Below are 140,494 nucleotides of genomic sequence, written 5' to 3'. Positions count from 1 at the left end.
ATCACAATATGAACGCATCTCATGGGGTTTGTGTGGCGTCAAAATAATGTGAATAAAATTGTGAGGTCAGACAGGGCAGAGTTCCACTCATAGCTCGTGCACCCGATAAGCTCATTAGTCACAGTGTGACATCAATAATTCATGGGACTGTAGATAAGCACTGCACCGCCTGAAAGCATTCCTGTTGGGTACAGTCGACTATAAATGCCACCATTATTAAACCGGACGAGTTCAGATTAGGCTGGCGATGATGAGAAGACACAACTTCAGCCTCCTGAACTCCTAGGCGTTCATGAAGAGAGTGAGCAAATAGGCAGGCGTGTACGAAGGACTTATTGTCACCTTTCCAAAAGCTTGTTTCGCTTGTCCAATTGTCATTGTAGGCTGTCAAAGTCAGAAAGTGTTCGCAAAGTCAAGATCTGACCGTCAGTGAAGCCCTCGTTCCTTTAAGCGCACGACCGAATTTCATCACAAATCACATCACTGCATTGCTTTAATTGTCATCGTCTCCGGCACATGAACGTTACAGAAACAAATGCAACTTACACGTGATCATTACATACGCAAATCCTCTGTGTATTGGGCTAAGTTGTATCTCATGAGTTACATGAGAATGCCACTGGTGCCATGGAGATCGGAATGATAAAAAATAAATTAAAAAAAAAACAAATCCTCAGGCATTTTTATTTATTTTCTCCTTTGCATAAAAAGCATGCAAAGGATCACTTTTTCCACCCTCTCTCTTCAGAATAAACATTTTCTCCAGTCATGCATGAAATCATGTGACCTCATGTCTCTGCATAAAGCGTTGCCTTGTCACCAAGTGAGTCGGACGCTGTGAGACTAATGTCTTGGATGTGTAAAAGACACCATGTGTGAATCGGGCAGAACCACCGTCTGGCTTCTTTTCTGAGCAGTGCGGGTCTAATCAGGTACAATTGCAGAACGATGCGTATGATATAAACAAATCTTTATATATTTTTTTTCTAATTAGCGTCAGCCACGATGGTGGGCAGAAATTGTATTCTGGGTAGGCCAGTACAAAGTTGGATTTTTTTTTTTTTTCCTCGAAAAAATGAGTGCAAAAACTAAAAGAGAATGAGCTTTTGCTTGTAAAACAATCAGGTAGACCTCAGCAAGAAATGTGTACATGTATGAAGCTAATGCTGTCTTCCTCCATCATTCCTCATTTATCGCTTTATGGAATTTTGTTTAGACATAGACATAGTGGTATCACTAGACCAGGTAAAAAGGCTACTAGCTGAGCTAAGTTATAGAACCAGCGCAAACTCTAGTGCACAGCTACAGTCGCTAATGTATTATTGGACAGTGACTGTTAAAGGGAGGGGCTTAGTGAATTGTCCATCATGTTCCGGAAGCTTTCTTCAACTTGTTTCAGCAGTTAAGTGTTAGTTCATCAGTTAGCTCATTACAAGCAAGTCAGTTGTATATACTTTCTTTTCATGAATTTTGATTTATTTATATATATAAAAAAAGTAATGTTCAAATGGTTGGGCCAGTGAGTAGAGTGGATGGGACAGCCACATCTAGGCCCATGACTTGTAACAGGTCTGGCATCAACTGGGTGGCACTGTAAGTAGAGTTTGTACTCTTGTATAAACCCAATGTTACACTCAAGGTTGTGCTGAACATCATCATCTCTTGCAATGATCTTCAGCCCTGGGACACATCACAGTACCAATTATATTCTGTAAGATGAAGTGTGAGTTTGCTTAAATGTAGCTCATGTTGACGACAATTATTGAATGTTCCCTTAGTACATTAAAAACTTCTACAATGAGACTCTGGAAGAAGACTACGACTTGACCGCAGACGAGGAGCTCCTCACCATCCTGTACTCCCTCACTGTGTCCATCTTTGCTATCGGTGGGATGATCGGAGCTCTGCTGGTGGGCAAACTGGTCACCAAGTATGGCAGGTTGGTCTGGTTGATTGTTTGGGTAGTTTAAGAATAGACTAGAGAGAAATTCTGTTTGCCCAGGTTTGTGTTTGACAATAAGGGATGTGTCTCCACACAGGAAAGGGACTCTGGTTAGAGCCACTGTGCTGGTTTTTATAGGGGGTGGTCTAATGGGCTTCAGCAGAGCCTGCAGGATGCCTGCGATGGTCATTATCGGGCGCTTCACGACAGGGGTTCACTCAGGTAAGCCCACTGTTTTTCTGAATTCATCCAAAAGCCACATAGGCTAAAAGTTGGTTAAAAGGCTTTGGTGGTCAAGAACAAAAAATATATATATATTGTTTGTACTGACTTTGAAATGCAAATGATCAAAACTGTACAGTGTTTCCAGTCCATATGTGTCATGCACAGTTTCAATTCAAATCTAATGCTAGTGGAATTTCACTTTAGTTCTCCAGCTATACACCCACTGAACATAAGGACTTGGAGAACAATGATCTACCATCCTTTCTTTTTGCCATGCAGGTATTTGCCTCAGTGTGGTGCCAATGTACCTGGGTGAAATCGCCCCCAAGAGTCTCAGAGGCTTCCTGGGCCTCGTTCCAAGCATTCATATTTGTCTGGGGGTGTTCATTGCGCAGGTGCTGGGTCTCTCAGAGCTGCTGGGAAAGGTACGGTCCTTTATGAAAGTAGTGAGGTGGGTAATCCTTTCACAGACTTGCAATGATCTGGCTCAGGTCCAGGACTAGGACCAGTACCAGAATTACAATAGGACTGAACAAGGGTGAGGGTTACTACTGCTTATGATGAGGGTGCTAGGTCCTGTACTACCTTATTTCTAAAATATTTTAATCTCCTAAAACAGCTGAGTCCTATCCTATTCTTTCTTTTTTTGAGATGTTGGTTTCATTGTTGTGTCTTTGTCGATTCTCATTGAGTATTGTTTTCTTCACAGGAAGAGCACTGGCCCTTACTCTTGTCCCTGGTGGTGTTTCCCACCATGATCCAGCTGGTATGCTTGCCTTGGTTTCCAGAGAGTCCACGCTATCTGTTGATAGAAAAGGAAAACACTCACGCCACCATTACAGGTTAGAAACACAGCCCCTGGAAACATTTACATTGATGTTTACCAGTCCAGCCGCTGTCAGTCTGTTTGGCAGCCATGACTACTTAAGAGCCCCTCCCTCTCTTTGCACCGCTCTTACAGCCTTGAAGTGGTACCGCAATAAGGGAGACATCCAGGCGGAGGTCGAGGAGATGCAGGAGGAGCTGCGGTCCCTGTCCTCTATCCAGACCGTTTCTGTTTGCAGCCTGCTCACGGACCGTAGCGTCCGCTGGCAGCTTATCACCATTGCGGTGGTCAACATCGGCATGCAGCTCTCCGGCATTGATGCAGTGAGTGTTAAAATGTGTTTTTTTCCCCCTTTCTCTGTGTATAAGCAAAAGGCTCTGCAGTCCTAATGAGAGCGAGAGACCATATTACTATATTCCATCAGTTGTTCTCCATTTCTCTGCACCCCCCTCCTCGTCTATACATCATTGTCCGTGGTGCAGCCCCTGAGTAGCTAAGCAGGGGAGCAGCAGGACCACGCTTCATTATCTCCTGGTCCTCTCCGTTAGTGTTACCCAACACAAGGCGGTCCACCTATCTGCACACAGAGTTGAACACATCTCCACTTGCTCCATGTGGATGGGAGCTCCATGCGTGCCGATTCACATGCTAATATCATTCCCCAGCAGGGGGCGGCCACCCCCTGCCGAGCTTGACTGTCCCAGCTGTTTCACTTGGAAACACTTTGGATTCTAAACTCCATTGTGTCTCCAAGATTAATGAAGAAGTGTTGTTGTTTTTGTCGGTCTTGTATTGCCTTTTATTTATACAACTGCAAATTCAGCTTTGCAACAGAAAGATGTTGCAACATGATGAAATGAGGAAGGTTTCTTTTCTTTTGTTTGGGATATCGGTTTGTTAGTAGTCATTCATTTTATTAATGTGCTTCAGTACACTTGTCTTAAGTTAATTTCTTTACTTGCCTTTTTTATTATACTTGTCTTGTGACATTTTCCTTTAACAAATTCAAATCATCAAAATTTCAACAGAAGACATTTACTGCAGAAACAAATGCAACAGCATGTTTCTGAATATTTTTGATTAAGATGTGTAGAGCTCCATAGGATCCATGCTGACTGGATGGCTGCCTCTCTGTCACTATTTTCATGAAACCATGAGAAATTGTATATATGTTGGATATGTATAACATCAAACCACATGTTCCACTGCATTTTTAAGAGCTATTGCGTTTGCTATGTTTGCTGTGATCAATGATATCAAGACTCGTTGGAGTGACATCAATTTTCTGGCTCATCACTTTTGCAGATGACGTTGTCCAATTTTTGGTGTTGTAGACTTCGATTGAAAACAACCAAATCTATCAAAGATGAATATTCCTGATGTACAGAACATCTGACTCAATGTAAGGGCGTGTTCTCATAGCCTCGCCTCGCCACGGTTCGATTGTGTTCTCATTGGTCCCTTGTCATGAGACCGTGGGCGGAGTCGACGCGGTAAAGCGGGACAATGTTTTCGACGGCATTATTTCTGTGCGATACACAACAGTGCAGTGATGGACAAAGTAGAAGTTGTTTCATACCTGCTGCTCGGTCTGTGGTTGCTTTTCTGTTAAAGTTTCCCTCACTGAAGTCACAGTTGATCATTTATGCAGGCAACATTTATAATTTCTTGTTTCGTTTTCTGGGAGAGTAAAGGTGTAGTTCAACCTTTATATTTTCACCAAAAGTAAACACGAGACAGATACAACGGGAAATAGCATTTATTTAAAAACAAACAAACAGAAAAACAGACAGTAAACACGCCGCCTTCTTTGAAATAGCTGCCCTAGCGAGCCAAGGACGACTTTGTTAAATGCCGCGGTGTTTGAGGCTTCCTCGCGGCGAAGAGCCATGTCCTCGCGACAAATCCGTATTTCCTCTCGTCTCAAGACTCCTCGGATTCCCTAACTTAACGCGTCTGACGCAGGAGCAACTCGATTTGTTCCTAGCGCTTCGCCATTTGCCGCTCGTCGTTTTCAGAAATATGGTTGAACACACTCGCGAACAAGGAGTTGGCGTCCATTGTCCGCTCCGAAAAATCCACGAGGACACTGAGCCAATCCAGTGCCCTGCTCGTCGCTACGTCACCACTAAACTCGCCTCGTCTCGCTTGGACCCTGAGCGCTTGAGGTACCAAAACGGCACCCCCTACAACCGTGTAGCGGCCAGTGCGAACGCCCTAAAACCGCACCGTGGTGAGGTGAGGCGAGGCTATGAGAACGTCCCCTTTGACATCTTCTGAGTAACTGAGCAGTCCAGGAAGAGCCACAAGAGTTTGAACGAGTCAGTTCAGAAAGGTGTAAAGAGTCCTTTTAAAGTGCTTGATTATCAGCTTCTCTTCTAAACACATGCTAACCCAACACGTGCAAAACTTCATAGAGTTGGTTTAGCAACACATTTCCTGGCCTTTTATTCCCCCAAGACATTCCGGGACAGAGGTCCCACCACATAATATGTCATCCCAAACCAATTACTCTCAAGTTGAAGCGTCGTAACTCAAAGCACAACCACTCTGACCACGTGCTGCACCACTTGTTTAACATGTGCTCATTTGTTTTTCTTTTTTTTTTTAAGGTCTGTCAGACCACCAATGTAAATACACTATTTTATTCTATTCTATTCTATTCTATTCTATTCTATTCTAACTTGAGCTTGGATGATGTACACGTGACATGCTTCACTCTCCACAATCACTGAACAAATTGCCCCTCTATTTGAACCGCCCAATCCCTCAACTCGGCCTCTACCTGTCTACCTCTGTGCACTGTTGCCCTGCATCAGTACTGCACTTGTCAATTCACCTCGATCCCAACCCCAGTATCCACCTGCAGGCTCCGGTGTTATTTCCTCATCACTCCTCATAATCTCTCAGCTAACCTGCTGCGGGGAGTGATGAGGTCGCGAAAACAAGGAACATGCATCTTGCCTCTGCAATAAACATTTCAAATGTGAGTTGTCTGTATGAACTGTATGCATTTGCTTCCTCCTCATGTGCCAACAGGTGTTAGGCTCAACTTTGCACACGTGAGCATTGGCAATGGTGATGAAATAGCTCTTGTACGGTTACTAAATCAGTGAGACAACGTTTAAGCGCTACCGATCGCTATCCCATCCACACCTCATCAGTGATGGATGTTGCATCAGCAAGTGTGATTAATGAGAGCACGCAAATTAGTTTCCAGGGGAGCACTTGACAGAAGTCCACGCTGATAAGGTGCTGCAATTCAAATGTGTGAGTGATGGTGACGATGTCTTCAGTGGGTCATGCCGGAAAAGCACCAGCACTCGACTTTGTGGCTGTTACTGATGCTTTGGAACATATCAATCCTGCCAGGAATTTCATGTCGTTACTCCTTTCAGATCTGGTTCTACACAAACGACATCTTTAAGAACGCTGGAATCCCAGAGCCTTACATCCAGTACACGACGGTGGGAACCGGTGCCATTGAGGTCATCTCAGGGATGCTGGGGGTGCGTTCCACTCCTTATCTAACACAGTCCCATGACATTATTCATCCCATTAACATGAGATGGTATTATTACACATGGCTGATGAGCATTTGTAACAGTTTAATACATTCTAATTGATTTTTTGTTGTTGTTTAAGTGCTCATAATCAGCCAATCAATGGGATTTGTTTCAGTTTACAACTCGGCCAAATTCCGATTGTTCCTGTTCCGCTCTCACGGAAACAGTCCAAATGTATTTGTTGATATCTGGTGTTTTAGCCCTGGATGTTAAGACCATCAGTTTATTTAGGTGGATTAGAATAAGAAGCACCAGGTGACTGTGATGGCTATAATATCAAATTTTTACCCCTTTGTCTTTTACAGTGTTTCACGATCGAGCGTCTGGGCAGGAGACCCCTGATGATTGGCGGCTTCCTCTTCATGGGACTGTGCTGTCTTGGGATCACTGTGTCAGTCCTCTTCCAGGTACTTAAGAAACTAAAAAACAGAGTATTGCAAAATTTTGGGTTAAATGTGATTCAGGTTTGTAAGCTTCTCTGGTTCAAATTGGAGAATAAGTTTTGTTAACGTCACCAAAAAATGTGTTTTTAATTTATGTCATCATTTCTGTGGCTCTCATCCTATTGCCCTTTTCAGACGATCTGCAATAGCAAGACTGTAACTAAAGAGTGGGCGGATAAGGGAATGCACTGAAAGTACACACTACTGTCGACGTGTAATAGAAAAACTGACTTTGAGTTTATCAAAAGTCATGGGCAAAGGAATAAGGACTTTTGTCTGTTTCTCTTTAGAATATTTCAAAATGAGCAGAATCAATTATCAGAATTTGGAAAAACATATAAGTGGTATTTGTTCAAAGACAAGTTTGGAAAAAGAAAACGTATAAAATGAATGCACTGTGAAGTCTCTTAAAAGTCTCAGTGATCAAATAAACTGCATCATGGTACTGTTTTAATAGTCAGAAACCCGTCACGTGATAAATGACGATGACGTTCTTTCTTCTTCTTTTTTTTCTTTTTTTGTTTCTTGTTACTACCCATGACTGGTGTCGTTTGACCAATCACAGACACACCTGCCCTTCATGCGCTACATCAGCGTCGGCTGCGTTGTGGGGATCATCGCTGGTTTCTGCATCGGTCCAGGTGAGCACGAAACCTCTCCGACCTGCATCACTTCGAACTTGGGGCTGGCAGGCTGCACACGCAGCGACGTGCACGTTCAGCTAGTACGTTGGATAACACTGCTCCCTGCTGGAGGCCTGCGCAACAGCAGGCAGGGTCATCGCTGTCAGAAAAAAGGGAAGGAGAAAAAAAAAAAACAACAACCCAGAAACCAAACAAACATAAACGCAAACTACACCACTCTCCCCCTTAATCCTCCCCTGACCGTGAAGTCGTATTGTATTTCATTAGTCTTGTAAATTAAGAAACGGCAGCCGGCGCGCTGCATCCATTCCCGCCGCCGTTTTCCTTACGCCCGGCGAGTTGAGGGAAGTAAATTAAGCGGCTATATTTACAACTTTACGGGGTGGTGCTGAGTTGAGTGGGCCTGCGAGAGTGATGAATTAGGACGAGTTTCGCTGCGGCGCAGCGTCATCCGTCAGTAACGGAAGGAATCCATACCCTCCGCTACTGTGGCCGCAATTAGACCTCTAATGGCCGCTTGTTTACAAGGCCGGGCCGTGATGAATACGGTTTCCGGCACCTGTGAAGCCTCGCGTGCGCGCTGACCTCGTCCCCCCCCCCCCCCTCCTCCAGACACACACACACCTCCTCCTCCTCCCCCGTCGAGCCACAGCCGTGCACCGTGCAGCCGCAGATGAGGACAAATTGTGCAGCGGTCGCCACTTATTGGCCTGACGGTATGAAAACCTTCCTCTCTGCAATTATCAAGGGCAGATAATGAGGACATCACTCGGAGAGCTCGTCATTAGGGCATATTAACGCATATTTCTCCGCGCGCAGCCCTCGCTCCTAGCAGTGAGGGATTACGGGGGTCGGGTGGGGGGGGGGGGAAGGCAATGTCTGCTTTTAAAATGTACGACTCGTCGGGGCCGGAGTTACCACCACCACCCCCACTCTCCCCCACAACCGCCCAAATTGGACTTTTCGGGCCCGCTTGACGAGCTCTCTCGGCCTCGTCGATCTATAATCAGCGAGCGGTAATGAACGCATAATGAAGTACAGGCGCCGCAAACGGGAGCGCGGTATTACAGCAGCGGGAGGCTCGAGATGCGTTTACGATCCGCTCTAGTCTCGATCCGCTTGCGTCGGCTGTGAGCGAGTGCCAGGGAAACGGAACGTCCCTAGTGGGAGTATCGATAATCCAATTGGTGAATAAGGAGCGCCAAGTTCATTTCACAACACCCAGCGGAACGCCCGCGCAGCTGTGCGGAGAGCTGACGTGTGACTTCTGCGGCAAGGAAAAAAGTTTCCTCGGTTGGCGCCAGGCAGAGACTTTCACGAAAGAGAATTAGGGCCAAAAGAAGAGAAAAAATATTACAGGAAAGAGATTTTTAAAGTCAAAATTTCGTGAATAAAGTCGATGTAAAAAAAGACGAAATTTCGTGAATAAAGTAGAAAATTCATGAATAAAGTGGAAATTTCGAGATTCATGATAAATCAATTTGTGGCATTCATTCTAATGTCTAATTAGACATTAGATCGAATGTGTGAATAGAACAATGTGGTTTTTGACTCCTTCCCATGTCTCTTGTGTCACAGCCGGCGTCCCCTTCCTGATCACCGCTGAGCTGTTCAAGCAGTCGCACCGACCAACGGCGTACACGGTGGCCGGCTGCCTCAACTGGCTGTCCAACTTCACCATCGGCTTCGTCTTCCCCTTCCTGGAGGTCAGAGGAAAACTGCCTCTTCCTTTTTCTTCACTTGTAGTGACTGGGATGCTAATGTTGCTGCTCGAGATTCAGGATCTGATATGAGCGGACAAGCAGCTTTTATTTTCAAAGTCAAAATGTGATAGGACCAATGAGTAGGGAGATATTGGCCAAGCTTTTAGTTGTGAGCAAATCAGGAAGCTACGTTGGCTAGTTTTAGCTAAACTGAACAGCATTCCCACCCTAGCAGAAGAGCAAAGACCTAAAGTGAAGGTTGCGCCGCCTTTCAAAGTGGTAGGCGAGAAACCCGATTGGCCGGATGTCTCCAAACTTTTTGTGCAACATCTTTCAGAATCAGAATCAGAATTACTTGATTTATCTCCAAGGGGCTTTTGTTGCAACTCCAACTCAATGCGTACAAGTAGAAATAGAGAGCAAAAGTATAGGCAATAAGAAATAGCAATATAGGGACATACATACATACACATATATACATACAGTATATATACATACATGTTCTCATATACACACACATGTAGTGAATTTGTGAATCTAATCTCACTGTTTTGCGAAACATATGAGAAGGCATTACGAGTTTACAAAATATCGTATTCATCGTCATATGGCCTTATTTTATTTGCAAAAAAAAAGAAAGAAAACTGAACTGAGTAGAGTGGTGTTTCTCACGTGGCACGGTGCTGCTCGTTGTGAGGTTTTTGCACCAGGTCAGACCCTGTATGTCCTCTCGCCACAGTTGACCATGGGCCCCTACTGCTACCTGATCTTCTGCACCATCTGCCTGACCGTGGCCCTCTACACCATCTTCGTCATCCCGGAGACCCGCAACAAAACCTTTATGGAGATCAGCCAGATGTTTGCCTCCATGAACAAGATCTCCAAGGAGGAGCTGAGCTCCAACGGCCAGCTGAAGCTGTCGGTGATGAACGGCTACGGGACCGTCAGCCACCGCGGCCAAAAACAAGGACACGTCCCGTAAAAAAATAACAGCTCCTGCGTCGGCTCCTGCTCTGCTCTTCTCGCTGCCTCGGATTTATTGACTGACGCGAAGAGTGACGTGAACCTGAAACGAGGCTGGTGCGAAAGCAGGAGCAGAAGAAATAACCAAGCACACGCAAAAACAGTTCCCACTCCACTTCCAACCGCGAAGGGCCGGTTCTCAGTGTGTGTGTGTGTTCAGCCTCGGTCACACTGTCATGCGTTTCGAATCTGGAACCAGAGACATTTTAATCCATTAGCCGCTGACTTCAAGCATGTTTATGGCAGCCGAGGCGCCTCAGCACCGTGTCAGCTGGTCACTTCACACACACACACACACACACACACACACACACACACACACACACACACACACACACAGAGGCAATAATGGGACTTTTTGTACAGGAAATGTGTAGGACACAGCGATAAGCGATGGTTTGGTCTGCAGCTCAAGGTCCATCCACAACTTGAACTCGGTGCTTGTTTTGTTTTTTTTCCTTTCTTTTATTTTATTTTTTTGCTTCTGTCTACCACCAGGTGTTGTGTCTCTTCAGGGAGCTGGTTATTGTGGCTACTGTCGTAGTCATTTTACCGCAGTTGTTTGTTTCAACTTTTCATAGGAAATATTTTAGCCTCATGCATCGCCATCAAGGAGTTGAGACTTCTCTCATTTCTTGTTGTTTTTGTTGTTGATGTTGTTTTAAAATCCATTTTTTTTGCTAAAAGTCCATTATGGACAACTCCTGACAAAAAGAGACGTTTTTAAAATAAATAGAACAATGTGCCTACCTTCATTTCCTCTCCAATAGATTTACTCGAATACAATACAATTTTCTTTTTCAATTGAATTTTTTTGCCTTCTTAGAACAAACTACGTCAACTACCGGAGCGATAAGCGCCAATGCAAACAGCTCAGAAGAGTGACAGGAGTAAATGACAGCGAGGGGAAGGTCAAACTGGAACTACAACTTTTTTTATCAAAGGTCAGGGGTCAATTTAGCTGCGTGTTTGCAGTTTGCAGTGCGAACTAAATCCTTGACGTCGATTCAGACGGCGACGATCCGCTACTTCCCCGGCGATGCTCCTCCGTCTCCCACCAGCGGTGCGGGTGAGGAAGGGCCCTTCTCCCGCTGCCAGCCCGGGAATTTGTCACGCCGTGTGACGCGATATGGCGAATGTGGGAGTCGTACGGCCGTCTGAAGGATGGGAAGTGGCTCTTCGCCGTCTCTCGTCTCCCCTCCGCTGCCTCCGGGCTGCCTGATCCATCAGTCGCGGGGCCCCTGCAAAGCCCCAGCTGAGGCGCGCAGGATGAATGTTCTGGCGCCGCCCCGCTTGTCCTGACAGAAGGAAGCGGAGGAACATCGGCCAGGATGCTGTATCCTCAACCTCAGGAAAGTCCGATGTTAGCGGCCTCCCAATATTATCTGCCGATAAAGGCATTAAAAATTGATATTGGAAAATATCGGGGGAAATTTTTTATAAAAATATGACTTCTCCCAAATTTAGTAGTCATGCAAAAAGATGAGATGAAATAGTAAATGACAATACTTTACTCGTCTCTACTACACTTGATGATGTCATCAAACTGCATCGAAGCATACCAGCAAGCGGCGCGCGTGTTTCAGCAGAGTGGTTTCAGTGGTGGCTGGCTGCGAACAAAATAGCTCGTTGGTAACTGACGACATCATGCAGGACGGGGAGGATCACAACACAAATTAGCCATAATTGTGTTAATTCCACGACTGCATATATTGGTATTTCTTGATATCGGTTGATATTGGTATCGGAAATTAGGAGTTGGACAATATCGGGATATCAGTAAAACAAAAGTCATTATCAGACATCCCCCCATGACCTCTGACCAGTATACTTCCAGACTGGGAGAGAGGAGGGAAGGGGCGGGGCGGGGCTACAGGAGTGATGGAGGGTCAACCTTTGGCGCTGTTGATTGTCGCCTGAATGACAAATGGACGGTCCCGGGAGGGGACGGGGCGTGCGGTCGACGACGGGCCCGTTCGCCCGAAACAGACAAACAAATAAACAAACAAACAAAAACAGGGCTCCTCCTTGTCAGTGGCACTACACTGTATTTCTGTGGATAATGCCACAGCATTGCGCAGATGTGGGGTGGGGATGTCGGGTTGGGGGGGGAGGAGGAGGAGGGGGAAAAGGCTGCTCACTCCGCCCCGGGCGGGCAGAGGCGATAAATCAAACAAATGGCATCACACAGACCGGCGAAGGAAGCGTTCCAACAGATAAAATGCTCTCCCATATACAACAAAGCCACACTCGCTGCGTAATTAATTGCAACAAATTACCTCCCTTCCCTCTCCCTGTCGGCCCTCACCCCTCCTCTCCAACCTCTCCTCCCCCCTCCCCTCGTTTTACTGCGCTGACAAGCGCGCCGCACGCTCCAAGCTCACGCGCGCGCGCCCGGCGCGCATTGCGCCACCCGTTCGCACGCACGCACACGCACGCGCTGACGCAAGCGCGCGCACGCCGCCCTGCCACCCTTCATAAGTGCTTTAATGTGGCTTATTGCAGCGCGCGGTCCCCTTAGCCGTGGAAATATTCGCTTGACGGATGTGCTTTGTCGCCGGCGCTCCCCGGCGGAGAGCGGCTGTCAGGGAGGAGATGATAACATTAACAGGGAGGCAAGGCGATGACAAATGCCTGTTATCAGCGAACGAGGCCGGTGACAAATCGAACGGCGGCGCCCAGGCAGCCCCGGCGCGGCGTAATAAAAAAGAAGATGGATGGCGCGCGCAGGCAGGGCCCCCGCGTTAATGCGATTTCCACCGCTCTCCCTGACTCCCAATTAAGGCTGGGGGAGGGAGGGGAGGCGGCGGGGGGGGGGGTGAGTAGGGGGGAGAGCTGGTAGGGGTGGTGGAGGAGGATGAGACGGAGAGGCTGCGTGTGTGCGGGTGAGTGTGGCGGTGAGAGGGAGGGAGGAGGGAGGCAAGGAAGGAAGGGAGCTCACTCCCTGTCTCCTCCTCTCCCTCACACAGAGACTCAACTTGTGCTTGCTTTAATTTGCCCCCTCGCCCCCCTTCCTCCACCCCCCTCCACACCCTCTAAAGCTTTCCAACGTCACCTTGAGGGTCAAACACCCCGTGACGCACGTTTTCAACTGCCATTAAAGGCTCCGTCCTCTTCCAGCTCTTCATCTGCCACCTCGGACTCTCGGCACTAGAGCAGAGTTGCATGGTAAATTATGCGCTACAGCTCATCTCTGTCTGACTCATCCCCAGCTCTATTCATCTCTTTTCAATGCACGGCGAGGCGCCCTTTGTGACCTCACAAACTCCCGGTTTCTCTGCACTTTTCAGCACGCTCATTCTGCAAAAGACATAAACGTTGTTTTGTCTTGATCTTTTTTTTTTTTTGAGCAGTCCAATGACTGGCTGGACACACAAAGTGAGCTTTGCACAATGCGGGACCTTTGGATTATGACATCCCTGCCGAATGTCTGACTCCTCCATCAGCAGCAGCAGCAGCAGGCGTGTCAGTGGGCCCTCGACGGGCTCCAGATCCAAGGGCCACTCACTAAATCTCTCCTATAAAAACAGCGCTGACAGACAGCCTATAGCTTTTAGGCAGACAGAGCCATAGAGATGAGCTACGACTCTGTCCGAGGCCCGACTGTTCCAGCTCATCCTGTCCAAGGACCCCAGATGTTATCTCTGTACTAAAAAGGATCAGCGCAAGGATATCGAGGGAGCGCCGCCGGAGGGTCTGGGGGGTCGAGGAGGGAGAATCCTGCTGCCCGAAACACCCCGAGAGCTGCTGGTTTGTCACTCTGACAGCGTTTTATATAAAAAAGGGGGGCCGAGGAAGATCAGAAAAGGGCTCGCAGAGGTGCGGGGGCCCCATATATCTTCCCGCTATTACATCCAGGCTAAAAGAAGAGAGCCGCTGAAATGACAATGAAATATGGCCGTGGCTCAGAGGCGGCGGGAGGGAACAGGCTCTAAAGAGGGATGTCTGAGTGTGCACGGGAGCCTGCAGGGGCTGTGCACCAAATCGGAGACAGATGCGCGGCCGGCCGAGCCGGACGCTAACCCCGGTGCCGCAACGCGAGCGCAGGTGGAGAGGAGCGGGGACGGAGGAGGAGGAGAGGAGAGCAGCTTCTGTGTGCCATGTGTGCCGAGGAACAAGGAGAAATTAGAGCCCTGCAGGAGGAGGGAGGCAGGGAGGGAGGGAGGGGGAGGTGAGGGGCTGGGGAGGAGGGCACGCTCAGCAAGGACCCCTTGCATCATTAAGTTGTCAAGTGGACGGGGAGGCGCCCCCCACTCCCCCCCGAAATATGACTTGGAGTTATTGCCGGTTGCCGGCGCTGATGATAGAAGAATTACAGTACATGGATCATGGGCGGATCGATAGGTAGACAAAGTCATTACGGAGGGGCTAGAGTTCAATGCCTCCCCAGAGCTACGAGGTGGGGGGGGAGGGGGCAACACCTAACACAGCACAGCACAGCACAGCAAACACACACACACACACACACACACACACACAGGTGGGCCGGCTGTGCGGTTATATTTCGCTTGTTGCTCTTATTTCCAAAGCGATCTGTTTCCGGCCCCCATCGATCGGCCACAAATGGACTTGTGAGTGTGTGTGTGTGTTCACGCGTGCGTGTGTACACACACATGCACACGCACGCACACGCACACGCAGACGCACACACACACGACTTTACAGGTAAGCCAAATGCCCTGGACAGATCGCTCAGCGCACAAAAGCGTTTTCTTTTTTGTCCTTTTTTCTTTTTTTTCCTTTGTCCTTGTGCGGAGGGGAGGCAGAGGGACGAGGGGGAGCAGCGGCAGAGCAGCGGCAGAGCAGCGGCAGAGCAGCGGTGAAGCAGCATCGATCCTCGCCGTTGCCGGGAGAAATTAGCCATGAAATTAAAGCTCCCATCAAAGGCTGGGTACCGACACTGTCACCTGATCCAGCACTATTTATAACTCCCGAGAGATGATGATGATGATGATGATGGCTGCAGTGGTGGTGATGGTGGTGATGATGATGATGATGATGATGATGATGATGATGATGATGATGATGATGGCTGCAATTGTGGTGACGATGACGATGATGGTGATGATGATGATGATGATGGTGGCTGCAATGGTGGTGACGATGACGATGACGATGGTGATGATGATGATGGTGATGATGATGATGATGATGATGATGATGATTATGGCTGCGATGGTGGTGACGACGACGACGACGTTGACAGCGTCTCAATCAGGTTGATGATAACAGGACAGACAGAGGGAGGGAGGGAGGGAGTGGCAGGCCTCTCCACCCACCCCCTCGTCACCTCCCCTCCTCCGTCCGCGGTGCCGCTGACCTGCCATCATTTATGCTGCCAGGGCCCAAGTGCAAGGTGAGCGCCGCAGCCCGGAGCCCCCATAAATCACGGCGGTGCTGGACGGAGGGAGGCCGGAGGTCGACGCCTCTCGGAGCCGAGTGGTGCTGATGAGAGAGTATTTATAGATCGGGAGGGGGAGGGGGTAGAGGGGTGAACAGAGTGGAGAGGGGGGAGGGGCTGGGGGGGAGTGGGGTTTGGAGCACTGCATCAAATACAGATACGGGCAGAAAAGGCATCAATCCCGGTGATGTAAAGCGCTTCAAAGAGTCGACTTTGGGCACGCCAAGCGAGGCCGAGCATCATTCCTCACTGTGGAATGTGGTTACAATTCTTAGTCCTAAAAATTAAAGGTAAAGGTCGTAAAGGTCGCCAGCTTGGTCGCCAGGAGTGTCGGACAAAGACAAGGAACTTCCTGCTCTGCATGAACAGGTAGTTTTCGGACACCCAGTTAAGCTCTGAAGGGCCTTTTGCAAATGTATCATCCAACTAAAGCCCACAATTTAGTGAATGTCAACATTTGCGTCTCAAAATATATTTTTTATTACAATTTGTCATCAATTTCATCCAGTATAATAATCTCTGGTCCAGTCCACAGACTAACTGGTTGATCAATGAAGTCATTTTTCAAGCTGGTCAACTCTAAGGTGACGTCATTCTGTTGTAGAGAGGAGATGGAACACTAGGGGGAGCCCAACGCTCATGTACGAAGACCTTAAAGTCGCCGGCTGACTGACTGCCTTTGAGCTGATGGAGGAGTTGATCTGATCGTCGCAGCGACAAGCAGCAGGGAGAAAGGGCAAAACTTGAACCGAGGAAGAACCAGGCTAAGCGCTGGTTAGAGGAGACCAGATGATGAGCGGCTGGTTGTGCCTCACTATCACATCTGTCCCTCTACGTTGCACGGCCTTCAGCAAAAACAACCAGATAAATGCTCTGCAGAAATGTTGTAAATAACACGTCAACGTTACACTCACTGCTAGAGAATATTTGCAGAGAAATCACAGGTAACATGTAGGTTAATGCACTGAATTAGTTGCCCATAAAAAAAACTAACTTGTTATTTTATTTTTATTTTATTCTATTTTATTTTATTGTACATGCAATAGCTTAGTTTAAAAAAAACATGCACAACAAAATGACAAACGTTGAAATTACAACGTCTGGGCTTCATTTGGTTTTCCTATTTCTCCTTTATGGAACTCTGAGTGTCTCCTTTGAAACTGCAGCCATGTGCAGTTATCTTGTCATCTGGAAATCTGTTGAGCTAATTAACTCTTTATCCTTGTCAGATGTTTTATGCCCCTCAGGTGCAATTTCATTGAGGCCATGCGATTAATTTAGTAATAAAAAATATGTACGAAAGTAACGTTGTTCTATTATACTACATAATGTCATACTATTATTTATGAGAAAGTTTAATATTAGTTGCTCATGTTGGAAACCTGCTCATGTTCCTATTAAACACGTCCATAATGCTCAGAACCATTATTTGGACTAATGATGGACTAATAAACAAAATATACTGGACGATCATTTGCTTGTTTTTCATAAACGTGTTTTACAGTAACTGGAAAAAAAAAGTAAACAATTTTTTGAGAGGTACATTTAGAAGAAAAATACCTTAACACAACAATCCTCATGTGCAAACAAGTCAAATAAATTGCGTTGATCTTGGGTCGAATTTGTTTTTTTTACTCTCGCCGACACTTAATTACTTCCCAGCACGGGCACACACACACACACACACACACACACACACACACACACACACACACACACACACGCAGACACCCTACTTTCCCAAACGGGCCTCCTCGGAGCGTGAAGGTCAGAGTGGCAGATAGCAGGAGTGTTTGATCGATAAGCTCCGCCCTCCTCTGGCCTCACTGACAGCTCCTGTCAAGTGTCCAGCAGGGTTCCTATCAAATGGATCAACCTCTCCGACACCAACAGCCCCCCCTGCGCCCTCCGTCCTCCCCACCTGCACCCACACACACACACACCACTGCCTGCCCCCCACTTTAAAGGAGAAGTGTCACTAACTGCCACTGCCACATACCAGTCAGCTGCTGTCAACGCTCTGATAACGTGCCAAAGAATCTCACCAGGTCCGTTACACAAAACTGCAAAGGGGTGGAGGGTGTGTATGTGTGTGTGTGTGTGTGTGTGTGTGTGTGTGTGTGTGTGTGTGTGTGTGTGTGTTTCAATCAGAGAGTAGAGGGCCCTGATTTTCTAGATATCTTTTCTGTTGGAGCTACAAAGATCTGGGATTTCGCCTACTGATGGTATTTGCAGCATTTCAGGTGTTTTGCCCAGAAAGTTAAAGAGTTTGCAGGGTGAAAAAAAAAATATAAACCCTGCAAGGAGGACTCTTCCAACATGGAAAAAAAACCCAACTAGTTGAGATGAGTTATGAGACTGGAAAACCTGTACTTTGAGGATTTTTTTCCTTCTCCTTCTTCCTTTCTTTCCCTTTTTTTTCTGGAGGGGCTCCCTGTTAAAAGAGAGCCATCGTCCTCTCTGCGCATTTCACCAGAGGAGAGGTGCTTCTCAGTGACCCGCATCGCAGATGTTGGAGGTGGAAGAGTCCTCTGAGTGAAGTCTGAGGAAACGCTGTTTGTGTGTCCTACACGGCCGCCACAAGGCCGACATTCTTGGCCGCTTAGCGCATCAACCAGTGTCCGCGGACTGGGGACACAGTGGCAAAAACGGCCTTGCACGCTCTCTGTGTACGTGTGTTTGTGTGTGTGTGTGTGTGTTTGTGTCTTGTGGGGGCGGTGAAGGTGTTTGAAGGAGATAGGGCCGCTGATTGACGCGTGAAGAGCGGCTAAAAAAAATGGCCATTCAGGAATGCAACAATCAGCGGCGTCCTGTGTTGCTCCGGCGTGCGACTGGGAACGGTTAAAAGCATTCCTGCCGAGGGTGAGACGAGGGTGAGATGAGGGTGAGAGGAGATGGTCCTGGCAAGCAGCTGGTTTTCCCGCCTAAAGTGGGACCTATGGCAGCCCATCCAGTCAAAAAAGGATAGAGGTGGATAAGTGGGAACACTGTCAGCCTTTGTTTCCCTTGTCTATGTAACTTGACTTGACTCGATTTAACTTAGCTTGACATAACGTAACATAACTAAAGCAAACCAACTTAACAGAACGTTACATAACGTGACAGAGCGTAAACAGATGTGACAAAACTTAACACAACCCAACTTAACTTCAATTAACCTAACATAATGTAACTTGACCCAACTCATTTTATCATAACTTGACTCACCTGGACATAACTCAATTTAACGCAACATGGCCTAACGTGACATGACGTAACTCAGACCAACATGACATAACTTCACACAACTCAACCTTACTCTATGTTGCTTTAACATGACTTTCATTAACTTAACTTAGATTTGTGTATCTTATTTATGTTACGTAACACAGCTTGGCATTACTTTATTAATTGTAGCTCTACTAACCGTAACTTAACTTAGCTTGACTTTACTTGACTTGACTTTCTCTGTCAGGGTTGCCAGTTGGGGTTTGCTGAGGGACAGGCAGGGGTTCAGAAGAAGGCTGTGGTGGTAGTGGTGGTCCCCCCCAAAAAAACACCTCTCCCCAAAACCCACCCACTGAGACCGCTGAGGTGGCGGTCACGCTGCGACTTGAGCTACTTTTTCAGGGGGCAGCAGCAGGTTAAAACTGCCACACGACAGCAAAACGACAGCAAAGAAATAAAGAATGAAAAAAAGACCCCCACCCTGGCCCGCTTAGAGAGGTCCTAATTGGTTCCGCAGGTTTGCAGACTGCGGGGGGGAGGCAGGAGGAGGTTGGGAGGAGAGGGAAGAAGAAGCGAAGGGGGACTGAGAGACAGATAAATGACGGGAGGAGAGGAAGGAGGATGATGACGGTATGAGGAAGGGATCAGTGGAATCAACTTCATTGGCAGAGTTCGTTAATGGGCAGTGTGACAGTATAAACAGCATTTTTTTAAATTTTGGTTTTTAGGTTTATTTAGGTTTGGTTCACAGACTTTTTTTCTGAGACTCTGCCACTATCTGAAGTGCAACCTGTTGAAAAACAGACCATAAAGAGGAGGACTTATTGCATGTTAGACCAAGTACCCAATGAAATGTGTCAGCAGCACTAGGAGTACATTAGCTAGCCAGTAAGATAGCTAGCTGGCACTTACGATAGATAGATGGATAGATAGATAGATAGATAGATAGATAGATAGATAGATAGATAGATAGATAGATAGATAGATGGAATCTTAAAACTTAAGTTAACATACATCTTGGATAGATAGGAGCCAGCAGGTTGGTATGCTGATGCCTGGACCTGAGCGGCACATGAAGGAGTGACTTTGCAAGTCCTCTGAGTATTTGTTTCTCTATGGGCGCCAGCGAGCGTTTGCCTGTATTACGGGTAGTTATGGAGCAGAAAATGGCATTTCCAGAAAAATCGCCCTGGGAGCTGTCACACTGCGGGAAATCTTACAAGTCACTTAATCCAGTTACGGCCCTGAAAATATTAGTTTTACGTTCTAAGGTAAAGGTTGCAAAAAAAAAAAAAAAAAAGAAATGTGGAGGTTCAAATGGACATTTTTCTCAAACAATTACAATTACATCAGAGAGAGTAAGAAGAGAAGAGTTTTACACCACATTACTACATCTGTACCTCAGACACAATACTACGAACCATTCATCTTAATATCTATATATGTTTTTTTAAACAGTTTTTTCTCTTTTGTTGCACAGACCCTCTTGATCTTTCGGCCTCTCGCAAAGTCCAAACTTACGTGACATCTGTCCTCGACTGTCTAGACCACTGTAATAACACGTATAAATTCTTGCAGTGACTGGCATTCCCATTTCATGTAAAGCGATCTTGTGAGTGCCTGCCAGCGGGAGCAAGTGAACAAGATCACTGTTTTACAGCCTTTACGTCAGACGTCGCCCAGTGATGCTGTTTAAAAACCCCGATACTGGGAAATAATGCAGTGTTGCGCATACAGAAAGCAAAAGTGTATTAGGTTTTATTTACATTTTTTTCCCACACATCCAGATGTGTTTTTGTTGTTTGTTTGTTTTTCCTTGTTGTACCAAAAGTTGCGCAGAAGGGCTTTCACGTTCCTCTCAGCCACGTCACGGCGCAGCTGCGGTCAGGTAACGATACACTAAACCATCCAGATGTATTGAAAAGTGCGTTTTTACAGATGTGAGGTGCTTTATTGTATTAGTGAGCCATCAATCTGTCAGGTATCTAGTAAAGGTGAGCCGTTACCGCGTCTTTCAAATTCAAAGGAACTTTGAGTGACGTGAAAATCTGGTTTTCCAACTAAGTGTAGCTGTAGTTTTAGTGGCGTCACGGCGGAGCGCCGCCTCACACGGCGGCGAAGAGGCAGCGTGCACATACGTGTGGGGAAAAATTGTTTAAACATCATCAGGAAGAATACAGAAAAAGGAACACTTTCACATTTCTGTGCTTCGTTTCTTCTAAGTTGAGCCGCACCAACAGGGGTTTTATGAATAGCACCTCGAATCGACCTTAAACACACAGTTCCTGTATAAATTCACACTGTGTTTGTGCCCCCGCTGGTCGAATAGGAAGCAGCTCTGCGGGCTGCAGTCCGGCTCTAGAGATGAATTAATCTTCTGCGGTAAAGCTGCTTTGCTCCTGCAAGCGGAAAAAAAATAAACAAAAAAAAAAAAAAAAAAAAACTCTACTTGTGCTCATCACCTGGCTCATTTTGAAGCTGCTTCGCTCACAACAAGCGTCTCTGGACCGACTAACTAACAAACACAAACAACCCAATTGAGATGTTCTCTGATTTCTGTGGAGTGACGCACTCTTTCGAGGAGCCCCTCCCTCCGAGCGGGGGTCCGCTGTTCTGTCAGAGACTGTGTGTGATTGTTTGAAGTGTTCTTCGGGGGTCAGATGGCGGAAGTGGAGCCGGACAACAGGCCGTGAATCCTGCCTCATGTCTCCGTGGGCTCGGCATGGTAAAACAGTTAGGCTTGTCTTTGAAGGGGGACCAAACAAACACAACAGCACTCACCACGGCCCTCTGCGCTCCTCCACCCCACCTCCCAACCCCCACCTCCTCCCCTTCCTAAAGTGGACCTCCCTCCTCTGCTTTCCCGATATACCCCCGTCCTCCTCCTCCCGTCTTCACCCTGCTGCCCATAATTCCATCCTCCTTTCTTTGCACTTTCTCTCTCCCTCTCTCTCTCTCTCTCTGTGAAGGGTTCTCCAGGGAGGAGAAGGTGCGTAGGCAGCAGAGATTGCGGCCAGGTGACTCTCCCGCTTAGTTTTTTCTTTTTCTTTTCACATCTTGCACGGCTGGCCTCGGTCTAAAGTGAGGGAAACTAAGCTGCTGGAGTACTTATCTGGTGGCTCCACAAGTGTCGTGATGCTATTAAAGTCTCCTTTGTAAAGGTGGGGCCTTTAAAACACTTTGGCGTCGCTCAAAGTGGAAAGCATTCGCTCGGGTTCCCCCAGTCTGAGTGAATCAGCATGTATGGGAACAATGTGCACAGAGCGGCGCAACTAAATAAAAGTATGGCTGTCAAACCATTTTTAAAAAAAATCAAGATTAATCTCTTACGTTCCATAGTTAACCACGATTAATCACATGTTGTTTTACAGGTTTAAGATTCTGCTATTGCTTTCATTTCAAGACAGTTATAATGCCCATATTAATGAAAAGCAATTCTTACTGGAGTGTCTTAGTTAGGAACCAAACAAACACACAGAAAGAATTTCTTTTTTTTGATCTGTTGTATTATTATTTCCTACAAAACATCTACACCCACTTATTCCACATGCATTTTACAGGAGTGGCAATTTGGGTGCTTTCTTGGTTTCACACAGCTCCTTTATGTGTAAACAATTGTTCCCTGCGACGGTAACGTGCAAGACGGGTCAGAGCATTCAGTTGGCACTCATTTAGCAATTTGCTTCTTTGTTGTACTTCCATCCAAAGGTCTGCGGTGACTTCCACTCTCTGAAATGGCAAAGTGTTGCTTCACCAGTCTGAGGAACGTTGGGATGAAGTGTCAAAACATAGTGCCGCGGCTTGAGCACCCGACTACAGGTGAGTGGAAGGAACAAAAGGCTTGCAATTAAAATACGATTAAAAAAAATGTATTCTTAATTAAGCCTTGTATTTAATCTCATCGCAATTAATGCTAAAAGTCATACATACAAGTGAATAAAAGCTGAATGTGATTTGTTTCTGTCATATGCTGCGCTACTCCCAGTATTTGGCTGAGTCAATAACTCATCAATTAAAAACATTGTACGTCACAATCTATTTCACTGCTTTTGCCGGTTAAGAGCTCTTAGAGTAGACAGTGGTTCCGTCAACTTGCTTTCACCTCCGCCAAGAAAGGCCGATGACGAAATACTAAGACTGATCGAGGCAGCTATGAACTGAAGCTCGACAAGACGCGATGACACTTGAGAGCTAAAGACTGCACCGCCAGGTCAAGGGATGTCTCCAGCTACAACACAAGTGCTTCCTTGCATGTCCACATCCGCCCAATCACTTGGCTCACGGACTGTTTGGGGGAAAAAATGTTTTGAAGTTTTGAACAGTTATTTTTTTCTCTTGCAGAGAATTGAAAAAAAAAAACGACATTTGTTGTTATTTAATTTCTTGTATTGGACAGTCGAGGATACATACATATATAAACGTATATATGACATATTTCCACACAGTCAATACATCACTGTGAACACATGAACGCACAGGGGATTTTGAGCTACATGCTCTTTTCCCCCGGCCTCATCTTTAACTGCTGGCTCCTTGCGTTGCTGCGTTGCGCGATGTTTGTGGAATAAATCATGTAAAACTCACTCAGACACATGGCACTTGTTATCTCAGTGGCCGGGGGAAGGCAATTACGACAGACCGAGCACCTGCACCGCTGACTGGCCGTTACTCATGAAGCCAAGGCCAAACTTACACATCTTTGAATTTCAGAATGCCGTCAAGTGCTGGAGCGACGGTGGAGCCAAGTCACAAACGAGTCAACACACTAAGACGGTGCTCAGGGTGGCGAAAAGGTTTTCGAAAGATCTAAGGTGAAGCCATTGTGAAACGGGGAGGCTGTTGGAGCAGCGTCCACAGGGACACCACGGATTGTCACCAATTGTTCCTTTTTTTTATGATGTCCCACCTCTTGGAGGAGTGTGAGGAATTTTAAGACCAGGACGGTGATCTCACCACGGAGTGAACCGATGCTGATGATGCATGAGGGACATTACGTCCACATCCAAACCTCCAGCTCTTCTTTCTTATTTTTCACAAGGTGGGGCTGAGCGACGCTACGCCAAAGACTGGATGGTGGTCCGTTAGCTCTTTGTTCTCATATAAAATAATGGCTTCTATGCCTATTGCAGAAACATCTAAATCTGAATTTTATGTTTTTTCTCATGTTTTTCTCATGTCATGCAATTTTTAGTACAAAGCTGAAAACAAGTTCTTAGCTTATACGGGCAAGTTTGGAGGATTGATTGTTGTGAGTCCAGGTAATTTCTTTATAGAAAAAAGAAAAAAAAACACTTGTTCATAGTAAAACCAACTAGTTGGCAGCATTTATTAAGGTGTATGTTACCTGAAGTACAGCTTCATAATCTATCTATCTCTCACAGGTAAGAAGTGAATTTGGAGTTAAGTGTAGTAACTGCAAATAAGCCAATTTAAAATCATCAATTTAGTGTTTGATCGTGTTTTACTCGTTCAACTACACATTTTTTAAACTAATGAAATGTCGTAATATTAATAATCATTAAGCCCCTGCGTCATATTATTGGCATTCATTATATATAGTAGTGCAGTATATTTTAAATGTCCCAAAAATTCAAAATATTCTATTTTGCTTTCAGTTTTTTCATAATTTATTTGTTGCTTTCAGTTGTTTTACGAAGTCACGTTGCACTTCCCAACTTGCGTATTGTGACAACTCCGATACGCCCCTCACTTCGCCATCGACATACAGTATCTGCCTCGTTAAAAATCTTTGACCTCTCCGTCGCACCTCCGCAACACTGACTCAGAGTCTCAGTGGCTCTCCGTCACGGAGAAGCTGCTTTCTCTCGTGTTTGTAACCCCGCACCTGCAGCTTTCCCAGCTTGTAGACCTTCAGTGCCGGTGTCACTCGAGGTCATTTATCTCACTTTGTGCGGCTCTCTGCGGAGCCACAAAAAAGGCCTTTCTGCAACTTTTTTTCCCTCTCGCATATGCAATTGTGCTTCGCAAGGCCTGTAAACAGCCGCTGAGGTGTCACACTGGTGGAACTCCTTTTCCTAGGATTGCTTGGCAGCGAAGAGCTTAAACAATTAACAGATGGCGCCTTCAGCCCCACAGAGCCACGAGTGCAGAATCACCACTCCAAAGAAGAAACTGTGTCAGGCTGCAAAAAAAAAACACTGTTTATGTGTTTAACTAGCGGCTGGTGTGAATAGCTAATATGTGTAGACACATGTGTACAGTTACTGTGGGTCTATTATGAGTCTCCCAAAACAATCATTGTAATTTTTGACGTGGTTATACTCTAAGTAGGGTATTAAAACAGCAACGGTGGAGGATTGGTTGTTTTGCATGTCTTTATTGATATTATTCAAGGTGAAAATGCACATTTTAATTAAAGTTTAATTAACTGCATTGTCACTGATCTCGTGTATGCACACACAAACACAGTCCTGTTTGGGAGGCTGTGGTGGTTGTTTTGGCGTGGAAACCCAACCCGAACAACTTTGTTTCGAGGTGAACTGGATTAGCGCGTCTTTTCGGACACGCAAGCAGAAAAAAAGCCAGTCTCCCTCCATGAAACTCTGGAACTGTTACTTGGATTTGAAAATGTCACCAGAGCCTTCCGCCGAGGGGGTCTGCATAGGGGTGAGTAGTAAACGGGTGAGATTACAAATTAACATTTCATTTCCCGGACGACATTTCTCGCAGATGGCTTGGCGTCGCTCCTGAGTTTGACGCCCAGGAACTCTGTTTGGACCTCATGCATTTTGATGTGGTGGAGTTAAAAGTGGAGCGTGTGAAAGACGCAGAAATAATCAAGCTTCTAGGGAGAGTCAACTCAAAAATGAAATGCCATCCATTTAAATCCACAAACATTTGTGTTTCATTTTCCAATCCACATAAACCAATCTGCAGTTTTCAGTGGGTTAAAATAAATACCCACTGAAGTCCAGCAGGGGCAAGGACTCAAGCAGGAGAAAGCAACAGACAAATCAGTGGTGTCATCAACGTATACCAAAATAATCTACTGTAGCCTTTCGGATTGGAGCCGCGTTCATATTAACGGGCTTAACTTTAGCAAGCTGGCTAACGCGCTGCTTACACTCCCATACTCCTGAGAGCGAGGACTCTTTGGATCGTTTAGCTACAAAACTTAATGGAACAGGTGCAATGTTGGGACAAATTTAATTCCTGGGCACTTGACGGTTAGTAAATGCGTAAAATCTCAGTTTGGAGCAGACAGCAGGAGAACGAAGACAAGGAGTTGAAAGACAGACTGGGACGGAGGATCTTGGGCCTCGTGCAGATCGTGGAGGAGCAATCTGGGGGAGATAAAGAAATGGAGAGAGCAAGAAGGCGAAGAGGAGGAGGCAAGGAGGAGAAGAAGAAGAAGGAAGGAAAAAAGCGGGAGAAGTTCGGCGAGGTACAATTCCCAGAGGGCCAGTGAATTTCCCTCCCTTTTCTTTCTGTGTGTTTTTCACGGCCCCTCTCACTCCCAGGTCTACACAGCTGTTTCAGGGCCGGGGAGGTGGGTGAGTGGGTGGGTGGGTGAGTGGTTGAGTGGCTGGGGGAGGTAGAGGAGGGGAGGGGGCTTCTTTCTCCAGAGCCCCAGATGAAAGAGCCGCCCGCAGCAGCCCCGCAGGTAGGTCTGGTAAAGCCATTGCTCCGGCTGTCCACTGCCCAGCCAATGATTCCTTTTTCTTTTTCTCTTTTCTTTTTTGTAAAGGGGGGGGTAAAGGCGGGGGAAAAAATGAGGTTTGGTGGAGGGGTGTCGGGGGGCACTGGAATACGGAGACGGGATCTTGAAGACGACGACAGGAGGACAGGATGTGGCAACAAACATGGAGATGACCACTGCCAACAGGAGGGAGAAGACATAGGGGTGAAGAGGAGGAGGAGGAAGAGGTGGAGGAGAACATCCCCCCCTCATCCTCACCCGCCTCAACCCCGGCCCCCACCCCTATCCTGGTACCAGGAATGATGTCTGCTTTTATTGACTTTGTTAAACCGTTTTCCAATGCTACTTCCTATGTGTTTACAAGACAGTAAATCACGCTCCATTCGGGGAGACGGCGGGGGGCTCGAAACAGTGCAGCGAGCGGACGGATGGACAGGCGGACAAATGGAAGTTGCCACCAAAGCCAAACACAACTTTGCAGCTTTTCAAACTCACTGCCACGCAATGCACCGTCCTGCATCTTCTTCTTCTTCTTCTTCTTCTTCTTCTTCTTCTTCTTCTTCTTCTTCTTCTTCTTCTTCGGCCCCCTCAAAGCCACGGAGTCTCTCCGCTGAGTGGCCGAGTCAATCGCAGCCGACACACGGGAGTGAAGCCGCTACCGTGTCAAAGCGCTTAAGGGCTTCAACAGAGGTGCTCATTTAGCGCCGCTGCCGCTGCCGCCACCACGGGCCACCTTTTTTTTCTTTTGCGAGCGCATTTGGGTCCCCTTAATCACTTCAGCACGCATGCAGGGTCGTTCCCAGACAGTCGTTTCATCCAGTTAAAAAGTCCTCGGAGCTCTCCGCGCCGCGCAAACATGAGTAAGTACCTTCAGAAACGTCATTTGGTGGCGAGAACTTTGACTCCTCTTTCCAAACTTTCCCACAGTAACCGTTTTCTCAGGCGCCTCCACGCACGCGCGCACACACACACACACACACACACACACACACACACCCACCCACACACACAGCACCAAAACATCGCCCCTGTGACCCAGCCGAACTGCACACACACTGCCTCGCTAATGGTTCCCTCATTTTAACCGCAGAGTCGCTGCGCAGTTAATAATAACACTCTGACGTGACGACTCTTAGAAATACACGGAGCCACACGGAGAGACGTCGGCCCGGAGGCGGCTCGACTCCCAGTGGTGGACGCAGGTGTCACCAGGAACCTCATCTGCACACAGAGAAACCAGGCACTGAGTTAGTCAGTGAGTCTGTCAGCCGGTTGCTCACCGTTCATCAGTGTTTTCTTCTGGTTTGTGTTGCTTCAGTCATTCAACCAATCATCTGCCTCCGTCTTACCCTCCAATCCACTGCATCCTTCTTCTCTCACACCAACTAAACTTAACGTCCTCTGTCACTTCATCCATAAATCGTCTTTCTTCCTCTTCCTCTTCCTCCTCCTTTTTATTGGTATCTGTCCCTATTTTTATAGGTTGGGTTATGTTTTGCTTTGTTCTGTAGTCACGCGGCTACTGTGGAGGTATTTGTGCTGATATTATATGACAAATGTATTGATCAATATCTAATAAGCCCATGATGGTTAGGCACCAATCATGGGGTTTGACACTGAAATAAAGAGATGAATCAATCAGCAAAACAAAAAAAAATCCTCCTCCAGGCCTCTGGCCTTCCAGTTCCAACCTCAGCCTCCTTCTACCCAGATATCTTCCCTCCAAACCATCTCAGTCTGGCCTCTCAGGCTTCGCCACCGAAACATCCAGCAAAGACTGTTCCTCCGATTGTTGAAGGCCAATTACTTATGGGCTGGAATGGCCAACGATGCTTCCAGACAAGATTTACATGCGACTCTCGGTCAGTTTAAAGAATCTTAAACTGGACGATTTGTTTAATTAGTGTGTCAGAGCACTTGTTGCATTGGACCTTTATGTTCCAAATGCAGATGTAGCGTTAATATCCTCGACATTTATTCTGATAAAAACAGGCCCCTCTGCAAACCCAGGGTTTTGGATGATAATTAACCATGGTCCATGAGGAGTTGTGAATTAAAGAAAAAGTGAACATTGATTCAACGTCAGATCTTTCAAGAAATATAACCACTCTAACGGCTTAACAAAGGTTCACTGAAGAGGTGCCAGAGGTCACACACCACTGGAGGAATGAAGGAGGATGGAGATAAAGCAAGTGGCAAAGTAGGAAAACAGCTCGTAATTTTCCAGCAGAGCTCATTTCAAAGTCTTTAATGTTAGCAGGTCGCCTGCGAGCGTGGAGTGGAGCAGACAATGGACAATGGACTATTTTAAACATTAGATTGAAGTTCCATGTCGAGTTTCTTTTTTTTTCTTTCTTCTCCTTTGGACAAAAAAGGACACGTATCCACTTTCATATCGTTGGCTTTTAAAACATTTTTGAGACCAATTCAAAATGCAGCTGTTTGTCACCGGCTTTAGGATTTGGCCATTTTCTACTGTCTTCAGTCGCACTTCTCTTCTCCAGCGCAGCACACACTCTCTTCTCCAGCGGGAAGGTGAGCGGCGCGCGGGCTGGCTGGCTGACTGGCTGGCTGACTGGCGTGCACTGCGGTCAGGCGCTTTGTGTGGTTGACCTTGTTGCAACAAAGAGGCGGTGCGTAATTACAACACAGGTCGACGACAGGAGGGTTTCTACCCCTGGAGAAGCTGCTGAGGTTTGAGGTTCAAGGCTGCTGACAGTAACAATCACAACATCTCATCGCACCGCTTTCCTTTTTAAAAAAAAATCCACTTTTTGTCCATGTGTAAAAGTATGTTTTCTTTTTTATATGTCTTTCACTAGCTTGACCTATCGCTGAGCGGCAGGCCGAGGCCTTTCTCAGGCCTTCGGTGCCGCCTCCCCCAAGGAACGGCCGAGGTGCATCACCGCCAGAAGATATCTCGTCTCTGATTCTCTCTTTCGCTCCGGCCGCTGATTGCTGCTTTTCTGGCCCTCATTTGCCGATATACCCAGGGCCCTTTGCTCCAGTTAGCCGACTCACGATCCTAATGAGAAAAGCAGCAACGGGGGGAGACGAGGAGAAGAGGCGAAAAAGAATCGGGATCTGGGGGCAAAAGTTGGCCCCGTTTCAAGCTCTCCTCAAACTCATTAAGAGGCAGGAGAAGCAGGTCGCTGGAGGATCTCGGGGAGTGAGGCAGCAGACAGACAGTTAGGTATGTAAAAAATTGGGAATAAAAATGACGGCTTTTGATCGCGGCCCGGTTCAGCACGGGGGGAGGAAGGCGAAGAAAAAGAAACCTTTCATGTGCAGCCTGGAGAATTTTATCCCAACCTGCCTGACAGGACACCTTAACCGGCTGTCACTCAATGTCTGAGAGACAGAGTTGCTCCTAAATTGGAAGTAGCTGTTGTGAAGTCGGACAGACGAGTAGGCTGCGTGCAGCGCTGGACGGGACTCAGTGTTCTCTGCATTTTGAGGGTTATGTAAAATGAAGTAGTCAAGAGTAAACTGACTGTAAAAAAAAACTGTAGACTGTAATAAAAAAAACAAAACAAAACATGAAATAGTGTCACTCACCTCCTAGTGGCTGCCTGTAGTATTGGATGCTAAGTCGGACACGAACCAAAAGAGAGACACTTTTTCTAACCAATGTTCTTCTTCTCTCTCTTTTTAAAAAGTATTTGTTTAATATTGTAGTAGCAGGGTACCAGCTCGACTCAAGAGTAAAATCGGCAAAGTGTGTAAACTCAGGCAGGTTTATAAAAGATGATTTGTGACTTCAGTTCCAAAGTTAAATGGCTGCGGAGCCTCTTGCACCGAAAAACAGAAGTAGGCGAAGATATTACGACATACTGGAAACATAAATGGGGAAAAAACCCATGTCATCGCCAGCACCATAGTTACTGATGTGGGAGAGACATCGGCTAGGTATCAGTGCACATTGTGACATCACAAAGGGCTGAGTTCCAAAACTGTGTTCAAGCAAAAGGAGTACAGGATGGGCTTTTCTCATTCCTGGGGAGTTTCACTGACAGGCTGGGAACTCGCACTGCTGTCCTAAAACACTGCGGAAATGAATTTTTACACAACGTGGGACCTTTCAGGGCAAGAGCCACATCGTATCTCGGAACACCGACGAGACCACTTGACATATTGGGAATACAACTTTATTGCTTCCTTGCCGAGAGCATCGTCTGGATGCCGCGTGCTGGTATCACACTCGCAAAGTTCACCTGATTGCCGTCGCCATCATTTACTTTTATGGTGTTTTCTTTTCTTTTTTCACCTGCGGCTGCAGGAGGGCAATGCTTCATCCTCTTATCAAGGTTGGAAATGCTCACATCCACGTCTTGCGGGGGATGAAGTCTTGACTGGTGGTGAGGGGGTGGGGCGCGTCTGCTTTTGTGAGCGCAGCGAGAGAGAGAGAGAGAGAGAGAGAGGGAGGGAGAGAAAGAGAGAGAGAGGGACAGAGGGAGGAAGAGAGAGAGAGAAAGAGAGAGAGAGAGAGAGAGAGAGGCCTGGCTCTGCTCCTCGTCAAGTGTCCGAGTCAAACGAGCAACATTTGTGGGTCAATTTGCAACGAGGCCTGACACAAATCACTCTGTCTTTCTACCGGATTGGCGGGTGTTAATTGCAAACCCATGGCCAGTGTGAAAAAGGCCCTCCAGCAAACCCTTTATGCTCACTAATCAACACCTTATAAGTCATTCCTCTAGCACATAAAAAACACCAAAGCTTATAACCACATTGCAGGGTGTTTTTTTTAAACTGAGTTTTATGTGCAAACTGTGACTTGGCCGAGTGCACCGCTGAGTCTCCTGGAAAAACTTTGAGGTTGCCAGGCAGAAAATGTCGATATGTGTCGATGATATTGATCTAAGAAAGGATTTATTCATTTCTTTATTGAGAATTGAAAATAAAGTATAAATGGGTTGAAACAGGGTTAGAAATACAGTTGTGCAATAGGGGTGATGATAGAATATATATTGATTGAAAGACACATTGAAGTAAAAAGTATTAACAACTCGACTTCTATGTGTAGGCAGCAAAACTGACAAACTGTTTAACACTGAGCAGTAATCGCAATTATATCCTCTTTTTTTGTAAATGTGCACAGAGTCTTCCCACTGGTTGTTTTGTGCTCCACTATCGCCAAAGAATGTGGGAAATCGTCAGCTCTGCTCGCAGGAGGAGACGCAGGACTTGTGTCATTGTCTGGTCTGGGCCGAGCCAAGGACGTGACAAGAGTAAACACGCGGAAGCAGGCTGGCAAGCAAGAATGGCGGAGGATAAAAGCCGTCCCCGCGCAGGAATAGAGAGTCAACGCTCTTCCAGGCGCTGGGACGTCTCGCCGAGGTGGGAATGTCAACAGCTCGGAGCATTTTCAGGGGGAGGGAGGGGGACCGGCTTGATTCATTGGCCCAGTTAGCGCCGAGCATTACTGACTTGTAATGAAGTTTGCAGGGAGCACATTTGACTTGATGATTTGAGCTTTGGCCTGCAGCAAAACTTATGTGTATATATATATATATATATATATATATATATATATATATATATATATATATATATATATACATATATATATATATGTATGTATTCATAGTAAGAAAGGTAGAAATGTCATGTGAAAAATGTGGGCTTTGACTTCTGTCCATGAGAAGGTGAGAATAAACAGGAATCCACCCCCCACCCCAGTACCAACCCCCAATTCGAGACACAACCTGTGCCGAGATCTCAGACGGTCAAACGTGCACGTCTGATGAGCTTGCATGTGTGGCCTCCGTAAATCTGGCTCCAAACGGTTCTGGATGTGTGCGAGTGTCGCCGCTGGACGGCCGACCGGCCGCCTCGTCGGCCTCAAAACAAGAAGGAACAAAGCTGAATTGTTCCATGTGGCAAGATCTCCTGTTGCAGGGCTCCCACCGGAGCTAATAAGGCAGGTCCATTTTCGCCCCCTCCCCACCTTTTAAAAATCCCCTGCATTGGCTGAAATGGCTGATTTATGGCTAAGACACGGACCAAACTCGCACGATTTTATATATATGATATAGTTTTTGTGCAGCTGTGGCGTGTGATGAGGGCAGAAGTTTCCCATGATTTTCTTCTTTTTTTTTTTTTTTGGTGCGGAGAGCACACACGGGCCGCGCGTTACAAAACACTCACAAGTGCATGTCCAAAAAAATTGGTTTTGCCTCATTAGAGCAATAATCCAATTACGGTCTTGCAGCCAGTAAACTTATACCTCGGCCTGTGTGTAGCCACTTTTGATTGAACGTGTGTGTGCGCCGGCATCGATGTAGCCCTAAATTTCCTTCACTCGTGGAGTCATGAGGATACATTCGTGATTTACGGCAAGAAGGTCCCTCCGTTTTCTACCAGAATGTGTTCAGCTTTAGTAACATTTTTTTTTTTAATCCTGTAAAGTATGCGAATAACATCCCTAATGTTTATTTCATCTGCACACACAGGGAGGGGGTTCTAGGTGGAGCTGAATTTAACATTTACTGCAGGGCTGCATCCATATCTCATTCTTTTTCTTTTTTTCAAGCCTGTGGACTTCAATCAACTGCAAACTTAATGCATTTGCCTGACAGCGCTAAAAACTGAAGGAGTTATTTTGTCTTTACGTCAGGGAAAAACACAGCGTAGCAGGTGGAGGGAAATGATCACTGGAATCCCTCAAAAAAAAAAGAAGAAGAAGAAAAGAAGGAAAAACAGCTGTTTCACCTCAATACACATGATCAGAAGATGTTCTAAAAGGTTCTTCAGTTTGGGAAACTTGAATTTGAAACCAATCAATCAAAGTTTAGGGGGTTGTTACCGACAGCCAGAGTTCAAAGTGTCCTGCCCCCCCTTTTTTACATCCTTTAAGGCAGGCCTGCAGCTTTGTTGTCACAGAGAATAACTGCGACATGACTGCATGATGTAGTGGATGAAGCCATGCTTCCAGAACACACGCACAAAAAAAAAAAGAAGTAGGGAGCCGGACACAAGAGAGGACGGTGAAGAGCTGTGGACGAATGATTGTGAGCAGGAGAGCGCTTGTAGCCACGGCAGAGGGCTTCAGATGTTCTGTGGAAACCATTCTGTGTCATGTGTTCACATGGAATACATATTACTTACATATGTATAGGATGAAAAAGAACATCGGGGTCCGTCCTGAGGGACCACCAAACAACCTCTAACCTGCAGTCGGGGAATAAGTTAATGTAACTGTAGATTTTCTTAAGTACATGCCAGGGATTTTTTTTATGCCCCCCCTCTACCCCCCAACTGGTTGTTTCTGCCTATAGAAAAGCCGAGAGAGAGCTCAGCGATTTTACAAGAACAAAAGACAGTTCCGTCGTGACATGTGCACAAGCAAGATTAATGTGTATGACTGTGAATAAAAATGCAGGCGTTGAATAAAACACGCTGCAATCGTGTTTGGAAGTCTTAAACTTGCGCTTTGATGTATTTGTACCCCACACACTCCCCCCAAAAAGGTTGCCCTATAAATAAATTCAACTTGTCCATGAAGATTGTGTTCATGGACCTGCGAGAGAGAAAAAAAAAGGGGGGGTGGAGGGGTTGAGGGGGTGGGAGGGAGAGAGAAGGGTTTTAATAAGTGTTCACTTTCAAATTGGCTCCTGCTAAAAAAGCCCCGCCTGCTCTCGTCGAGGATATTGACTTTCGTGCAAGTTAAAGTATTTAAATGTAGAGGGAGACAGATGCAGCTGGCTGTGCGGACCGGGGGCGACCGCAAGAAACACGCACACGTACGCACGTGCAGGAAGGGAGGTTGACGTTGGACTTTGACTGTATGGGACAGCTACAGCATCCTCGCCGCGACCACGCGTGAGAGACGGAGAGAGAAAACACACAAGTCAAGTCTTCCTGTGGGATCCTTTCAGAATGTTTTCTTTGAACGGATTCATCCATATGTTTTGTTTTTTCAAAAGGTGAAACTGTCAGCGCGCGACAGGCAGCCGATGCGTAAAAAGATCGCTGCGTAAAACTTGTTAAAAGACGCCACTGCTCGGGGAGCCGAGGCTTTTATTCACACTTGAAAGGTTAATCGCTGCTTTCCTCGCTAGGAGAGTGAGGGGCTGATGGGGGTCTCCGTGTGACACCGGCACCGCGTCACATCCACAACTTCTGGACTTTCCCCCCCCTCCCTCCTTGACTGGAAAGCCGCAGCACTGGACCCGGACTGGTTCAGGATTTTTGATTCCGTGACGAGCAGCGGCCGGTGGATGGATCTGAGGTGAAAATCAATCCCTCTACAAGCCCAACCAGGAGACACTTCATTTCAGAGAGCTTCCAGCGCCGACCCAGTGGAGTATTCATGAAGCAATATTTGAACTATTACAAGATGAGGCTGAGAACATCGAGGTTAGGCTATCTGTAAGTAGACAATAAATTAATAATTAAAAAAAAAAAAAAAAAAAAAAAGACTGTCAAGACGATCGCATGAGTGGAAGCCATGAGGCAACAGGTTGGATCCTCATAAATCTCCCCTTTTCTCCTCTTCCTCCAGGTTAATTCAGTTCACGGCGCTCTGCTTTTACGCACAGGTAACTCGTAACTTCCACTGTTTATGGGAGGGGGGGGGGGGCGAAAAACAAAATCACATGGCGATAAATCCCCATCATTAAGCATGTGAAAGTGAGCAGGTATGTCGCCGCTGCCGAGCTTCACTCGAACATCTGCGACAGGCTGCAATAACAATGAAAACATTTTATTACGAGCTCCGCGGCAATTGGCAACAATTCAAACATTTGGAAAAAGGCAGACGGCATTAAAAAAAAAAAGGGAGAAGTGATCGTTAAAACACATGTGGCTCGAGAAAAGCGGGAATAATCAAGGCCGGGGGTGAAAGATCAACAGGTATTTTTAAAGGGGGGGGACGAAAGAAGAAAAGGAGGAATATATTTTCCCGAGGGTCCGTGAAAGCATCTCCAACAAACAAATTGGACATAGGTCCATTGGACACGCAGCAAATGAGTGATGAATGACATGATGAACTGCGCGCTCCGGGCCTCGGCTGTGCGACTGGCGAGCCTTTCGCATATTTTCAGTCCTCTTTGATTTGAAAGGGTCTTTTTTTTTTTTTTTTTAAGGAAGAAAAAAGAAAACAAATCCTTCTTACATTAAAAAGCAATTCGCGTCCGGCAGTTGACATGTGTTTCCCATATCTCGCTCCCGCAGCACACGGTGCAGTCTCCTCCCAACTTCAGGCACCATGTCACCGAGCAGAGCCGCCTGTCGGACCGGATGAGCCGCCGCTTGACGCGCACCTACCAGCTGTACAGTCGCACCAGCGGGAAACACGTCCAGGTCCTGGCCAACAAGAGGGTGAACGCCAACGGGGACGACGGTGCGGTGCACGGTGAGCAGAGAGCTGCGCGCACAAAGGCTGCACGGTGCATGAAAAAAAAAACAGCAATTCCGCTGCCGGATTAAAGTAAAAAACGAAACAAAAAACACTTACATCCTAAATATCGCGAGACTAACTTACATAGAGCTTCCTATGCATTTCGCAGACCTGAGACATGATACTTGTAAGTGTGTGGTTAAATAAAATGTAATAACTTTTTTTTTTTGCAAAGGTCCAGCAACCCAATCGGTCCATGAAAAACGTTTTTTTTGTGCAGTGAAATAGTGTCTTTTATATTTCAGAGCGTGTAAATGACAAGGACAAAGTTCTTTTGAAGCTCTTAAGAAGATATCAGAGCTCCAAGAAGCAGTGGTGGTCATCATCATTTGTGATTTGAGATAATTTATGGCGTCATCTGCGACACCTGCTGCGATGCAGCTCAGTCGGGGCCTGCCTTGTGTTTCGCTTCCCTGGCAGCCGAGGAACCGTCTTTAACTTCCAGGGTGCGGTCGTTCCCGGCACTGAGGGATTCCTGTGGGTCCCTGCAGCCACCAGTGTCAGTTCACTGCTCAGCGCCTGGCCGGCTGCTCTCTTTTCTTTCTTTTTTTCTTTAACGAGGAATTTTCACTGCACCGTATGACTCAATTTATAAGGAGCAGCGAGAAGCCAGCCATCATCTTCACTTTATACCTTTTCCTGCCCTCGCCTCTCCTGTGAGCTCCTTTGTCTTTGTCTCACACTCACACACACACACACACACACACACACACACACACACACACACACACACACTTGTGCACAGAGAGGGACAGAAAGAGTTAGTCATGCACACTTTGGCCTCACATCCTAAGTGGGTGTCACTCTTGTGCCGCGGCCCAAATCTGACCACACGCTCTGTGCTCGGTGGCTGTGCCGCTGACCGCAGCAGTGTCCCTCTCCTTCATCCCCAGCAGTCCACAAGCGCCTGGAATCCTGATAATTACCACCACGCAGTGCAGGGTGATGAGGCCTGCGTGCGTTATTTGGAGGAGGGCGCTGGATAACGCAAGCAAACGAACACATGCCGTCACGCATTATTAGTGTTTGCGTGGATTTTTTCTTTTTTTTTTCTTCTTTTTTTTTAAATACAATTTTTGCAGGTGCAGTTCATTGAGTTGTTCAGTGCACATGATGGATCATTTCAAAGTTCTGGACAGTGTAGTGAGAGCATTTGTCTCGCACACATGTAATTGCTATGTAATCTGCAGCCGGGCAGAATGTCATCTCACTGTCAACGCTCTGTTTTTGTAGCTAAACTGGAGGTGGAGACGGACTCTTTCGGGAGCCGCATTCGCATCAAAGGGGTGAAAACGGGATATTACATCTGCATGAACAAGAGGGGGAAGCTGATCGGCAAGGTAACTTGCTCCAAATGACCGGCGTGACAGCTCAAAATCTAAATGTTGTGTAAAATCAGTGCGAAAAATGTTGAAATGCCAATAAAGCTAGAGGGAAAAAATATGCAAAAGACAAGGAAAGGTATTGAAAAAGAAAAGATGTTTCTATGATGTGATCTTCTCATTTTCAGATAGTTGCTCCCATAAATTTCTGTGTCTCTCTTTCCTCCCCCACCCAGCGGAAAGGACGAGGCAAAGACTGCATTTTCACCGAGATTGTCCTGGAGAACAACTACACGGCTCTCCAGAACGCCAAGTACGAGGGCTGGTACATGGCCTTCACGCGCAAGGGCCGCCCCAGGAAGGCCTCCAAGACCAAACAGCACCAGCGAGAGGCCCACTTCATGAAGCGCCTGCCCAGGGGCCACTTGCTGGGCGAGAAGAGGCCCTTTGACGCGCTCCCGCTCGCCGTTCCCGTTCACCCTCTGAGCAAGCGGACTAAATTTCCCCATCAGCTGCGCTCGGGCGGCCGCTGACGGCTGAACACAGCCACTGTGTTGGGGGGGGGGGGGGGGGGGGGGACCATGGACAAACCACTATACCAGAGAGAGAGGAAATAAAGAAACGGGGGGAGGGACTCCCCCGAGAGAAAGTAACTCTCGCAGCCAAGTGCCCCGGACACCTTCTGGCCTCTTTTTGTTGGGATCTTTTTCCACTTTAAAAAAAAAAAAAATTCTGTGTCCCGGATTGTATGTAAACACCTAATATGCTATAGTGACATCAAATTCAGGCAAACTTTAGCAGGAGTTTTGTACTCATTAAATCAGCGGAGGGCGTCGAGAGGAGGAGACCTTGGGGTTAGAAGTTAGCCAGCACAGCAAAACGAATGTTTAAAAAAAATAGAAGCAAGTACGAATAAAGCTCTAGATGCGGCAGCTATCTGTGGATTTTCCTTTTCTTTTTGGTTCGATGGCATCTGAGCCTCAATTGATTCCCACTAGGAGGAGGCAAATTTGGAGAGTTTTAACCATCTTTTTATTTTTTTTTACATTTATGAAAATATTTTTACTGTAAAAAATGTAAATGATGTCAAATGGTCAGAATATTTATTGTAGAGCGTATATTAAAACCACTAAATAATCACCGGCTGCTTGGCTCTTCTTACCGTGGTTGTTTTGGGATGGAAAGCGAGCATACGTCGTCACTGGAACCCCCCCCACCCCCCAAAAAAAAAAAAAAAAAACTGGTTGTTTTTCTTCCTCAAGCTGGAGACCCAGATAACTGAGGGGCAATATCTGTGACAGGCTACCGAATTCAATGTGCTCAGCAAGTGAGACTTGGGCCTGAATGGCCCAAGCTATGCATTAAAAGCGATGAGGTCAGCCCACCATTTTGGCCCAAACAAAGGTTACCACCATGTAGTTGCATTTCTCACGATCGCGCACCGTAACCCTCTGATCAAATGGGCCCTTTGTCGAACCTCATATAAAAGGGCATGTTATACAATAGTGGGTTCGAATAATAACACGAGGAGGGGTCAGTTATCAAAAAGAAGCCAGTCACACAGGGGAGGGGTAAAGGGCTGGGGGGCAGGGGGGTTTGAGAGGGGCTGCAGCAAAAAGCACCAGGGCCTGTGTGGCAAAATGTGGCATCGGCTGAAAGAGGGGGAATGGCTGGGAAGAGGCGTTCGCAATGAAAGGGGAGGCAGAAAAGAAACCCTCTTCCCAGAGGCAGTTGAGCATGACCGTCAGAGGCCAAACGACAGGGGAAGACCCTGAACACAGCCACTCGGCCGCTCTCACACTGCACGAGCTGCATGCTCGATTGTTCACTCTTTCTTTGTTTTTCATTTCATTTCAGCGGCAGCTCAAACTTTTGAAGAATCCAAATAAACTGATGGTGCATCAGCGTTATTCAGGCTTCAGGACAGAGGATTTGGCTCGGCCAAGTCAACTTAGTATGTACACGTCAACGCCGCAGCTCAGCCCTCTTATGAAGAAAACTGTGTTGGATCAATATTTTAGCGCATGAAAAGGAAAGTCCCTCGTGAAAAAAAGTAAGCAAAACCACTGGACACGCAGGGTTGCAAGTGTTTTTTTTTTTTTTTTCTTTGCACGCCCATTCTTTCCCCGAGTCGGAGCACAATAGCGAGAGGGATTTGTGGTTTTGTCTCGGCTTCTCACACTTGCTCTCTGGGTTTGGATGAGTTGGTAAAAAAAAATGCAAGGAATTGCAAGGTTTGAAAAAAATGTGTATTTAAATGTCATTGTCTCTGCTGAAGCTGCACAGAGTGGACTTGAATCCACTCTTCATGTATATCTGACAGGACGGCTTCATCACATAACACTTCTTGAATAAAATGAGCCAAGCATATGGTTGCATATTTCTTTTCTCCGACAACAATTTTTGCAAATAAACTTGGAAATCCAAAAAATAAAATTTAAGAAATGCATTAAACTTCTTTGTCACATGACAATGGGAAGAAAGAAAAAGAACAAATAATAAAAATTTAAAAAAAAAAAAAAAAACAGCAACAGTTGCAACTGCGTCTAACCTGTGTCGGTGAACTTTGAGCCGCAGGGTCTGTTGTAAAGGGACCTCCTGCTCCCGCACCAGACTTCAAGTAATGACTTTCAGGGTGGCCCGCTGCATACATACGAGGAACATGAGGGCATTCAGTTGACACAAATGGGATGTGTCCGTAACAGTAACCCCGGAACGAACAGGCATGAGCCATTGTGTGTTTTGAGTGTGTTACAAGGACATCAATACTAGGCGGGTGGCGGGTTAGGTGACCCCAATCAAAATCGCTCCCCCAGTCGGTTTACAAAATAGATGCTTTGGAGCAAAGCATTAAATTTATCCACCATGATTTTGAGCTGAACTGACAATATTGCTCTTTGAAAGAAAATCACCTGTTGCAACATATCACTTCTAGTTTAAAAGAAAATTCCTTTAAAAAAAAAACCAAAACAAAACATTTTATTTATCATGTTTGAATCAGACAAATAGTGCAAATATTATCACAACTATGTGAGATGAGCGCCGATTAGGAGCGTCTTGCCGTCGGGGAGGCGTCTCGCTAATGAAGGCATCGACCGGAGACTCGAGAGCGGTGACAGGAAAATGACGCGGCTCAGCTCTGTTTGAGATGCAACACAGACGGTTCCTCTGGCTCCCACAGTCAGAATTCACTGCGTTTTGCAGTCGGCGTCCCCCTCGCCAGTCCCCTTGAGTTTCTTCAGCTCCTTCAGTAGCTCCTGCTCAAGGGTTAAGATCTCCTTGGGCTTCTTGTACTGGAGGAGAGAAAGAAGACAAAGATTTACTTGCACATTCTCCTCGTCTCCCTCCCGCAAATCCCTCAATGTGCTTGCGTTGCTGAAAGGGCAAGACAAAGAAAACAGAGAGCAAAATGGATTTAATCTTGGAACGAGGCTGAGATAGTACATAATATTATATTGTTCTTCTTGGGTTTTCTTTTTTTTTTGTCAAAAACAAGAATATGGACTAAAACAATAGAAGATGATGTATATAAATATATATGGTGCATATCGTTTTTTCTTTGGTTTTTTTTTTTTTTTTTACATTTTTGCATAAATACTTTTTTTTAAAGAGTTTTAAGATCATATATTAGATAAGATTTGTGCCTACAATATTGTTTTTTTGATTTTGGTGATTTAAAGACAATGGGTGTTGTTTGGGTGGCTACATAAAACAATCAGCCTCTCAGCATGCCAGAAGACATCTCTTTTTTTAGCATTGTTAGCAGTGTAAATTCATGTTCATTTTTCCCTATTGAGCAAAACTTACGCTGACAATCAAAGTGTTGTTGGCGTGAGTGAAGCTGAGGGCAGTGCCGTCCAGGGGCAGCAGACAGCGATCCAAGTCAACAACACTGAACTTTTTATAATACCTGGAAGACATTGTATGGACAAATGTATTGTAAACAGTGCCCTCTATCGAGGAATATTGAGAATTGCATACATTGGAATATGGGGGAGTGCGTTATCGCAAAGCAAGTTTACTTCTTGTTCGACGTTCTAATTATGACGCATCGCTCAGATGGCTCTACAGATACGCTGAATACATCTCTGGGATACGGGAGGTTGCGGATTCTCCACTGGAAGCTGGTCTTTGTATCTTTACGTGTAAACACAGGCTATGGAGACAGAGAATCAGTCAATTTCTACAAGTATGGAACTCTGAGGTGAACCGACAAAAGCATCCAGTGGGATTGGTTCAATGATCAATCATTAAAACTCGAACCCCAGGAGGTCTTAGAAAACTCACATTGGAAAAGTTTTCTCTGATCACCTCAGGCTCAGGTGGAGCACCAGGTCCTGTCATAGGGTCACCGACCTCCAACTCCCACTGACCCTGAGCTCCAAATGAGTTTTTATTGCGCCACCTTCTGACTGAAAATATATATTTTTCAAGAAAAGAAAAAAGTCAGCCGGTTATATCCAAATATAAATGCATACATAGGCAAAGTATTACACCTGCAACTCACCAATGAGCTCGTCCGTTTTCATGTCATATTCTTCCGCCATTTCTTTTCCATCTGAGAAAAGGTAGTGGATCTTTCTTTTTCCTACCGACAGAATTGGTAAAATAAATAAATAAATAAATAAATGAATGAATACATGTTGAACTGTACTTTGCAGAATCCCGCATGGTGACACTAGCTTGTTGCCAACTTCTTTTAGCCCTAGCTCGAATGCTAACGTTGCTCGTTGTGTTAACGTAAAAACACAAGTCCAAATCGACTAGTTAAGAAAGTTAGCATAACACCAGGCTGATGTGTTTTCTCCACTTACCATCGTGTATCAAAGCTGTTTTCTTCGATGATTTTAAGACATCAATCCAGCTCTGCACAGACATCCTTGCGATATCCCTCTAGTCTGGGGGCACTTCCGGATACAAAGGGTTACCACAGCGACGACAATGGATAACTTGCACGAACAAAAAAATAAATAAAATAAAAATCACAGAATTAATAATGATAATTGCAACGATAATATTCAGTGTTTGCAGAAAAGATGTTTTAATATTTAAATTAAATATGAAATCAGTAGGGAAAAAATAGACAACAATCAACCCGGAAGTAAAACATATGACATCGGTGTTTATGAACGTTTCAGAAAAAGGCTTCGAATGAGCAGAGGTAATTGTCAAAATATTTCAGCATGATTAAAATCAAGGTTTACGTTGGAGCGCAATTTGATTGGTATGAGGTGTTTTTAAATACACGTATTGGAAAGTACCCTTCAAATACCCACTATACACTGTTTTGTTGTTAGCATTAGCAAGCTAAAAAGAAAACGCTGACCCAAGTATGTTTGTTTACAAGTTAATTGTAGCGTTTTCTCGCTAAACTTTTGTTCCAAATGTGAGTTGAATACAGCCCAATGTATTCAAGCCTCGCCGCATTGTTCTGACTTTCCCCAATAACTGGTAGATAAATAATTTATTGCTATTATAGCTGTAGTCAAGTCCCAGCAGTGCAGATAGTATAATTGTAGCGACCGCTCAGAGTGAATCACCTCCTTCCTCTAACCCCGTGGGGATGTGATTATTTTGTTCTGTTGGAGCGAGTGGATCGCAACCTGCCACTGGATTTGTGTGTATTTTTTTTTTTTTGACAGGTCTGCTCCACGTCACGGGCCAAGATGGAGCCCCGTCACGGGATCATGAAGGCCTTTCCCAAAGTAAAAAGAGCCAAAGTCCTAAACGGAAAGGATGCCCCGCCGGTCAAGAAAAAGTCGGATGAATGTGACATTACAGGTTGTTACATTACCTACCAGGGGTTGACTAAAAATTCTTAAGTGTTTCTTTTAAACCTTTTCAATCATGGCATTCACGGCAATCACCTGATATGTTGAACTAGAACTAGGTGGCAGGCCCTCAAAGCAATTGTATAGAATTTTGTTGGGGAAACTCTTTAATCTTTCTGAGAGAGTATTTAGTTTAATAAGAGAATCTTTCAGATTAATCTGTTTGAATTATATTATAGAAGACTGGCATCCAGTTCAGTTGGAAGACACACAATATTGTGATGCCAACCACTCATTTGCTCATTCTAACACTGCATCCCTTTTTGTCCCAGGAGACACTTTTAACAAGGTCACGGTTTGCATCCTGCCAGCTGGGATCGGAAACGCCAGGTACCAGATCTTCCAACAACAAATCCGGAAGAACGGGGGAGAGATGGAGAGTGTGCTGTCGCCCAGTGTCACTCATGTGGTTGTGGATGACAACATGGACTTGGACAGGGCTCTGCGTCTTCTAAAAGTGGATTGCATGCCCTCTGGAGTCCATCTGGTGAAATGCACGTGGCTGAGCCTGTGCATCAGTCAGAAGAGACTGTTGGATGTTGATGAGCACTCCCTTCTGCCACCCAGCAGGTGAAAGGATTAATAGCTTCAAGTGCTTTGCTGAGTGAGAATGATCAGCATTTCAACTCATCTCAAACCGTTCTTTCTTTTTAGGCAACCTGAAGCAGAACACAAAGATCTTCCAGAAGAGCTACCACACAGCAGGCCTTCAGAGCAGGCAGAAAGACCAGTACAGGTGGTTTCTGATCAGAGCACACAAGACAAGGCCGCAGAAGAGGTAAGTGTCCCAGAGCTGATGTTTGTCCTCGGTGAAATTGACATTCATGCTTTTTTCATTCCATTCTGCTGCCAGGTGCTACCGGAACACCAAGAGGAAGTTCACAGAGATGATGACAGGGTTTCTCAGGATGACCTGCAGGCGCTCATCAATGGCCAATCCCCCAAAGAGGAGACTGCTGGCCCCAGCCCTGCTCCTGCTGCTCAGAACGTGGTGCCGGGGAAGTGGGTGTGCGCCCAGTCCTCTCAGTCCAAAACCAGTAACTTCAACAAGCACATCACAGACAAACTGGAGGTGCTAGCCAAGGCCTACACTCACCAGGGGGACAGGTGGAGGGCTCTGAGTTATTCCAAGGCTGTAAATACGCTGAAGAGTTACCACAAGCCTGTAACATCCTACCAGGTAAAGTCATATTGATATACCAGTGCTAGACGAATAAGAGGGGTTGCTGGACAAATAGAAGTTATCATTCTTGGATGATAGATTCTTTTCATTCCACCGTGTGATGGGGATTGTTTTCTTCCTGAATTGCTTCAGGAAGCTTGTCAAATCCCCGGGATAGGAAAACGCATGGCGGACAAGATTGATGAGATCATGGAAAGCGGCCATCTGCGAAAGCTGGATCACATCGGCGAGGAAGTACCAGTGCTGGAGCTTTTTACCAACATCTGGGGCGCAGGAGCGAAAACGGCACATCTGTGGTACCAGCAGGTGAGGCATTAATCAAAAACCTGCATCAGTAAGCAGAAAGTCGTGCAACGTCATGTTGTTTTATTTTAAATTTTTGCACTTTCTATCATCTTCTCCTTCTTGCGCATTGGATATTAGGTAGATAGACTTTAAGATTGACACTCTCTTGTCTGTGACACGACTGTTTTCTTTGCCAATTTTCTTTTGTGTCCCTTCAGTGTTTTATTGAAGTTTCTCTTCCTGCAGGGATTTCGCACACTGGAGGACATCCGCACAAAGGCGCACCTCAACGCCACCCAGAAGATAGGACTCAAGCACTACGATGACTTTCTTGACCGAATGCCCCGAGACGAAGCGGCGGCAATCGAGGCGGTGGTAATGGATCTTTATTTTGACACATTTTCTTCTCTAAGTTTCAGCCATGGAACAACTAAATTGTTTGTACATATTCGTGATGAGTTGGGACAGTCAATGAGAAAAAAACTCACAGAAATATGCAAAAAGAAGGCTGCGAGTTTGCAAAAAGGTTTGTGTCAGCCTCCCCCCGCACTGCTTGTTGATGGGAAAAGCAGGGGTTCTCTAAAAAAAGACATACCTGAGGGGGGAAAACGACCTCCTAAAAGTTCCTGTATCGCACGCTAGCCAGATACCTGTTTACACCAGAGTGCTGGGCACAGGGCGAGCGAGGACTCTTCAGACTTTGTTACTTTGCTCTCCTCTGTCCTCCGCCGCTGCCAGATAGTGAGCACACATTAGACCAATGCGTAAAGCATCTGTTCTCCCTCGGGCTTGTCAAAATAAAGTGCTGTGCCTCGGCAAGCCAACCTCTCTGAATTTTGGAAGGAAACACATTAAAAGCTCACTTCCCAATCCACCGCCTTGTTGGGAAGCCAAAGTGAAAATCAGCCCCATCACTCTTGGGACTTCTGTGATGTGCAGGTGAAGGATGCCGTGCTGGCCATCGATCCTCGTCTGGTGGTGATGGCTTGCGGCTCCTACCGCCGGGGGAAGGCCACGTGCGGCGACGTGGACGTGCTCATCTCGCATCCCGACGGCAAGTCGCACAAGGGCGTCTTCGGCAAAGTGCTGCAGACTCTCCACGACAGCGGTGAGCTCCTGTCTTTTCTTTGATGCCTCCCCTCGCTGTCGCTCTCGGGTGGAGCTCGGCAACTCGTGCGCACTCTTTGGCAGACGCTGCGGGTCAATCAAAACCAGGGCCGAAAGATTCAGGAACAGCTTCTTCACTCAAGTAGTCGCCACACTGAACTCACGCAAACACTTCCACCCCTTTCTTCTATCACACACAGACATCAAGCACCTTTAACATCCACAGACAAAAGTGAATTGGAACATTCACACATATCTGTCATTCATGGTCGTACACTCATTACCATCAGGACAATTACGATAACTAAGGGCACTTTTTATTATTGCCATTTATTTTCTTGTTATATTTGCACTGTTGTTTTGTGAATGCATCTCTTCATACGTTTTATCTTATTTTTTGATATTTTATTTTATTTTATTTATGATAACAGCAGACCTTGCGGCCTGTGCAATTCCAATAAAAATCTATCTATCCATCTATCTATCTATCTATCTATCTATCTATCTATCTATCTATCTAGGTTTCCTGACCGACGACCTCGTCAGCCATGAGGAGAACGGCGAGCAGAAGAAGTACATGGGTGTGTGCCGGCTGCCGGGGTCCGGCCGGCGCCACCGCCGGCTAGACATCATCGTGGTGCCCTACGACGAGCTGGCCTGCGCGCTCACGTACTTCACCGGCTCGGCGCACTTCAACCGCTCCATGAGGGCCCTGGCCAAGACGAAAAACATGAGCCTGTCGGAGCACTCACTGAACCAGAACGTGGTGCGCCGGGGAAGCGTCAAGGTGCACGGCGGCACGGCGCTCACAACCCCCATGGAGAAGGACGTCTTCGATCTGTTAGGGATACCGTTCCGAGAGCCTCACGAGAGGGACTGGTGACTGTCCAGTCAGGACAACATGTCTGCTTTTAATGTTAAATGTTTATGGAAAATGAACAATGGCAACGGTGGGTATTTTAAATCTTTGGTTGCTTTTTTTTTTTTTTTTTTTTTTCAACTACAAATCATATCGGCAGCCTTTTTAACTTGAATGATTGTGTTATTGTATCGAGGAAAATGTTTGCTAATATTTTTATAAACACAAAACCTAATTTCTGGGTCTGCCGTCATCCTGCAAACCTTGCTGTCCAAGCTAAAACACACTAATGCAGTTATGAGAGGCGGACAAGCCACTTTGCTTTTAAGATGTCACAGCTTCCATGGTCCGGATCCTTGTACTCACTGGAATTTTTCTTTTATTTTTTTTTCAAATGAAATGAAAATGAAGAAAAGGTTTATTAAGAAATATGCTTTGCTAGCAATCAGAGTGATATTGTGAGGTGTGCTGGCAAAAATGAATGTATTGTGCATGTTCATCCACTATGGATAAATTATCACTACTGTTCATTGTCTTTTGACACTCATTTTAAAACAGAGACCAGATCTGACATTTTTTTTTTTTTTTAAATAAAAAATAACAAGAATTTTCTAATAAATGGGTTTTAATCGTAAGGGTTCAAACAACCATTTTCTGATGTCTGCGATGCACAGGAACAGGAAATGGTCCTTAAATTATATCTCCTCAACACTACGTGACCACTCATGTGTCTCCTTTTAAATAAAAGCGATAAAAGACCTCATCTCTGGACCTTTAAAAACAAGGACAAATGCAACCCCAACGCAAACAAGTGTTGATGCAACAGCACAACAATCCAACTCAATATTTTATTCAACCCGGTAAAAATACACACAACACAACAACTGCGCCTGTGCAGGTCCAATCACTCTTGACTCTACTTCAGCAGGTGAGATGACTAACATCTGATTTGCTTCACTTGTTCAGTCCTTCTTCTGTCCTCTTTAGTTTCTGTACTGTGGTCCACACTGACATTTGGAACAAAAATTCTCTGAGGTCCTATATTGTAGCGCACTGAAGAGAGTGAGGAGTGGAATGGCAGATTCCTGGTGTGTCTGGACTAGGTGGCAGCACCGTCAGAGAACGTCTGAGGAATGAAGAAATGTGCCGGTGCCCGTTTTTAAGAACAAGGGAGACGTGCGGCGATGTGGCAACCACAGAGGAATGAAGGTGGTAAGCCATTGAATGAAGTTATGGGAAAGAGACACTAGACAAAGTACAGGAGAGAGAGCCCTTGAGGGCAGCCAACCCAGTGCACGTTTAATTCTGCTGCAGGGATTTGTACATTTAAATGTATTTTTGTTAGTATTGTGTGTATTCGACATCTATCTTTCTGGGTTTTAAACAGTAAAAAGTGTCAGTTTGCAAACACACTGCAGAGTTGTACTGTAAAACGGAGTTTTCTTAGGAAAAAAAAGTCTTAGTGTTGCATTCTTGGTTAAAATGCACCAGTGGAGACAAATAGAGATTTTTTTTTTGTCCACATTGTAATTTTTGCATAGATAATCCCTTGATAACAAAACGTCCAAGAATACAGATGTATTTATTTTGGGTGGTCACTGCTCTGCTGTTATGACCTCACGCACGATCACTTTCTGTTTGTATGAGTTGATCCAAAAACAAACAGGAACGGGCTGCGCTCGGCCGGGTGCATGCGGAAAGGCGAATTTTGGACATGTGTGAAGTGGCGAAACCCTCGAAGAAAAACAAGGCCACGCCTGGAGACGCACCGACCGCTGATTGGCCGAGTCACCCCCCAGCTGGCCCTCGCTGGCCAATCGCGGCGCAGTCCGCGGGCCTCACTCGCGAGCCACTTAACTGAACACCCATCACGTTGCGCACATGTATCGGGTCGAGGTGACCACGCCACACCCAGACAGACGGACAGACAGCCGAGGCTGGGTGCCTGCGCCGGAGCAGCGGCTTGTGTAACAGCTGTACTGCGAGCCAAGTGGCACCGACGGCCACCAGTTGCGCCGCTGCTCTGCTCCTGTTGACATGTCCAGGACGCCGAGGAGGCGGCGCGTCCACCGGCCTTGCGGCGCCTGAGGAGCAGAGTTTTGTTTCCCTTTCCTTCTTCTTCCTTCACCACCACCTCCTCCGCTCTAATTTGCTCGCCGAACGTCGCTCGAACGCCTCTGCTTTCATGAGGAATGAGAGGCGTGTGTTGGGCTCTGAAAATGGGACTGTTTTTGCACGCTGTCGGCTCCGTCCCCCCCACCGAGTCCGCAGAAGAGAGGGTAAGGCTCAGTCACAAACACGACCACTGCCTCTGCCTCTGCCGGGGCTCGCAGCTAGTTAGCTAGCCAAGCCAGCGAGTTAGCAAGCGAACGACGAACGGCTGACGTGAAAACACGCCACATAATAGACGCAGCACGGTGTGTTTGGCGTTATTTGGCAGTGACAAGCTACAGCTGTGCTCGGAGCTCGTCAGGAAAACCTGTGCACGCTTGCTAATTGTTGCTAACGGCTAACTTGGCTAGCGTTAATGAAGTTTAAACAGGAGCAAAGGGACACCTGTGGGTCCCGGGCCTCTCTAGTTTGTGTTTATGGTTGACATTTTAACCTCGAGTGAGCTGAACAAAAAAAAAAAAATCGTCCCTTTTTAAAAGCCACATTCAACGCATGACACCTGGCTATGCTTTGGTGTTGTCTATGAAGTTAATCAGCGCAGCTAGTAGCGTTTGTGTATGAAATTGATATCAGAGGTCGCTGCTCGCGCGTTAACGTGATTACAGTCATCTGGACGTTCGAGCCCGTGAAATTAAAGTTTAACTGTTTGTACGAAGATTCTCTTTAAGCACTGCTCAAGTAAAAGTATAGTCTCCAGGCCTTCACTTTTTATTTTTAATGTGCGCCTTCCACCTTAATGGCAGGATGATGCAGTTGTGACAAAATATCAATAGAGTTGATATCTTGATTTCACTAATTGAGTGGTTTGTTTTGCTTTCGCTCCTAATAATTTAGTTTCATTCTGTCTTGGCTTTAAACCATACGATGTTTTGTTAAAAGCAAAAGTAAAAATATATGCCAAGGGAATGTTTTGACTTTCAGAATCAAGAATAGCCTTTATTGTCACTGTAGCAGTAAGATGCTTTACGAGTAGAGCGGTGCTGTGTGTGGGCTTTTGCTCCATTCATTGTCCTAAATAACTTGGCGTATACTCATATTTGTTTAATTTTAAGTGAGGGAAGTAAGAATATACAAAGACACAACACTGCAAATTAATTCAAAAGTCTTTCAAAGACACTATGTGGCTGAAACCATGCTCTGTTGCAGTACCATTTATTCTTTCTACAGATTCAGTCAGATTTTTAGGATGACTTTGAACCACGTAGGTGTCAGTTTAACTACAATTGATTTTAAATAGTGTGAAAATAGATGTTACAATCAAGCTTTATGCTGTTATAGGCAGTCTTCTAACTGCTGCCGACTGCTGTTTGGAATTCCATTGGTCTGAAGAAAGTAGTCATAGATTGCGCAGTAAATTCAAGTTATCACCTTTTCTTTCAGTGTGTGTAAACACATGCTATCAGCCGTGTGTCTGTACTACTGAAGTGTAGTGGGGAGACGTCCACGTGTTCAAGGTTTAAGATCCGGTTGTGGAGTGTTATGATACGAGGGCACAAAGGTTGAAAGTTCTTTGATAAAACGTTCTGTTAATTTGTTTGCAAAAAAAAAAGTCTTGCAGCTCCTGCGAGCATGTGAGGTAATGTGCTGACATTCACAGTCTGCTATCAGTGCAGCCACAGATGCACAAACAGCAGTAGTACAAGGCACTGGAATGCAGTTAGACTTTGCTGCTTTTGCTACACAGAATAGATTGCATGTAAATACGGTCGCCCGTGTGTGCAAAGACGCACAATCCAGCTTGACGTCGGGAAATATCAAGAATGTTTAGTATTGGCGCCTGCGAATCCTGTTTAGTGAGGTGAACAAAAGGCAAAGCTGAGCAAGCACTCTGGGCGCTCACACGTGGAACAGAGTGATAGCCTATCAGGCAGCGAGCTGAATGAAGAGGGAATTGCGAAGCATGGAGTGAGACGGGCGTCCGACCACTGACGTGAAGTTGTAACATGAACAGCCCACATTCTAGTGACTTCCCCCTGTGTTTCTTCACTTCTGCTTGAATATAATATCAAAATAGCTGCTTGCATTTGTCCACCCTGATTGCAGGGTTATGGGTAACCTACTTATTTATTTAGATTCGGAACTGAGTGTTGTTGGTTGACAGAATCTGTTGCCGTGTTCTGCTCCGTGAGTCATTTCTTTGTGCGCGTCGTACTGCAAGAGCAAGATTGTGAAAGTGCGTGTTGCCATGTCTGTGGTCCTTCAACTTTCCTTAATCAAGTAAGATTAAAAACTAAAAAGCTTTGACTGTGTGCCAGGCCTTAGACATGAAGCTGCAAAAACAATCCAGCTGAAAATGGACGTCATCAGTATTTCAGTTACTCAGTCTGCTGCTGCCAAAGAAAAATATTCCAAAGATCCATGGCGGCTCACCAAACACTGCAGTTATTTAACACACGTACAGGTACAGCAAAATAAAAAAAAATATATTTTTAACGGTTTAGTTTTCTAACCACAGTCCAGCGGTGCTGCGTCCACTGGTTACTGGTGTAACACCGTCCTCCCAAGAGGATCAGCGTCAAATTATGGACCAGCAGCACCAGCAGCGCTGGATTGTTGTCATTAAATAATTACTGTTTGTGCAAATCAGCGTGAAAAAGTCATGTGGTTGGATATAAAAGACGCCGACCCTCCAGGGGCCGCTGCCTTCGGCCCAAAGTTCCTTGGACTGTCGGAGATGTCGGTGGCGGCGCTTCGCTCACTTCAGTCCGCACGGCTTTGAACGAGCGTCTTTCTTTGGCAGAAGGTCACAATAATTAGTTCCAGGTCGTCGGGCCGCATCGCATGGGCTCACCGGATCAGTGTCCCAGGTCGGCGATGAGAGGATGGGCTGTGTCTGTAGCAGCGGCGGTGAGGAGCTGCCAGTCAGAACCTGGAGCCGTCTCCAGCGCCGGGGGAACTTTTCCTCTTTCAAGCGTGTCGCCGTGCGCTTCTTTCGGCAGCTCCTTATTATCGCGGGAGATTATTTTCCTAATGCCATCCAAAAATGCCTGGAGTCGTGCAACCAGATAGGCCTCTAATCTCTAATCTGGCGTCGGATAAGGGAGGGCCGTCGCATCGCCGCCTTGATCCCCGTCGGGATGCAGGACGGAGGAATCTCCACCGTCGACTCATCACTGAGGAGTTTGTCAACTGGCCTTTGTTTTTTCAGGGGTCTTGATGTCCCTTCATTGACTGATCTGACGCTTGTGTTGAGTTCTCACCTTCTTCCAACTACAGAAGTTGCTGACCCGTCCACAAGGCCGTTTCCACGTGCACATCAGTGGTTTCACCGTCAAGGACAACAGAAAAATCCTGCACTTTTTGTGTGTGTGTGTGTGTGTGTGTGTGTGTGTGTGTGTGTGTGTGTGTGTGTGTGTGTGTGTGTGTGTGTGTGTGTGTGTGTGTGTGTGTGTGTGTGTGTGTGTGTGTGTGTGTGTGTGTGTGTACTGAAACTAAAAGTTCAGTTTGTTTTTTTCTATAAGTGCAGATAAGAGCTGTGAAGGAATTCATGATATGATTCAGGTCAGCCACATGCGATAGCAGCACTTTGGTTGGTGCTGAGAGTTGTTTGCGTTGCGTTGCGTGTGTCAGTGCGACGTTGCTGCGTCTCACTTGCTTATTGTGTGTTATTGTAAACGCACAGAACCGTGGCGACACCTTGTGGCTCATTATCGCCCGGAGGCCCAGTGAGGAGCTTCCTTCATGCCTGGTCTTGGAAATTTCCATAGAGCAGTAGAGCATGACCACTGTTTGGTCTATATGTTTGTGTGTGAAGGGTGGACAGGGAGGGAGGGAGGGAGGGAGGGACAGAGAGGCGGAGAGAAAGTTTGAAAAGTATTTGTCTGCTTTCTGCGGCGGCGCTGACGACCCTCCACCTCCAGCCAGGCTGCTCGTGTGGGACCCGCCAGTGCTGAACCACCATGGCTCGCTATCTGGGAGCCAATCCGGTAATCTGCAAGGAGGGAATAAAGCATCCATCCGCTCGCTAATCATGAAACTGAATGCAGAGCAAAAACATCCGGAGGACGATTCTGGGAAAAAAACATTGAACTTTTTCTCACGACTGCATCGTGGCGGCGGCGCTGCTCTCGTGTCTCTTGGCAGCGTGTTGCTTGTGAGAGATTAATCAGGTTAACTTTTGATCTGGCAGTGCTGCTAGTTACTGACGGTGGAGCAGATTAGTGAGGTGGCAACTACTTGTTTTCTTTAGAAAGTGCTTTCAGCTCCTCTGAGGTGGAGGTGAAGATGGTGCTTTGACATTTTTAATTCAGATATTTTTACTTCCTCTGAGCCTCACAGAATCTCCTCAGTTCGCTGATGTGTTTGTTTGGAGAATCCGTATTCAGCAGATTCATCTCCAAGTGCCAACATTTTTTTTAAGATGCAAAAAACTCTAAGAATTTCTTTTTTTAAATCAACAATATTTTGTGTTTGACTTCTTCTTCTTCTTCTTCTTCTTCTTCAGGGTTTTTCTTCTACTTCAGGTTCAGGGAAATCTTTGAGATGATTCTTATTTTTTATTCTACAGTGGTTTCAAATACAGCAATATTGACTCTTAAGACTTCCACATAGACACTGCGCTCTCTACTGCAGTCCGGAGGGAACTCTTGTTTTCTACTGTTTCCTAGCCAGCAATGCTCTTGACTCATGGCCGTGCTGTCTTGAAGTGCGTCACGCCGCCGCGCTACCTGATAGTTTTTTTTGTTTTGGTTGGTGTAGCGTCTCGAGGTGTTTCACTGCTTTGAAAGTGGAGATGTTCAAAATACATTCCCCCCCCCCACTTGTCTCCCGCAGAGCCTCCTGCACTGTGACGGCGTGAACAACCAAAGCTACATCTGCGAGTCGGGACACTGCTGTGGCGAGTCTCAGTGCTGCAGCTACTACTACGAGCTCTGGTGTAAGTGTCCCTCTTTTCTCCTCGTGCTTTGTCTTTGTCTTCAGCCTTTTGTTTTTTGAGCAAAACACACACGATATTGTCTTCAAGCTCCTGCCGTTGGTACGTAAAATAAGTAATGGGAGGTCAAATATCAGGAATTAAATGATAAAAAGAAAACTATTTGAGTATAAAAAGAAAGTTGGATGCATTTTTTTTTTCAGTGATTCTGCTGCAGAATCCTCCTCAGCTGCAGACCCAGGGTGGAAAAATACATACAACAGCTGAGTGGTGTTAATGATAGGTTAGAAGTGTGGTTGTACTTGTCCACTATTGTGTACAAGCATGGAAAAAGTATAATTTGTTTGTATCTTAAATCTTCCTAAGTTCCTCAAATTATTTTTAGCCTGAATGAGTTCTTTGATCGTCATAATGCAGGACTGTTTCAGGACAGTCATTGTGTTTGTTGCCCCCCAACCCCCCCATTAATAGTTTTTGCAGTTTACATGACTGCTATTTGATCTTGGTGTCCACCTGGACATGTTCAGGTCCCAGTCAGGCACCTGTTGGTAGCAGAAGCCCAGAACAAGAGTCAGTCACATCAGCAAAGCAGAGATGAGCTGTGAGGCCTTTGCAGAGCTTTGGCAGATTTTTCATGCTTGCAACACTCACACTCACACTCACACTCACACACACACACACACACACACACACACACACACACACACACACACACACACACACACACACACACACACACACACACATGGCTCTGCTGCTCTTTCCACACATGCGTGTTCCTTACATATGCCACCGATGATAATGGAAAAGACCGGGTTTATACATACATTTTATTATTTTATTTAACTTTTTGTGCTAAATTTGTCTCTCATATTTCCATTTGAAGGTAACGAGTTACCCAGCATCTTCACTCTATATGATGCATGTCCAGTAGGGGCACCGCTTCAGCAGTTTACAGTCTAGTTGAGAACTCGTTGAATAGCCACATATTGTTCTCGGCCACTCACGTCTTGCCATGTACTTTTTGTTTTTTATGCAGCAATTGAGATTTTCTCACACATCCCCAAGTTGGCGTGAGGAGCATCGTCCAGCTGTCTTGTTGCAGATGCATTGTTGTGCCGTAAGATTAGAACGTCCTCACATCCTAACGAGCTGAGCTGCGGTGTCTCCCCCCCCCCCCCCCCCCTGCAGGGTTCTGGTTGGTCTGGGCCATCATCTTCATCCTGAGCTGCTGCTGTGTGTGTCACCACCGCCGCACAAAACACCGGCTGCAGCAGCAGCAGCGGCAACACGAGATCAACCTCATCGCCTACCGGGAAGCGCACAACTACCCCTCTGTGCCCTTCTACTTCAGTAAGAGCCCCCGACACAAACACAAACACAACGTGATGGAACCTGGCGAGAGCGGCGCAATTAGCGGCCACCCTAAAGCGTTATAAATACACGGGCCCCGCGTCGGGACAATGCTTCTGCGACTCGTCGTATTTACTGTTCTGCAGCCGTCTCAGCGCTCCCTCCTCGCCCTCTGTTTGTGGCCGGGACGAGCACAAAGTAAACCACCCTAAGGCCCCGAACACAGTGGCAGATTGTCTGGTAAACACGGCGTCCTGCTGTGATTCTGCAAATATAACTAACCATTGGGCTTAACATTCAACAGACACACATGAGGACATACAAGTTTGTGTGTTTGGCTTGGCAATGAAAGGACACTCGCTAGCAGGAATAATGCTCATGGTTCGTGCAGGCAGTTAGCAGTTAGCCAGTCTACTCCAACTATGTATCTGGTGATATCAGAGTCGCTTCTCTGGTCATATCGACTACATGGATGTATAAAGGAAAAGCTACACACACGCAAACCGTATCCTCCTGCAGAGCGGATATGCAAGCTACTGTTGATTAGCTTAGCGATCGCTCGCTAACAGGAAAACGCGTTAAAGTAAACACCGAGATATTGTTGTTTTTGTTAACATTTTATTATTCATTAGACTCTTATTTATTTACTCTATGCAACACACGCTTGAGGTTACACTGTTACCAACCTCTTTGAATTGTTTCTACAGGTCCTGGCGTCTCTCTTGGAGGTGCTTTGATAAATTTGTCGTGTTCGCTACTTTTGTCCACACAGTTCTGTGGCATCTCTCGCATGTTGGCTTGCGACTGTCCTTTGGCTTTCCTTGTTCATCCGCACCAATCCAAAGAACCGGCAGCTTACACATAAGCGCTGTTTGAGTGCGTGCGTGCGTGCGTGCGTGCGTGCGTGCGTGCGTGCGTGTGCATGCCAAGCAGGCAGATAGAGTGTCGATATATTGATACTTTTGAATTGCTTTTATTTTTCAGAATCGATATTTAATCGCTAAATCGATATTTTTGACATCACTAGTCAGACGAGATGAGCGGCTCCTTTTTGTACATCCCAATGCAGTGTTTTCAACCTTTTTTGAGTCACGGCAAATTTTTTTAATTGGAATAAATCCCATGGCACACCACCATGCAAATGACACCAATGACTCTTTTTAGCCAAATAGTAATGCATTTCTTCTCACTCAATGTGAAACCTGGGCCAGTTCAGATGCCCACAAAGCTGACATCCTGGGAGGAAAGTAGGCTCACATTCATTTTAAATCACACTGTGACTTTACCGTTCCACAATAGAATGTTCTTGTTTTAGACCATTTGAGTGAAATTGGGTCATGTTTCGCGGCACACCTGACGTCAGTGTACTGCAGCACAGCGGTTAAAAAAACACTGTCCTAAAGAAACAGTTGTGCTGTCAGCTGGCTGCTCTCACCCAAATAATAAAAACCAGCATCAGTAAAAAAAAAAAAACACCCCACTCCCTTCTCTCATGGTCCCATTCTCAAGTGTCAAACTCACCGCTGCAGCGCATCTAACGTCACCGTGGGCTGGAGCTGCACAGGAAGTGGAGCAGCAGCTGTAGCAGTGCAGACGGATGCGTCCTCGTCGCTCTGGCAGCTGCTTTCACTGCTGCGTCACCTGAACTCTGTGCCGGAGTCGTCCATACGTCGCCATTCTCTGCAGTCAGAAACCTTGACTGGCGAGGCAGTGGCACCCGCCTCAGGTGGTCAATGTTTGCTCTGAGAAGAACCCGCGGCTCCGTGCGGCGTCCCGGCCTGCTGCTGTTTGCGTGCCCCACTTTTAAATAAAAAAAAATAACAAAACGCGCAGCTTTGCTTTTCTGGCTCCGTGCCAGCGTTCCAACACCGTCCCAGTCCTGCAGCGACCGTTGGCGCACGTCTGACCCAGAAACCAGCGGGCTTGGTCACATTTCTGCCCCCATTGCTTTAGGAATGCCCTCAGGAGGTCTGGGTCACATTTAAATGGTCGGGAAGTCGGTGGGTTCTTTAGCTTTGCCCATTGTGTGCAGTGTTGTTGGGATTACTCCATAAAAGTAATCCAGCTACAGATTACTCCTTTTAAAGGTCATCTAATTACTTCTTCAACTACTTAGTTTCAGAAGTAATCAATTATTAATTACTTTATCTTTTTTAACTAAAGTAAGAGTTGCTCAGGACTTTGGAATGAACTTTATTAAAATGCAAAATTTGCAATTGCAAATATTGCCTCTGTCCTCTGAACGTGAATGAATGTGTCACAGAACAACCTCATGTACAGCACAGGTGCCTTTTGCACAGCCCATATTAACATAAATGGAAGCACAGTAGTTGGAAGATCTCTGCTGTGCAGAGCACTGCTGACTTACTTGTAAACATGGCTTTCAACAATTTATGTTTATTTATTATGAGGTTGGAAGTGGAGAACGTCTTGATTCCTGCACATAACGTACAACGAACCACAACATTCTTTGATTTAGACGAGATGAACTCAGGATAATGTTCGTATTTCAGCTATCGAAGGCAATCGCTGGTTTTTCTTTTGCCGGCGCCATGCTTGTTTTGGTGCGTCGTCGCACATCAATGACGTTGCCTGCACGGCTGCATCGTCAATCTGCGACATCGTTGTTTTTGGTTGTTTTTCTAAATTGCCGGCATTTTGTGGATAGTCAGACATTTTTAGCTTGTCAAAATATTTTTGGAAAAGTAATGGAATCGTTAGTTCATAAAGTAATTCTGATATAATTACCAGTTTTGCCACAGTAATCCCGTTGCATCACTCCGTTATTAAAAGAGTAGTTTAATTAAGCCCCAATTCCACTGGCCAAAGAACGTGGCGATGTTCCGCTACTAATCGGCATTTGGTGGCGGTGGAATCGGACCACCGAGCCGCGCTGTTCCGCGACAAAACGGGTCAAACAACCCGGCAAGCGACCCGGGTGACGATCGGCACCGATCGGCCTGCGATGGAATCGGGACACCCGGGACGTCACCACCCTTTTTACCTGCCGCACGGGGTGACGTTGAGCGTCACGTGCGCTAAATCATAAGATCGCGCCAGTCGCGGCGTAGACCAAGCACTGACGCGAAGGTTTTCCATCACGTTCCATCAGCGCTGGATAATTGTTGATTGTCGTCTGGCTGGGTTTGGTGCGTGGAGAAAGACCTCAATGCCGATCGATTCCTAATTATAGTAATTACTAATTACTAACTAATTATAGTAGAGAAGAGTCTTTACAGTAGTGGATTACTTGGTAATAGATTACTAGCCAACACGCATTGTATACGTTTTTGTCTTTTTTTTTTTCTTTTTTTTTTAAAAAAAAGCTGTTTTATTCTGTCATCCTTTTTCCCACCTCAGGGTTTCTTCCAAACTACCTCTTGCCTGATTATGAGGAGGTGGTCAACCGGCCCCCGACTCCTCCCCCTCCCTACAGTGCCTTAAACACGGACCCGAGCTCGGTGGCCTCCAGCCCGCTGGCCCCCGAGCAGCAGCAGCAGCAGCAGCAGCAGCAGCAGCCGCAGGAGGGACACTGTCCCACCTCGCCGCCCACCCAGGCCGGCCCGGCCTCCGACGGCCAGTGTTGCAGACCCGGTGGCGAGGAACCGCCCCCCACCACCATAGACATGGGCCCGGAGCCCGATGACAAGCCCGCGCAGGCGCCGCAAGACTTGGGCCTGATCCTGAGCCGTGGGGGCGGCGGGGGCCTGGAAAAGAGGAGCGAGGGCGGGGACGACTCCTGCAAGGACCCCCTGCTGAAGGAGCCGTCGGAGGTCGGCGCCGTCAACGACAAGGAGCGGCTCCCCAACGGCAGGAGGAGGCGCTTCACCGGAGACTCGGGCATCGAGATGTGCGTGTGCGGAGTACGGGTGGGCGGCGGCAGCAGCAGCGGTCACGGCACCAGCGGGAGCAGCGGCCAGGAGGACAAGGAGACCAGGGAGCTGGAGACGCTGCTGGGGGGCGAAGGTGATGAGGAGGAGGAGGAGGAAGAGGACGAGGACGAGGAGGAGGGCGACTTCTGCCACAGCTGCGGGCAGCGAGCCTCCTTCAGCCTGGAGGACGAGCAGGCTGTGGGTGCGGCGGAGCGGCGCTGGGCGCGAGGAGCCCTGCCGCCGCCACCGCCGCCGTCGGTGTGTCTCCTCCTCCACACCATCAGCGAGCAGGAGGGGCCGCACCACAGCACCGAGCCGCAGGGCTGACCGGCTGGCTGGTGGGCGGGCGGGCTCGGTCCGACCGCTCAGCCCTACTCTGGGTTTTGACTGTTTGTGATGTGAAAGCAGGTGCGGCAGCGAGAGGCGGAGTCTCTGGTGAAGAATAATACTTGGACTCCAGCGTTGGGAGACTCCTCCTGCTCCTCCCACACTGGAACAGTGGCCTTAACCTGTGTATTCCCCTGATGCAGTCAGACAGTCCCTTCACGGCAAGTGGCAGTCGACTCCATACACTACACACACACACGCGCACACATGCACATCCGTGCCAGACAGACCAGGTGACTCAACCATTTCCTGCTCTGCAGCGGCTCTGCAGCGGCTCTGCAACGCTGCCCCCTGCAGCCAGGAAACTGCTAACGAGAAATTCACCTGATATTTCGACATTTTTCTTTTTTTTTCTTTGCTGTATGGGTGCCGTGTGTTTGCACAAACGTGATACTGTACAGGGACTCCTGAACAAGACTGCGTGAGGCGTCGCCTTAGACTTTAGCTTCTGAAGTGCTTTCTCAGTGATGAAAGAGAAAAAAAAGCCGCTCTGCCTTCTTGTTTTTGTTGTTTCTCTGCAGCTGACATGCGAGTGGTAGAGAGACTAAAGTGCATTAATACTTTTTTTTTTTTTTTCCTGTAAGCAGTTTCACTTTGCACAAAATGCACATTTATCTACAAGTATAAGCTTAAACTAAATCCAAACAGAAAAAGTGCTTATTTTCATGAATCCGGTCCTTTATTGCAAACTCGATGTTTCCAGTCAGGGTCCTGTTGCAGCTCCGCAGAGACGGTGGACCTTTGAATCAATTGAAGGGAATGCAACACGTTCACTTTGTACACAATCGGCGAATCAGTGAATGTTTTTCTGTAGCACGCGACTGTCCAAAGCATTTGTCCGTTCTGAAGCTTCATTGAAGCCAAGAGACTATGAGAAAGCAGGTACCAAAACCAATTCAATAGATAGCAAAGCTTCTTTTTATTTTTTAGAGAGAGATTTTAGCTCATCAAACATCAGACCTCAGAACTAATGTGTTGTTACTTCAGTAGACTTCCACCAGCCACAGTGTATTCTGTCAAACCATGTTTTTGTAATACTAGATCATTCTTATGGCATGTTTTGTAATACTCAGTATAAATACATTTATAACATCTTCAGAAATAGTCCTTTAAGACAGGCTTAATCAAACTTTTAGATCTGTATTATTTCTATTAAAGCTCCCAATGTTTGCTCACAGTGTCTGTTGCCAGTCAGAAAATCCCCCAGAGATGAGAACAAGTCCATCCTTTGCTTCTTTGGCTTCTTCTGCCTTCAGAATGTGTGCGTGCGCTTGCACATGCACTTCTGACAAGGCTGAATGAAGCATCAGAGATGGCCGGAAGCAGGTCATTTCTGCAGGAGGCTCTTAACAGGGGGCTAAATACACAGTTTTCTAGTTTTCCATAGATTGACTTGGTTATTTAATTGTGTGAGACAGCTCAGCTGGAGTCTGGGACGTAAAACAATAGACCTTTTTTATAAGACACTAATTATAAACCACATAAATGTCCTTGTCCAGTTAATTGGAAGCAAAATGGTCCTATGGTCGAGAAAACACGTTGTCCAACTTGTGTTTAGGTAATAGATTAATAATTAACTTGATATCATTTGTTGTATTTCAAGAGCAGGATAAGAACAATCGGCAAAGACCATCCTATAAAGAAAACTTTAGCGGTTGTATTCATCCCTAATGTCTGCTTTTCTGTTGTAATAGTCAGTGAGATAAACTCAAAGTACCTGCAGACACAATCCAGTCACGCCTGGTTTCCAGGAGAAATGCACACATTGCTACTTTGGCAAAGCACAACTGTACAAACCTTTCTGGAAGATTCTAACCTGTGCCCTTTAACGTTCTAGCAAAGGATATCTGTAGCTCAAGTTTAATATTAGTGTGACATATCCGCATCAGCAGTATAATGACGACAATGCCTAAACATTTCAAAAGATTTTGTATGTATTAATTCTCTCTGTTTGATAAAATTCATTCTGATTTTTTTTCATTGTACTACCATGTTATTGAAACTTAATGAAAATTTAAAACCACTTCATATCTGCAGATTGTGCTTAGATGTCATGTGAACCAAATAGATGTTTCATTATCTTTATTGAATAAGCTTTTTATTTTATTTTTTCCACCATCCAATTGTCAAAATTGAGCTGTCGAGGAAATCTTGTCTAGGAAGGACACAGTTCAATAACTGTACAGTTATTAAATCAACAGCGAGATCAGGGGCCTTCTGCCAAAGATGCTTTTTTTTTCTTTTTTTTTGTCACCGGTGTGTGCCAAGTCCGTGTACACACAGAGTTTGAATGTTCCAATCATAAGCCATTTATTTTAACAACCAATGCAGATGTATCTTAAATAAAAATGTCTTTTAAATTCAAGATGGCTTTTCTCTTGTCCTTGATAAGTGATTTTTGTTGTTTTATTTTTCAAAGCGCAGCATTTTAGAGCGCACCTTGTGGACAGAAAGCCAAATGCAAACAAATGAATCTCAGTATTTTAATAAAAATAAAATCAGAGTCATCACCACGCTAGATATGAGAGATTTATGAGACAGTTCAATGACCTGCCCCCAGAAAGCTGTCCGCGTCATCATTACTCAGCAAAAATAATTTGATTTCAATTCAGTTCACATTAAGATTGAACAAACCTGTTTTGCTCAGATATGTACTGCAACTGAGAGGAAAAACTCAATGTTATCTTTCTAAATCATACATTTTAGTCATGGAAAAACTGACCCTCACAAGCATGTTGGAGCAGGGCGACAACAACAGGTAGCCATGATTCAATAAAGACTCCTATCTCGTTAGCAGTTTTATTTTAACCCTATTCACTTTTTTTTTTACATGTGGTAAACTTTGCCAAAACTAAAAGGAAAAAAAATAATACTGTTTAGATTCAAAGTATGATTTGCGTTTTATTGCGAAGACATATCTGCAGAAAGAGGACAGGGCAGAGGTCAGTAAGTCAGCTTCTTGATTGTTCTAGAAACAAAGAGCTTCGTCATGCTGACAACACTGTCCACCGAAAGAGGAAAGACAGTTTAGTGGATTAATATTGACATTTTGCACTACACGAGTAACCCCACACTTTTAATCATAACAAACACATTTCATTTCGTCACGTGTTTTGACGGTTATTTCGAGGTGAGGCGAGGACAGCGTTGGTGTTTGCTTTGAATTTCCAGGTAAAGGCCGGTGGAGGGCGCTGTTGAGCCGGAAGATGAACTTTCCAAGAGTATATATAGGTGCGTGACCGACAGGCTCCCTCACACACTGCTGACTGAGGACTGTAAACTCAACGATGGCTCAAGAAAAGACGTAAGAACAAGCTTTTGTCTCTTCCTGTTAGAATTTCCACTGTGCACGAGCGTTTTAAAGTCTTCCGTCGAGGCGCCATCGGCTTTGAAACTTGCTACCCGATGACGTTGACGTTAACGGTGTTGTGACGTTCGTGTGTGATTCAAGTCACCGTATGGAACATTAATATGCACAATCTGGCGCAAACTTGAATAAAATCGTCAAACTGTCGTCATAAACAGGTGGCGCACGACTCAGTTTTGTTGTCAGCAACGAGCTAAGTTAGCAATAGCTTGCTTTTTCATTTCGAACGCGTGCTTGCGACTGGATACCAATTGAAGTTCACCGATTAAAAAAAGAGAGAGACCCACTAACAAACTTGTCTTGCAGTGCGTGCTCCAAAGGCTTTGCGGACGGCAGCATCCACACAGACGTCAAGGTAATTAAACGTGTCCTGCTCTCAGCTTTATAAATAATGTGCTCTTCTTTGAAACCCGTCCCTAACACACTCCGCCGGTTTGTTTTACGCTGTTATGTAACGTTTTGTCAAGTCATTAATTTTCTGTTGACAAGCAACTTAGTCGAAGTTCAGTATCGTGTGTCCTTATCAGTAATGTCTCATGTTTTATGAGGTGTTTTTCTTTCTTTCTTTCTCTCTCTCTCTCTCTCTCTCTCTCTCTCCCTCAACAGGAGTATTATGGAGATGTGCTGAAAAGCTCATCTGACCTGAACACCAATGCGTGCATGACCCCGGCCAAGCCCCCTGCTGGCTTCATCCGCGAGGCCCTGAAGAAAGTGCACCATGAAGTCAGCGACAGGTCAGTGCTGCTGTTTTTAACGCTGCGGTTCTTCGGGTGGCCTCCCGCTGGCTGAACCCCAGGTGTCCTCCTCCACAGGTACTATGGCTGTGGCCTGGTGGTGCCCGAGTCCTTGGAGGGTTGCAGGGTCCTGGACCTGGGCAGTGGAAGCGGCAGAGACGTTTACATGCTCAGTCAGCTGGTGGGGGAGAAGGGTCATGTCACTGGCATTGACATGACAGAGGTCCAGGTACTGTGCGTTGCCGTGAAGAGCTGTCCGTGTGCTGTCAGTGGGTCACCTAGCTCCAAAGATAACATGCTTCATGTCGTCGTCTACAGCTGGAAGTCGCTAATAAACATGTGGACTATCACATGAGGGAGTTTGGCTTCAAGAAGCCCAATGTGAATTTTGTCCACGGCTACATTGAGGCCCTCACAGAAGCGGGTCTGGAGAAGAACTCCTATGATATTATCATGCAAGTATTTTTTCACTGTCCGTCTTTTTTTCTTTTACTTGTAAATGCTAAGTAGTATTGAAAGGTCCGATTATTCATTCTTTTGTTTCATAGTTCCAACTGTGTGGTGAATTTGTCTCCAGACAAGAAGCGAGTACTGGCAGAGGCTTACAATGTTCTGAAGGTATGAAGATGTTGTCAAGTTAATCGTCACTCGCAAGTGATTGCAGAAATAAAGATCAAAAATGTATTGACGAGCATTAAGAACGCATTCATTTCAATGTTGTCCCCTGCTATTTGTTTTGCCTGTAGGATGGTGGCGAGCTGTATTTCAGCGACGTCTACAGCAACGAACGGCTTCCGGAGGACATCCAAAAACACAAAGTTCTGTGGGGTGCGTTTCCATCGTTGTCCTGCTCCCTGTAAATCCAACATGCATTTGTCAGGATGAAAATTAAGCTTTTGCTTTATTGCGCCAGGTGAGTGTCTGGGTGGAGCTCTATGGTGGAAGGACCTGCTGCAGTTGTCTGAAGAGGTTGGCTTCAGCCCACCAAGGCTGGTCACTGCCAAGCTCATCACTGTTGGCAACAAGGAGCTGCAGGACGTTCTCGGTACATTTCCCCCCCATTTGTGTTTTACTATACATGTTTCAAAAACATAACTCAAATCTAATGTCAATCAGCATATTTGCTGAGATGTGCAGAACATTTTAGAAATCTGTTTGAAATTTTTACAAAAATCAGGGTGCATTTATTTTACCCATGCATCCATACTGATGTACGGTTGAGAGTTTGCATTTGATGCAATGCTGGTTCTCTCTTCCCCACTGTGGCGTCACAGGTGACTACAAGTTTGTCTCTGCCACATACCGCCTGTTCAAGGTACCGAAAGGCAACACCAAGCCTTGCCAGGTCATATACAACGGGACCATCACTGGATCAGAAGAAAGTTTGGAATTTGACTGCCACTACACCTTCAAGGTCCGTCGTCCTCTGAACCAGAGCAACTTGATATTATGCAACATGTGCAAAAACTGACTTTGTTTTGTCTTCAACAGAAAAATGAAGCGGTCATGGTCGATGGGGAGGTTGCCACTATTTTGTGCCAGACAAGGTTCAAAGATGACTTCACTTGCCAGCCACCAGGAGGCACCTGCGAGCCCTGCGGCGCCCCTAAGGTCAGTGGGTGCTTTTCATCACAATCACTGAGGCGTCCTTATGTAATCTCTCCTTAACAATCATGGAGGACCTAATCCCCTGTGAGCGTGTGTGTGTTTAAGGTGGACAAAAACATAGATTCTAGAAAAGAAAAAAAAGTTATTGCGTTTTGCTAATGAAGACGTTTTTACTCCAAGTGGCGTCACCGTAGCTAGCTTGCATAGACGGCGGACTCTCGCGCACCCATGACATCTATTGCATAGGGACTCCCATCACATATCGTCTCTCTGATTCACCATCGTCATTGAGGATATGAAGAGAAGAGGTGTGTGTGTGTGTGTGTGTGTGTGTGTGTGTGTGTGTGTGTGTGTGTGTGTGTGTGTGTGTGTGTGTGTGTGTGTGTGTGTGTGTGTGTGTGTGTGTGTGTGTGTGTGTCACGCCCAGAGAGCCCCGCTGTGAACAAAGTCTTTCTCACACACACATGCTGTGGGATGTATGCTGCAAGCTCTTACACACACGCACACATCCACTCACATACCCACTTAAACATACATACGAGAGCGCAGGCACAAGGTCAAGCAGCTGTCTCAGACTGTGGAGTCGTGCTGAGGAACCTTGAACAGGGAGGAATGTTCTCTTCTCAGTCAGAGGAATGCCATCTTATCGCCTCTCACGGTCATTCTCTGGAGCCGCACGTTTCTTAAAAACACCTCTGCGTGCTTGTCAATATTTGGGGGGTGGTTCCATTTTCGTCTGTGCGTAGAAAATAAATAAACTGTGTGTGAGTTGCTGCGATTCAGCTGGTGTCCCTGTCTTGTAGCCTTTGGACCGTCGCGTGGATAAGCGTTAAGTCAATGGTAGTTTTCTCCAATCACCAGCCGCGTGTCGATAATGGTGATAAAAACGCCTTTGGTCTTGTTCTTTCAAAGCGCGGCTACTGTGACAAAGTCATTTAATGAGCAACCAGCATTGGATATTGGAATCGCTGAGACAAATTCAAGAATGCATTTAAAGCCTGGTTTGTGCACAAGGTTTAATTTTGCTGTCAGTCAAACATAATTTGTTTTTTTTTTTTTCATCCGTGGAAAGTGGTGTAAGTCATAAGATAAGTGACAACGCAAACTATTCTACTTTTTTTTGCACGGTTTTCTTAGATGAAACAACTTATTATGTAATACTTTATTGAGCCCTGTAAGTTGCAGCCTCCTGATGATTTCTACCATGTTGACCTCTCCATACAGGAGGGCATTGTGGATCCCTTCGAGCTGGATATTCAGCTGAAGAAACAAGGTCCAGTCACAGGCACAGCCACAGGGGGATGCTGCAAGCCTGCCTCTACTGCCTGCTGCAAGTAACCGTGCAAATTGAGTCAACGGCCCCAGCATCAAGCTGTGTATTCAGAATACAGCCTTAATTATGCCTCGTGCAGCGTCATCACTTGTGTCCATGTGTTTCAAGTGTAATTACAGCCTCATAACGTGTCAGTCATGAATAAAAACACATGCCAATGATCGTCGCTCACGCTAATGCTAATCCTGGTTAACATCAGGAAGAAGAACAGGGACTGAAACAGGAGAAGACAGCGTCAAATTTACATGTGTAATCCAATTGAAAACAAAATACTGTGATTTGAAAAAAAAAAAAAAAAAAAAATGAATCAAGTTTTGAATATTGTAAAATTGTGCTTTGTAACTAAAAATGTTAAATAACATTTGCACTTTATTCTCTTGCTTTTAAGTCGTTTTTTTGGCAGCATATTGTCAAATGTTAAAGTTGCAAAGGCTTTGCATCAGTATCGATCATCGTTACCCGTCATGGTGTGTTGTTTCTGTCATGGAACAATAAATGTCAGCACTTAATCAAAACTCTGTTTCCATTCTTTGTCATTTGTGATTTCCATCATTTGTCGAAGACGCGATAAAACTGGTATTGTTTCTGCAGTAGCTTTGTGTTATTGTTGAGATATCTAAGAGCAACGCTAGTGTCTCAATGTGTGCCACACTATGTGAGGTTACAACAGAACCCCAGGAAATTGCAGCATTTGTTTGTTGTTGCTTTGTGTTAAGCGGGTGTTTTTGCTCCACCTCGTTGATATCTCTTTTATTTTTAACTCAGAAATTAAAATTAGCTCGTTCTGTGGCGGCATAAACGCTTAATAACAGCGACCAGGGGCGGTGAAGAATAAAGTCCCGGACCCAGTGCGCTCCGTCTCCAGACGTTGAAGCGCAGTTGTTTAGGACTTTGATTCGCCCAAGGAGGCTGCGCGCGCCCCGCCCTCCCCGCCGAGCGCCGCGCCGCCATTGGCCGCCGCCGTCGCCTGTCTCGGGGACATCAGAGGAGGCACGAGTTGGCCCATAAGCCCTGCGCTCGCGAGTCATCAGTGTCGGACACGTAGTGGGGGGAGCGAGCGAGCAGGTCCCGATGCACAAGTCACGGCTGCCCTCGGCGGAGATGACGGCGGAGCCCGGCTGCCTCTGATTTTTAAAAGCCCTTTTCATTCAGGAGGTGGGTTGCCAGTTAGGGGTAATCTTTTTTTTTTTTTTTTTTTTTTTTTTTTTTTTTTAAATCAGCATGGCAGAGCCGTTATACCAGAAAAAAATGGCGTCACTTAACCGGGTCCGAGCTTTGGCGTTGATTTTCTTAACTGTCACCGGCTGTTGTGTCGCCCCGACAAGTGGCAAGGAGGGCTCCGAGGAGACGGTGATCATAGGGCTCCGGCTGGAGGACACGGACGACATTTCCTACATGGATAGGGGCTTCCTGCGGGTGAGCGAGCGCTCGCGGGTGAAATTGCGGGTGTACGGGCAGAACATCAACAACGAGACGTGGTCCAAGATCGCCTTCACGGAACACGAGCGGAGTCGGACGGTGGGGAGCTTTGACAGCTCGTCGGGGGACAACCAGAGCCGGGAGGACTCGTCCGGCTCGCACCCCTGCGGCATCAGGACTTCGGATATAATCATATCGCCCAGCATCATCCTGAACCGAAAGACGTCCGGAATAGTCGAAATCGAGGTCAAGCCGCTGCGGAAGACGGAGAGGAGTAAAGCGTATTACCTCTGCATCGCCACCGCGACCCCGGCCGCGGGCGGCATGCACGACCCGTGGACGGAGAACACCTGGATCTACCACGACGGGGACGACACCAAAGTGATAGTGGTGGAGGAGAAAAAGTTTCTGCTGCCCTTCTGGCTCCAGGTCATCTTCATCTCCATGCTGCTGTGCCTGTCAGGTATGTTCAGCGGCCTCAACCTGGGGCTCATGGCCCTGGACCCCATGGAGCTGCAGATAGTTCAGAACTGCGGCACGGAGAAGGAGAAGAACTACGCCAAAAAAATCGAGCCGGTCCGCAGCCAAGGGAATTACTTGCTTTGCTCACTTCTGCTGGGGAACGTGCTGGTGAACACCACGCTCACCATCCTGCTGGATGATATCGCCGGGTCGGGCTTGATCGCCGTGGTCATGTCCACTATTGGAATTGTCATTTTTGGAGAGATCGTACCGCAGGCCATCTGCTCGCGCCACGGCCTGGCCGTGGGCGCCAACACCATTTTCCTCACCAAGTTCTTCATGCTGCTCACCTTCCCGGCGTCCTACCCGGTGAGCAAGCTGCTGGACTACCTCCTGGGCCAGGAGATCGGGACCGTGTACAACCGGGAGAAGCTCCTGGAGATGCTGCGCGTCACCGACCCCTACAACGACCTGGTGAAGGAGGAGCTGAACATCATCCAGGGTGCGTTGGAGCTCCGGACTAAGACGGTGGAGGATGTGATGACGCCTCTCCGGGATTGCTTCATGATCCCCGGGGACACCACCCTGGACTTCAACACCATGTCGGAGATCATGAAGAGCGGCTACACTCGCATCCCGGTGTACGAGGGCGAGAGGTCCAACATAGTGGATCTTCTGTTTGTCAAGGACCTGGCGTTCGTGGACCCGGACGACTGCACGCCACTCAAAACCATCACAAAGTTTTACAGCCACCCGTTGCATTTTGTGTTCAACGACACCAAGTTGGACGCAATGCTGGAGGAGTTTAAAAAAGGTGAGAAAGCTTCCGCTCTGCCACCATTTTTAAAAAAAAAAAAATCTTTTATCTGCGATGCAGGATTTCGTCGCGCTAATCGCAAGTTTCGCCACTCGAGTCACAAAGTTCCGTTACAGGGACAGGTTGACCTTTCACCTGTCATCCCTCAGCCCGCGCAGGGTGGACAGGTGAGTTACGTAAGAGTGTCATTTCAGGCAATGCGAGCGCTCGCTGGCCGACACCTTGCTTGCTCTGCTCGACGGAGGGTCAAGTGTGCGGAAAAGTTAGTGAAATTCGCTCGAAACAGGTTTTCAGAATGGCGTCACACTGACTATTCGAGTTGTGAGCGGATGGGAGGGGGGCAGATTTTGAAGAAGAGGCGTACCTTGGTTCGGGTTTGTTTTTGTTTCTAATCGCCAGTGAGTGTCTGATAAAACACTGAAGCAAAACTCCAACACTGAAGCAACAACATCAGTTGTGGCCTCACCGGCCACTTCCTGCGAAGGGGGGCCGAGGGAGGAGGAGGAGGAGGAGGAGGAGGTGTCTTATCATTCTCCATCGCTTCCATTCACTGTTAATGTTCACACCGCCTCTTTCTTTCTCTCCTCCTGCCTTTTCATTGAGCTTTTCCCTCCTCCGGCCTTGCAACTCTCATTTAAAGTGTTTTCTTCTTCTTCATTTAACCCTCTCCCCCATCTCTCGCTCTCTCTCTCTCTCGCTCTGTCTCTCTGATTTGTGAATGTTATTAGGACATGTGGGAATGGTGCAAGAGTTGGTGTTGGGGTTATCAGGTGGGGTCATCTTGTTGCAGGACCTGCTTAAATCCCCTCTCCACCTCGCCGCCGCTCGCCTCTGAATGATGGTGGTGATAACTCCTTTTGTCCGGCCCTGGAATGCAGTCGTGTGGATAATGAATAACAGCCTGTAACACCCTCAAGCCCCCATGTGTTGTGTGTCATTGAGAACGCGCGCGGGTTTTTGCGTGTGTGCGTTTGTGTATACGTGCGTGGCGTCCTGTGAAAGATTTGTTTACCTCGGCTCGCCCTGCGCGGTTCCCCAACCTGATGCCGCGCAGAGCCGCCGCCCCCGTACACCCAAAACCACCCCTCTCCACCCCGCCTCCTTCCACGCCGTTGTTCCCACTGTGTTTTTCCTGGCACGGCTCCTTCAACTCGGCGCTACGGCTCGTTCCGTCCGACTGCCATCGGGAGTAAACGCCGCATTGTGCAGGATCCACCTGTTCGGCGGCTGACAACGGTGATTCGTCACGACTTCGGGGGGGGAGGCGGGGTGAAATAAACATGTGATTGATGCATTCCATGCTAATTAGAGTATCCACTTACTTTAAGAGGATTAATTGGAAGGGGAAAAAACAGTGCAAATCATTGAGCTCCATTACCAGAACCTAGATGCAGCGCTCCATGCCAAATTACCATTACATAATGGACTAGTTTGGGAAGGGGGGCAGAGGGGCGGGGGTGTTGTTTGTTTTCATCCCAGTTGACTATTCGCAGACATGTGCTAGCAGCAGAAAACACAACATCCCTCCAGCTACATTTTTTCTTTTTTTCGCCTCCAACAAGTTTAACAAAATATGAAGTCAACGTCAAAACAAAACAAGGACGAGACTTTGTTTACAAGTTTACCCTGCGGTATCTCCAACTGCAAAATCAACCGCAGTGTGTAAAACATTGACTAAATAAATGAATTAAACAACATGTTGGACAGCTTGATGCATACGCCAGCCCTGCGGAGGACCCAGCAGCTGACAGAGGCCCATCTGCAATGATATGAGGTGTCATAGTGAACTAGAAGTTATGTAGTATGGAGCGTTTTTTTTTTTCAATGCACCTTTTAACTGTGTCACCGCCACAAACTGTATTTATGTCATTGAGGTTTTCAATCTGTCTGGTTTGCATGTGTGATGGCATTTGGTGCGTATGAACAGACTGCTCACTGTCTATCTACGTACCTGGCACTGGTGCTTCACCTTACAATAATGACGTCATTCTCTTCCGTGCCGCTTCAGTCGCAGCGTGTGTCGAATTCCAGTGGACGTGATTTACGCCGGGCTCAGATTTGCGGCGCTGCATTGTGAACTTTGCTGACCAAACGCGGCACGTTCACACCGTATTCCCAGCGTAATTTACCACACGGGTCCCTGTCCCGGAGCGTCACGGCTCGTAGTGTGTCTGCCGGCTGGCTCGGCGCCAGCGGGGCGTTTGGAGAGGACATGAGCAACCGTTGCACGGAGGAGCGCAGGGTCAAAGTTTCCTGTCACTAAGGCCGTGTTGGTGGCGCGCACGTTTAGTGAGTCTTACGTGAGTTCCCCCGTAAGTAAATCTCAATTAACGCGATGCTGCGGCCGCCTGGATTCTGTGAGTGTAACAGAAGGATTCCCATGACTCGCGCATGTTAAAGATGTCATTACTGCACTGGATTTTTTTTGGGCATTGTTCATTTTGTTTCCCGTGAAAAAAAAGCCTTGGTGTATTATTATTATTTTGTATATCTAAAACACACTAAATAATATAAATGTGAACTAATCCTTGACTTTTTAAAATGAAACTCTCTGCTCCCTGCTGTGTGTGTGACCCCGGCTCCCCAGGTTAGGGGTTACGGTCAGATTGATGCAAGAGCTTTTTAATCCAGACAGACACCCCACTGGAAACTCCTGACCTCCCTCCATTAATTGCTCTACATCTGTGATTGCAACAATTACTGTCATCAAGGGGGCTGCTTGTCAAGCTGCAGGTTTACCAGCTAATGAGTGGGTCACTGCGTGCTATTTGGGATCAAACCAAGGAGTTGAGTCACAAACAGGGATTTAGCTGCCGCTCTTACTTACAGTCGTGTGCGTGATATTCCTGAAAGTTACTCATTCGTTCCCGACGCTGCAGAGCCGGCGGCGTGCAGGGGGAGGAAGGGGATGCTGGGTAGTCCGGAAGTCTGTCTATTCAGGTTATGTATGCATAGGTATTTTCTGAAGCAGGAGGACTGAAAGACGCTGGACTAACTTGAATATTAGCGGACACAGTCAACCACAGTGCCTTGACCCAACAGAGGCAAATGTGTCTCTGTCTTGCTTTAAACGAAGACACTTCTTCACTTGTATTTATCTAACCTGTGACATGAGTTAGCACAGTGCTTAGCTTTAAACATCTTCAACTAGGTTTTTCCATTTCAGAATGACAATAACCAAGACAGGGTTGTTTGTTTTGCACTTTTATCCTTTTTTATTTGCAGTGATGCAGTGAACGTTCAACATTTGAGAGTACTTCCTACTGGATCAAACCATTATACCTGCAAGGTTATATTTGATACTTTTGAGAGTAAGTTGCGCTGTGAGACAGAGCCTACATGAATCCTGGCACGTCTTGAACTAGTTCCCCGATTGCTGCAATATAGGCCAATCTATGCTTAATTCTGATTCAGCAAGCCTTCCCGGCCCCTTTGCTTCACACGTTGTCTTAAAGTGAAACTCTCTCCCACTGCCGCTCGTTCCACGTGCTCATTCTATTCCTGTCGTGCCTTTGTGTGGAGCGTATCACAGCAAATGTCCCAATAAAGTGTGTGTGTGTTTGCCTGGTAACCCTTGGCGTTAATGCTGCAACAACTGTTGGGATTAAATGGCATCATGTTGGTAGGAACACTGAATGTTTCCTGATGAGGGACACCCCTTTGAACTCAGCAAGGGTTCTCCTGCCAGCCTCCCACTTTATCAGAACTAATTACCTCAAATCAAGGCTTCAACTGTGTTTCACACTACTTTCTGAGGACAGAGTTGCCCCCCTCCTTGGTTTTGTGTATTTCAACTCAAAGGTCCGTAAATGCTTTAAGAAGTTCATGTAAATTGTGGAAGCCTTTTAAATAAGTATCTCGGTTTTCGTATTCTTTTGTTGCAGTTAGGATGCAAGTCAATCACAAGTTCCATCGTAGGTCCAGAATCTGTCAAGTCTAATGGAAATAGTGGAAATAAATATTGGTAGAAACCTGTGTTAACCTAAAATTGGACACAACCTTCACATAGATGTCCAGACTGTGTGACAACGTTCTTTAAAAATGCATTTAACTGCTGATGAAGACTACGTATGGACTATGTTTTCCGCTTTGTTGTTGTTTGTTTATCTATAGAATGAACACTGTTGTTGAATCGTAAATGGTTAAATGTCCTTCTCACTCAATGCTAAATAAATAGCCAGAATATAGTTTCCATGCCAGGGTCGAAGGGTTAACGTAATGAAAAAGTCTCCAGATAAATTGGAGATGCACTGTATGTGGTTGACTTATTGGTTTGGTCTGGATTGAACTCTTGAGTTTGTTGTGTTAGAAGACTGGCTTTTGAATTGGCCTACATTCTTCAGATTCTGGTTCAACGTGGGGTGTAGGCTTTAAATACCCGATTAGTACAACAGTTGAGGAGTGTGAATCGAGGCGCAGTGCATTCCCAAAGCCCGTCTGATCTGGCATTATGACTTTTGCTTTACATCTGTTTTGCCCTGGGCGCTTCGGACTACTTATTTAACACAAAGGCAAAGTACAGTCCGTCTGCGGGAAGCGTGTGCTTTGCTGCCTTGAGACACGTATCTGATTGGAGAAATCCTCCAAGGTGAAAACATATTGCGTGTTGCTGAGTCTCTTAGGGTTTTATGTGCGACAAGCCTCCTGCTTTGGTTTTTGCTCCAAACCAACACCCGTTGCAGCGTCAGACTGCTGACGTAAATTTGGCATTACTTGAAAAATACTTCAGCCTACAAACTCACCCCACTTGGCAAACGAGAAGCTGAATTAGAAAACAGAATGTGCTACTTTTTCACCCAAACAAATCACCAGCTCCCTGTTGCAATGAATTTTGTGAAACCCCACCCCCTAAGTGCAAAATGGGTCTTTTTCATGAACGGACATCTTTTGATCAGTAACGTTGTATTAAGGAGTGTTGCCCTGGCGTAGATATGTCCTTGCTGATCAGCATGATTCTTTTTGGATCAAGATTTACTTTTTTTGCAGGGTTCACACTGCAAGCGTCAACCTGAAGTACTGACTGTCAGGATTGAGAATATACATAACATACATCCAGCCTATTCGACAGTTGCTGACAAGTTCATCATCAGCATGTCTCTGATTCACAGTTCAACTACTCTGATAGGCATCATGACGGGAAGAAATACACAGCTGTGTTTCGCTTAGATGGCTTCAGACCACTTTGTGCATGGAAACAGCAACAGACCCAAATGGGAATTATTCATAGCCTTGGCTGTGCCCAGCAATGTCACCAGGGATTGTTTGACAAATGAGACAGAACTTAGAATCAGAACAGTCTTAAAGGCAACATGTGGCAGAGTGTCACTAATGTTTGGCCTAGTTCTGTAGTGGCTGCTGTCTCCTGTCAGACGAGACATTGGCAGAGTCTCAGCTTGTAACACCTGCATCCTAAAATATGTCAGAAAATGTCCACGGTACATTTTAACTCTTCTGTGAAGAGGAGACACTTCCTCTTCGCTTCCCTACTTTGTAGGAGTGTGTCTTCCCACGGCCTTGGGCGCATCCTGTTAAAACTTTATCTCACATTCGTTTTCCAATGTATCTTTTTCAAATTTGAGTCCCGGCCAGTGTGAATTCTTTTGATCAGAACATTTTGCTTTTAAACATTTTTAAACATTTTTGTTTTGTGGACTTGCTTTTGTTAGTTTATGTTCCCCTTGGGGAAATAGTTTCTCTATATTTGACCCATTGTATTCATAGTTAACACTAACTATACCTGCTAGGTACAGTGGTTTGTGGAGTGCCCATAGGGCCAGTCAGGGCTTTAGGGGCCTTGCTCATAGGGTCCTTGCTCACAGGGCCCTCTATGGTGGTGATAAGGGTGGAGACAAGCAGTAGTCAGCCAAATCTCTTGTTGTCCAATCACAAGTTTTGCTTCTCCAACCTCTAGACCACCACTGACTCTTTGATGATCCAGCTTCATCCAAGGAAGTCATGTGAAACTGAGGTACTCATTTGGTACTGGTAGATGTCTGGTTAGTTACAAGGCCTACTGACCTTCTTCAAGTTCAAGGAGCAGAGTTGATTTTTGGACTGATGAATCTCCCACTCTACCATGATATTATCATGTACTGAGTTACTGGTGGTACATAGTCGTTTAGCATCTTCCAGTTCACCAATCATGTCACAGGCCTAGAGCTAATAAGTGGCAAACATCATGGTGTTACCCTGCTGCTGGTTTGAAAAATGTGGATCATCTCGGCGGTTGATCCTGGATTGTACAACCAAAAACTTAAATCATGGTATTGGCTTATCATGCCTTTTTATTGTATTGTGAGGATCAGTGTTGAGTAAAGACAAACTCTTTGTCTTCCTACATATCTGCCAGTGTTGGTACAAATGAAAAAAGAAGCCATGACAGCACAGTGTTGACACTTGTCTGCTCTTTCCATCTGCCATTTCTGCCAGTGTCTGGTTGTGGCTGTTCTCTGCAGAGAGGCTTTGGAGCTTGTGTTTGGGATGTAGTTAGGGAGCCGAGGCTGCCTCCCGCATGTTACCAGGGATCTGTAGCTATGCACTACTGGGGAGGAAAATTTGCGATTACACAATCCAGAATGCAAACGGCTCCGTCGCAGCCTTTAATAAGCTGTGTCCCAAAAAACTGAAACTAGTGCCACGTCTGTTTGTTTTTTATATGGGATGGCCAAGGTGTTGAGATAGTAGCTTGATCGTAACCGACGCTGTCGCTCAGTTACTAGACTTCCAACCTGACTTCCTGTTCGCAGGCGGTACTTCTTTCAGAATGACACACAGTGTTCCTGCTGTCCCACTGGTGTTTCATAAAACACATAATGGGTATTACATATTTATATCACACCTAATATTAAGCATTTTAACACTGTCGACTTCATTTAGAGTTATAATTGCTGTACTGCAGTACAGATGCTTGATATGAATCTTTCTTTAGCTATGTAATACTGAGAGTTACCTCCTTTTTAAATACAAGTAGTAATATGATAACATACACTGTGTGTAAAGTGTACTCTTTATGTTGAAAATTATTCAACTCACACTTTATTGACACCTGATGGTGAGAAAGGCTTAGGCTCAATGCTAGAACAAATAAAGTGTCCTATATAATGGAAACAAACTTCACTTCAGTTCATCCCCTGAAAAATGTTTGCCTTCTATTTGCATGTTGTTTCCTGTATAGTCTAAAACAGTGGACAAGTAAATAATAATAATAATAATAATAATAATAATAATAATAAATAATAATAAACTTTTATTTGTACAGCGCTAAATCACAACCAAAGGCGTCTCAAAGCGCTTTATACAATCAGAGAGAACCAACCGGGCCCCCGGAGCAAGCAAGATGCGACAGTGGCTGGGAAAAACTCCCCTGTGGGAAGAAACCTAGGGCAGAACCAGACTCCAGAGGGCCATCATCTGCCTATGAGTAGTTGGGGTGAAGTAGAAAGATAGAGGAGAGACAGAGAAAGAGAGAAAGGAGCAGAGTGAGCCAGGGTGGCAGACAGGACTGAGTGAAAAACAGATACACCAACTAGGCAAAACGGATATAAACACAAAGAATAGGAAATAATTCAAGGCTGCTGTCCATGTGGAGTGTAAGTGTCCATGCTTTGGAAGGCAAGAGCCTAGCTCGATGGACAATCTGCCGATAGGACAAGTCCAGGTCTTAAGCGTGGTGGTGGGATGAAGCGATGACAGCAAGACCCCCAGGACAGCACAATCCAGCTCCTGGCGCAGTGGTCATCACCTGCCGGGGACACAGAGACTGCGGCAGTATCATGCATATCGAGCATACTGTACAAAGCATAATGAGAGCTTGGACAGAGTGGATAGAGTAAAAGATTGATAAGTAAGAAAATTAAAGAGCCCAAAATAGATAGAGCGTCACCTTCTCACCTCAGCCCGCAGTAATAGAAAACAAAGTTGGATCCATATTTTCTCTGTATTTTAATATTGTGAGCCATTAAAAAAAAGAAGAAGCCACGTTCCCTTTTGAAGTTTGTTTGGACTGCAGTTATGTATTTAAGATACTATCACGGCGGTATAGCTGTTGGGTATGATGTCATCTCTTATGAAATGAAAGGAAATTGCTGCCATTAGTGTGTCTGTGCGATGGTCTGCAGGGGCGAAAGGTGACGCAATGCGCTGCCACCGCCTGGATCGCCGCGTCTTTGTCGACGGAAACCTTTTCACACGCTGAACTCCCGAACTCCTCATTCATCGTATGTGCGGGCACACCTGCAGACATCTTCTGTAACCTTGCAAGTTTTCAGGACGAAGGGGAGAAAAAAACCCAGAGAAAACCCAGGACCCATTTAGACCGAGCCTCATGGGAGGACGGAGGAGAAGCCAGCGGAGCTCCGAGACCAGAATCTGTGCAGAGCCACTTGCAGAAGCAGAGCCACTTGCTTGCAGCGAGTCCTGCCTTCCCTCCACCCCTTCCCCCCCTCCCCTCTCTCCCTCCCACATTCCCTCTCTCCCACTTCTCTCCATATTGTCCTCTTGCCCATTTCCCTCAGTGTTATAAATTACAAACGACACAAACCTCCAGGCCTAATGCCCCGCTGTGGATGCCTTCCAAGCTGCACTTTTCCGAGAGCCAAGAGGCCGGCTTCATTGATAACGCCGGGCACACTGTCCGGCTCCCCATTGGCTGGCAGGCAGAGGAGCCCCAACGGGCCCTTCACAGTCCCGAAAGACACCAGCGCTTTTTTCTTTTCCTTTTTTTGTTTTTTTTTCTTTCAGCAAATCAGCTGAGGTAGCCTGCTTTTCTTAGTCTTGAGCAGAGTGGAAGTGTTTCGTTTTTAGGTGGCCATGTGAGACACATTAATAATGAACGATAAACAAAAAGGAACGCGCACACTGACTGGAGGCCCTTTTTAATTATTCATGACAGTGTCGACTTTGGGTGGTCATGGAAAATGGAATCAATGCAATTTTGTAAAGTTTTTGGGGGAACAATTTAATAGAACGCTCCTGTAATGTTTGTTCCATTACACAGTTTTAGGGCTGCTCGATTCAGCTCAACTAGATTCCACTCGACTCTGCTCGACTTCAGTCATTTTCCCTAAGAATTGAGAACTGACTGAAGTCCAGCAGCATCTTTAAACCAACCTCAATGAGCAATTTGGAAAGTTCCTCATAATGGACTGGACCACAGCCTAATAAATGACATGTACTCAGTGCTCTTGTTATTGGTTGGTTAGTTGACAAATGTGGCAGCAGTCGTCTCGCTGCAAGATGATTGGCCCCAAATCTGAATTTTATTGAGGGATCACGAGAAGGTGTCACCAGTTATTACTGAACTGGCAACCGCGTTGCTCTTGTAATGGTTATTTTCTATCTGGGATGGTTTTGAAATAAAGTGTACATCTGGTCTGATACCAGGAACCAGGAATCAAGAGGGTTCATCCTCTTGGCTGGAGAACAACATGTTCTGCTGTTTAGACCAGCAGAATCTCAAATCTAGACGACTCACCAACTGGGTCTTCAATGCGACACCCTTTTTTTTTTTTCTGCAAATACATTTTAGATAGATAGATATATAGATACTTTATTTGTCCTGTAGGAAAATCTGTGGAAACCTTTCCATCTGCACTTTTCACTCAACCCTAGTAAAGACTTCCCACTGTAATACCAGTATAAATAGAAATATAGGGCGTTTAGACGTGCAGCAATTAGTTTCGCATCTTTCTGCTGAAACCTAGCAACAGGTCCATTTTTAGGTTGTGCAGTTCTAGCGTGCTCGCACTTTTTTCCGCTCTCACGGTGTCTCCCGACTAACAGCGTGAGGAGAAAGCTGCTAGTGGAGCCTCGCTACGGTCTGCACTCTGCAGGCCCCTGCCACTGCTCCGGCTGACTCCCCAGGTGACCCAGATCCAAGCTCCGAGCCTTAACCCTGTCCACAGCCAGCCGTCCAGCTGTGGGACGGCTTCATTTGTAACATCGTTCCCTCAAAAAAGTCCTCATCTTCCGGTGTCTTGTCGAAGGCGATGGTCACAGCCTTCGTAGATAATTAAGCTGCAGTTTGCAATTCTGTTCAAACTTCCTTTGGGGATCAAAGCAACGGAAGAAAGAGACATAGTTTGTTTTTTTTTCTATTTGCACCGACAAGCGAATGATAAGATCCCGGAAAAAAACTAAAGAGAGTTCTTTCAGTTTCTTCACAAACATCCTGGACTGAAGGAGAACCGACCACAATTATATGGACTGGGGTCATTGCGACCCTCGCTAGACATGTTTTCTCTTCCCACTGTACAAAAATTCAAATGGTCATAACAATTCAGACAAATAATCACATTTTGGAACATATTAAACATTTGGTTGCAAGAATGAATGAATTCAAAACATGAATTGGCAACACCGATCTGCAACGCTCGCCCTGCTGATTTTGTAGGTCTTTGGTGCTGAAGTTGCGACTCACACATGCTTCACACGGCAGCACATTCTGGGTTGCATCTTTTGTGGTCTATGCGTGATCAGTTTTCTAACAACAGTACAAAATGGTTAAAGATCCCCCTGAGTCACAGAGCAGAAGGTGGTTTATCAAAGCAGGGATCCAACACAAGGCGCCTCTTGCCAACACGTTGGATATTCCTTCCAAAGGGTTCAACGACAATCTGCTGAAGCCTCAAATTCCCTCGTTTGCTTTGGGGACTGAAAGCAAAAGTTTGATTTGCGGGAGGCAGAATAATCTGGTTTCCCGTGCAGCCAGAGCAGACAGTTGCTCACGCCTGCTGACGCGTGTGGTCAGGTTTCAATATCAGTTTGAAATATCCGTAATGGAGTGCATGCAGCATGCCGATGATTCCCTCTTTCCTCGTTTAGACCGACATAAAAAAGGAAAACATGGATGCAAAGTGCTCATGCCGGTTCTGTGCTCAACACCCCACATTCTCCAGGCTTATTGCACAAAGTGTGGGAGCTCTTTATTGAGTACTTAGCTCATTCTAGCTTTAAGGATTTCGCCCCCGGCTAATTGTTTTTATTGAGGTATTAATTATGAGTTTCACAGCTCTAAGTACTCTGTGTGTGCAAGATTTGCGTGAGTTCAGGTGTTTAACCAGCACTTAGTGTGTGACAAGTGAAGCGTTGGACCAGTGACTGGGGCCGGGATGGTGCCACCAGGTAGATCCACTTTGACGGCTCAATGTATTTTCTTATTTAGGTTCAATACATTTTGAATTTGTCAGTGATTTTTTTTTTCTTTCTTTTTTTGTTGCAGCATCACGTTTTACAGTATGGGCTTCAGATAAGGGATTTAACCGGATATTCAGTGAAAGGCTGTGTTAATACGGACTTTTATCCAAAGCTCTTTACACTTTGTTCTTTTATTCACTCATTTATACATTCACTCTCAACCCCGGGCCACTGACCCGGCACAGGCTGCCAGTTTTAACAGTATCCTAGTGCGCGTGTATGTACTTGAGTATACTTAGTGTTTTTTCATTTGCGATATATTGCATAAAGTATCTCCAGGTCTACACTGCAGTGGAGTCCCCCACAAGACACATGCAGCCCTCTTTCATAGTTTCATTCGGGTGAAAGCTGGAACGTTTAGCAAGATCATTTCCCCTGCGATACATCAAGGACGAGTGCTAGAATTTGGTTTTGTCATTTTTCCTTTTTAATGTTAACAGGAAATCAAAAAAATCACCAGCATTTTCTTTTGTGTCTGACTCATGAAACAACACTTTTTGAAACACAAATATTTTAAAATAGTGTTTGAAATTTTGTACGTTTTAAGGGTCGTTTTCTTCATTAGTGTATACTGACATTTCATATTGCCTATCGTACTCTTAGAAAACAATGAATTTAACGACAGATCACAGGATTAACACCTTTTGCTGCAGTGTCTTCGCACATTCTTTGTCATTACCTGAAAATGCCATATGTTTTTTTTTTTTCCCAACTCTCTGTGGCTTTGCAAACCTATTCATTAGGCTCAAGTTTAAAGAACTTCAGATGGTTAGTTACAGTGTTATGAATACACAGCATCAGTGGACTGGCTTAGTTTCACTTTCTCACTTGTTCTTACAATTTACCAGGTCTGAACCCCTGAACTGCTGCTCCGTGTTTGATGCCTCTGGTTGAATTTCACTTTAGATCCATATGGCAAAAGATGACGACAAAAACAAAAACAGCCCTGTTGTCTATTGTGCCAATCTGACAGCTCGTCCTCCGACTTCAGCCTCGCTGCTTGTTCTCACCTCACATCTGCAAATTCAGCCACTGGTCCTTTGGTCCCGTTGTCGCGTTTGGCCGTGAAGGCAAGCAACAACGCAGTCAACAACTTTGTGGAGGTAACTGGGGTAATGCATGGAGGTTAAGTCTGCTCTTAGCCTCTAACCTTCATTAAGGAGCCTTGGTCACAAGATCACTCTGCTGCTACTAGCCAGTGGTGTTTTACCGAACACACGCACACACACACACAGAGGAATACAGGACAGTCGCGCACAGACACACACGCACGCACGCACACTGCTGGAAGGACATTGTTATTCATTCAGAGAAGCAGCTTGCTGTCATAGCTGGCTACGTTTGTTGTTGGAAGGTCCCCTGGGAGGAGATTCCTTTGGGCCTCAGTCATAAGGAGAGGCTTCAATGGGAAACCAGTAGGGACGGATGAATGAGACCGTGGTCAGGTGCTGCTCTGCTATGCGAGTGTTGCAACTGCTGAATGGTGAGAACATGGCAGTCAACGCAAGCCGGGCGTGTTTCCGGTGCAGAAAGGGAAAGAAAACGGTGCCATCTGCGTTCTGATTCTCCTGTCTGTCCAAAAAACACCACTTACTGCTTTTAATGCGCACTGCGTTGCTGCACAGAAGCGTGAAAGTATTTATTTTAGTCTCTGAAAAAAGACATATAAACACCTCTTTTGTCACATCCAAGAAGCCGACTGATCGATTTTGGTTGATCAGAAAATGCCGACGACCCCTTTGTCATTTGGGGTGATCAACTGACTGGCATTGTGATGGACTGGCACGCCATCCAGAGCGGCTTCTACCTTTGTGCTGTCAAAGAGAACTGGGAAAATCCACCACTGAAGGAGAATCAACGGAGGAAGATGGTTGGATCTTCAGCTGCATGTGAAGACGTGATAAACAAAACACACCAGCCAGGTTGTGAGGACCTGCAACTTTAGACGTCTAATTTCCTCAAGTTGCACTTTCAACACAGCCCTCTCTCATATCTAAGACTCATTAATGAGTGATAAAAGATTTTAGGGGTCAGGGGGTGGTTGCAACTATAAGAGGTTTTATTCTTTTTTTTTCCCGAATCCCTCAAATCCCTGAAATTATCTGCGTGACGTCATTTGTAGGATTTTCCTCCGAACTTTACCAAACGGCTGCTGCGCTGCAGCTTTACTTCCTGCAGTTTGTCCCCTCATCCCCCTGTTTTTTTTTTTTGTTTTGTTTTTTAACAAGGATGCGGTTCAGAGCTTTTCACTGATGTTTCCTAAGAGTTGGAGAGGGAAAAAAAAAACATACTTGTACATATAAACCTACCGGCATTCCATGCATCTCCAGACAATCCGTGCTGCGCTGCTGCGTGGCATACGAGCGCAGGCAGACTCTCTGTTTATGTAAATGAGATTTCAAACAGCCAACATACCATTACTACCATGAGGGCAAAGTGTTTGCCCGTGTTAATGGAAAAATGGGTCAGAATGGCTGGAAACTTTCTCCGGAGATAGATCACTTTTTTTTTTTGGAGGGGTTCCCATCACTTGAACCTTGCACTATATTTGTCAGTGCCCAAATATTAGGAGAAAGCAGGAGGGGCCGGGGGCGGTGGTAAGACAAGGAGAAGGTCCACAACAGATACTGACCCTTCATACTCCCACCCCCAAACCCCCCAGCCTCACCAACTATTTATAGAGGGAAAAATTACGCTATGGAAAAATATGACAAAGCTACATTCCACAAATAAGCTGGGAATGGTGGAAAAGAGCGCACGGCGCGGTCTCTGAAGGCCTGAGTGAAGGTTCTCAGGCTGGGCCCGCTGGGTGGGTGGATGGATGGATTGGTGGATGGATATGTACTGGACTGAACTGAATGGACTGAACTCAATTAAAAAATTTAAATTTAAATTTGGGGATTATACTGCTTGAAATCCTACAAAAAATAAAGTGTTGGTGTTTGTGACCAGTCGTAGATGTTTCACTGAGGTGAGCAGTGGGTGGCGCACACATGTTTTATTATTTCACCATTCCGCTTGTGTAGCTTGTGATAGTAGTTGTTACTCTTTGTGGATGTTTCCGCTCCAACGTGGCATTTATGGCTGTTCCTTTATTGATTGACAGGAGGTCACTGCTCCACCTCGGTCCAGTCCGTCACCTCAGGCTGCTTTGGTCCAACGCTCTCTGTTGCCACATCCTTTATTTTCCCCCTGTTACATTAATTTAAAGTCACTTTTGCAAACTGACTTTCACTTCTCTTCATCAGATCCCGTTGTTGCCGCTCACTGTTCACCTTCAATTTTTCTTTTTTTTTTAATTTCCGGGAATTCCATCAAGTGTTTTTTTAAGGGTGTCTTTCTGTGTGAACTCAACTTGCCCTCAACCCTTTGGTGTTGGGTGGTGGTGGGTGCAGATCTGATCGGTTGATTAAATGTGGAAGTGCGTGTGTGCACAAGCGCGTGTGTGATTAATCCACTGCTTTAGTACAAATAAGAGAAGGTCTATTCCGTTCTTTCTATTTTGACATCAGATGTTTGCTGTTTTTCCTCTGGTGTCCTCTGGTCTTTCTGCCTAAACGCTCCACATGATACTTTCCATCTCACAGGGACTTTAAGCGCCGGCCTGCAGGACGGCTCACAAGTTTATATGTATCTTATTTGCCTTAGCTCATTTGGTGTCACTTGGCTTTATACAATCAGTAACATTCGCAGGTCTTTGGTGGTCAAGAGTGGATTTTTTTCACTTAACCTGAACCTCAACTGAAGGTTACGCTACAACGTGCTTGTTTTTAGTTGTTGTGCCAGTTCTGTGGTAGAAATCATCAATAGGTGTATGGTGTTAATATTTATTTGCCTTGCGATTTCTGATGGTATTTTGTGGTCCTGGATGGTGAATTGCCAGCTTCCTGTTTCCATGTTGATGAATTTGAAAGAAAACTGATTCTCTGAAAACTGAAAATCTTCTTTTTTCTTCCACGGCAAAGTGATTTCTTTTTCTGACTCAACATCAGTACAATTTGTGGTCAATAAACTACTTGACCAGCGATTTGTGTTTCAGAACTTAGTAAGTCTTTCAGTTGTTTTTTATTAAAATAAATAAATAAATGCTTGTTTTCATTAAACGTTTATTTAACTGGTGTTTGTTAATTCATGAAATTTGAAACAGCAACAGCACAGAATGTGTTTTGGTCCCCGACGCTCTTCGCAGTCAGATGAAGTAGTTCCTGGTACCTTAGTCATCTGCTGCTTTGTTGTTAAGGGAAACAAAATAATCCATGGGGCACGCGTGCGCGTGTGCGTGCGTGCGTGTGTGTGTGTGTGTTGACCTCTTACTGTAACAAATGTAAACAGAAAGTGTGGGGTTTGCAGGTCTAATGACTCACCACAAGTCTAATGACTCAAACATTCTCAGAAATGTTTCAAGAATCCAACATGAGAAGTTTTCCCGGAAAAAAAAAAAAGAAAACATTCCTGTGTTTGACCGAGACGAAATGCCAGATTAATTGAGAAAATTAAAAGTGAATTGACCCCCTCCCCCACCTCCAAGCCTGTGTGCTGCACTACCCAGCATGCATTCTGCCTGAGCCCAGTCAGAAAGCCCCAGATGTCAAGCACCACTGGTGGCTTACAGGACCCCAGACGCCTGGTCTTCAGTGGGACACGCTCTCCGCGTGGCCAGCTTCCAACTTTCAGGCTCCAGAGGGTCAGCAGCCTCCCCTCATTACCTCCATTCCCCTTTTAGAAATCCCAGTGCTTTAACAGAAGCTAAGAAGCCATGAATAAACAGCCCGTCATTGTCTAGTAATATATTTATGGAAGACAGAAGTTTGTCTTTTTTCCAGTCCCATGTGTGGTATTTTGTCTTTGTGGGAAACCAGAAAGAATGCACTAATCTTGAGAACACAACACACAGCCAATCTACTATATGACAGTGTGTGTGCGTGTGCATGTGTGTGTCTGTGTGTGTGTGTCAGTCAGACAGTCATTAAGAAAATCTGACCCAGAGCATCCAGAACATAGTGTCTTCTGTAATGGTTTTACGCTCACTGGCCACTTTGGTAGGTTCACTGTTCATTTTTTTTTTTTTTTTTTTTTTTTAACACAAACCGCTATTCAGCCAACATGTCTGGCCAACGCACAGTCTGCCTACTATCACTGCTAAAGTTATGTTAATTTGTCAAAGTTGATTAAAAAAAAGGGATTTGTGTATATGTGCTGTGTGCAATTTCAAAGAAAATACCTGAAGCATTTAACTCCATGAAAGGAAGAGACCAGAGTTTTGGTCTCTGTTTGCCACAATGTACCAGTGTCTTTCATTATTCGAACCCAGCAGAAGAACCCAGAATAACACCACTGGATGGTAAATGTTTTGCCACGTGTCAGTGAACAGTTTGATGTGTATCATGTCTGTCCTTTGATTCCCCCAGAAAGTCCATCCTCTGCTCCTTTTGATGGTCGCACCTACAGAAAGTTAGTCAAGTCCAGGAACCCACCCCTCTGTGATGTCACAAAGGGCTCTGATACCCCACTGACCTGGTCTTTCCTGGGTCAGTGTTAGCGGCTGGATTAGATGTCTATCCATTGAGAATTTTTGCTCGTTTTTTATCACCTTCAATCAATCAATCAATCAATCAATCAATCAATCGATCAAACTTTATTGAGTACAACAACACATACGTTTCAGCAAGAAGCCTCAGCTGATGACATTTTGTATGTGGCTACAAACAGAGGGCTAAATGTGCAGTTTTCCTTCACCTGTCCAGGTGACTGACATTCCCAATGTACTACAAATACTGATCACACTACCTGAATATCTACTGCGCATGTATCTGAACCATTTCTATAAAAAAATGTACCAAAATTCCAGACCAGTGAGCGCATGGTCGCTCTTGTCCTGTTTGTGGACTGGAACTCTTGGTCTTTTTCATTTCAGCCTGAGGCTACAGACTCGAAACCAAACACAGTTAAACTCAGTCAAACGGGCCTTTTTTCTCCCTCCGCCTCTATTTTTCTAACTCGTGACCCCTGCGGTCCCTGTCAAAAGCTTGTGCGACGGGTCAGCTCTAATGGTTAACCCCAAGTGCAGCGCGGGGCTGCGGAAAGTGTTACCGATGTGCGCAAACATCCCAGTGAGATTAGTTTTAACGGCAACTTAAACGAGCTGTGCCATCAAAGGCGTTTTGCCCCGTTTGTGTGTGTGTGTGTGTGCCTTAAGCCATGTCCTACACCTCTTATCAGCTGGCTTGCTCAGAGGTCAGAGGTCAGGGGGTATGTTGACACATTGGTTGTTCTTCTGACATTCACAGCAGTTCGTTATACCGAGTGAAGAGTCGAGGTTTTTGTGAGTCGTCCTTCCTGTGTTGGTCTTAGTCTCTGGTTGAGTTTTGACGAGACAATGAACTCACCTGGAAAAGATAAGGCACTACCAAGTTTTGCTGGCGGCTCTGACATAATAGCCGTCGTCTGATCTTTGTTTGTTAAGCAAGTTCGCAGGGTGCTAAAAGTGCAACTGCATCAAAGCAAGACCACTGGCCGCCACCCAAGAACCATTCACATCCTTGGAAAGTGTTTGGACAAACGAGTTTGTCACATTCAAATTGTACCAGTTGGATTCTCGTTAGATTCTATTCCTCCTGCGGTTCGATTCCTGCTTCCTTCGCCAGGTGATCCTGGTTCTTAGCTTTGGGCCAAGTGTAGAAGAATGGGATGGAAGGTTTTCAGGACGGAAATGTCAATCTGAGTTATCCATCTGCCTGTCAAGTTGGTTCTTCTCAGTCTCTGTTCCCGTCTGGTCCCCAAGAGCCAAGCAGCACCCAGTGCCTGCCCAGAAAAACCTCAAGGAGCAAAATCTTCTGCCAGCAACGTGAGAATTTAGCGTTAGCATTATTGTCCCAATGCATCCTCACCATGGTTCTTCTAAGCCAGCCTCGGTGTCCCATTGCCCGATGTGGAGACAGCTAGTCACCAGTGTGAGGCAGGAAACCTAAATGACAAAAATGTTAGCAAACTTTTACTTGCACGACTCCAAGTCAATCTTAACATGGACCTTTTAAGGCTTTGTTTTCTAAACTAACTCAAAGCAGAAGTTCAACTCTGCCGTTCATCAACACCGTCTTTTCACCAGTGATCTTTCACTCTGTGATCTGTGGTGCTAATGTTAGCGAGCTGCTGCTTCTTTCATCATGCCGCGCTTCAGGCGTTCTTCTTCTTCCGCCTTCAGGAAGCAAACTTGAGGCGCCACACCAGGCCTGGCATAGGAACTACATCGTCTTCAGTCGTTTGCAGCGTCTCCGTGTAAATGGGAATTTTTTTGAATACGGATTTGTGTAAATGCGTTCTTTTTTGGAGAGCGCTTTCGAAAATGTGCCATTTCAAAAAAATCTGTCTCCGTGTAAACGGCCCCTGAGTTTGCGCCGGTGTCGGTATCACACTCGGCCTCCGAGCAACCTGAGAGTGGAACCTTTGTTTGTACACCTGATGTGAGTGGAGTGGGTGCCATTAAAGAGGAGGAAATGAGCATTGATCCGGTTTGCTGCGCTGACCACTTCATTTCTCTCTCGCTCCCTCTCTATCTCTCTATCTCTCTGTCTCTCTATCTCCCAGGCCCTCCCTCTCTCTCTCTCTCTCTGGCAGTCCGAGGATAATTGCCTCCTCAAGGACGTCCCAAGTCCTGATCACTGTGTTTGTCCTCGTTAGACCTCCCACCCAGGCCCTCTTTGAAAGGGCTGTGCTCACCAACCAGTTCAAATTAGGACCATCGTGTTGTCTGGACTTTGTTGACTCACTTCCGCTTTTGCCTTTTTACATAATTAATAACCGCCGTCGGGATCGACCGTCTCAGTCAGGCAGCCGATCCGCAGGAGCCGCACCGTCGATCCTAACGGATTTTCTGGAAAAGCGTTACTGCTGCGTCGGAACTCTGTCAGGCTCTGGAGCTCTGCAACGTCGTTGAAGCCACTGTGAGCTGCAGAGCGATAAAACTCTGCCGGTGCTTTCTGGCCCGCACCACTGTACCCCAGGGTACAAAGCGCACGTGTGCAGGTGCGTGCACACCCCCCCCCCCCCTCCGCTAGTCGCACCCTGCGCGTCCATCTGCATGCAAACGGCCCGCTTCGAGACAATCTGATCACGCGGCCTCGCCCCGCTCCTCGCTCCTCGGCTCCGCTCAGCTCGGTGAGAATATCGCCGGGGCGGAATGGAAACTTCATTTTGCAGGGGGCTAATATTAGCCCGGGCCTCTGGAAAATTCCTTTTTAAATGATCACAAGCTGAGAAAAGGCAAAGAATTTGTTTAGCGTTTTGCTTGACAGTATTTTTTTCCCCCTTCTTCTTCTTCTTCTTCTTCTTCTTCTTCTTCTTCTTCTCTGCGTGCACGACGCAGTTTATTTCTCTTTATTCCACATGCGGCGGCTCACAGGAGGGTCCTGGGAACGTGAAGGCAGCAGCGGGGAGGTCGGCCGGGGGGCATAAAAAAAATGATGACGGAGCTTCCAGAGACTTTGTGTGTTTCTGTCTGTAACTTCTGACACTTCAATCACCAAGTTCTCCTCCGTTTCTTATTCTGTCTTGACTTTCTCACAGTGCAGGTGCTTTTTCCGACAATGCTCACCTGTGACGCGAACTGGCTAATGCTCAGAGGATGCTAGCTGCCCGTTTGCTCCCTTGACCCCCCACCCCCGCTCCCCATCCCCTGCCCTGACCCACTTTTGTTATCACAAAGACGACCCCTAACTTTTACAACCCGTGTTTGCTTTGTATGCTCGTAAAAGGAAAATCCCACCTGGCCATAGTTCAGAGGGTGAACAACGAGGGTGAGGGAGACCCTTTCTACGAGGTGCTGGGAATCGTCACCCTGGAGGACGTCATCGAGGAGATCATCAAGTCGGAGATCCTGGATGAGACCGACTTGTACAGTAGGTTCTAGTTCTAGTTCAGCTGTAGTTGGAGACACAAGAGGCACGAAAGAAAAATCCCAAAAATAATAATAAAAGTAAAGAATACTGAATTTATTCTTGCAGGTTAAATCTTCTTCTGCAGTCACTCATGCAGTTCACCCAGGTGCCATTGACTCTGGGAGCACCACCTCTAAAAGTGCTCGATAACTGTTTAAAATATATTTATAAACATGTAATAATACATTGAAATTACGACTTAAAGGAAGAGGAAAATATGAAAATGATATTGTGTGAAAACTCAAAGGTGTGACTTTTGGGTTCATGTAAAGTTGAACAGTTTGGACACTTTGTTTTTTTCAATGTTTCTGAGATATTTTCTGAAACTAATCTTTCCTATATTCAGCATGCTTGTTTGCTACTTTGCACCAAGTCACTGGACTTTTCTATTTTAGTGACCCAGAATGGTATTGAGTAAAGGCCTGCAGACATGGAATACCTACCTCTTTATTTGTTTTCCCTAATTCATTTGGCTTTAAACAATGCTAGGAATGTGCTAAGCTAACAATGAAGACCCCTATAGCGCTCTTTATTTCTAAGAAGAACGCCGTAGTATTTCCAGAAAGAGCAATAAACTTTGGGTACCTCAAGTTTAGCCAGCCGGACACTTCGCTAGATTCTTACGGGGCGACGTGGGGCATATTTTCACTGTGGTGAAAACAAACCAAAAAAACAAAGGTTTTGGTTCTGGTTTACAACTTTTTTTTCTATTTTTTTCTCCTCAGCTGACAACAAGACGAAGAAGAAAATCACCCATCGGGAGAGGAAGCAGGATTTCTCGGCCTTCAAGCCGGCCGACAATGAAATGAAGGTTAAAATATCACCTCAGCTTCTGCTGGCTACCCTGCGTTTCCTAGCAACAGGCAAGTGGGCTGCGTTGCTGCTTGACTTCCCCCAGTGTGCTCTCAAGCCCTCACTGTGGGGAAAGTGTGTGTGTGTGTGTGTGTGTGTGTGTGTGTGTGAGGGGGAGAGAGAGAGAGAGAGCTGTTTGTGTGTACATGTGCCCGTACGGGCTTTGAGTTTGGGCAAGTGGCTGCAGGGAGGAGTGAGTATGTGTGTAGAATGAGTATCTGCTGCTGTTTGTGTGTTTGTGTGTGTGTGTTTGTGTGTGTGTGTTTGTGTGTGTGTGAGAGAGAGAGAGAGAGAGAGAAACAGAGAGAGAGAGAGAGAGAAGGTGGCAGGGCTCTCGGGGAGCATGGCACGGGATGTCTGTGCAGACCACGGTGACGATGGGGAAGAGGAGGAGGAGGGGGAGGAAGAGGAGGAGGAGGGGGAGCCCAGTCGCGTCTATTTGCTTGCGTGTCATGCGCCGAAGGTTACATGTTGGGTCTCAGGCCTGCAGCTTTAAAAACACCACCCTGTTTGCTTACACTCGCTCCTCGGTGACATCACGTCCTGCATTTTTGGCCCATTACTGTCGTTCTCACACAAGTCGCCATACTTTGCCTAAAATGTGAAATATTTCGACCCCCCCACCACCACCACCCTCCTCCGCCTTCCGCCCCCCCCTTGGGACAAGGATTTCCGAGCGGGCGGTGCAAAACAGCCACGTCTCCAGGAGCGGAGCAGCAGCAGCAGCAGCAGCAGCAGCAGCAGCCGTGGTCTCGCTGCAGATGGATTTGCTCTGGAACTTTGACCTCGCAAGCTAAGCGTTGATTAAGTTCCTCCAAAGGCTATTAGGAACTCTTAGTTCCTGGTGGCGGAGCCAGCAGCCAGCTGATACATGTCACTATGGCCGAGTGGACGCGGCTGATTGGCCCGTCGGGTGACTGTGGCCGACCACTCACACTCTGGAGGCGGGGCTTGAAACTTTTTAAACACGCTTTTCCAGTGCAGCTCTGCTGGGTGTTTCATTTGGATCGATGCAGTAAATCACGAGGAAAACAGGCTGTGAAAGACTGGGAGAAAAAGTTCTTGTTTGAGGAGCGTATCTCCAGATGCCTCGTAGATGGTTGGTTTCACTGTTTGAATAGTGATGCAGACCCTTTAGAGATGCATTGAATAAAACAAATAAGAAGTTAATCAGTGAGAGAAAAAAACATGATCTTATTTTTTCTGCTTTAATTCGAATTGAATTACAAAGTCGGCCACCGATTTCACCTACTGAATACATCTCTCTCATCTTTCACGTTGTTTTAGAGGTGGAGCCGTTCGCCCCGGTCCAAATGTCAGAGAAGATTCTGCTGCGCTTGCTGAAGCACCCCAACGTCATCCAGGAGCTGAAGTACGACGAGAAGAACAAGCGGGCGATAGAACACTACCTCTTCCACAGGAACAAGCCGGTGGATTACTTCATCCTCGTGCTGCAGGTCAGTGAGCCACGCCGGAAACGCCACCGAGAGTTCGGCACTGTTTCACTGCTGCCGGGAGACATCCTTCATGCCGCCAATGCAAAGGACGACCGGTCGCTATTGCAACAGCTGCAGCAAGAATAAGACAAGACGCGCTTGGATACTTGTTGTTTGTCGTTGTTTTTGTTCACTCTATCCGTGTTTTGTGTCAAAAATATTTCCCTCTTTCAAATCCTTGACTTGTCCCACATTTTCAGAAAGGGTGCGCTACAATCAGCCCTTTGTGATGTCACAAACAGAGAGGCGTGTCATTTAGCCTCGTGACGCTGCCACTTTATTTTTATTCAAACGTGAGGGAAATCGAGCAATGCATCAAATTCTGCAGGTCGCTAAACCGACCCCGTGTGTTTTGGGTTGGGTTTTTTTTTTTTTTGCAGGAGGCAGAAAACAGAAGGCAAACAATGTGGTTTTCTAGAGATGTTTTGGACAATGAGTCAAAATATCTTTAAGGAACTCTGACCGTCCCGAAAGACTAGGGACTCCTGGGCCACTGTATTTTGCACTTTCTTAATATGATCCGATTCATTTTATTTCTTTGTTTCCCCCCCACCAAATTTGCTGAATGAATATCTCATAGAATAAAAGAAAAGAAAAGGTCCTGCGAGGAAAACTGGAGATGAACTACCAAGATTGAGGCTAATAAAAAGATCAGGGCTAAAAAGATCTGCCGATGGTGGAAGGGCAGCAAGAATTCTGGTTCTGGATTGTGCAGCTGACCGATGAGCCGACAGTCACGTGACTCCGCCTGTGTTCCCAGGGGAAGGTGGAGGTGGAGGCGGGGAAGGAGGGGATGAAGTTCGAGGCGGGGCCCTTCTCCTTCTACGGGATGATGTCCCTGACGGCGCCCCCAGGTGAGCGCTCTGCACGTTGCAAATTCCACTGTCGGATGACTCACCCACTCTCGCCTGGACTTTCTTGCCGCTCTGCACTTGTTAGTGTGACGCTGTAATATTTTGAACTTGCGAGCCCCCCCCCCGCCCCCGCCCCACCCCTCCCTTCCTCCCCCCCGAAAATCCTGCGGAAATGCGTCAGAAACCAGGTGGTGTCACCCGCTCGGCGTGATTAAGGGCCTAGACGTTCCCTCCTGCGACCTGCGGTGACATCATCAGAGAGCGTCAGCGACTGATCCGCTCAGTCCTCTCGGTTCATTCATAAACTGGAGTACTATTCTCTCTCTCTCTCTCTCTTGCTCGCTCTCTCTCTCTCTTTTTTTTTCTTTGTCCCCTCCAGTAATTCTGACTCTCATGGGTATTGAGAACTGAGAGACACCTACTGGTGATAAGTGGAATTACCACTCTGCTCTGTGATCAGTTGGTGGGGTGGGGGGGGGGGGGACACAAACAAACAAACAAACAGTGGAGAGTTTGGCTTTAATTTCAGTTTCACTTTGAACGCTGAGCCATGCTGAGTCATGCCTTTCAAAAGCATTGCGTCTCTGTGCAGATGTGTTGATTATTGATGTGCACTGATTCTCTCTCTCTCTCTCTCTCTCTCTCTCTCTCTCTCTCTCTCTCTCTCTCTCTCTCTCTCTCCCTCTGCCTTGTCTTCTCTCCATCTCTTCCATCCTTCCCCCCCAAGTGCCTCTGTCCTTGTCTCGCACATTTGTGGTCAGTCGGGCTGAATCACTGGCAGGTTCTCCAGGTACTGTGGCCTTTTCTATTATATGTTTTTTATTGACTGCTGACACACACACACACACACACACACACACACACACACACACACACACACACACACAGAAATTCTTGTGTGTCAGATCAAGTAGGTTCCACTTTGAAATGATTTTCGGTGTGTAAGAAACACTCAGTTATGACTTCACACTTTCAGCATTTGTTCATAAACATCTTTGAATCATCTACAGACTTTGGGTTTGTTCCTACAATTACACACTGCTAGTAAGGTGTTTATAAACATGGCTCCAAATGTTTCTCTTACATCTATTAGCCATATATCTATGTGTGTTCATACGTCGTCAATGTTGAATCTAATGTAAAGCATTTATTTTAGCGTGCTGTTACCAATCAATAAACCATTTACAACCAAACATTCACACAGACGTTAACAACTTCACCAACACTTTATCAACTCTGCCAAAACCTTTGCGCTCTTTGTGTGTCGACTCGGGGCCGAACGCGGTTTGTGCAGCGATCGGAGGGCAAAAAAGTGGGAGGAAAACAGTCGGGGATGGAGACTTAACGCCCTCATCCCCTCGGCCATTCGTCAAGTGGCTGAATGGTGCTGGGAGACTGGAGGCCCCCGGAGCCGAGCCAGGGTCCGCCCCCTTCGCCCCTGACCTCCGACCCTGCCGACTGCGTAAACAAGACCTACAGCTACAGCCCCCTGCTGGACACCACCGAGCGCACATACGAGCACACGCATGCACACATGTGTGTTCACGTGTGCGGGCGCACACACACACACACACACACACACACACACACACACACACACACACACGTGTTTCCGGAAATGCAGTTGAACAAACACACTGTCCTGATCTGCAGCGGTGACCGACCGTGCACCTCCCAACTGATTTATTTTTTTATTTATTTATTTATTTTCAGTTTGCCTTCTCCCTCCCCCCCGTCGTGCACACATTGGCCGTGTGTCTGCGTGCGCTCACGAGCTGTGTGTTACCAACACACACGTCGCCGTTCTCTGTTGTGCGTCGACCCAGCGGCTCTTGCGGCCCCTGAATAAAAAAAAAAAAGTGGAGTACTAATCTGCAAAAGTTCACATGCCAGGTCTTTGGCCCACTGTGCTCGTGCACATGCGCTCTTACACACACACACACGGACGCACACACGCATGCACACTCGCAAACACACAAACACTCAGGCATATTCCTACATGGGATTACATACATTCCAGTCGGTGTAGTAGCATTAGCGTTGGCCAAGCCGGTTCCACTTTGTTCTGTGTGATTTTCTCTCAGCGTCTTTAAGAAGTGGAAAACATAATCTGGCTTTAATTAAAAAAAATTAAAAAGAAAACACACGGGTACATACGCGCGCGCACACACACACACACACACACACACACACTCACACAGGCACGCGAGAACAGGGCAGAGTTCTTCTGTATGGCCGCCCATAACATCACTGGGGACCTGGACACCGCCTGTACAACATGAAAGCACCCCCACCCACACACACACACACACACACACACACACACCCCTAAAGCCGTTGGTTGAAATTATATTTCCATACATCACAGCAAGGATCCGCGCTAATATCGGATTCTTGACGTTGAAAAATGTCACCCAACAATACCCAACTGCTGATGAAGCTGTTAAGCAGCTCACCGGGCTGCAGGGAACATTGTGAAGTTCAGCAGGAGCATCGTAAAGGTCGCGTCATCTGTCCTGAGCCTGCAAATTAATTGGAAATTAAATATCTATAAGTGTATATGTATATATATATACATATATATATATATATATACATATAAACACATATATAAAATTCAATTTGGCTGCTGGACTTCAGGGTCACTAACTGCGTTTCCATTAAAGTTTTTCGCAAAATAAAAGCGATATTTCAATATTGTGACAAAGTACAATTACGATTTGCAGGTGTTTCCACTGAATAGTGCGAAGCGCATAAGCCGTAATGCTCGTAAGCTCTCGTACCGTGAGATCCCACTTTGAGGAGGATGGAGGTAAAAAACATTTTGCCATAAATTTGCGTTTTGATGTTGTTTGCTGTCAAGAATGGCTGTTATATTTTTCTCTTTGATGACTTGTAAAAAATATTCTCTTTCCTCCTCCGTCCAAACATAATGCGCCATTTTTACTTGAAGCGAACTGGTCACGTGACCCCGTACGTCACGTCCGATGACGTGTAAATGCGAAAAAAGTGTTTCCATTGCACTTTTGCGATATACCTCTATATCGATACGTCTGCAAACCACTCCATGAGAACATAACATTTTTTGAGCGATATTTGAGAGGTTTTCGAGGTTTTGGTGTTTCTATCATCAGATTTTTATTGCGATATTTAGGTTTCGCGCAATTCTAAGGATGATGGAAACACAGCTACTGTGGACCGAGGTTTTTCATGTCTTAGGCCACGTTCTACACGCGCACTTAGAAGCAAATATCATGACCACAGTCAAAGTCTTAAGAACGCATCTTTCAGAATTTACCAAGTAATTAAAAATACACCGAATTATTCCAAAAAGTCTTTGCCTGGAATTTATTTTAACGTACACTAGTTTAGGTCTGATGGTGCCTGACAAAGAGATACAGATATTTTGTTCCAGATAATGACGGTATCATCTGCAAAAATAAACACGCTGTGAGAAAGTCTTTTCTCTTCATTATGGGTTCAAAGTGTCCAAATGGAAACTAAAAATCAGGATTTGTGTGTAAATTCAAACCCCCAGCTGGCTAAAAAGAATTAAAAAAAAACTTAAGGGTTAACAAGATTTTAAAGGAGACAATTCTGCTTTACTGAAATTTGTAATGTTTGCGTGAAACTTAACAGACGGATAAATGTCTAACGTTCACAATTTCATTATTTAAACTACATCTAGATATAGATTTTTGTTTGTGTGTTATTTCTCACATTATTTTAACATGTGCGTGACTCACATCCATTCCTTGCAGAAAACAAATCCCCTCCTCGGCCGTTCGGACTCAACCACTCAGACTCTCTGAACAGGAGCGATCGCATCGACGCCATCACGCCGTCTCTCGGGAGCAGCAACAACCAGCTCAACTCCTTCCTGCAGATCTACGTACCCGACTACTCTGTCCGAGCACGCTCAGACCTGCAGTTCATCAAGGTGAGCACTCGCACCAGGCTAATGGCCACGATTGAGTGATGTTGGGTTCGCTGAATCTTCTGGATCACTCACTGGATCCTCCAAATCCACGAGTCAGTGTGACCTGAGCGAGCTCATCAACGTTCGTCAACATTTTCACTTAAACTTAGCAATGTTTTTACATTGACAACGCCTCACCAAAGTATAAATATCGTTGGATACGTCTTCCCTTGAATATATATATATATTTTTTTTTATCTTGTATTAGTTAGGGTCAGCACTAGTCTGACAATATGCTAATTTATGGGAACTTTATCAATTTCAATACATTCAGATGAAATGTTACAAAATTGTTAAAACGACTTCCTGTCTACAAAATGTTGCCCCCTGTTGGTTACTTTTGCGGATTTCATCTAAACAATGAAAGAGCGCAAAAGTAATTTTTATCAGTGTCTGAATCCCAAACCTGACCTGTTGGAAGTGTTGACCTGCTAAAGGCTGAACTGGTCTTTGGTTTCAACCCAGTTGGCGAACTCCAGCCTGCCTGCCGCCTGCTGCGCCACTATTCAGCTCTCCAAGGACCTTTTTAGGTCTTCAGCTCACGGTTCAACACACTCACACGTTACTCGACTCATCCATGCAAACCAAACTTCCTAGAAGAGTCGAATTGCTTTACACGAGCCTATTTGTCTTCATTCATTCATTCATATGCACTTATATTATTGTATTTATGGGCAGTGTACAAAGCTTTTATCAATATAAAAATCGTAAATCAGGCCAAATATTACACGCTGGACCTTCAAATACAGAATGTTAATACTTTTGCCACCTTTGGTGTTTGACGTAAAAGCTGTTTGCGACTTGTGTTGTATTGATTGTTGAAGCTGTGTTCCAACTGATATCACCCCTTCAGCCCCTAGCATTGAGGTTGAGGCCTCAGGAGTGGGCTTGGGATGGGGCCGCAGGCTTTCCCAGTCCTGAACTGATGTTCAGTTTCAGGTTCATGTGTAGGGATCAGCTGTCAACAAACAATTGACCCCGTCCCAATCTCGTCCCCTCCCCCACTGCTCCTCCTTCACCACCACCAGGTGACTCGTCAGCAGTACCAGAACGCCGTGATGGCGTCGCGCATGGACAAGACGCCGCAGTCGACGGAGAGCGAGTTCACCAAGATCGAACTCACGCTGACGGAGCTCCACGACGGAGTGGACGGCCCCGCCGTGGTCTCCCACACTGCCGGCGGCACGGGCGCCGCCCCGGCCGTGTCCGTGGTGGTGGCCAACGAGACGTCCCACCTGCTCCACCAGCCACAGCAGCAGCAACAGCAGCAGCAGCAGCAGAACTGTGTGGGCCTGAGCAGGAGCAACCACAGCGGCCACAACGAGGGACCCATCTAGCCTCTCGCCAGGGGGACAAACAAAAAAAGGTGGAGAAGCAAGACCCTCCACCCTGTCTCACGGACACACACACAGAGCGGCGGAGACGACGATGGTAGTGATGGTGAAGATGATGATGATGATGATGATGATGATGATGATGATAGAGATGGAGATGAGGGAAACGTGGGGAAGTGGATGCAGCTGCAGCGAGGATTCTGCTGCCGTCAGTAGCACCCGCCTCAGTCGTGCCAGAGCCTCAAGTGGAGCGGCGGGGCGGGTGGGGGGAAGGGGGAGGCGAGAAACTCCTCCCCCCATCCTCCTCCCCCCCGTCCCCTCCAACTCTGACACCAGCACCCGAGACTGAGCTTCTCTTCTGGGACACTCTGCTGCTGATCAGGTGACCAGGGAAGGTTCCTGTTGCATGACGCAAACAGCCTGTCATCCTTTTCCCACTTACACACTCACCTATACACGCACACACACACACACACACACACACACACACACACACACACACACACACACACACGCACACACACAAACACGTAGTAATAATAAACGCAAAAACGGTTTTGTTCTCAGGCCAAAGACTTTGGTCCACCCGTACGACACTGGACTTCAACTTCCTCCTCTTCTTCTTCCTCTTCTTTTTTATTCCACTGAAACACGCTCAGACAGTCATACTTACCAGACACAAACACACGCACACACATAGCCGACTCATCTCCCCCCAGCTGTGCATCTTTCAGGGAGGCTCCGTCGACTGTTGGTCCCGTCACTGAGGGTTGAGAGCCGCGCAGGCAGGAGAGCAGCGGTTGGTCAGAGACTGCACCAAAAAACGCTTTTTCGAAAAGACACCGTTTTCACCACGAACCAAGAATGTTTTCCTGTATTTATTTATTTTATAATATTGTATGTATATATATGTACGCTCGGGCGACACAAACCTTGCATACTGAGCATGCGCACTGGGGCGGGACGGGGGTGGGGGGGCAGTGGGGGTAGGCGCACAGAGGTGTCTTATCGAGAGAAAAAAAGGACATGCTGCATCAATGGAGACGAGAAATCCATTCATGTAAATGAGGAGGGGGGGAGGGGGGTTATATTGCAGATACAGTGTGTATATTACAGATCTCGTTATTTTTACTATTACCTTTAAAAATCAAGCCTATTGATACACTATGTTTTCCACGTTTAGAGAGACAAAAAGAAATCACGCTATTGCCTTTAAGATAAATCATTTAATTAACTATTTTTTAACAAAGTGCAATGAACCACAATTTATTTAAGAGATGATTATGAATGAAGTTGAAATCACTGTATTATAAATTGACAGATATATTTGTATGTACTGTATGTATATGTATATTTGTTTGCTTTTATTTTTATTTTTATTTTTTTTTATGAGAATTGTCACGCAGCAGCCCCGGACAGGCAGGATCCTCAGTCTCTCCTCCACAATTCTGCATCATTTGACCTCAAACGCAACACGTGGGAGTCGTGATGCCAAGACCACAGTGGAGGGGGTGGGAGGGGGGCGGAGTCTGTGGTTGTGTCTCTGTTTTGTTTGGTTAGGTTTGGTTTGGTTTTCCAGTAATCAGACTTGATTAATTGCACAGTATTAGTGACCTCATCTAACATGTTGAGCATCAACGTCACAGTAACCTCGACATTAAATGTGTCCATGAATGATACGCGCCCACTCGCTTCCGCCGTCCGTGTCTGGCTTGTTTTCTCTTTCTGTGTCTGCGTTTCTGTTTTTGTGGGGGTTTTTTTGTTTGTTGTTTTTTTTCCAAACCGGTGGCTCCTGTGGTGTTCCAGCCTGCGAAGGCTTCATCTGACAGAAGTGAATGTGTGAGAGTAGCCCCCCGATGATGCCTTCTATTGTAATCCGTGTTTGTCAAAGTCAAGTTACAATTGGAAGCTGTTCCTCAGAAAATGTTGGCTGCTACAACCGCTAGCTGTACTTAATATTGATTTTGTTTTTAATGTACAAGTGCCATGGCCACAAATCTACATATTTTTTGTTTTTGTTTTGTTCTTGAAAAACCACACCAAGAATGTTTTGACGCTTGTAACTTCATGCTGCCCTCATTTTCCTGCGATGACTTTAAGTTACTGCCAGTGCTAACAACTCCCCACTGACTTGCTTAGCTGAGCTTTCGAATTGGAAAAGAGGCAAATTAGCAATTAGCTAGCTAGAATTGTGATGTCACTTTGTTTTTTTCTTAACTCCATCTTTGGAATTAGTTGATTATATGTGGTAGGATTGTGTGGTTTTGGGCCAAAAATCATTACACAAGGAACAACAATGTCTGGACTCACACCATTTTTACTATTAGACTTACTTCTATTTGTTAGCAATTAAAGATAAGTGTTGCTCTCATGTCTATACACATCCGTTGCTGATTCCTCCAGGAGGGATTACGTGATTCATTTTTTTTTTTTATCCTTTAGTTTAAGTAATCCAAAAGTTACAGGCTCTTGGATTTACTCGCTCACATCTGGGATGAGCTGAATTTGAATGTACGGTTGAAGCGGGAAGCGTGTCGTAGCACAGAAGCATATACATACCGTCCCCCTTTTAGCCCTCGTTTTTATCACAAACAGTTTTAAGATAGCACATGTGAGCGCTGTAAGTGTTTCCAGCCTTTGCCTGGTACACAATTCTGTTTAGTTCATATTTTAAGTGGCGCAGGTTTAAATTCTTTGTAGCCGTGAGATTATTTTGACGTTTTCAGCCTTGTGATGTAACTTCACGTGCATCGTTCAAACGTTCCCCGTTCCACTCAGACCTTTTATGTGTGCCATACTTTAAATACGCAGTTGGCGGTGGCCACCACTGGTAGTCGCTGTTTCCTTACAAAACGGCACACTGAGAGTTGGCAGCCTCTCTCCGCTAGGGGGCGCTCCTGTTGTGTAACTCGACACGGACTGAGGCCGCGTCATTCTTTTCTTTACTTTTCTTTACTTTACTTTTTGTGTCGCTGTGCTCGCTGTATGTTTATTGTTTACTTTGAAGTGCTCCTATGCAGCAGACTCACTGCTCTGCAGGGACAATCACTCCGGAGAGGAAGCAGATCATCAGATTGTAAGAAGGAGGAGTTCAATAGGGGACAGGAGAAACGGGAGGCAGGAAAAAAAAGAAGAGGGAAGACAAACATCTCGTGCAAACAAAAGACTGATCTCCCTCGTGCTCTCCACCCGCCCCCAATCCCCGATGCTGAACACGGTCTCTCCGTGTCGTCGATGCTTTGCAGGCCTGTGTTTGAGGCGAGCTTCTGTCCGTCCCATTGCTGCTATATGTACCTACATGCTGTCAATAATGCTCCTACCTGAAGAGAACATTCCCATTGCCTCCACCAGCTGGTGGTTTAATAAAAAAGTGAATGATTAACAGACACTCTGCTTCTCAGCTGTTTCCATATCTGCCTTTCCCCCTCTTTCTTCCCCACCTATGCAGCAGCAGGGACTGGTGAGCTGTTGACTGAGCTGGTTCAACTAGCTAGCTCTCATCCGCAACCAGATGAGACTAGTGCCACTATGTCATTGTGCCTGGTACCTTTCTGCACCAGGCACAATGACATGATCGGATAACAGTGTTTTGTTCACCCCAAATTCAGACAGGCTTGTAACTAGGTTACATTGTGTTTTTTCAACATAACTTTAAAATCTCTGAAATTAAACTGTGTCTCTTCTGTATTAAAACTCAAAGTTCATAGTGAATGAGCAACAATACGTCATCAGTGGAAAAAGGTGACATTGATGTCTTTTTAGCCATTTTAAAACACTCATATTAAACTAAAGGGTTGGACCTAAAAGCACTTTACTTGGCTAAGTGAGTGATGGGTGATGGGAAAATGCAGCATATATGTGTGTGTGTGTGTGTGTACATATATATATCACAGATAGTTGAACTTTGTTTATGACTTAGTTCTGCTGACTGTGACATGACTTGACCCTCAGCTGATCACATGACCAGGCAGCATAAACGTTTCATCAGGCAGTGGGAAAATATTTCTCCCTGAACTGTTTTCATAGTGGGCGCGGCCAGGAGAATGAGGTTTCAAAGGTCAAAAGCATCGTTCATGGCGTCATGTGTGTGACGTGTTGTTTTGCACCAATTGATCAAGATGATTTGCTCCGCAAGCTAACCAAGGAAGTTCTGACCTGAGCACCCTGACAGAGCTTCCTCTGTCCCTTACATTAGGGTAGACAGGCTCCTTCAGTCTTCCTGTATAAACTGTGCACTGGAAAGGAGCTTTTAATTGTCATTATCAGATATAATCTAATAACTCTTTAATGATTATTATTATTATTATAATACATTTAATCTTTAATAATGATTTATCATATGATTGCCTGCCAGTCAAAAACATTGTTCATGGTGTGTGTGTGTGTGTGTGTGTGTGTGTGTGTGTGTGTGTGTGTATGACATACCGGTTTACATCATTTATCAAGGTCATTCGCTCCATAAACTAGCCTAGGTACTACAAAATAGACAATCACTTCTGCTTCCTCCTTCTCTACCTCCTCCTCTCCTTCCTTGATGTTTGTCCATCCGTTGCTTAAAGTAACAGACCAACCAGAAGATTCTGAGAAACTATCTTTATTATACATTATGCAATTTTCCTCATGGTGTGAACGATAACATCTCAAAACAAAAACAAAACACGGCGTGGGAGAAAATGAAGCTACAGTATGAAGTCAGAGGTTTTGACATCAGATCAGCTCACAGATGCCTGACAGACATGATTCACAACAACAACAACAAAAAAGATTCAAATGTCATGTTAAAGTACTGCAACCTGTTTGCCAGGTTCTAGTCTGAGACACTTCTGTGGTACTTTATAAAATGTAACCAGAAAAAGTTATTTTAAAAAAAGGAAAAAAAAGAAAGGATAATGTCTATTTACACATCTGTAAACCAGGACCCTTTAAAAACAAAAGCTTAGAAAAATAAAACAGACGTCCCTTGTTGGATACAAGGGCCATTTCTGAATAGTACTCAACATGCTGTGCACATCTCCCTTCATTCTAAGTTTTTCTTTTTATTTTAACAGCAAAGCAGATGTCTTGTTTTTTTGTCTGTAAGTAAACAAAAATTATTTTCCTTAAAAACGCTGCAGGTCACACAGAATTAAAAAAAAAAAAAAACAAAAACAAAACAAAAAACAGAACAAAAAAACTCCCAAAAACAATGCTACCATGTTCACAGTGGCAGAACAGACAGAAGGTTTTCTCACATGCATATGCCCAATTATGCAGAGACAGTCAACTATTTCCCATATTAGCATTAGCAGCTGCCTGGAGTAGCATATTCAGATATTTTCTATTTAGGAGAAGTGGAGGGGGTTATTAATAGAGTACAAATAATTAAATTTGTAAAAAATAAAATATAAAAAAGATGAAAAAGAATGAAAGTGAATGAAAAAAAAAGATATGAAAGAGCTGTCCGACTCTTCCTCACAAGGCCTCTGATGCTGCGGAAACACATTCACGCCACATCTCCACGTAACGTCACACCAAAGCAAAAAACTTGTCCCCTCCCTTCTGCGGCCTGAATCAACAGGCCCGTCCAGCACTTTCAGGACTGACTCAACACAAGCGGCTGCAGCCAACCTCTGTCTCAGAAGGAAACAAACAAAACAAAAACGAAGGGAAAGATTCACCGGGCTGAGGTTCCTCCCCGGTGGCTTTAAAGTGAGTCAGGGACTGTTTGCTGTGTTGAAAGAGCTGAGCTTGATGTTTGCTGACGGCCTGATGAGCCGTGACCAAACTGCACTTCTCTCTCTCTCTCTCTCTCTCTCCCTCTCTCTTTTTAAAACATTTTTCACCATCGCGCAGCTTCACTTTTATGGAGAAATGCTCAAGATTTGAAGTCAAGTTTAACCAGCTTTGTTTTCTCTTGTCGCACAGTGATGTTTAAAGCAAGAGATGTCAGTGCTGCAGCAGGCGGAATACTGCGCTAGCACGCACACGCGCGCACACACACACACACACACACACACACACACACACACACACACACACACACACACACACACACACACACACTCTCTGTGGACTCTTTCCACTAGACGAGATACGAGATATTAGAGCGGCCAACAAAGCACCAAAACCAGGGGCGACAGAATGGAGCTTTGTACCGTGTTCCCTCCCCAAGTCAAAAAAAAAATAAAATTGTATGCGTCACATGACACACTATATGATTCGGCGCTGGGCGGAGGGAGGGGGCGGGGGTTGGCAAGCAGCTGGCCTTTTTGGTTTATTTCCGGAAACACTGCAGTTCAGAAGATTCTCGTGAAGCAGAACTCCTCGTCCTCCGAGGCCTCGTCTGCAGCGCCGCTCCGACTGCACTGGGTTGATTCCACGCCCGCTTCAGCCCGGCGGCCACTGTGCGTCAGCGTATCCGCCATCCCCCACTCACACACACACACACACACACACACACACACACACACACACACACACACACACACACACACACACACACACGAGGAGGAACAGAGTACTTCTCCAGAACTGCGTACTAGCACGTACGTACAACTAAATCGGTGAATAACTACACGTTGTTCCCATGTTGCTTTAGAAAAACAATGCATTTGCTTTTTTATAAAATACAGTATGTGCATCTCTGCATGACACGACGTAGGTATTCTCCTAAAATTTGCATACAGCTTATTCAGAAAAAAAACTTACTGACAGTGACCATGTTCTGATCAGGAGCTTATGATGATAAAAATAATAGAAGAAAAAGAAATCACCGGATCGATGTCGATGTGCCGACAGAGAATAATACAGTGACACAGATCAAATCAAATCAATTAAAAAAAAGATAAAAGTGTATAGATTTTTTTTTTTCAAAAAAAAAAGAGAAAGGAAATCCATATTTGGGCGTGTCAGGACAGACAGTCATGTGATCTGTCTGGCTAATGGTCCTCTTGGCTTTCCACTGTGTGTGTGTGTGTGTGTGTGTGTGTGTGTGTGTGTGCGTGCATGCGTGTGTTTGTGTGCATACCGTGGTGATATAACTTTACACACATGTGCGCACACACTCATACCCAAACACGTGCACCCGCAGTGGAGACTGACTGACTGACTGACTGACTGACTGTGCTGGGAAAAATGAAAGACAGGAAATTATTTTTTTTCAAGTCTAGCTTATTACTCCTCTTCCTCTTCCTCTTCCTCCTCCTCCTCCTCCTCGTCATCGTCCTCGTCGTGGCAGTGCGTGATCTCCTGGGGGGTCTGGGGGAACAGGTTGGGGGGCTTGATCTCGCTGAAGGAGCGGGTCAGCTGGTTGCGCTTGCAGTCCAGGTCCTTGCAGTCGCTGCAGTGGGTGCGGTTGCGCGTGGCCAGCGGCGACTCCATGTCCATGTCCACGTGGGCGTGTTCCACCGTCGACTCGTGGGGCATCTGGGGACCAAGACAGGTGGTGTAGGGAGGGAGGGGGGCGGGGGGGACAATTGTGCGTTAGCGCGCGACCAATGAAGTCACAGTAAGAAGCAGGTGACACTGGAGGTGAACTGACGAGCCAGAACCAAAGAGAGCGTGTTCATCTTGTGCTCCTGCTGTCATTTGACTCTTAAGTGCAGTCACACACAGACACACACACACACACACACACACACACACACACACACACACACACACACACACACACAAAAAAAACCCCACAACCAAATCCAATAAAATCCCCCACCACGCAGATAAAGCACAACTTTATCAGCCATGTGATGTCCAGAGCTAAAATTCAGAGGTTTGACTTGTGAGCCGTTCTGCAGCCAGCCAGCAGAGGGCGATCTAAAACCTTTTTGCACCCCTCAATCCACCGTCCATGCATTTTTTATCAGCGCTACCCTGCACTCAGGGTTGCAGGAGGCTGGTTACAGGTTGCCAGTTTGCCGCAGGACTGAAGCCTCTTAAAGTTCAGCACACCTGCAGGTCTCTGGAGGCCGCTGGAGAGACAGACGGCAGCCACACAGGCGCAGGGGGAACGTTTACAAACTTTGACACAGGAACGAGTCCTGGACCTTTCTTCAGTTAGAGTCCGGCCAGGACCACTTGAAACAGATCCTCAGTGGGTCAACCTGGCCGGCAGGTCAGTGGTGGCACTGGCATTACACACACCATGGAAACTGTCTGCACTCACTGACTGAGTCCAGCCACAAAAGTTGAGACTTAGAAATAAAAAAGCTCTGCGGACACAGCCAATCAAAACCAGCCGATCAAAACCAGCCGATCAAAACCAGCCAAAATGCAGGGGGACAGACGGCCGGCAGGCGTGCAAAACACAAACACAGCATTTCCTGCAGGCCGCTGCTAAAAGTCTAGAAATGAGGTGAGAGACATTGCGGTGCAGAATGCAGCCTCACCGTGTGAAGCACAGTGCCTGAGAAACGCTGATCTCTGAGAAAAACACAGAGGATTGCGAGGCTGCGTGTGGACAACAGTGGCGCTGCTGCAACCTCAGCTGCGTGTCGCCATCGATACCGGCCAGCTCAACTTTGAACTGACATTGGAGGTGAGTCTGGGAAGCTTAAAGGTTCAGTGTGTAAAATGTTAAAGGAGGTCCGGTATTTAAGGTAGCCCACCTGACAGTTGTGTATCGAGGCCACTGTCAGGTGGGCTCCTTTAAAGAAAATGGTGCCGCAAGATGACAGCTAGGAGCTGGCAAGACTCCTGCTCTATGTATATGTAGGGAAACCAAATGACCTTTACTGTGCCGTCAGTACACACTTTAATTCATGCATTTATGTTAAGCTTTTACCGCCATAAACATTATAAATCAAGCCAAGTTTTACACACTGGACCTTTAAATAAGACGCTGGAGTTTGTCTCGTGAGGAACAAATGTTTTCGGGGCTGCCGCAGGAACAAGCAGGCCCGGCGGGTCTGCAGCTCCGACCCCGGAGTCAACAGCCAGCGTAGGTGTGGGATTCTCTCACCAGGACGTGAGCGGCTCTGAAGAGGTAGCTGAAGGGGTAGTAGAGCAGGTTGATGAAGGAGGCGGCGTACAGGTCGGCGTAGCGCATCACTTGGGAGGCGAACAGGGTCTGCCTGGAGCCGCTGCGGAACAGGCTGCCCATCATGCCGTAGCACATGTCCATGTCATGTGTGACTTTCTGCCATGGGGGGGGGGGGGGGGGGGGGAGGGGAGGGGAGGAAGGGGGGGGTTGGAGGGGGGGGGGAGAGGACAAAGGTTACACTGTGATCCCCCGTGCAGGGTGTGTCGTTATCAGGCACCGTGGTTCAACAAGGCATCCGTGGACAAAATGACATCATCGGGAATTGGAGAAATCGGCCTCGTGGATAATTATGGACCATAAGTGGAAGATTTGTTTACATTACATTGCGTGTTTCTCTTGCGTGTGCACTTTTTATTTTCCAGCTATTTCGATTTTCTTTTGTAATTTGTTGCAATTTGGACTCTTGTTTCAACCTTGGATTTTGTGTAAACTTTGCTGCTTGCAACACTGCAGTTTCCCCATGTGGGACTAATAAAGGAGTATCTTATCTTATCTTATCTTATTTGTATGTGTGTGTTCAAAATCCCATATTTTCCACCGTGCACCACGCCGATCTCGACATGGACGCCGTCTTCGTCCACCTTTTCCTACCTTTTTGGATGGCAAATTGGAAAAAAAAAACTATTCGCTGCTAACGAACAACTGAAAGCTCTCATCAAAATCCCCTTCAAGCCAGCCAGAGCGACGCTAACGTTAGCGCTATCTCACAGACCCAGACCCAGCGTTGACCGAGGGTCCGTTTCTCTCTCGCATGTGCAAAAACTAGTACACTGCATATTCTGGAGGCTCGCGGGGCCGACGCACTCTCAGCGCTTTCGCAAGAGTTCACCTCCAGCAGGGTGCGACTTGGGACAAAGCCTCACAGTGCAGCTAGCGTAAATATTTGCACTGATAACTGTATCACTGTAACGCTGTATCTGGCCTGGGAGGGGCTGTACCTTGACTAGTCACTGTTAGTCTCATGGGGCGGAGCCAACACCTGACTGGGGGTGTGGTCATAATGCGACATGTGTTGGTGCTCTTTGTGACATCACAAGGGGCGAATTATAGGGAAAGTAACTGTATTGATGTCCAGATGGCAGCTTATTTACCCCTCACAATTGTCCGTGTTAGCTTCTTGCTAAACCTGAAACGCCGGGGTGGAAGGGAGCAGGAGACAAGGGGGTTTCCGGTGGGGGGTGGGAGCAGTATCAGTGCCCCCTTGTGACATCACAAGGAGGTTGATTAGCAGAACTGTGTATTCAGGAAGTGCACACTCTATAGAAAGTGAGGTAAAGTAGTTTAAAGGTCCTTACACACCGGGAGAGATTTCACCAGGCGAATAAGTCGCGTCGTTTTTTTAAAACCTATAGAAGTCAATGGAAGCGTTCACACTGCCAGCGAAGGTTCGCGGAGCGAAAAAGCGACAGTTATTTTTTTCGCTGTTGTGTCGAATTTCTGAGGTGAAAAGGCGAACGCCGGACCTCTGACCAATCAAAATGATGTCGGATGGTCGATGATGTCACATCAAAACTTGCGTAATATTCTCTCCCTCTGCAAACGTGGAGCCAGTTGACAGAGCAGTCGTCCAAATTGTACAATGGACATTCCAAACTTGGCGAAAGACTTCTATTCTTTTTCTTTTTTAACCCAACCATCACCAGGACATCGTCAGTTGAGGATGTGGTCGACTCCATAAAGAAAGAACCCCAAACTTCAATCGCTTAGCGAATTTTAGACGCAAAATTGGCGTCGTGCTTGGTGTGGACAGAAAAAAATGGCTAGCGAAGCATTTGCACGTTGGCGTCGCTCATTCACGTTGCTTCGCCTTTTGCCCGGTGCGTCAGGACCTTCAGAGTAAAAGCAGTTAAAGATGGATTTATTTTCTACATTTCGGGGGTAATTAAGTGTAAAAACTCAAATGCACCTCACAGACGCACAATGTCCGACATTTAGGACAATGCCTTCCAGCGCAGCTAGTGTAAATATTTGCATTGATAACTGTATGACTGTACAGTGGTGGGTGGTGAGGGGGATTTGTACCTTGACTCGTCTCTGGATGGTGCTGATGTCGGGCCTCTCGTTGCTGCTGCTGTCCAGGTGTCTGAGGGGAGGACGGAGAGGAACGGCGATCAGTGGGGACGTGGACACCGGACTCCAGAGACGCTGCTGCGGGCTGCTGCAGCCAGATCGCGGCAGCAGGCTATAAATAAAGTCGGCGGTTATCGAGGCGGCCGAGCGGAGCAGAGCCCTCGGACTTCTGCCCCCTCCAGCCGTGTTTGCTCTCGCTGAAACCTCACGCTCACACGGACGCAAACACACGGCAGCCCCCTCTGCTGCGCGGAGGGAGGCCGAAGAGCGGCGGAGGATCGGCCGAAAAAGAAAAAGCGGGGTGAGCGGCGAGAGGTGAGGTGGTGCATTAAAAAAAAAAAAAAAAGAGGTGGAAGGTCATAACCTACTTGTAGAGTTCAGCCAGGAAAATGTCCAGGCCCTGCAGCTCCTCGAATAACGCTGGAAACACAAGAGAAGAAGATGAGAGTCGGTCTCGTCTTACAGGGACGTTTGACAACACAACTGTTCATCACGCAGACACACAATCCATGTAAAAAAACAGTGAGACATCCTGTGAGCAGGTCCGTGTCGTATCCATTTACAGGTCTTCACTCCTCGCCCAGGAATACGCTGCAGCAGCATCGTATGATTTATTATTATGAAGACAGGATATTTAGCCTTGTGTTTGCAGCCTGCTGCAAAATGCTTCATGTTAACTGATGCTTTGTTGGGCTTCCCGCATGTTCAGGGACCAGAAACAAGTCAAACTAAGACTCAGCAGCTCAAGAAATAAAAGAATAGATTAAATAGTAAAACTTCCACAATAGAATCGTCCCTTTTTCTTGCAGAAAGTGCAACACCAGTCAAAATATCTCTCCTGATTTCCCACTGTGTCTGTGTGTGTGTGTGTGTGTGTGTGTGTGTGTGTGTGTGTGTGTGTGTGTGTGTGTGTGTGTGTGTGTGTGTGTGTGTGTGTGTGACTCACAGCTCTTGTCGGTCCACACGTGCAGCTCCTGGGCCAGCTCAGGGATGACCAGGAAGGTCCTCCAGCCCTGCCGCTTCTTGGACTTGAGGATGTCTCCGAAGATGTGGTCGCCGATGTAGACGATGTCCTTCCCCTTGGCGCCCAGCAGGTCGCACACGATGTCTGAGGAGCCTGGAGGTGAGAGGGACCAGGGTGAGCAGAGTGAGAGTGAGCGTTCCACAACTCCAGGCCCTGTGAAGGAGGCACGGGGGGGGGGGTTTACCTCCAGAGTACACAATGCCGTGCTGCAGAGGCCCCGTGTACGTCCCGATCTTGAGCCGGCCGGTCATCTGAAATGAGTTGGATGAGAGTTCAGGACTTCAGAAAAGTTTTAGTTTGCAAGGGCTGCATTAAAGATCACATCAGATCTGAAGATGTATGTGTCAATATTGGGGAAGTAACTCTATTGATCTCTAGATGGCAGCACATTTAGCCCTCTGCTCTGAAAAAATTCTCTCGATTAGCATCTTGCTAAAATTGATGCTAAGTTGGACCTTCCATGTGGCTGTAAGGGGTGGAGACAAAGCAGGCTCAGGGGGCGGAGTCAACACCTGGCTGGGGGTGTTGGCAGAAACCTGGGTGCTGGATCAGTGCAATTTGTGACATCACAAGAGGCTGATTTGAGGGACTATGTATTCAGAAAGTGCATACTTTCTTAAAAGTGAAGTCAAGTAGTAAAACAAAGTAGTAAAAGGTGGATTTTTGTTTTACATTTGGAGTGTTTAAAGAAAGTCTGGACGAAGCGCACACGGCACAGGCTTGGTGCCTCTGATGTGGCTCAACGCTCAGCACGTCGGCGCTCCTGCGCTGCGCTAACTCACCGTGTCCACTTGCCGGAGCACCGTCCCCTCGCCGAAGAAGAGCGGCTTCCTGGCGTCCACCAGGATCAGGTCAAAGTAGGACTGCCAGGGCCGGTGGGAGGTGCCGGCCTGGGGGCGGGACGCAAAAACACGTTGCGTTCTCTCACCTGAGCTGACACAATTCTTCCCCCCCCCCGCTCCTCTTCCTCCAAGCGTGCTCTATCTTACCTTGGGGCCGTGGGGAAAGTCAAACAGGTAGGTCATGATTTTCTGCAAGAGCACACAAGCACACAGACGGCTGTGATTAGTCATTACAGCAGCTAGAGGCCAGCAGAACTTCAATTCATCCACAATACAGCAGAACTTCAATTCATCCACAATACAGCAGAACTTCAATTCATCCACAATACAGCTGTCGGAGATTGAATCAAAACCAAGAAGATACTGAAGACCCCCGATGCTTCGTTAACAATCAATTCTCACATCTTTTAAAGCGCTACATGGCTAACAGACCTTTCACATTGCAAACTTTCCTTCCTTTAGAGATTTCAGCCAAGATGCCTCAAACATTATGGGACTGCGCTTTTAAATGTCAGACTTTCTAAATCAGCAGACAGAATCAAACGATAAGTCAAAACTCAACAAGGCTTTGTTGTCACGGCACCGTCAAGTGCGACAGCATCACAGCTTTCACCACAACCTGGTTTTCGCTGTGGGTCGCTAAAGAACCTCGGGCTACGCTGCACTTGTGAGGCGCTGTGTGAGTTTTTATGCCTGCGCTCCTCTGGAACCCGCCCACGGTCGCCATAACTACCGCCCTTGTACTCACGTCGGTGTATTTGTAGTCGCTGTTGGTAGCCAAGAAAACTTTGGCCACTTCGTTCATCCGGCTGAGGAGGAGAGGCAGCTTCCCCTGGTGGGCGGAGGACAAAAAAAAATAAAAAAACAACTAAAAAAAAACAACAACTCAAAGCTTCTTGACGAAAGTCGGCTCCTTCAAGAAAAAGGAGGGGAAAAAAAGAGGATTGTGTGGCGCTGAAGGACAGCGCCTGAATAACAAGTACTTACGTCTTTGACCACATACTTCTCCAGGTTCTCCACCGTTTTCTCCTTCAGGGTGCCCTGCAAATGTGACACGCTGGGATCAGGCGACGAGCACAGCAGCAAAATATGGTTGGCTCCCGCATCGATCGCTGTTCGCGCTCATCAGTGGATGTGAACGCCAGCGCGGCTCGCGTCGTCTTTGACATCGTTTCCGACATAAATCAAAAACTGCAGCGGAGCCATTTTAATTTGCCGCAGCTTGCTGGGAAGCAACGAGCTGACTGCCACTGTGCGTGCTGTAGCACGTTGGTGAAGCCACCAAAAGAGGATTTTCAGGCCTGAGGCCGAATGTTGCAGGGACTCGATCAGAACATCGGGAACTATTGACACAAACTCAGACACGGAAGTTTCTGTTGACTCATCAGTTCTAAGTGTAAAAGTGCCACAAACAGGCAGGGACGAGAGAGCCAAATGATCAAAGCGGCAAAAATAACAAGCCACAATAAACCCAAGACGCTGCCTGGATGTTGCACTTTAGTCTCTGCTCTGTTTCCCCCCGCCCCCCGAAAATCCAGGTTGGAAGTGGCGTCGCCGCAACCACCGGAGGACGTGGCTGACCTTGAAGTGCACCCAGTCGACGGCGTCGCGGACGTCCTGGAACATGCTCTTGTAGGACATGAAGAGGTCGCCGTTTTTGAAGCCAGTCTCGCAGCTGCGGGGGTCGGGGGGGAGGAGAGGAGCAGAGACACACAAGAGCCGTCGGACGGGCCACAGCTTTACCGAGGGGTTTCAAATGCATGGCATTTAGGTTTTGTTTTCTTGTTTGCTTTTATATGGGATAGCCTTCCCTTGTTGGAGAGGTCCCCAGCCAAACAGGAAAGCATTCTCCCCCTAAAAGACCAACAACCAGGTTTCAGAGGACAAAGGACATGCAGCCATTCCAGATTACATCCTCAATAGATTTCAAGTCCATTGAAGCCCCCAGACAGCGACATTAGAGAGACATACCTTTTAGGATACAATGCCAATTTACGCTCTTGGAATTAGGAGGAAGACGGTCCCTACGGTTCGTATTGCTCATGCTCGTCTACGATTAGTAGGAGTGATTAATCAGCCCTGGTTACAGGACAAATTTTTATAAAAAAAAAAAGAAGGAAAAGGAAAAACAAAAATAGGGTTCTTTGAATGAATTTCCACTGGATTTCAAAACGATTAGCTTGGATTAGCCGTTCCGACACCCGGGACCCTCCCATGCTGCAGGGTTCATTGGTTTTGACCCACTGTGGGTCGCAGTTGTCTTTTGTTTCACCATGCGGTGCCCAGAACCTTGTTGCGTGACAGCGAGAGCGAGCGGCGGCTCCTCACCTTGTGTATCTGTCACAGTTGGAGAAAAAGTCCACCAGGCAGGCAAACAGGTAGGTCTCTGCACATAAAACAACAACAAAACCACACAAACACATAATGATGAGTCGTCATCACTGCCAGCGAGGCGGCAATTCTTCAAAACTCGTCTTCAAACTGCACAGACTCGTTTCTATTTGATGTGGCTGGGAACTAACAGCAGGCGCCTCGGATACCCTGTGGCCCCGCCCCCGGGATCTCACCTGGTAGGTTGAAGAGAGTGTTGAGGATATAAAAGCGCTCTGTATCGTCTCGCTGGATGAACTTGTTCGGGTACCGTTCACGGATCTCAGGGCTGGTGACACGGGCGCACGCACACACGCACACACACACACACACACGCACACACACACACACACACACACACACACACACACACACACACACACACACATAACACAAGAGTGACAACTTCATTCAATCTGAATAAACCTGAAGCACAGATTCAAGCACCAAGATGGAGAAACACGACAGTGAGACACCGTTGGAGGCTTCTCACCCGCGGAGGAAGTTGAATCCGTGCACGCAGACCAGGATGTTGCCGTAGGCGTCGACCTTCAGCAGGTTTCCATACATGGTGTCAAACACAAGGCCTCTGAAAGCAAAGCAGATTGTGGGTTTCAATTTGTTTATGTAACTTTGGAACAAAGATTTTAGGAGGAAACCATGATCAGACTCCCTAAAAATGTTGAAAAAAAATTCAACTTTAAATAAAAAAGAACCCATCTTTAAAAGGTGTAAATAACCTCCAAATATCAGAGGTCGATAATACCTTGGTATCAAGTCAATGGTACAGCAAATATCACCATATTAGGAATGCAAATTATGCATTAAGTCATTAATCATTAGTTGATTGACCTTACCGATCGATTAACGATCAATTGATGGAACACATTATTTAAACCTTAAATAATGTTGAGGGTCCATTGTGACCCATTTTTACATTAGGGAACAGTAAAAACAGCCTAAACATTTATTCTCTGACTTTAAGTTGACTTCTAATGTGTCACATTTCAAAGTTGTTTAAAAGTTTCCTCTTGGTATACAGGTATAAACCACGCCATTTAAAAAAAACAACAGTGTAAGAAATGTTCAATTAATTGCGACTCATTTAATTGAATTTAATCGATTAAATTCTTAATGGACAATTAATCGATTATCGATTATTTGTTAAAATCCCTACACCATATTAAGTGATACACATTGACTGTATTTTTTGAGCATTACATTGTGTGAGAACAAGTGCCACAGGTCTGCATTAGACACTGCGTCTGTCTCTGCAACTCTTTGCCAGCGAAGTGCAAAGGATGATGGGAGCGCGCGAGCCGCGCTTCCCTCTGAAAAAAAAATCAACCACTCTGATTTGAGACCCTTGTGTCGCCGGGATAGCGTCACACACATGAGCAGCAGAGAGGCGGCCGGAGAGGACTGACCTGGTGGGGAAGGAGGGGTCGTAGACGAAGCTGAGCAGCTCCTGGGGGTAACCGATGGAAACCAGCCGCTCCACCGTCAGCTCGAAGCCTAACGACTCGTACTCGGGCGACTTGTACACTGGAGACACACACACACACACACACACACACACACACACACACACTCAGTTAATACATAGACAGTAGGTCTGTGTGATTAATGAGATTTATTAGTCAAGACAATGTTTAAAAAAGGAAAATCTTAAAATCAATTTTCCTCTTGCATCCTTCCGGGCTCTGCGCCTCTGTGTTACAAAATGTGACAGTTTTGCACTTTATTCATTCATCGTTGTTCAAGATGATACAAAAACCTTTTTTTTTTTTTAAAGTGATGTTTGGTGAAAGACACACAGGGGGATTCATTTGTGTTTTCATTTCATTCCTAAATGAGGGAACTTCATCTTTGTTTACGAAGAACCTGTCAAGTGAAGTTCTATTAAGGTTCTTAATTCATTAATGCCAAGGGATTCATCTTTGTTTGGTCAAGAAGACTGTTAATGTTGCCACTACTAAACTTTAAAAAACTTATTCATTCCCAATAGGGAACTGTGTTTGCTAGGTTTCTTTAAAAATAAAAAATAAAATATTTGAAATCATTTATTTGTTTGTCTTTTGTAGTTTTTGGGATTTTATTTTTGTCCAAAATGGCCCAGCCCTAATAGACGGCTTGATGTCGAGTCACCCGGAGGGCCATTGCAGCAATATGGGTAACAAGCATGTGATCCAGGATGGTAGAGAGTGAACAGCAGAAAAATATTTCATTTTCTCGCTTAAAAAACAATGACACAAAAGAAAAAAAGAGAAGAAAAAAAGAAAAAAGAAAAAAATCAATGACAATAATGATCACAGCATAACCAGTGATCACTTTAATAAATAGAACTGGAACATAAAAGACAAAACCTCTTTGCTCTTCAAAGAGTTTTTTTTTAAAAATTGTAATTCCGTTCATTAGAACAAGCAAACAAACACAATGCATCAAAAGAGCCATTAACAACAAATTTATGCCCCCATACAAAGAAAAAACCGGACAAATGATCACACGGGAACGGGATCAACGCCACTGTAACCCCAGCGGCTCTGCCAACACACTTTATTGTATTTGTATAAAGGGAAGGCGCAGGAGATAAGCGGTCACGGCGGGCTGATTAGAGGGAGGGCGCCGCTGGTGTGAAGCGGCGTGGAATGTTTACTGTCACGGACGCTGACCTGCGGGTCAACACGAGCGCTCACGTTCACGTCGCTCTTACGCAACGCACGCGCGTCGTGCGTCTCGTTCACGGCGGCCACGTTTGTCGCAGAGCAAGGAGACGCGACCCCAGCGCACATCTGGACGTTCCGCACGGCAACTCCTCGGGGAAACCGGCCCAACTCGACTTTCAGCAGCTCTAATGAGGCCCCGGCACCAACACTCCAGCCACGTGTTCGGCCGGGTCAAAGCCGAGCGGTGTCAGTACATAGAGAGACGAGTGATGCTGGCCTGAGAGACAGGCTGCCAGCAGCGGATCACGATGACACATCCGACGTTATAAATATGACGGGTCGGGGGGGGGGAAGGTTGCGAGGGGGAGGCGGCTCGGGGGGGGGTCAGCTGGAGGCCTTCGCCAAGGGGGAGAGATATATTTGCTGTTGATGTTTGGTTTGGCCGAAAAGTGAGTTAAAGGGTGAGGCGGAGGGACGGGGGGAGGGGCCGTGGGGTCACCGAAGAACAAACAGGAAAACATCTGCGTCCTTCTCTGGGAGACAGAGATGCAGCCGGCGCTCTCCTTCTTCCACTACGGGTTTCAAGTGACAAATGAGGACTTGAATGACAGGAGGAGCTGCAGGTTTGGCTGCTGCTGCTGCTGCTGCTGCTGCTGCTGCTGCTGCTGCTGCACCGCAAGTGGGGGGTTGTTCTCTCTGTCTCTCTCTAAGAACTACGATTTTTGAAATGTTGACTTTGGCGCCGCCGCTGGGAAACGCACACAAGTCAAAATAAATAGAGTCACATTTTTTAATCTAGGTCATTCAAAAGTAAGTCAGTGGTTTAAGCCAAAGACATCAGGGGTTTAATATGTTTAGTGTCCCTTTAAAGGGCCCAAACCAATCCTTCTTTGGACAATTACCCATAAATGAGAAACTGTCAATTCCTTGTTTTATTTTTCTTACCCATTTAAAGAACAAACAAACTACGTATTACCAAGTCAATGTTCAATCAGCCCTCTATGATCACCAAGGGCACTGATATGGCGCCAGCCAGGTGTTGCCGCCACACTCTGAGAAGGAAGAGGAGGCTGTAAACACAGGGTTAATAACTGGTGCTGTTTTTTTTTTGATAATTGTAAGCATAACTTGCAGTCCCGAATGAAAATCATTACAAAGACCTGAAAAAAAAAAAAAAAGATTTCAAATATGAACCTTTGACACCGCCCCCACACATACACACCCAATCCCTACAAACAAACTTTGACTCTCTTCACACTGAATCCTTTCTCAAGAGGCAACATGAGTGCGTCAAAGGGGCCGACTGGTTCCGTGGAAGTGGCGCCGGGCCCGAGCTGCTGCGGCCGTGGTGGATAGTTGGACGCCTGGGCAAACTGGGCGGTCAGATGGGAAGTTCTGCGGCATCCTTGGCGACCTCCTCGCGTCTCTGACCTCCGGCTGCCCGTCTTCTCTCAGGTTACCGCTGCTCGTCAGCGCTCACGTGTACAAACACGACGGGTCGGCCGGTCGGTCGGTCAGCCGTGGCGCTACCCACGGGGATCAGCTGTCTCTGAAGACGTGTTTTGTTTTTTGTCTTTGGCCATATAATTATATTCCTGCCGCTGCCACTGCTGAGGTGTCCACAGTTTCTATGACAGGTTCAAGCCAGGCCCTGTGTAATGGACACCTTACACACACAGGCCAGATAAACAAGCTGCCACTTTCTACTAATAGACTCCTGAATCCCAATCGAACAAAGCGTTTGTTCCCACACAGAGGAGACGATCGGCAGCAGCAGCAGCAGCAGCAGCAGGATCGTTCCATAAACTCCTGTGGGGCTGACGGACCTTTAAATATAGGCCTTTGTCATTTTGTCCACTGTGGAAAATGAGTGACGTGAGATAAGCCGAGCCGGGAGCCGAGTGCACATTCCAGCCAAAAGTCTGTCGGGAAAGTGGGACAAAACTGTATGTGTGTCTCAAAGCAAACTGGGCTGACACACACACACACACACACACACACACACACACACACACACACACACACACACACACGCACTATGTGTGTGAGCCAACAGTATGCGGAGGACTCAGAACGGGAGCACGAGGAACCGATTTCCACGTTTTTTGTGTGTTTGTTCTTGGCGATTGAGGTTACAGAGCTCTGCGTGTTATGAATGAGCTCGTTAATAGCAACAGGTTCCTACGCGTCTCAAAGCACAACAGAAATGCATCGGTGTTGGACTCACAACCTGCGTTTGCTTTTGGCAAGTGACAAAGTGGCATTTGAAGATGTGCTTCATGTCTTGTCATATAACCAACAGTTTAGTGGCAGTCAGTGAAAGTTTGAACACCCGTATTGCTAACTTCACAAGCAGAGCAGTTACAGCTTTTCTTTCCTTGACTGCTTGGTTCTTTTTATGACAACGCATGCTTAAATTTAAACCAAAGGTCAGAGAGTCTAATAATCTAGTTTCATTATATAACATACACTGGGGTTTTTTAAGCTGTTTAAAAATGTAAAACATGTTGAAACCAACTCACCAAAAAATGAATGGAAACCAAACGTTGGCTCCACTGGCATTGTAATAGATTGTAATTAGGTGAACACCCAGTAGATGATATACTGAGAGATGAGTGGCAGCAGGCTGAGTGGCAGCAGGATTAATCCTGCAGGCCAAGACCTCCCAGTGGTGGTGGCAGTCGTAATTAAAGGTCCATTGTTATTGTCACACCTACGTTCACGTCTGTATTTTCCACCCTGAACCCCTCCCTGTATTGCAGGCTTGCATTATCAATTAAAATAAGAAACCCCTCATAAAATTATTATATAGCAATACTTAGTCCTCTGTTTGTAGCATTCCACCAAAAATGCTGTGTTTTAGCTTTTTGCAAAACTCTCACTCCCTGTTGGACCTTCCACAGGTCAACAGGAGCAGTGGAAACAAGGTGCGACAGAGTAACTGGCACCAACCCGGGGGAAGCGTCCGCGCCCTTTGTGACATCACAAGCATCTGATTAGACCGGTTGTGAATTCTCGTACACTATGACTGAAAAGTGGAGCTAGCAAGAAAGCAAAGGACGGACATTCATGTTACTGTTAAAAAAACCCAAAAAACATTAGGATTTTTTTGGGTGGTTTAAAGCTGCGAACAGGCTTCAATCAACCTGCAGTTTATCTGCAGGGAAACCCTTTAGCTTCTGTTTATTTTTCAAAAAGCACATCCTTTCAGCACTTGGCACCTCTGAACTGCCTTTGACGCCGCCTAAAAACAAACAGTTGCAGTTGCAAAGGCCACGCGGTCTTGATCGTCCCCTTCCTAGGCAACTACCCCCCCACCCTCAACCCCCACTACCCATCCCCAACACCTCCATGGAGTTGATGAAGCGTGCCTGCGGTCAGAGGCTGAACACCATCCAAAGACACACGATAGCCACGCTTAGAGCAAACATTAACACTTGGTTATTGGCTCCCATAAAGAGAGCCATGTCAACAGCTGAGCGTCCATAAAATCTCCACCAGCCCTCGGAGCCGGACAGGAGCCACCAGTGATCCCCGCTCTCGGGGGAGCCACCGGCCAAACGAACGTGACCCGCTTTTCAAATTCAAGGAGGATTTATTTATAGGGACAGAGGGAGGAGGACGAAAAAACAGAGCTGAGTCACCGAGCAAAGTGCGGCGGAAGATTAGGATATTTCTGGCCCGGTTAGCGGTCGGTCGGTCGGCCGGGAACAGAACACCTCCAGACGTCAAAGTTCACTGGGAGCTAATTTTGATGTTTTGTTATCCCCGCACAGAGCCCGGCGAACTGAAATAATTCTGGGAAGCGGTCGCGGTTCTGGGAACGCAGCGGGGCAGCAGAGTGCAGAGGATTGAGGGTTCGACGAGGTTGGAACACAACAGATCAAATGAGATTAGATAAACTCCAAAGTCAGAAGAGATTTCCAGCTAAGTACGAATCCAACGTGAGATCAATGCGCGCCTTTGTTGACTGACATCCGCGGAAACTGAAATCCCTCTCAGGCCGCGTTCACCGAGGGTCATTTTGAAGCACTCACAGTATTAAAAACGTCAGAAGGGCTGCCAGCGTGAAATTCAGACCTGGCGAATCCAATTACAAATTGCATTTTTAATTATTAATCTAAAAATAAGAGTGATTTAACTGAGAAATATTTACTTGCGGTGCTGCTGCCTTGCTAAAGTTTCAAACAGGCTCAGACATTTAACACGCAACACGAGAGACACTTTTAACTACAATCAATGCAATTTTTTTTTGTTGCCCTGAAACAATTGAAAGAATGTTTTCTGTCAGCACGGCTGTTCGGTTGTTGCTGTGCAGTTTTGTTGGACGATCAACTGACCTGCTAAAGTGTAATCCATATCAAAGCCGAAGCACTTAATCTTCTCCATGGCCAGGCTTCTGTTCACAAACACTCTGCAGGAAAGAAAATACTTTCAGTTGACATCATTTTTTGCAGTTTTTGACAAATGTTGAAGTGGCCGTTTCCCTGCTCAGTCTGTTGAACACATGCAGCTGAAAGAACGAAGCAATTAAAAAAATAAAAAATAAACACACATTCATACTCATATTACTTTATTCAAATACTTGCAGTGGTGGAAAAAAAGTATTTGGACACCTCATGCATTTGTGATGTAGAGTATTGCACTAAAGAATCAGTCTTAAGTCTCCAAGTGCAGTTTATTTTCCTGCTGTCACCAACATTGACCTACATGCCCAATGCCAATGTGGGGACTGAGTAAAAAATGAAAGGTGTCTGAAAAGGTAAAGCCATTAAGGGATTTGAACCGTCGACCCCTGGTTCACTGGAGAACCCGCTCTACCTCCTGAGCTACAGTACCTGCAGCTACAGCTTTCACCACTCTATAAAGTCTTTCGTACTGCACAAAATATAAATGCAGATGAATGCAATGCAGCTTTCCGGCCTTGCGGGTCTCCAGTTGAAACCAGGGGAGGAAAGAGAAAATGAAAGGTTTGCCACTGATTTACAGTGATTGAAATCAGGAAAAACATTCTAAAGTATCTATCACCAGTTCTTCTGGCCACCGCCATCTGTATTTTGAAATGACGACTACTATTACTATGTAACTAAATGTCGGAGGCTGTTCACAGCAGGTTTTCAGAGCTCTGAACCCTGTCAGTCCGCAGATGGTGACAGACAGTGTTGACATGTGAAGCCCGACTGACACACTTTTCCACAGAAAAGGAGGTCTCTCGCTCTCGCTCTCGCTCTCTCTCTCTCGCTCACACACACACACACACACACACACACACACACACACACACACACACACACACACACAAGCGCCAACGAAGCAAACCACCACCTCACTCTGACCCACGCAGCCTGTGATACGACTCATTCACAAATATTTCGACATCAAGAAAACAGTCGGCCGTGCCAGAAATAAAGCTTGAGGAAAAGAAACCTTCCCGCTGATGAAAACTGTTCTACTTCCCTCATACACACTGATGTGACTTCACGGGCCTCCAGCCCGAGGAGCCTCTGGTCTCCATCGGTCAGAGTGAGAGTCTTGTACCTGGCGGCGGGTCCGCAGTGAACCAGCTCCCACTTCCATCTTATCCCTGCGGCCGTGTGGTGATGCATTCTGGGCAATATTCCACCTGAGTGTGGCTGCCGCTCCCCCTTTGAGCCGCTCCGGTGGGATGGAGCTCGGCAAAAAACAATGCCCTCCAGCCCCCCACCCCTACCCTGTTCCTCTACACTCTGGCTTTCTTGCCATTCACACATTTTCTGACTTGTTGCAAAATTGATTGTGGCTTTTCCGCGTCATTCTCTGCTGTTGTGCGCTGCGCTGGGTGGGAGAAAGGGGGGGTGGGAAGTGGGGTGAGAGAGAGGGAGGGAGGTTGTTGTTGTTGCTGCTGCTGCTGCTGCCCTCAAAGACATCCAGAACAATCACAAGTCAGGCTGAATCCTCCCCTCCCGACCGCCTGCTGGAACCACAGCTGCTCATCACAACCGAGGAGTCGAGTCCATCCAGGCACTTAAAGCAGGACAGGTTCAACTCTGTCGGCAGAGAATGGGACGCATCTTCTCTCCCGAGCCACCGTCAGTGCAGCTGAGTGCGTTCCAAGGAAGAGCTTCAACAGGAAAGCTAATCGACAGGTAATGCTGTCGTTGCCGTTTTTTAAGTTAAGACTGAACTCGATTGATTCTTGATAATTGATACTTAACTGTTAAGTATCAATAATTGATCTTGGTCTCGCTGAAGTGGTCATCTCCAATTAACATGGATGCCCCGAAGAATCTGAAATATCATCACAAATTATTTGTTGTTGTTTTTTTTATTGTGTTTTAAACAGCGTGGCTGCATCGGACAGGCACAGATAAATTCAAATGATAATTTTCCATGTTTTTTGTTACAAGAAACAAGTAATCAATTGACAAATATGTCAAAACTCTAATTCTCGTACCTGCCCTGGATGCGAGGCAAGGATTCACACCAACTAGGAGGCGCTGGTGCTCAAAGACCAAACATGTATTGTGATGACATCATAATACAGCATCAGCCGTCACGTCCAGTCGCGGCGAGGACGAAGTGCATCTCATCTCGAGCGAAGGAGCTACCGAGTGAAACTGTTCCATAGGCAGAAAATAGCTCCTGCAGCGCAGCATCCACAATGACAACTGAATCTTTTAATAACTTTCACTGACCCCCGGAGACAGCTGTGTTACAACATGAAATATCTTTGACTTTAAAAAAAAAAGAAAACCCTACAGAAAGGTTTATATCCACAGAAAATAATGGTGGGTGTGTTTTAGCCACAGCCATGAGGCCACGAGGGCAACTCTACATTGGTTTATTACCTTTTTGTGTTGTGTAACAATTTGGTTGTGGGTGTGTGTGTGAATAATGTGCGGCGACGGGGGCGGGGAGGGGAGGGGGGGGACGCTCCAAGGACTGGCTGACATACAGTCTGTCAGCACCGTAAACAAAGAGCCGGCAGATGAGTGGCACTTTTATAAACGCTGTCAGGAGCTGAGCGTTGCGTAAGGGTGCGAAGGAACGGCAGCGGCCAGTGGACACGCACATCCGGGGGCAAAGTCAAACACAAACCACACACACACACACACACACACACACACACACACACACACACACACACACACACACACACACACACACACACCACTTTTATTACCCTGACAGGAAAGAGTTTCGACAGCCAGAGAGAGAGAGAGAGAGAGAGAGAGAAAGAGAGAGAGAGAGAGAGTGAGAGAGAGAAAAAAAGAGAGAGAGAGAGAGAAAGAGAGAGAGAAAAAAAGAGAGAGAGAGAGAGAGAGAAAGAGAGAGACAGAGACAGAGACAGAGGGAGAGAAAGAGAGAGAGAGAGAGAGAGAGAGAGAGAGAGAGAAAGAGAGAGAGAGAGAGGAAAAGAGAGAGTGAGAGAGAGAGAGAGAGAGAGAGAGAGAGAGAGAGAGAGTTTCCTCTGCTTTACAGGCAAAGGTGACAGTCTTCAGGGAGACTTAGCGACTGCTGCGCAAATCAAGGTGACAACCAGGAGCGAATGCAGCGGTATCGCTCCGAGACCCACAGCCAGAACGGGCCCACAAATGAATCGACGCCCTGTAAATGTCAGTTTGCTTTGTGGCCATTTTCGGAGCCAGGTAATCATAATAATGATGGACAAATGCACGTTAAACGGCGGCGTGTCAAACCCCATTTATCCTCCCATTAGCGCCGCGAGTTACCTAGCCGGTGAGAATTAACCACAAGGCGAGTTGCGACAATGATAAAGTGTCACAATGTAAAGAATTCAGTGGAGGGTCAGATGGTCTGAGCGGAGGTTAAAGCTAAAGCAGCACTGATTATTCCTACCAACTGTTGTTGTTTCCAACGAACTGCAAAGTTGGATTCCGCAGCTGGGAGGGCTGGGGAGGAGATGGGCGGGGGCGGGGGCGGGGCAGGGCGGTGACATTAAAAGGCAAAAGTGATGTGGGCGGTTTCTTCTCCTTGTTGTTTTTTTCTACTCCTGGTATGCATGTAGGTTGTTTTGCTCAAAACATCTAAAATGCCAGGAGGCAAGCTTGCATTAGCAGCGAGCAAAAGCACTTCCTGGCACGGAAAACAAGTGGGCAGAAAAAACAAAACAAAGCACAACAGAAAAACAGATACCTTTGCGTGCAATTACACCCAGTCCCTGAGAGCCACGGAGGGCAGAGGACCGGCGGGCCTGCAGGCATTAATAACTTCAGTCTTTAATTAGTTTACCACAGAATGGGTCCTTCTTGGTGGTGCACAACTACAGGTCTGAAAGTTTTGCTTGCCGGGGAGAGAGAAAAAAAAAACACAAATACAAAACAAAAGCAGACCAACAGCAGAGTTCTGTCTTCAAGCTGCACTGTGGAGGAGGTACAGTGGCTGCAACACGAGGCAGGTTGAAGTGAAGTTGGCCAAAGCACGTAATCAACGCTGACTTTGGTACAGAAAAAAAAATCACAAGCCCTCTCAGAAATCCTGAGTCATGTTAATTGCCAACGCAGCTTTGTCACTAGATTCACCTGTGGTAAGGCTCTCTTCGGTACTTTTTCATCGCCAAGCCGTCCATGTTGGCGGGCAAATCCGCATAATTCTGCAGCCTGTCGCTCCAGGAGGTGGTCATCTTCTCTGGCGGCTTCTTTTATCTGTGGAAAAAGAGACGGAGACGGCGGAGTCACGGGCCGGAGTTTTACAGTGTTAGCGCGGTGATTCCTCGGCTGACGTGGACGGTTCAAGCACGTGGGCGGGTCGCTGTTGATTAGATCAAAGCACCAGCGGAGTCTGACTCGGTATAATCACTATCAGCGAGCGGAGGAATGTCCCATGGGTCTGTCAAAAATGCTGAGGCTGAGCCGGGTGGAGGTGAGGGTCAGGGTTCGGCCTGAGGAAATCTTTCCAACAGGTCCGACGGGCATGTCTGTAAAGTGTCTGTCAGCGCATGACTCTCCAATTAATTAAACTGAAGACGCCAATCAAAGGTGTCAGTGGCAACAAACAAACAGCCGCGCCGTCTGAGTCAGGGAGAATTAAGAAGAAGAAAATAGAGGGACGGCCGAGGGAGTGATTCAAAACTGAGACGACGGCACGCATGATGAAACCATTCAACACCAAATGATTAGACAGCAGAAGACACAGGTACGCCTTTGTTCCGCGCAGCCACACCAGGGATCATCCAACCAAAAGTCTCAGACTCAACAATGTGGAACGCCTGTGAGAGATGAAAAAAAACAAACCCCTCTATCGGTCTCCAGAGAACAGCAGGTTTAGCCTTGTGTTTACAGCCTCCTGCAAGGAATAATAATACTGAAACACACAGCTTTCTGCTAACGCTGAAGCTCGGTTGGACTTTCCACATGAATGGGGACAGAAAAAAAGTTGGTGGCAAAACAAACTGTGTCACTACTAACCTATGAGTTAGGTACAAGTGCCCTTTGTGACATCACGAAGGGGAAATGTTTCAGAACTCTACACAAAGGAGGAATAAAGGACAATCTTTTCTCATATCCGAGGAGTTGTCTTGCTAGCGAGCACTGGCAAAGCGCTGAGTGAATATTGCGCAACACGGGAGCCTTTAGCTGAAGTTCTCCTGAACATTTGAAGGTCCTGGGACGGTGTTGTTTGAGCGCGTCCTCTCACGCTGACACTCTTATCATTCTCCCTGTGTCAGTGGAAAGGAGGGCCCTGCCCCAGGGGGAGGCAGAGGTCAGCTTTCTTACTCTGGCTGCCAGCACTGATGCAAATGAGCCTCACAGACAGACGGACGGACAGTCAGTTAGGCAGGCAGGCAGGCCAGAAGTCACCAGTGCCAAAGGTGGATCCAGTCTATCACCTGCTTCATTCCTGGTAGATTTTCACGACCTCTGATGCTTTGTGGTAGTAAGTGATTAATACACACTTGCACATCCCCCGTTCAAGATCGCAAAAACACACTTTCCACCGCCCTGATTGCACACCGCGCTTCAAAATAAATCATGCTGACAGTCAACTCGGTGTGAAAACTGGTCCGCCTGGCTCTGACGGAAGTTGTGGTTCGGTCGGAGCCAGAGCCCAGAACTTGTTTGTAACGGAGTAACGGGGGTCTTTGCTGCCTCGACTCTCTGCCTTGCAACGAACAACGGGGCCGACTATAATTCATCGAGCTGTCACTCGCGGTTTTAAAGCAAGAATGTTGAGTGTGTGTAGGAGGAAATTTTACACCGCTTCAACCGTCTTCGCAGGGGAGGCGAGCGGGCCGAGGGGAACCAACAACAACATCAACAACACCAACAACAACGTCCCAATATTTTTCTAGCTTCCTGCTCAACTGTTAAAGCTAGCAAAGGGTCGGCACAAAGGCGAAGCTCTTTCTTTCTTTCTTTTATTGTCTTACTTTATTATTAGTAAAATTGCGAGGAAGAGAGCCGCCGGAGGTGGTGTGTAACATCCTCCGCCAGGGGCTAGCCACGTATCAAAAAACAACAAACGGGAGCCCACAAAGGAATCACTGCGTTTTTCTCCTCCGGCAGGATAGCCGCCGTGTATCCAGTACTCACCCCTCGGAGTTCCTGATTGAAACAACTGCACCGTCAGTCGGTCTGAGCATGCGCCCTGAGCCCTGGGTGACAAGAAGCCGAGCGTGTCAAACAAGCTAGCGCGCCTGCGTTTGATTTTATAATTTCTGTATAAATATTTTTGTTGAACCAAACATTCAAAAGATGCTGCTCTCGCTGCTCTCTGCGACCTACTGCCGCTTTTCTCTCCCTGCTGCCAGCTGTTGTTGTGAGTCTCTCTCTCTCTCTCTCTCTCTCTCTCTCTCTCTCTCTCTCTCTCTCTCTCTCTCTCTCTCTCTCTCTCTCTTCCTCCCCCTCCCTGGAGTGGGGCGGAGCTCCGCCGCGCCTGTCAAAGGGAGGGGTGGGAGTTTACAGCAGCCGAGTGGTCACATGACCGCGTCGGTCTCCAACCATCCGCTGGGGAACGGCGAGTGAACAACGTCTCCGTGCTGAGGGGATGATGCAGGAGTTTCAGAAATTCAGAATGTCTGTATTGGAGATTTTTGATTGTATTTTTTTTTTTTTTTTAGGTTATTTGATGAAACCGAAGCAAACCTAGAGTTTTGGACTTTTCTTCCGCAAAACAAAGTAAAGTTATTCAGAGGAACAGACAAAAGAAACAAATAGATTAAACGGGAGATGTATGCAAAGTAAAACAATGTCGATACATTGTCTATATACAGCAAATTGCAATATTCTGGTATAACGAGTAAAATAACCGAATTCAGTGATGAATCGGTGCGTTCATAGCTAGCAAAAAAGTATATATATATTTTTTTTAATCTTAACTAATTAACAACAAACCCCTGTGGCGTTACAAGAAAGTTGGTACACCACTTGTAATGCCAACATTTGACAGGAGAGGGCAGCAGAGAATTGTTGGTGGCATGCCGCTCGCAACGGTGAAAGTGCATTGCAAAAATAAAACAGTTGTCAAATTAGCCTGAATGAAATGAAACTTTGGCCGTTAGTTTACACGTTGAACCTGTTCCTGAAAGCAAAAGAGATTCTAGGAACCCAACTCGTAAAGTTTAAACACGCCCACCCAAAAATGATCATATCTTCCCTTGTATTGAAATTACGCCTTTGTTATCATTGTTGTGCATTTTAATGCAGCAAGTTAACAAGTATGATTGCTGCACACTATTTTATTATCAATCCTCGATTTTGACGTTTATGGGCAACTAGCGATCACTCAGTGATGCAGCACCACTGCGCCAAAAGGACAGTTCCATTTGCCCCACACAAAGAACTGCCGGACTATAATAGGATTAATGCAGCCATCACCAGCTAAATTAAAACATACACAGAGAGAGGTTCTGCGCAATATTTGGGATTATTTCTCATGTGATGCGTGGTACCTGGAGGAAACGAGTCCGGATCGTGACATCGGGCATTAATTAGTCATTGGGTTAGTCCCCCTATATAAGGAGGTGAGCACAGCGCCCCGCTCTGTCTCCATCCCTGCCAAGATGAGCTACGCATCTGAAGTCTACTCCTCCTCCTCCTACCGGAAGATTTTCGGGGATTCTCCCCGTTATGCGTCCTCTCCATCCCGGAGCGGGAACGTGTCCTCTCGGGGAGGCTACCGCTACTCCTCCTCCGCGAGCCGCAGCAATGTCCCATCCCTGGGCTCGCACAGTAGGAAGTCCGGCCGCTCCTTCTCCATGCCGCTGGAGACCTTCGACCTGACCCAGAGCACCGTCCTCAACAATGAGTTCAAGATCATCCGCACCAACGAGAAGGAGCAAATGCAGGGTCTCAACGACCGCTTCGCCATGTTCATCGACAAGGTGCGCAACTTGGAGCAGCACAACAAAGTTCTGGAGACGGAGCTGATCTCGCTGCGCCAGCGGCAGACCGAACCGTCGCGCCTGGCCGATCTCTACCAACAGGAGATCCGCGAGCTGCGCTCCCAGCTGGAGGAGCTCAACGGGGAGAAGTCCCAGCTCCTCATCGAGAGGGACAGCATCGACGACGACCTGCAGAAGCTCAGGGGCAAGTACGAGGAGGAGTTCCGGGCCCGGGAGGAGGCGGAGGCCACCCTCAAGGCTTTCAAGAAGGACGTGGACGACGCCACCATGGTGCGCCTGGACCTGGAGAAGAAGGTGGAGTCTCTGCTGGATGAGATCAACTTCCTCAGGAAGGTGCACGAGGAGGAGGTGGCCGAGCTGATGGATATGATCCAGGCGGCGCAGGTGTCCGTGGAGATGGAGGTGTCCAAGCCGGACCTCACCTCCGCCCTCAAGGAGATCCGCGGCCAGTACGAGTCCATGGCCTCAAAGAACCTGCAGTCGGCCGAGGAGTGGTACAAGACCAAGTTCGCCGACCTGTCCGAGCAGGCCACCCGCAGCAATGAGGTCATCCGCGCCAGCAGGGAGGAGATGAACGAGTTCAGGAGGCAGCTGCAGTCCAAGACCATCGAGATCGAGAGCCTGAGGGGAACCAACGAGTCCATGGAGAAGCAGCTGCGGGAGATGGAGGACAGGCACAACGTGGAGATCGGAAACTACCAGGTACGCATTTGAAATGTTCGTCGTCTCGGAGTTAAACGAGGGGTAAAGGGCGATATTTTATCAATCTTGAATCAAAACGAATCGGCTGCTGTTATTTAACTATTTATTAGCCCATTTATTAGTTAATTCTCTTGATGGACTGAGTTTGATGTGGTGTTGTGCGGTCTCTGTCCGTGGTGCTGAATCTCCCAGGAGAGCGTGCGCTCGGCAGCTGCATTTGACAACGCCCATTGAGCGTCCGCTCGGGTGTTTTTTCTTTTCTTTTTTTTACCCGAGCAGCGTGACTGACTTAGCACTTTCTTCAAAAATATACATAAAAATACAATGTATTGCAAAATAAAATAAAAAATAAAAGTATAGTAATAAAATGTAGAGCACATTTTGATAGGTTTAACTTTTATGTCCTGTGCACTGCTGTGCTCTTCCGCAGGACAACATGGCAGAGCTTGAGAACGACCTGAGGACCACCAAGAGTGAGATGGCGCGTCACCTCCGGGAGTACCAGGATCTGCTCAATGTCAAGATGGCGTTGGACATTGAGATTGCAGCCTACAGGTGCGATCGAGTCTCCGTCAGTCAGTCACCACTAGCCGAGCAACATGAAGGAAGAAGAAAATGTTTTTTTTTTAATTTAAAAAATAAGTCTTTGGTATTTAAAATTAAGCCTTGTTCCTCTTCGTCCCCCAACCTTGTCTGAATCCCTTCCTCCTCCTCATGGCAGGAAACTTCTGGAAGGTGAGGAGACCCGCATCGGAACGGGGATCACCTATCCGGGCCCCGGCATGGGTGGTGGCGGCCAGGGCTACGGCTACCAGTCCCGCATCTACACCAGCACCAGCCGGGGCGGCGGCAAGAAGGAGGGCAAGGACGAGGACCAGCAGGTGAAGGCGGCCGGCAAAGTGTCCCAGCGCGAGGTCTACGAGGAGACAGTGGTCACCAAGAAGATGGAGAAGCAGCAGGAGAGCGGCGACGCCTCCACCAATCAGAAAAACTAAGAGCCGACCCTTGAGCAACCCCTCCCCCCTCCTTCTTCCCCTCTTGTAACCCCCCCCCCCCCCCCCACCCCGCACCCCGCCCTGAAACAAAGCCAGAGTCACGGTAGCTCTTAACACTTGTGGAGATCCGAGACGTTAGCGGTGCGGTTTGTTCATCTCGTTTCAACTTGGACGATTTCTGTCACGTGACACATTTATAACATTGGATGTCCACAAGTGTGTGGAGTTCTGGATCTGGATATTTGTTTTACACCCCCCCGCCCTCGCATTCCCCAACCCCATCTTCCCCAATTCCCCCAGGGAAATCCATTCTAAGCCTACTTTAACCGTCACCTTATACAAAACCACTCATCTCTCTCTGTCTTTCTCTCTGTCTCTCTGTCTCTCTCTCTCTCACACACACACACACATTCGATATCAGACAATAAAACACAGTTTACGTAGCATCTCTTACGAAAGTAGGATCTTGAAGAAAAAAAAAAAAGTAGTCTGTCACAGTTTGGACTCATATTGTATTGATGTGCGATGCTGGAACACACTAAGTAATAACTCTGGTCCTTCACCGCAATCACAAGCTGTGAAATGTGCATCAACCAACACAAACCACACAACCGGAAGCAGTTGTTGTCGGCCTCATTTGTGCGGCTGCTGTTGCGATCGCAGGCTGAAATATTCTTAATGAAACAGTCTTTAGGTCCAGGTCTCCTCTTGCACAATTTGTTTGGTCACAGCTGGTTCAATCTGTGATGACGTGACTGTGGGCCAGATGGTTCTTCATAACACCGATTTAGATCCTATGAGTCCTTGTTGTTTCACCACACAAAGCAATTTAAACTAGATTCAAAGCCAAGGCAGAGCAAAAAACTAAAATAACATATTACTCCAGCATAGTTTGCATGGTGTGCGTAGATGTCATGCTTGCATGGAATCCATCTTCCGGAACTCTTTCGTGATTTTACAGATTTAAAACCATATCATGCACAACGTTCATCGGTTGCTTGTGATAGACTCGCGTGAGCCCGTAGGCTAGTTTTGAGGACGGCTGTTAGAGCTCTGTAGGAAGTGACTTAGGTAGTTCTGCTCCGACGCTGTGGTTCTAGATAATGAGCAGGGTGCACAACCAAAGGAGGCAAAAACGCAACTTGCAAGATATCAAAGCAATTTGTTTCTGCCGCAGACAGTTAGAAACATGGTCCATCCATTTCACAACATTGCTTGTGTGTCATTGATGATTCCTTTCAAGAGTCGAACAAACACTAGAGAAAGTGGCAAAGAAGACCCTGGTGTTTTGTTTTCTGATGTTCTTTTCTAACTGTGGCCATGACTGGATACAAATGCCTGTTGTAGCACAAAAAAGTCACAAATAGAACTCTGTAGCTTGTTTTTCTGCTTGTGCACTGCCAACTTGAACACAACTATTGTACTGTGCTGCTTCTGATGCTGCTGCCGCTGGTGATGGTCATGGTGGTGATCCACACCTTACCAAACTGTACACACAAACAAAACAAAACAAAACAATAATAATGATTGTATGGACTAGCTTGTCTGTTCTTTTTTTTTTTTTTGGCTGATCTGAATGAGATTCCTGGTTGAGTATCGGCCAGTAGCAAGCGTGTTTGCGTCTCTAAAATGTGGCCTACTTCAAGCCGGATTCCCAGCAAACTGAATTCATCGTCTTGTAAATTATATTCTGAGCTTTCATGTTTACAGTTAAGTTGCCACTAGTGTCCGAATGACAAACGATCACCAAACCTTTTCCAGCACTGCCAGACACGACTTGATAATAATAATGAGACAACGAGTATTTTCTGGGTTCACGCCATGCATCATCAACCTTAAACCAATAATTGATCGAGACGTAGCCACAGAGCAAATAATGTAGGATGTCAATTGCCTTAAAACACCAGCAGCTTTAACTCCGGCCGTGTGCGTGACGTTGTGCGACTCTGTCCAGTGGGGGTGTTAGTGCCATGATTCGATCTTGATTAGCGTTTTTGTCTAGAGTTACCATGATGACGAAAAAAAAAAAGCATAAGGGATTGAATGTAGTTGACATGCTATTCTCTCTACTGTTACTACTACTACTGCTACTACTTGTGTATTTGCTGTATGACACCATATCAATAAAGACTTGACATTATTAGAGCAGCATGAGACGTCACTGTGTGTGTGTTTTGTATGCAAACACCCTCCCGGGTGAACCTGATTGGACAGGAAAGACAGGGCTAATTAATTAATTTCCAATTGGGGAAATTAAACATACTCTGTTAATTTTGCTCTCATACAGTTCAGTGGTTCATCTCGATTAAAAAAAATAAATAAAGCTATTTAACTGTAATAATAAATGTATTTATTGGGGTTTCTTATATGGCTTTAACTTCACTTCATTAACAATACAATATGTCAATGAACTATTCTCCCTACACTCTCAGAAGCTAGGAATCCCTCCATTTCTGCTGGTGAAATTAATAGTATAAACGTCATTTCACCTTATTGTTAAGGAGCCCGAGAGGTGGACAGAGAGCTTCAATTTGTCTTTCACAGGAACAGAGTTGCTTCAGGGTCACCTTGACCCTTGCAGTGCAGAAGTGTTTGTCCTCTCAGGGTCACAGTACAGATGTATTACAGAAACATGATGGATTGGCTGTGGTTGCGCTGCATGTTGATCTCTGCACCTTTACTGTTGCGCGCGCACGCGCGCGCACACACACACACACACACACACTGCTCGAGACCTCATCACCTGGTGGATACGGTCTCCCTCCCTTCGTCCAGTTTCTTGGTGGGAGCAGCAGCCACATGTGTGACGTAGGTTGCAGCTGTTCAAAGATTTATACTTCCGCAGTGCTGCTGAGCGGGAGATGTGTTGAGAGCCGTCAGGTGAAAAGCCACCATAAAAGCCCCGTTACAAAACAGCGCTGCCTCATTTTTGCAGTAAAAACTCGAGGACAACTTTTTCTATTTTGAACCCAGTCACCGGTGCCCATCGCCAACCCCGACTCCAAACCTTCACACAGGAACGCTATGAGGCTGTAAAAATTAAGATACACTATGTGTCAACAGTTGTGTGGTGTTTATTGTGGGATATGTTAGAGGCCACAATAATAAACGCTGAATACCAGTGGGATCAGCAGGAGATGTGAGTCATTCTATTATGTATCTAATATATACATATATATTGCATATATCTACTGTAATTACTAAAAAGAGGGGAATTACTGAACACAGAAGGGTTGTACAGAAACACTTGCAACGTAGTGTGAAAGATTTTTTTTTCACTATATTTGATTATTATAATTTTTTTTTTTAATAATTTCAGATCAGTGTGAGGCCCACTGTCACATCACCAACTCATTTTATTTCCACCGCATTTCCAACAAGAATGCTAATCTGGTTGGCTTCGTCAGACTTTCTGTAGGCTTCATTTTCTAAAATCTGTACACAAACATGGTCATGGATGCTCAGTGGACACATTCTGAGAGGCCTGAGGGAGACTGTACCGTGTTGCTTGGCCATGTTTTATGAGCTGACTGGTAATACTCCTTTCATGGGGCCTCTGATGGCGTGGAAATTTCAATCCGAAGGCGCCACCGCGTGGGCCGTAAATAGCACTCGTTTGTCAGAATCTGTTCAATCTATCCAGGCGTCAGCTGTGAGGACAAATGTAAAAGCTGTAAATCGACACGTTCAAGCACCTGTAATGTACAGAGGGGGAAGACCGAGGCAGACACACGATGCAGCATTTCATCCTCCGGTCTCTGGATGTTCCAGGTCGACTAGGCTACAGCTATTAAGACAATGCCCACAGCTGAGAGGTGTTCATGCAAATGTAGTGATTGGGGGAACAACTTGTGCAGGACTGGAAGAAAAATACAAAAACATCTTCTGGTGGGCCCCCAGGTAAGCTCAGCCAACAGGCAGACTCTTTGGCAATGTAAAAGGAAACAAGCTAAAAGCTAAAAATCTGATCTGCATCAAAAATGTTATTTGTATTCAGGAAGGGTTAGTTTTGCAGCTCAATAAATGTTGTGTTACATTTATCAAACACTAAACACCTATTATATTGAGATTTTGTACCCCTACAAAACTAACTATTGTTCTGAAGGACTGCAGCCAGGCTAACCCAGGGCAGCAATTGAAGCTACATGCTAACAGTCCATACTGCTACCTTATTCTTTATCCAAATTACGGAGAAGATTATCTATCTATCCATCCATCAATCTATCTATCTTTTTTTTCCATTCATACAGGTGTGAGTCACCCTGCTGCACGTACGCGCGACTCCCTCAACCTGTAACCAGTCTGTTAATTTGTGCTGTTGCTGTGGCATCAGTTGCTAACGTCCTGCTGTGATTCAGCAGCCCTTTGGAGATTTGAGAGATGCAGTCTGAGGCAATCAACAGGTCTGGCATTAAGGGGAACAGGAGATAAGCAGAGAGGAAAAAAGATCACAAAATATGATGCAGTGACGTACATGATGCATGCTGAACGTAATGGAGGAAAAATCAGAAACATGTAGCCAGCCACAGCTGCTCAGGATGGTTTTTCTTTCTTACGCCTGGAAGAAAGCGCTGAATCATTTGGAGGAAGAGCCTGGCCGTGACGTGGCTTCCTCTCCGTTAGCCACAAGCCACTCTTTTTTTTTCTCTCTATGTGCTAATAATAGCAGAGACAGAGTGGGCAGAGCCAGACACGCAGACAGACAGTGACAGGGCAAATGTCTCCTCCTGAACAAAGGGAGTGTCAGCCGGGCTCTTAGCCCGCGACTAATCTTCCACCAGGATGGAACATGTGGTTCTGAGCTGATCGGATCTGAGGAACATGATCACTGACATGATTGTGAGTGTTTGATTTGAAAGAGTGAAGCACTGAAACCAGTTTAGATGTACCATCAATGTTTTTTTTCTTTCTGATCACAAGTTAAGAGGTTGTTATATTAAATGAATGAAATAAATGCTAAATAATTAGACCCTGTAAAAAAATTATTCTGATGGCTTAATGCACAAATACATGCAAACATCACATTTTTGAATATAACATTTTAAGTACTTTGAAAAGTTAAAAAAAAAAAAAAAAGCCTCTTGCTTGCATAATTGTGGCCATGCTCTCATAAGGACAAGTGCCAAAATGATTAATATGTAACCGGCATCGTTTCAAATCACGACTATTACTCACAAGACACGGTCGTATTAAACATGCATGCAATCAGCACTCCTTTCTTTTTCAGGTGTTTTAAAGTGTGATGAAGCCGTTCTTGCACTTATTTATCACGTCTATAAAAAGGTCGGTATTTTTAGACTTCAGCAGGCTGCATCAAAGGAGGATTGTGAGATCTGGAAATTGACGTGTGCAACAGGAGCAGCAGAGCTGCTGCAGTTCGTTCTGTTTTGTTGTTTCTTTTCTAAGCTTAATTAAATTGGTTGTGTTAAATGACTTGCCACCTACCTCTCATAACTGTGCAATTTTGCAAGAGCTGCATATTGCAATTTGTGTGTCTTGTTAAGACAAAGTCCAACAATACTTTGCTACGCACAAAACTCAAACAAACTTAGTACGATAGACAGAAAGACGAAAGACAGATTACCATCAGACCAATTCTGATAGATTGTGTAGATACAAGGTGGTGGCTAATGATAATCTGAATATGGTTGTATAACATGTCTAACATGGGAGTTTTAACTGATGAAACCAGACTAATCAGTTCTATTGCTACAATTTTGACTGAAAACTTATTTGACTCAATGACCTGCAGCCATAAAAGGTTGCACATCCTGGCGGGGACAGAGTCCCTGACTCGAGGAGGGAGTGCCGCTCCCTCTTGCCATATTCAGAGGGGACTCGTTATTTTGGAGATGGCCTGGGAGCTGCGGCAAAACAAGTTCAAGCAACGGGGGCTCGTCCTCACATCACCTTCTGCTGCAGTGTGCAGCCGCCAGCAGGAGCACGTGGCCCCAGTATTGAAGCACCCCAGTAACATTGTGCTCTATAGGTCTAGAGCAGGCATGGGCAAACTATGGGCCAGGGCCCACATGCGGCCGTAAAGCTTTTTAATCCGGCCTACTGAATGTAAAGAAATTATATCAATAGTAAGTAAGTAAAATAGCTGCATTTTATTTTTATTTTTTTCAGTGTTTAAGAGTTATTTCAATAAAGGGCTACCTTAGGGTATCAAAGACTCATATGTTGTTGAAATGCTTTTGACAATTTTCAATTCAACTCATGATGTTTTTTTCCTCCTATGAGGTGGCTCACCAAAACACTCCATCTATCTGCTCCTGCTCCAGCCGCTCTGTCAAATGTTAGAACCCATTGTGGCCCACCAGTCAAAACGTTTGTCAGCACAACAACTACCAAATTTTAGGATTCAAACCACTGCCACCGATCACTGGTTTACGCAACTCGCCTTGTCTTTCAGGCTAGAGCAGAAGGCTAAAGTTGGATTACTTCTGAGAGTTTCAGTTCAGACTGTGGTTTACTCCATGCCATGGGGGCGGCAAAGCTGAAAGCTCATTTTTTTTTCAAATTCAGTCCTTATGCGGTACCTGTGGGGAACAAATAACAAGTGTTATGCAAGAACGCACGGCACAGCAACTACTTCTGACTTCTGCTGTCTGACTGACACACAAATAAGATGGAATCAAGCCTAAAGAAAGCCTTGTAGACAATATGCAAATTCACGCAACCCTAATTGCAATTAAAATGTTTAGGCAGCCACTAATTTATACATTAAAACCACAGAGGTGCATAAACAGTTTGTTGTGATGGGGTGTCTGGTGACGGCAGAGCACCATTACGCTCTAAATAAAGAGCCTTCCCTCGGCTCTCGGCCCGGCCAGCGAGAGATGTGACGTCGCCTAATGGATGATGCAGCAGCTGAGCCCACCGTCGGCTTTTAATCCTGGAGAAAATGGAGTGACAGTGCCGTGCGGCCTGGAGGGAATTTTTTTTAAAGCGTGATAATAAAGTTTGGAGTGGCCAGAAGAAATTCGCTTTTAGGCCTCACGGAGGGACTAAAGAGCAGTGGGGTGACAGTAGGAGTAGTTGCTTTGTGTCTTACAGAATGGTTGATGAGGGTGTCTCTGATCAGTTTTACAAGATTTTTGTTTCATTGAGGATTCCCTTTGCTTAATGCAGGGTAGGGTATGTTCAAAAGAGGACATGAGAAGGTTGGAGCTACTGAGGCGTCAAGCTTGAACTGGCTGAATCACTTCTATGCTGTTCAAAGTGTCACCTGCTGAGAAGAAGGGGAAAAAAGACGGGGGCGGGGAAAGGTGGTGTGTGGCATTGAGGCTTTGGATTGAGGAACACTTCACTGCGGTCATTAGCATCCTCAGCGGCTGAACAGGTGTGGAGCCGAGAGGTCAGACAGACTAATTGTGCATTAATCATTAATCACTTGGCCACAGGAGGCCTGAGGGTGAGCGACGCAGCATTGTCGTCACAGCCAAGGATGTTGTAATTAACATAATTAGAGTGAGATCAGTGTAGTTTTGTTTCCTAAGGTTGTCCAGAGATACTGTGGCATTATATTTTCAGGTTTTACGTTCTGTGCAGAGTGCAAGTGATGTTTTCTTGGTTTAGCGCGATGGGTCAGGCAATGAGAAAGGCAACACGAACAGTCAGCAGGCACTCTTTGATTGAGGATCTTTGGTCTTTCATTTGCTCCTTTTTTTGGTTTAAATCATGATGTCATGAGGCCAGACGATCGATATTCACATTTTTGTTGCTTTTATATCTTATGGCACCTTCCTCAGATTTCGTTAGAATTACTGAGAGGGTACAATTTCTCCCAGCTTAGATATGAAGCCAGTCACAACCTTCTTAAATATCCTTTGACATCCTTTCACTGTGTGATGTGTCACATATGAAAAGTTTGCCAATTACATCAATATGATAATCAAAGACATAAAGCAGAGAGAGGGGAGCCGTAGGCCCCTCCCCCTCATGACATGCAGGCCAGCGGGTGGGGTTGACAGGGGTCGGGGCTGCAGGGATGAAGGTTATCTGCCAGCAGAAGCACTTATTGACCAAACCTTCTGCACTCTGCACCGTCTTCAAACCCCCAGTCCTGCACTGGGACAGCTGGGCTGAGTGGGCGGGGGATACGTGAGGGGGAGGAGGACTGTGCCCAAACTCTCCTCCTCCCCCCTTTTATCATCCCTATCGTGTTTGCACACACACACCTAATGAGACACAAAGGGTCTCTTTGCTCTGAGTCAACCTCCTGCTGATCAGCTGACCTCCAGTTGATCAGCAGACCTCCAGTTGATCACCATTAAAGCCCCAATCAATTGCTGCCTGTTAAACTGGATCCTGATTTTGCCAGGAAGTGTTTTGGAGAGACTCATTTTCATTTTCTAAAACACATTATTGCAAAACTGCATTTGTTTTGAGTCAGAAATCACGTCAGGAAACACCTTTAAGAAATGATAATTCACTTCAATGCATCCATTGTGCTTTAATGGGAATTCCATTTTCTGAAATATTTCCTCAGGTTGCACACTCACCACAGCCACTTTATTAGATGCTGGTCAATGGCTCGATGATATAAACAGCCAATCAGCCAATCACATGGCAGCAACTCCAGGGTTAGAGAAGACGGTCCCCCCCCACCCCCCCCCCGGCCAATACCTGGTAAAAGCAAGGCATTCCTAATAAAGTCGCCCATCATTGTATATGGACCTGTTCTAACAGGCAGAAACTGGACGCTGGGGTTTGAATAAACACCGGCAGCTGATTGGACTATATAACGCCTGGCTGAAGGCGATAATGTATTTTTCTGATGTGTGGCCGTGGTTGGGTGGGCGGAGCATCGGCACCTATCAGCAACATCAGCACCTCCCTCCCCCCGGGCACTCGTTTGAACCTGAACATCTTATTCAATCCCCCGGGGCGTTAAAAAAGAAAAGCCATCAACATCTGAGATGGACGGCGGCCGACTCCAACGTGGAAGTGAGTCGTTTGGTCTGAAGCTGCTCGTCCCGGCTGAGCGAGCGCTGATTACACCACAGACGTCAGGAGCTTATGGCGGCGATAACTGGCGTCACAGTGTTTTCATTCCTCGCGACGGCTCTCGTACACGTAGCTGCGGCTCCAAATTGTTTCTCTAAATGAGGCCGGAGACAGTTATGGGGGTGATGTCTCCCTTTATTAGCTAAGAGTCAGCATCCATCAAAAGGTGTCGCCTCGCTGAGTGGGACAGACCTTCGCTTTGATGTTCCCGAGCCATGCGTCAAATGAAGCTCTATAAAGACAACAGGAGGAGGACGATGAATTGGGCTATCCCCATTTCATTCCATTGATGTCACTTCTCAGTGTAACACACTTGACACAGTGTCAGCATGGTGTGTGTGTACGATATCCATCAGTGTGGAACCTCGTACCTCTTCATCGACTGCTGGACACCTCAAAAGACGACACAGTGGGAGAAAGACGTGTTGTGGAGCTAAAACAGCTCAACTTTATGCTAACATGACTTATCACCAGCCATGCTAACCATGCTAGCCACAGACTGCTGCTGGCTCGCTCAAATTCTATTGCATCTTGTCGACCTCCAGAGGAACTCTTATCTGTCAGCCTGAGGATTCACTCGACAGTCCCCTCCCTTTAAGTTGCGGAGAAACCAGGAAGTAGAAGCTGCCCTCAAACGCCCGAGAGGAAGTCGAAGGAGAGCAACAAGAAATGACAGCAAGCCTAGCTGTGGCTGTCCATCCATCGCTACTTTAATCCGAACCAGAAGGTATTTTCACAATCAAAGGAAGAATGCACTGTACATTCTGTTGATTTTGTTTGGGCAGATGTTGACACACAATGATGTAAAAGGTTTTGTTAAAAAACAAACAAAACAAAAAAAAAACGAACAAAAAAATATAGCTCGCAGTAAAAAGAAATGCCAGCACAGCAAAAGCATGCAACACAGCAGCATCACGGCCCTTTACTGTATATTATGAGTATGCAGACATTCTTCTCTCCCCTCCACCTCTCCTCCTCCCCTCCTCCTCCTCCCCCTGCATCTCCCAAAGTGCTGACCGGAGACATTCTGCACCTGCTGGCACTCTGCCCACAGGCTGATATACAGTGTCACTGTAAAGGCATAAACAGCTATTGATCGGGACCGAGAACACCGAAAGCATTCCATTATCCCAAGGTGTGGACGTAATTAACAATCGGCACGTGACCGCCATCCCCTGGGACTCCAGGCTTAAGGCTCGTTCATGGGTGGGTGGGGTGTGCTGTTAAAATATTTACCTCCCGAAATGAAGTGGCTACAGTAAAACGTCCGTCTGAGCGCCGTGGAGGCTCGTCTGATATGTGTGTGTTCTGACCACGTGTTGTGTTGAGATGATTCACGAGCCGCAGCCGATCCATAGGGAGCTAAGGCCCCATAATTAGAGAGCAGATCGATGGGGCTGGATCAGCTATTAATTAAAAGGCAGTTTAGACGCTTGTATGGCTGGTCAGCCGAGAGCTCGTCTCTCACTCAGGCCTTTTTTCTGCGTCTGAGTGTGTGTGTGTGTGTGTGTATGGACATAAGCCGCTTGTTGCAGCCGTCGCGCAGTGAGGCTTAGGAGAATGTGTGAACCGGACTTTAATGCAATTGACCAGGGTCCACCGGCCAGGGCCCTTTGTGCAGTCGAGACAAAATTTGTTTCTCCAAGAGTGCAGAAATCTTGTTGTTCTTCAAAAAAGAGATGTACATGTTAATCACACTGGATTATCTTGTTTTAAATCTGCTCACAAATGTACAGTCAAAGCCAAACTCACATCGGCATCTATTTGAGACAGACCTTGGCTTATTGTT

The 140,494-nt window shown here is 46.3% G+C and overlaps 9 protein-coding genes and 1 long non-coding RNA gene across 12 annotated transcripts in view; 7 read left to right on the top strand and 3 right to left on the bottom strand.

The window, feature by feature from the left end:
• The window catches only part of slc2a15b (solute carrier family 2 member 15b), a 13,660-nt gene extending 2,521 nt beyond the window's left edge, over nt 1–11,139 (top strand). The window contains exons 3-12 of the mRNA XM_076038693.1: nt 1,779–1,939; nt 2,040–2,164; nt 2,447–2,592; nt 2,877–3,009; nt 3,129–3,316; nt 6,392–6,502; nt 6,865–6,966; nt 7,568–7,643; nt 9,225–9,352; nt 10,089–11,139. Coding sequence (XP_075894808.1) covers nt 1,779–1,939; nt 2,040–2,164; nt 2,447–2,592; nt 2,877–3,009; nt 3,129–3,316; nt 6,392–6,502; nt 6,865–6,966; nt 7,568–7,643; nt 9,225–9,352; nt 10,089–10,331 — 1,413 coding nt within the window. The 3' untranslated portion in view covers nt 10,332–11,139. The remainder of the gene's footprint in view (nt 1–1,778; nt 1,940–2,039; nt 2,165–2,446; nt 2,593–2,876; nt 3,010–3,128; nt 3,317–6,391; nt 6,503–6,864; nt 6,967–7,567; nt 7,644–9,224; nt 9,353–10,088) is intronic.
• A 23,147-nt stretch (nt 11,140–34,286) lies between these two features.
• On the top strand, nt 34,287–37,897 carry fgf8b (fibroblast growth factor 8b). Its single transcript, XM_076041217.1, has 5 exons — nt 34,287–35,010; nt 35,144–35,180; nt 35,815–35,995; nt 37,274–37,380; nt 37,599–37,897. Exons 1-5 carry the CDS (start codon nt 34,952–34,954, stop codon nt 37,893–37,895), a joined length of 681 nt encoding a protein of 226 aa, XP_075897332.1. The 5' UTR covers nt 34,287–34,951; the 3' UTR covers nt 37,896–37,897.
• A 2,430-nt stretch (nt 37,898–40,327) lies between these two features.
• On the bottom strand, nt 40,328–43,244 carry dpcd (deleted in primary ciliary dyskinesia homolog (mouse)). 2 transcript variants are annotated; one of them, XM_076038672.1, is made up of 7 exons: nt 43,157–43,244; nt 42,177–42,311; nt 41,870–41,950; nt 41,650–41,774; nt 41,385–41,518; nt 41,170–41,272; nt 40,328–40,655 (listed from the first exon to the last, which is right to left on the bottom strand). In XM_076038672.1, exons 2-7 carry the CDS (start codon nt 42,238–42,240, stop codon nt 40,551–40,553), a joined length of 612 nt encoding a protein of 203 aa, XP_075894787.1. In that variant the 5' UTR covers nt 42,241–42,311; nt 43,157–43,244; the 3' UTR covers nt 40,328–40,550. The 2 variants fall into 2 exon arrangements, with proteins under 2 accessions (XP_075894787.1, XP_075894795.1); XM_076038680.1 differs by lacking the exon at nt 43,157–43,244 and adding an exon at nt 42,903–43,007.
• On the top strand, nt 42,441–47,206 carry poll (polymerase (DNA directed), lambda). The gene is made up of 9 exons (XM_076038659.1): nt 42,441–42,523; nt 43,005–43,143; nt 43,466–43,763; nt 43,848–43,971; nt 44,047–44,373; nt 44,509–44,682; nt 44,908–45,036; nt 45,601–45,769; nt 46,290–47,206. Exons 2-9 carry the CDS (start codon nt 43,029–43,031, stop codon nt 46,649–46,651), a joined length of 1,698 nt encoding a protein of 565 aa, XP_075894774.1. The 5' UTR covers nt 42,441–42,523; nt 43,005–43,028; the 3' UTR covers nt 46,652–47,206.
• A 1,183-nt stretch (nt 47,207–48,389) lies between these two features.
• Nucleotides 48,390–61,649, top strand: wbp1lb (WW domain binding protein 1-like b). Its single transcript, XM_076038635.1, has 4 exons — nt 48,390–48,906; nt 53,573–53,675; nt 54,864–55,025; nt 58,386–61,649. The coding sequence occupies exons 1-4, from the start codon at nt 48,820–48,822 to the stop codon at nt 59,222–59,224; spliced, it is 1,191 nt and encodes a 396-aa protein (XP_075894750.1). The 5' UTR covers nt 48,390–48,819; the 3' UTR covers nt 59,225–61,649.
• An 827-nt stretch (nt 61,650–62,476) lies between these two features.
• Nucleotides 62,477–66,841, top strand: as3mt (arsenite methyltransferase). The gene is made up of 11 exons (XM_076038647.1): nt 62,477–62,588; nt 62,958–63,006; nt 63,258–63,385; nt 63,464–63,614; nt 63,704–63,840; nt 63,934–64,003; nt 64,132–64,213; nt 64,299–64,430; nt 64,660–64,799; nt 64,877–64,996; nt 66,218–66,841. Exons 1-11 carry the CDS (start codon nt 62,572–62,574, stop codon nt 66,329–66,331), a joined length of 1,140 nt encoding a protein of 379 aa, XP_075894762.1. The 5' UTR covers nt 62,477–62,571; the 3' UTR covers nt 66,332–66,841.
• Nucleotides 66,842–67,529: 688 nt separating this feature from the next.
• On the top strand, nt 67,530–98,635 carry cnnm2b (cyclin and CBS domain divalent metal cation transport mediator 2b). Its single transcript, XM_076038623.1, has 8 exons — nt 67,530–69,021; nt 88,968–89,111; nt 89,876–90,013; nt 91,290–91,459; nt 92,259–92,352; nt 93,080–93,142; nt 96,114–96,292; nt 97,360–98,635. Exons 1-8 carry the CDS (start codon nt 67,548–67,550, stop codon nt 97,666–97,668), a joined length of 2,571 nt encoding a protein of 856 aa, XP_075894738.1. The 5' UTR covers nt 67,530–67,547; the 3' UTR covers nt 97,669–98,635.
• Nucleotides 98,636–102,243: 3,608 nt separating this feature from the next.
• Nucleotides 102,244–126,418, bottom strand: nt5c2b (5'-nucleotidase, cytosolic IIb). Of its 2 annotated transcripts, none has more exons than XM_076038591.1 (18): nt 126,186–126,418; nt 124,176–124,298; nt 119,994–120,067; nt 114,415–114,532; nt 113,481–113,576; nt 113,185–113,276; nt 112,946–113,003; nt 112,199–112,292; nt 111,605–111,658; nt 111,366–111,449; nt 110,765–110,806; nt 110,558–110,665; nt 109,960–110,026; nt 109,698–109,868; nt 109,120–109,171; nt 108,704–108,764; nt 106,601–106,777; nt 102,244–105,069 (listed from the first exon to the last, which is right to left on the bottom strand). In XM_076038591.1, the coding sequence occupies exons 2-18, from the start codon at nt 124,274–124,276 to the stop codon at nt 104,818–104,820; spliced, it is 1,701 nt and encodes a 566-aa protein (XP_075894706.1). In that variant the 5' UTR covers nt 124,277–124,298; nt 126,186–126,418; the 3' UTR covers nt 102,244–104,817. The 2 variants fall into 2 exon arrangements, with proteins under 2 accessions (XP_075894706.1, XP_075894714.1); XM_076038599.1 differs by lacking the exon at nt 126,186–126,418 and adding an exon at nt 126,023–126,174.
• Nucleotides 117,228–118,375, bottom strand: LOC142898317 (uncharacterized). The gene is made up of 2 exons (XR_012928573.1): nt 117,665–118,375; nt 117,228–117,620 (listed from the first exon to the last, which is right to left on the bottom strand). It is a non-coding gene; the product is annotated as an uncharacterized LOC142898317 (long non-coding RNA).
• A 611-nt stretch (nt 126,419–127,029) lies between the features above and the next one.
• Nucleotides 127,030–129,737, top strand: inab (internexin neuronal intermediate filament protein, alpha b). The gene is made up of 3 exons (XM_076038610.1): nt 127,030–128,698; nt 129,129–129,253; nt 129,420–129,737. The coding sequence occupies exons 1-3, from the start codon at nt 127,655–127,657 to the stop codon at nt 129,691–129,693; spliced, it is 1,443 nt and encodes a 480-aa protein (XP_075894725.1). The 5' UTR covers nt 127,030–127,654; the 3' UTR covers nt 129,694–129,737.
• Nucleotides 129,738–140,494: the final 10,757 nt, after the last annotated feature.

The sequence above is a fragment of the Nelusetta ayraudi genome, unplaced genomic scaffold (genome assembly GCF_046127955.1).
Source record: "Nelusetta ayraudi isolate G7.1 ecotype Tasmania unplaced genomic scaffold, CSIRO-AGI_Nayr_v1 ptg000004l, whole genome shotgun sequence".
Lineage (NCBI taxonomy): Eukaryota > Metazoa > Chordata > Actinopteri > Tetraodontiformes > Monacanthidae > Nelusetta > Nelusetta ayraudi.
Note: the sequence above shows the minus strand (reverse complement) of the source record. Positions and strands in the feature narration are given on the sequence as shown.

Coding starts and splice junctions, on each gene's coding strand:
- wbp1lb (XM_076038635.1), top strand. CDS start 48,820: ATGAGAGGCGTGTGTTGGGCTCTGAAAATGGGACTGTTTTTGCACGCT. Junction 48,907..53,572: donor CCGAGTCCGCAGAAGAGAGG/GTAAGGCTCAGT, acceptor TGTCTCCCGCAG/AGCCTCCTGCACTGTGACGG. Junction 53,676..54,863: donor CTACTACTACGAGCTCTGGT/GTAAGTGTCCCT, acceptor CCCCCCCTGCAG/GGTTCTGGTTGGTCTGGGCC.
- fgf8b (XM_076041217.1), top strand. CDS start 34,952: ATGAAGCAATATTTGAACTATTACAAGATGAGGCTGAGAACATCGAGG. Junction 35,181..35,814: donor CGCTCTGCTTTTACGCACAG/GTAACTCGTAAC, acceptor TCGCTCCCGCAG/CACACGGTGCAGTCTCCTCC. Junction 37,381..37,598: donor GGGGGAAGCTGATCGGCAAG/GTAACTTGCTCC, acceptor TCCCCCACCCAG/CGGAAAGGACGAGGCAAAGA.
- cnnm2b (XM_076038623.1), top strand. CDS start 67,548: ATGGCAGAGCCGTTATACCAGAAAAAAATGGCGTCACTTAACCGGGTC. Junction 89,112..89,875: donor GGATGAGACCGACTTGTACA/GTAGGTTCTAGT, acceptor TTTTCTCCTCAG/CTGACAACAAGACGAAGAAG. Junction 96,293..97,359: donor CAGACCTGCAGTTCATCAAG/GTGAGCACTCGC, acceptor CACCACCACCAG/GTGACTCGTCAGCAGTACCA.
- inab (XM_076038610.1), top strand. CDS start 127,655: ATGAGCTACGCATCTGAAGTCTACTCCTCCTCCTCCTACCGGAAGATT. Junction 128,699..129,128: donor TGGAGATCGGAAACTACCAG/GTACGCATTTGA, acceptor GCTCTTCCGCAG/GACAACATGGCAGAGCTTGA. Junction 129,254..129,419: donor ATTGAGATTGCAGCCTACAG/GTGCGATCGAGT, acceptor TCCTCATGGCAG/GAAACTTCTGGAAGGTGAGG.
- as3mt (XM_076038647.1), top strand. Junction 63,386..63,463: donor CACCATGAAGTCAGCGACAG/GTCAGTGCTGCT, acceptor CCTCCTCCACAG/GTACTATGGCTGTGGCCTGG. Junction 64,997..66,217: donor AGCCCTGCGGCGCCCCTAAG/GTCAGTGGGTGC, acceptor CTCTCCATACAG/GAGGGCATTGTGGATCCCTT.
- poll (XM_076038659.1), top strand. CDS start 43,029: ATGGAGCCCCGTCACGGGATCATGAAGGCCTTTCCCAAAGTAAAAAGA. Junction 43,764..43,847: donor TCCCTTCTGCCACCCAGCAG/GTGAAAGGATTA, acceptor CTTTCTTTTTAG/GCAACCTGAAGCAGAACACA. Junction 45,770..46,289: donor GCAGACTCTCCACGACAGCG/GTGAGCTCCTGT, acceptor CTATCTATCTAG/GTTTCCTGACCGACGACCTC.
- dpcd (XM_076038672.1), bottom strand. CDS start 42,240: ATGTCTGTGCAGAGCTGGATTGATGTCTTAAAATCATCGAAGAAAACA. Junction 41,951..42,176: donor AACAGCTTTGATACACGATG/GTAAGTGGAGAA, acceptor TTCTGTCGGTAG/GAAAAAGAAAGATCCACTAC. Junction 41,519..41,649: donor TCAGAGAAAACTTTTCCAAT/GTGAGTTTTCTA, acceptor CTGTCTCCATAG/CCTGTGTTTACACGTAAAGA.
- nt5c2b (XM_076038591.1), bottom strand. CDS start 124,276: ATGACCACCTCCTGGAGCGACAGGCTGCAGAATTATGCGGATTTGCCC. Junction 110,027..110,557: donor TGCTCCGGCAAGTGGACACG/GTGAGTTAGCGC, acceptor AACTCATTTCAG/ATGACCGGCCGGCTCAAGAT. Junction 106,778..108,703: donor CCATCCAGAGACGAGTCAAG/GTACAAATCCCC, acceptor CCCCCATGGCAG/AAAGTCACACATGACATGGA.